Here is a 144,179-nt window from a genome sequence, read left to right as displayed (position 1 = left end):
GCATAGTCATAGTACCCTTAAATGAGTGCTCCTGCCAGAGTCTTCAGGGTATTCTTGTTTACCAGAGAGGAGATCTGGTACAAGAATGGAGTTTGTTGGTTGACTTTTTTTATTACATTGGATGCCAGATAAGGAAGTTGTAAACCGTAAAGAAACTTAACTGAACTCAGCTGTAATGGAGGTCAGTTGATTACCTCAGAGAATACGGCCTTAGGTCAACGTTGTGAAGTAACAATTTATGTTCATATGGTCAATAGAATTGATATTATCGTGTATATTTGACTAATGGGTTATTCAACATTATTATAGCATTATTCAGAATGGCTAAGCTGAAAACAGACAACAGTTAGCTTGACTTCTGTAACTGAAATGATCACACACCCACTCTATCTCACATAACCCCCCCCCCCCTAGGAACCAGTTTTGTTGTAAACCTGATGACCAAGAGAGGCACACAATAGAGGCATACACACACACACACACACACACACACACACACACACACACACACACACACACACACACACACACACACACACACACACACACACACACACACACACACACACTAGCAATCTGATCAAACACACCCCATGACCGATTGATGAATGACACACACACAGAAACCCCCCTCCCAGACACTCACACACACGCAGTACCCACACGCAGACAGACCAAACCAGTTTACCAACTATTGGCAGGGGAGGACCAGACCCACTTGTGTATTGGAGATAGGATTTAAACTACTTGTTGAGAACAGTAAGGGACTCAGTCTAGCCGAGGCTGGGTCACAGATGGACGTCTTGTTACTGTGCTGTGGAAACCATGTATGCTGCATTAAATCAACTTCTTCACCAACTGAGCCATTGTCTCTGAAAACCATCTCCAGTCTGAATTCCTCTTGAAACCAGCGCCTACCCTCATCAATTCTACTTCAGTTGCAACACGGAAGTGTTACCCTAGTGAGCTGACCACAAATAGCCAACAGCCAGACACGGAAGATAAAAAGGTCTAACCTTGTGTTTATGGTCCTAGAGAAGCTGTGGCAAAACAGTTACTTTCAGAGGTTCTGCCCACAAAGGACAGAGAGTGGTTTGATTAAAAGCAGGATATCTAGTTCAAATTAAACAATAACAACACTAATAAATAGTGGAGGAATTTTAGCTTGTCCATCTGAATGGAAAAATATCAAACGCTTGGTTCACACTAAAACCATAACTGGAATTATTAAGTTATTGGAATATTGGAATCTCTGTAAAAATGCTGTTATAGTCCAACTGCTTAGCTGATAGTCGCATCTGATCGGGGATTTCACGAGGAAGTCCAATAGGACAAGACTAGGGATACAGGTGTAATAAGAAATAACATGATTTAAGATAAGATAAGATAAGATAATATATTCCTTTATTGATCCCCTTGGGGAAATTCAGGCATCATAGCAGCATGGGGGGAGGGGGGAGGGGTACAGGTAGTAAAACAACACAGTATACAGGTAGTAAAAGACAACACAGGCAGTGTAAACAATTTGATCAATATGGTCAATATAATTTACTATCTGACTAGCTGAGGAATATTCACATTATTCACAGTGTCACATAAGGTGCAGTATGCATGAGGTAGTGTTATAATTTACTATCTACTGAGTATACATTAATCAAAGTACCAGGGTAGTCTACTTTGTCCCCCTTGGGTTCCTATAAGTCCCAGGTCAATGTCTGGTAGCAGTCGCTGTCGCTGCCCCCTGTTGTGGGGCCTGGAGGCTGCTAGTCGCTGCCCACTGTTGTGGATCCTGATGGCCGCTGGTATGAAGGACTGTCCGAGGCGGTTAGTTGAGTGTCGGGGGGGATGAGTCTGTGGCTGAACGAGCTTCTCATCTTGACTAGCTCGTCGTAGAGGGGGTGGTAGGGGTTCTCCATGATGGCATCCAGCTTCCTTATCATCCCCCTCTCTACCATCACCTCAAGTCTAGGTAGCTCGACTCCCACCACGGAGCTAGCCTTCCTCACCAGCTTGTTGAGCTTGTTGGTGTCCCTTGAGTTGATGTAGCCTCCCCAGCATGCCACAGCATAGAAGAGGATGCTGGCCACAACAGACTGGTAAAAAGACTGCAGCAGTTTGTTGCACACATTGAAGGACCTGAGTCTCCTCAGGAAGAACAGCCTGCTCTGTCCCTTCCTGTAGAGGGCCTCTGTGTTGTCCGACCAGTCCAGTTTATTGTTCAGGTGTACCCCAAGGAACTTGTATGAGTCCACCATCTCCACATCCACCCCTCGGATGGAGATGGGAATCGGGGGGGGCCTCTTCTTGCCCCTCCGGAAGTCCACCACCAGCTCCTTGGTCTTACTGGTGTTGAGTTGGAGGTGGTTGCTGTCGCTCCACCCCACGAAGCTCTCCACCAGGGCTCTGTACTCCTCCTCATCATCGTCGGTGATGTAGCTTACGATGGAGGAGTCGTCTGAGAACTTCTGCAGGTGGCACCCGCTGGAGTTGCGGCAGAAGTCTGAGGTGTAGAGGGTGAAGAGGAAGGGTGACAGCACAGTTCCCTGGGGGGCGCCGGTGTTGCTCACCAGTACGTCAGACTGACTGTCCTTTAGTCTGACGTACTGTGGCCTCTCAGTGAGGTAGTCCTTGATCCAGGCCACCAAGCCGTGCTCCAGCTGCATCGCAGAGAGCTTCTCCGCTAGCAGTGACGGCTGGATGGTGTTGAAGGCGCTGGAGAAATCAAAGAACATAATCCTCACTGAGCTGCGCGGCTTCTCCAGGTGCGTGTACGCTCTGTGGAGCATGTAGATGATGGCATCCTCCACCCCGATGTTTGCCTGGTATGCAAACTGCAGGGGGTCGAGGGAGTCACGCACCAGGGGCTTGAGGTGTTGCAGGACCAGTCTCTCAAACGTCTTCATGACGTGTGACGTCAGAGCGACTGGCCTGTAGTCGTTGGGGGTGCTGGGACGTCCCTTCTTGGGCACCGGGACAATGCAGGAGGTCTTCCAGAGCTGGGGCACCCTCTCCAGCCTCAGGGAGAGGTTGAAAAGATGCTGGAGCGGTGCTGCCAGCTGCTCTGCACATACCTTGAGCACCCTGGGATTGGTGTTGTCCGGTCCTCTGGCCTTGTTTACTTGTTTACTTTAATGCAACAAGTGTATTTTAATCAATCAAGACATTATGTGACAAAACAGTCGCATTAACCTAGAGGGAGGTTTCCTTCTCTGGTACACATGCCAGAGACGGCCTCAGGCTTGTTCTGGTTGGCTGAGGTGTGTGTGTCCATCTTGATGACACGACTAGCAGGGGGGCGGGCCTAGGAGGTTTTTAAATGCCCGCTCCCGGGAGGAGGAGGACACGCACAAGACGGACAGAACGAGAGACGAGACCAGAATGGACGTTGATGAAGGCTCCCAGCTCCTGTTGCTGAACTACTGCTCCATGCTGATTAAGACCAGAACCAGCTGAAATAATACTTGAAATGCTTTTGTAACGCTGGGAAATCCAGACAGAGTGTGTATTACGATATTCAGAGTGCTTTAAGACTGCCATCACCAGGAAGCCTTAAATAAAGCTCCGTAGAATACCACTCCAAATCGCTCGCGTGGACTCGGTTATTCTGCATTCCTACACCTGCACAGACCGGTGGTCGACCCAGACACGTAGCCAGAGAAGACCAGAGTACCAGCCAAATATACGACATAAACTAATGGATGAACTCAAGCTAGCTTTCACCACGGAGTTCAGAACGTTTGCCGCCTCGCTCGAATCCAGACTCGACGGCTTCCAACTGGGGGTCGCAGACCATACTCAACGCCTGGCCTCCGTAGAAGACGGCCTGAATACATGGTCTGGTAGGATGGAAGAGCTGGAGGCCAGATGCACAGCTCAAGATGAAATCATCTGCAAGCTAAAAACCAAGCTAATTGACGTTGAGTCACGCAGCCGGGCGTTCTAACATACGCATTCTGGGCCTAGATGAATCCCTGCACAGCAACCATCCCAGTGTCTTTTTCGCAGAAATCCTAGTGGAAATCATGGGGAAAGACATCCTCGCTACGCCACCTGAGCTTGACCGATGCCACATGATGCTAACACCCAAACCAGCGCCCGGCTCCAGGCCTAGGGCAGTAATCGCCCGCTTACACCACTATAAGATTAACGAGGCTATCATCCTGGAGGCTCGTAAAAGGAGAGGGAATCTGACATACAGAGGGAAACCAATTTCAATCTTCGAAGACTACTGCCCCGAGGTGGTCGAGCAGCGATCACACTACCGAGATGTGATGGGGCCCCTGTACAAACGAGGATTTAAACCATCGCTCCAGTTCCCTGCGAAACTCGTCATCAGGGCCAAGGATGGCACGAGGATACATCTACCATCACCCAAGGACGCCGTGGACTTCCTGAAGACCCGGCCGAAAGAAGCCCCGACACCGGCATCACCAGATCCGGACGCGGATCCGACACCGGCATCACCAGATCCGGACGCGGATCCGACACCGGCTTCACCAGATCCGGACGCGGTTCAGACACTGGCCTCATCAGATCCAGACGCGGTAGTAGCATGATTCTGGGCCGTTAGCATTCTGCTACGGCTATCACACAGAGCGGGGTGGCATTTAATATTTTATCACATATGTAGTTATGGATGATTACTTGACGTTAGGCCTCGCCTGGAAGTTTATATTTTTTTTCTCTCGATATCTGACATAAGGGGTGGGGGGGGGGGCAATTCTGCTGTATATGACTTTTGTACTGTTGCATGGCTATAGCACATGCCACGGGCTGGGGCGCTAAGTGCTAGCGTTCTGTTTTGGAAAAAACTGGACCTATTTTGTTTAGGATATTTCTACCACGCTTATAACTTTTACGCGCTACACCAGCATCCAGCCGTGTTTTGGTTCATTGCCACCGGGATGCGTTTACTGTTGCTTGCACATTTAACGAACTGGGGTATCGTGGCTGCGCCAGCCGGGCCTTGTCGGCTACATACAGCTAGTCACCCGCATAGCACTCGTCAATATCTGCTGTCGACAGGTGCCCGCTGGGGTGGCAGACGGCCCCCTGCACAGCGCCCTCCTCTGGCGTGGAGGCCTAATCGCACAAGGTCAAACCAGCACCATGGGAGATAACAGACCTACGGACAAAGTATCGCCCCCTCCCGGCCTGGTGGATGTACTGCACGCCTGTCCGATTGCAACATGCTTGAAAGATACAACCCCCCCCCTTTTACCACTAGTTCTGGGCTCCAGTCGTTGACCTTACTAATATCTTATGGTTCAATTTGAATTTTCTTGTTTACTCTACACTTTGAGGCACTTTTGTGTATAGGGGAGTGTGGCAGTTAGCCACTGAGAGATGGTTCTACGAATGGTAGGTTTGAAGTTTCTGGAAATGTTGGTAAGTCCCTGTGATATTGGGGAAAGACCCACTGGTCCCACACCTTTATATGTTTTTAATGTCATTAATATTTGTTTTATGTATGGCTCAAGGTACATGTGCTTAGTGTATAAAATAAGTGAATTTGGCATGCCCACAGGCCTTTCCAGGTCTGCTCTGTCTACACACCCCCTAATATTATATGGCTATGGCTAACTCTGAGCGCTTTAAGCTCTGCTCCTGGAATGTTCGAGGTCTTCAGAAACTAGCGAAGAGGAAGGCGATTCTGACTTTTTTGAAAAAGGAGAATGTTTCTATTGCTTTATTACAAGAAACCCATATGGGACCCAACGACACCGCTAAACTCCAAAAGAGTTGGGTGGGACAGGTCTTCGCCACAAACTATTCTACATTTAGTAGGGGAGTGGCCATACTGATCAATAAAAATCTCCCCTTTATAATAATAGACTCATAACTTCCTCTTTAGATAGCCAAGGTCGCTATGTGATTATCAAAGGTGTTCTTAAGGGTAAAGAAATGACATTTATGAATGTATACTGTCCCCCAGGCTACTCCCCTGACTTTCTATCCAAAGTATTTACTGAATTTAATGGCCTGGCCTCAATGCCACAATGCTTTTGTGGGCGGAGACTTTAACTGTCACCTTATACCGTCTCTTGACAAACTCCCACCCAGTTTGGCTCCCCCCTCTAGGCAAGCAAAGATGCTCTCCTCCCTATGTACAGACATCGGATTCTCAGATGTCTGGAGAACCCTTTGCCCATCCGAACTGAAGTTCACCTTTTTTAGCGGCCCACATAAGAGCAACAGTAGAATAGACTATTTCTTCATCCCTTCCTCTAAGCTCTTTCTAGTATCGTCCTGCACAATCGGAAGTATTGTTTTATCGGATCACGCCCCTATATATCTGGTCTACTCCTTGTCAGAAGAGAGAGGGCGCTGTCGAGAAGTTGGCGTCTTAACCCATACCTCCTCAAGGATGATAGGTTTGTCTCCTATTTCGAATCGGAATTTAAAATGTTCTACTCAATTAACTCACATTCTATGGATAACCCGTCTCTGCTCTGGGAAACATCCAAGGTCTTTTCTCGCGGACTGATTATGTCTTACGTATCATCCAAGAAACGCAAGAAAAATTAACAATGCAAACTTCTTGAATCCAAACTAGCCAACCTTGAGAATCAACATGTTTCAAACCCAGCCCCGGCTGTGCTTATAGAGCTTACGGCTACCAGAACTGCGTTAAACACTCTTCTGATCCAGGACCCCGAATACTCTCTTAGATTTGCCAGACAGAGAATGTACAAACACGGTGACAAGCCTGGCAGGTGCCTAGCTAACTTGGCAAAAAAGAAGGCTGACACCCAAGTAATAGCCTCAATCTCGGACTCAAACAGGGTCAGGTCCTTTGACACCAAAACTATTAATAAAGAGTTTGCCTCTTTCTATGCCCAACTCTATAGGACTGAACGACCCGATGGTGCTCTCTCTGACATGCAAGCTTTTTTCGCTGACTTGCACCTCCCTAAGGTATCAAAAGACAAGAACGCCCCAATTACGAAGGAAGAAGCTCTGTGCGTCCTTAAGGGTATGCCATCTGGTAAGGCTCCGGGCCCGGACGGTTTCGGATGCGAATTCTATAAGGAATTCGGTCATATTCTCTTGGATCCTCTGCTGGCAATGCTTAATCATTCCTCTGAGGTTGGGATATTACCCCAGTCCCTACGGGAGGCTAATATTTGCCTTCTCCTTAAAAAGGGTAAATGCCCTGAAAAGTGCGCCTCCTATAGGCCTATAGCCCTACTTAATTCGGACCAAAAATGGCTCTCCAAGATCCTGTCCATGCGCCTAGAAAAAGTGCTCCCTTTCATTATTAACGAAGATCAGACTGGTTTTATTAAGGGTAGGAACTCTACCGACAACATGAGACGGCTCCTTAATATCATCCAAATGACTCGTGAGATAGACCACCCCGCGGTGGTTCTGTCTCTCGACGCAGAGAAGGCATTCGACCGTGTAGAATGGCCGTATTTGTTTCTAACCCTCGCTGAATTTGGCCTAGGAAACACTTTTATTGACTGGGTCAAGGTTCTTTACAACTCACGGATGACGGCGGTTCTGACTAACAGGCTTAGGTCTAACAACTTTCCTCTACAACGGGGGAACCCCCAGGGGGACCCTCTTAGCCCTTTACTATTTGACATGGCCATAGAACCACTCGCTCAGGCCATTAGGCAGTCAGCCGCGGTCTCAGGTATTAGGGTGGGCGAGAGGGAGCACAAAATCACTCTTTATGCGGACGACGTACTAATCTTTATATCTAAACCTGACTCTTCCATTCCATGTCTAACCCACATGATTTCCACATTTGGAACCTTCTCGGGGTACAAAATTAACTTTTCCAAATCCGAAGCAATGCCACTTGGGACACTTAAATCCATCCCGATCCTGCCCGAGCCCTTCCCATTTCGCTGGTCGCCTTCCGGCTTTGTTTACTTAGGAGTATTTGTGACACCCACCTATGATACATTGTTTAAGGCCAACTTTCCCCCCCTTTTAGACACCATAAGGGCAGACTTAGTTAGATGGGCCCCTTTACCAATCTCCTGGCTGGGTAGGATATCCCTCGTCAAAATGAACGTACTCCCCAGACTATTATACCCGCTCCAAATGATTCCAGTGCTGCTGACAAACAAGGTTATCAAGGTGCTAGAAGGCTGGCTAAGCTCATTCATTTGGAATGGGAAGAAACCGCGTCTGAAAATGGCCAAATTACAGATGGATGGTGAAGATGCGGGTCTAGACCTACCTAATATTAGACATTACCAACTAGCAGCACACCTTAGGGTACTTGTCGGCTGGTTCAGATCAGACCCACTATCAATCTGGCTAGACATTGAATCCTCGCAATCTAAGTCCCCCCTGTGGAACCTACTATTTATCAAAGACTTTAAGTCTGTTAGGAAAATATGCTCTAACCCTGTAGGCGCCGTAATGGAGGTCTCTTTATTATCATTCAGTATTCTATTTGTGTTGTATTATTGGTTGTACTGTCACTTTAGGTGATGGGCGTGCTCACGGGGGTGTGGCGCTAATGGGAGTGTTTTATGGAATTTCATTCACCTTTTCACATCTGACAGTTCTCGGTGGTTGACAGTTCACTGAGGTTGACAGTTCACGGAGAGAGGGGATGAGAGTTAGGAGAGCATATTTTCTTTTGACCGCAAAGCGCAAAGCACAAATCGCAATATTGAAAGCAGTCTGAAAAATATTGTATATTATTCAGGACTGCTGACTGGTGTTTTATATCCCTTTTGTACACAAAGACATTCTAACTAGTTTCATTGATACTCACACGAACAATGACACAAGCGTCCCCTTCATAAGAGCACTGGAATATGGATTATAAATGACAGTACTGGATCATATTCTACAATGCGTCTCCCCTTGTGACTGGCAGGCAGGACCAGCAGGGGGCGGTAGCAGGCAGAGAGTGGCGGAGAGAGTTGGCAGGTGATATATGGAGGAGGCAAGCGGAAGCCGTCCTCTTCGGCAGTGAACTTGGACAACGAGTAGTCGCAGCTAACGGGGGCTCTGGAGAGCCCTGTTGCTGACGTTATGCCAGAGGGCCCCGTGAGATAGCAACGGGTGATAACAAGTACTGGCTAGTGGACACGATATCCTAGCAGTACCAGCGATAGTATACGAACAATTAGTGCAGAGCCAGGCACTAGCAATCGGGTTATGATAGTTACTGTGTGCGGTATAAGTAACGTGCGGTTAACCAAGTATCCAAGTCTTTAACCACCGAGTTATAGTAGTTACAGTGTGCAGTATAGAGTGCGCGCACCAGGACGAGCGTGGGCCAACAACCATTCTGCTCCGGCTGACTTCGACCAGACCTGCACCCGGCTGCCTGCATTCAGCCTGCTCCGGCGGACTTCACTCAGACCTGCACCAGGCTGCCTGCGGCTTACGGGAGTTCCTCCCATCCAGCAGGGGTCGTCATCGCTCAGCACACGCTCTTAGCCGGCGCTGCCTCTCTGCCCAGCTCCGCCTGCTAACATCCTAGCCGAGAGCGTTCGACGCCATCTTGCCTCCCGGACAACAGTGGAGTGGCGAGGCGGCCATTTCGGATGAGTACAAATGAGCATTGAAAGTAACGTTGCTACTACCATTCCATAGGGGTACCCCGAACAATATATGCCGGCATTAAGATAGGACTTTACTGGTATTTTGTGGGCTCACTCTTTTGTTTCATTCCTTTTCTTTGAGCGTGATAAGGTGTGTGTTTCATAATATTTCCCGTTCAGTGAATCCTTCTATTTTCCTCCCCTATGTTCCCCCTTCCTTCCCCATATTACCGACCTGGAGCAGTATATGTAATCCCTTAGAGAAGGTAGATACTGTGTTCAGCCCAGACGTGGGCAGCACTTAGTCTGGGTACCGTGAGAGCACTTGGTGCCTGGGTGTAATTATATAATTGATTTATGCCAGTGTAATCATTGTGTGTTGATACCCATGGTGCAATAATCACCAGACGTAGCATTGTTGTAACTAGGCCACGTTACAATAACACTCATCCAGAACGGGAGCACTGTGCGTGTGTCTTTTATTGAGCCTAACCCTAACCCTAACCCTTTGATGCGGGTAATATATCCATTATTAACCCCTTCCTATTCAACCTTCCATTTCCCACTGTAAGGTTTCTGGTGTTACTGAGGGAGGGTACTGCTTGCGGGGGGAACCAAGTTATTTCTTTACCATCCAGTCATTAGGTGTGGGGGGGCTAAGGAGACAATTGTGGAGGGTGAGGGTGTGTTGGGGAGTACTGCTGACTGCCCAAGAGAGAGGGAGGAAGACCAGAGTACCGGACCAGGTTTGTAAATCCTGGGCCTCATACACTCCCACTGCCAGCCTCCAGTTGACGCTCCGGACCCCAAAGACGGAGGTGCAGCTGGCCAGAGTGCTACTGTGTCTCGCTACCTAGTGACCGTGCACCACAGTTCCCACGAAGCAGGGATAATCCACCCTGCTACACATGCAAGAGCGCAATATTGAAGAACGCAACCACACGCAAGATAGTTCTAAGAATGTGAGCGTGCTTGTCCATTGGGGACCGGTTGTGCCACACGCAATATTGAAAGCACACAAGCACGCAAGAACGCATCAGTATCTGTATATTAGTGTATGTTAAATAAGAGTATTTTGTTTGTCTCATGAAGCGAAAGAATAAAAGCCTCAAAAGTATTTCCTGGACGTGGAACGGAGTTATTTCACGGTGCGCGTCAATTGTTTGAACTCCTCCACTCAGCCCCTCGGCACTACCTGTCTATGACAGTCTACTGCCGCAATATAGTCAAAAGAAATTAAGCCATTGCAAACAAAAGCGTTGATAAAAGGAAATCAACTATATTGACATTACGGATTCCTCGAGTCGCTTCGGGGCGCTGATCTTGAGGCCATCACTGGGACGCCTGGATCATTGCTGCATTGGAGGAGCGCCATCACTTCAGAAGGCCTGACACGCAGACCAGCAATAGAAAGCTAAGTAACCTGTTTTATTCAACTGTGAAGCGTTTCGTGTTAAAAAACAGTGTGAATTATTAGTTCTGTTCCATTAGGGGCTCTGCTTGGCATCACACTGCACTCCCTCGCGTACGTGCACGCGCACTGAATAAATTCCACAAATGTACCTTTAATACCAGTATTAGTCTGACCACACCCCTCATCAGCTTACCTTCATAAGCAGGTGTGTGGTCACCTGCTCTCCTCCTTCTCGCTTTCACCACAAGGAAGTGCCTCGGTAGTACCCCACTTGACGTGTTGTTAGTTGAAAAGAGTTGTGACGGGTTTACATTGTGCTTAATATTTTCTTCTCTCACATCTGTTGTACAAGAAAAAGTTGGGTCATAATGTATTCCGCGGAGAGTAGACCCGCTAGACCTACTCTTCACCAGCGGTTCTCCATTCCCGCCTCCGTCGTGCGCTTCGGTGCTGGGCTGTTGCCACTCTCGTGGTTGCCGACCCAGCCCGGGAGACTGCCGGTGGATAGTTTGCCTCACCGAAGAGCCGAGGGTTCGGTGCCGTCGCTCCGGCGATGGCCTGATCTCGACTCTGGTTCCTCTGGTTCTGGGGAATCGCCCGTTGGTGAACGGGGGGTTGTCTTGGAGCCAGAGGATTTGCGACGCAAACTTTTCGCGTCTGCCCGCTCACGTCGCAAGATGGTGGCGTGCAGGCGCGAACGGCCTGGGTTTGGGGAACTGCTGGAGACCAGCGAAGATGCGTCCGGCTCTGGATTTCCGATGGAGACTGAGGACTTCATGGACGAGGCGGACGGGTTTTTGTATCCCTCCTCAGGAGACCCCGGAGGGGGGGGAAATGGCTCCATGGGGCGCCCTGTTCGAGGATGTCGAGGAACCACCTTGGCCTCATCAGCAGGATGCCCTACTGTCGGCCACATCAGACTGTGGCTCCTTGACCAGTCGCAGCCTGCTGTATGTGAGGGATGCGGGGTCGGTGGAGGAAGGTTCGCAGGGGGAACTGCGGGCCTTGTTTCCCGAGCTCATGGCGGTAGCCGCCGCCGCAAACGGCGTGCCGCTGCCGCTGCCATTGCCTGCACCTGTCCCTGATGACCTCATAGGCCATCCCTGGCAGCGTTCCCCAGTGAGAGGGGTGGACGTTGTCTACCCATTTTTCCCATCGATGGGGGCCTATGTTCGTCGGGGTCAGGCGGTGTCCAACATCATGGGACTAACTCCTGCCTACGTACCAGTTACGCGGGTGTCGGGGTTGGTCAAAGGTATGGGGGAGGGCGTGCCTCGGCTTGACAGTCCGATGGCCGCGCTCCTCTGTCCGGATATGGTGTGGGAACCACTATGCAAGCCGGTCCTCCAGGGGAAATTGGCTAGGCGATTGGCTTATTGGGGTGACCAGTCATTCATCGCTGGTACACAATCGCTAGCTGCGGCGTCTAACATCGCCCACCTGGCTAGATTTGTATCGGGGATAATGACGGGCGGCACGGATCTGAACGAGGTGAAATGCGATCAGATCACCCAGGCTGCGGGAGCTGTCCTGCACCTTTCCCAGGTGCTGGCCATAGCCATGGGGAAAGTGCGCGCCCTGGCCACCCTGGGCCAGCGTCACCTTTGGCTGGAGCAGGCCCGTGTGCCAGAGAAGAAGAGAGCTCCTCTTCTGACGGCCGCCCTCTCTGACGCTGGCCTGTTCGGGAAGGCCCTGCGGTTGATGTCCTCAACATGCAGAGAGATGGCAGAGGAGAGGTCCATTCTCCAACCCCATTTTCCGCCTCCCGTTCTTGCCGGTGGAGTCAGAAGGCTTCCGCGACGTCGAGCTGTCTCCGTCGCCGCTACCACTGCCTCCGCCGCCGCCGCTGGCCCTGCCAAGAGGGCCAGGGGACGAAACGGCGCTTCTGCCACCGCCGGCCCATCCACGACCGGAGGAGACGTAGGGAACGTCGTATCCAGCAGACTGTAACCTACCGTCCCTCCGGGGCTCCTCGGGGTGGCAAGACTCGAGCGGCGCGAGGTGGCAGACGCCGTTAAAAGTGACTTTTTCCCCTCTGTGTCCCCTCTCCTCTACACCCTCCCCGGCCCCTCTATGATTTTGTGCCTTGACACGCTTTATTAGTTAATAAAAAAGTTCCCCGATGGAGGGGGACTGTGTTTTGGCCGAACAAACTGTGTGTTTCTTCAAACAATTCATATGGTGGGGTTGTGTATATATGAATCTGCCCTTTTACGTTGTGGGATGAGTCGTGTTGTGTTACGAGGTTAAGCAAGGTCTGCAACGTACACTCGGTAATAGGTTCTATTTAGCTTGATGCTCCACATGCAGGTAGAAACTGGTGTTATTCCATTGCTTGAACTAAGTATATGTGTTTCACAATGCTGTGTTGTTTAGTTGCAGTAATACTCGTACACACACATTTCACGGCCTAGCCGTTTACTCTCGATCAGCGTTTTTTCCTATGTACGACATAGTCGACGGGTATAGGATTCACGCACAGGCGACTTGTGTTTTGTTGTAAAACCTTTACACATTTTGTGGGTAGCAGACATTGTATTAGCTTGCTATGCATTGCTTTCTACCGGAGGTTTTTCAAGATGGCTACGGTTGTTTTTCTGTGTGTAGGGATAAAAGGTGTTTTTTCGGGAGGGGGTGTCGAATAAACCCCTCCTTTCCCACTTGATTGGTTTAGGGGATTTTTGATCTCTTCTGCTGAGCCAGTCAGGGCCGGGCCAGTGCTTGGCAGGGGGGGGGGGGAGGGGTATTCTACCGACTCCTATTACATGACAGGAGCCGGCAGGTTTCCCCGCCCGTTGTAGCGGTGTTGCTATGGCGACGCCTTCCATGAGCTGGTGTCTTAAAGATGTCGAGGTTAGGGCGTAGGGCTCACAGTTCTGCTGCGCCCGATTTATGTGTCGACTTGAGTCGATTGGTCATGTGACTCACAGTTGACATATCTTTTTCATGACTATGGTCTCATGTGGGAAGGTGTTTCTGGGAGGGTCTGGTCCTACACTCTGATTAAAAAGAGTGACTGGATTAAAATCATGTGAAAACAGGTTTTTTACTCCCAGCTGTGCAGTTGGGTCATACGGGTGATGCTTTTTCTTTATTTTTATAAAGAGTTGAATGTGTCTATATGGATTGGAAATGAGGGTCCCTGATGGAAACAAGACTAACGTCTTTCTCAGGTCTGCCTCCCCTTAACCAATTGTGTGTATTGCCGTACTGGGTTGTACCCTTTCTGCAGTTTGTTGGGTAAACTTTTTCATTCATTCATTCATGGAGTTGATTGCATCTCGCCCCTCTTGTCGTTCCCCTGGGCGTCTTGGGGATTCAATATGGTGGTCTCAACGGCCTATTGTTGATGTGGGTATGTCAAAACGCACACATAGTGCTAGCTCAGGATGTGTTTTTGGGGCATTGGCTGACTGGCGCGCCTTGATTGCTTGGGTTTGAAACAGCGCTTTTATGAAGCGATTGGGATGGTTTTTTTTTCCTCTTCCAACACCCTGTGTGGTTGTCGATGGGTTCCCGTTCATGTCAGGGGATGATGACGGAATGGGTCTGGACATATGGGGAAGGGTCTCACGCCCTAGGGGTGGGCCACCGGGCGCGGTTCATACCGACACGTCTGGGTGGCGCCTTCTTTTTATGTTGGGATCAACACGCATATCTGCCCCTTCTCCTGGGGTTGGCAGGTCGGCGTGATTAGGGCACGGGACTGGTTCTGGTCGCACTGGTCCAGATCAGTTGCACCCGTTGTCCGCTGGGGATGCAGATCTGCTGTTCTGGTACCCTGAGGGACTTGGGTTTTTTTTTAGGGGGAAAAAATGCTAGGTCGGTCCGGGTGTCACGGGGTTGAGCGTTATGGAACCCTTGTTGGGTGCGTTGTATTCTGCACTGTCGTAATGGCTTACGGCCGTGCCAACCTGTACGCGCCCGATCTCGTCGGATCTCGGCCGCTGTGCAGGTTGGTCTTGGTTGGTACTTGGTTGGGTGACGTCCTGGGAATACCGAGTGCGGGGTGCTGGGGCTGGTCTTCCATTTTTTACGCTCTTCTCTTGTGCTTGGCGCAGAGGGGCCTGTTGGGGTGGTTTTAACCTCCTCGGGGGACCCTGTGCTCCCCGTATCACCGGGCCCGGTCCGGGGTAATGTTTCGTTGACCCGTAGGCCCGGGATAGCCCTGTTGGAAACCAGAACGCGGGCTGCGGCGGTGCCGCAGGTGTGTTTTTGGGGTTTCTTTCCTGAGGGGTTATGGGACCAACCATTGCATGGGGTAATGCCTAGGTGGTTGGTTCTCTGGTGTGTTGCTGCAGTGTCAACTCCCGGTTCTCCGGTTGAGGGTGCCCCTGCACGTTCATGACGTCTGCCGATAGTATCGGCCTTCTCTGTGGAGGCTTGGTTATGCGACAACGCCAGCATACGCCCCTTCCGCCGGGGCGGCTGTGTTCAGCTGACCTTCTGGCGCCTGCCTCGTCCACAGTCTCCAGGCTTGGGTTGACAGCCTGTTGCCTGGTATTTTTTCCCGGTGCACTGCCTGCTTCCGTTGGTTAACTCTTGTGTGTTACGACCATGCTGTCTGCCTGTTGCAGGGCCTGTGTTCCAGGCGGTGTACTGTTGGGGAGGACAGGGCCCGCTCGGCTGAGGGGCCTTTGTCCGAATACGCTGGCGATGTGGGGGGCGGGGTCACTAGGTGCCCACCTGGTGGGGTCTTGATGCTGGCATCATGGACTTCTCCGGGCCCCCATTCCAGGGAGTCCAGTCCTTTTGGTGGGTCTGGGTCTTCCTTCGCGCTCCGCTGCTACGGCCTTGCCACGGGGTTGGGTTTGCCCTTGATCCCGTGATTCTGGGGGCAGTAGCGAGGTTGTTTCCTACGTTCGTTCCCGGGTGGCATGCGGGTTGTGCGTGTGTGTAGTCGTGGGGTCAAGCCACGGTCTGCTCACCCTGTGCGTTGAGTTGCTTGAGTGCCTCTTCGCGCGGTCGGGTCCGTCGCCCTCTCGGTAGACCTCTAATAGGGAGGGTGCCCTCCATTAGGGGGGGTCGGGGGGGCTCGGCCCTCCCTGTTCTGTTGGTTGTGGGGGGCCTTCAGCGGGGTGTATTTGTCAGCCAGCGGCTCCGCTTGGCCTCCCTTTGTGCAGTGTGATGCCAAGCAGAGCCCCTAATGGAACAGAACGTTAGGTTATAACTATAACCAAGTTCTGTTAATTAGGGGTGACGCTTGGCATCAGACGGCCGCTGCAGCCCTTGACCTCACCTTGTGGTGAAAGCTTGGGAAGGAGGAGAGCAGGTGACCACACACCTGCTTATGAAGGTAAGCTGATGAGGGGTGTGGTCAGACTAATACTGGTATTAAAGGTACATTTGTGGAATTTATTCAGTGCGCGTGCACGTACGCGAGGGAGTGCAGTGTGATGCCAAGCGTCACCCCTAATTAACAGAACTTGGTTATAGTTATAACCTAACGTTACTCTGCTTGTCCATTGGGGACCGGTTGTTGACTGGCTGCGTCGTCTTGCGCTCATGGACATTGCGCGGCCTAAGCGGCAGCTAATTGATTAATGCAGTGGTTCTCAAACTGTGGTACGCGTACCACTAGTGGTACTTGGTGGTACTGCTGGTGGTACTTGAAAACATTTACAAAAAAGCTCATTTTTTTTTCTTCTTTTTTTACAATTTATTTAAAAAAAAAATTTAAACATAACATCAAATTAGACACACAAGCATTAACAGTAAACATCCAGTAAAAAATGTGTTTGCAGTCAGGCCACTGAACTTAGAAGCAGGCCAGGCCAGTGTTTCTGGTTGCGGTGGCGCGATAGTTAGATAACCTAAGTGGGGAACAACCAGGAGATCACTGTGACAGAGAGTAATGCAGTCTAAACAGTCATACATCTTTAATTCAACTTCAGCCCTGATCATAACCATTTATTTTTAGATTTTTTGTAATGTCAGATAAAAAATCTGACATTACAAAAAATCCATCAAAATCTGTGTTGCTGCTAATCATTGACACATGCCTAGCCTGTAACAATCCCCCCCAGAAAAATTTACTTTGCATTTGATATATTGAAAATATTTTACTTTGTGTGTTTTTTTTAACAATAATTTGTGATGCCATCACACAAACTGGCATTTAAAGGGTAAACATAAAATGTTTTATTGAATATGTGTTTTCTTTTCTTTTTTACAATAATTTGTGATGCCCATCACAAACACTGGCATTTAAAGGGTAAACATTTTAAAATGCCTGCACCAGAATGCAGGAAATTAAGTTTTTGTAACAAGATAATTGTGTGTGTGTGTGTGTGTGTGTGTGTGTGTGTGTGTGTGTGTGTGTGTGTGTGTGTGTGTGTGTGTGTGTGTGTGTGTGTGTGTGTGTGTGTGTGTGTGTGTGTGTGTGTGTGTGTGAGAGAATGATGGACAATCGCTTGCTGTGTGAGAGAGAGAGAGAGAGAGAGACAGACAGACAGACAGACAGACAGACAGACAGACATACAGACAGACAGACAGACAGACAGACAGACAGACAGACAGACAGACAGACAGACAGACAGACAGACAGACAGACAGACAGACAGACAGACAGACAGACAGACAGACAGACAGACAGACAGACAGACAGACAGACAGACAGACAGACAGACAGACAGACAGACAGACAGACAGACAGACAGACAGACAGACAGACAGAGAGACAGAGAGAGAGAGATAGAGAGAATTAAGTACATTTGCTGAAATACAGTTGTTCTTAATTTTCTCACTTGCTATGTGAGAATGTTAGTTATTATGTTCTCAATGCCCCTTGCATTGTATGAGTTGTGTGGAGGCGTTTGCTAGTTCTAGTGCTATCCCTTTGTACATTGTGGCTGTGTCTGACAAAAGTTAACAATACATAATGGTATTAGGAATACATTTGCCTCCTGCGTGAACTGCGCATAGCTGAATAGACTGTATTTTAACGCCGGTCATATGGTGGTACTTGGTGTAAAAAGTTTGAGAACCACTGGATTAATGGATTGATTGTTCATTAAAGAGGACTGTGGATTATTGAATAATTGCACTTGAGCTATTGAAGAATGGCGTCAGGAGGATCAAGTGTTGATACTAATGGCTCAAAATTGGATGGGCAAAAAAGAGAAATTAAACTCACTGCCAAAGGCATGGCCTATAAATTGGAAACACTTCATAATGAACGTCACGCAAATGTTCGCTAAAGGAAAGGTCATATGAAGGTATTAAAGCAGCTTATGGAAGATAATGACAATGCTTCACAGGTGCAGTCTGAATTGGAACATTTGAATCAAATGGTTGAAGATACCACTCTGTTACACAAATCTGTAATTTCTTTAATTTCTGAAGAGGAACAGGAAAAACAAAACGAATGGTTTGAAACAATATTAAAATGCAAAAAGGGATTCATGGATGATGTAAGGCAGTGGCTTTCTGAAACTGGGAGACAAAAATACAGTACAAGTGCCAATGTTTATGTACATGATTCCCCCATACCTGTAACACAGAAAGTAACTCCTGTTGAAATACCTGACGAACACCGTGATGTAATTGAAGCTGATGATGAAATCAAACCAAGTGACAGTGTGTCAAATTCCGGAAGCAGAGGTTCAGCCAATCGAAGCTCTGTTGGGCCTAGGTCTAACATCTCAACCACGTCTTCCGCACGCAAAGCTGAATCTGACATGGCCGCTCTAATTGCAAGACAAATCCTATTAAAGGATAAGCATGCAATAGAGCAAGAGGAAGAAGAACAAGAGGAGCTGCTAAAAAAGAAAAAGGTGCAATTAAGAATGGAGGAAGAAGAGCAAGCGAAGCAGCTAAGAAAGCAAAAGGAGCAAAGAAGAAAAGAGGAAGAAGAGCAAGAGGAACAGCTAAGAAAGCAAAAGGAGCAAAGAAGAAAAGAGGAAGAAGAGCAAGAGGAACAGCTAAGAAAAAAAAGGAGGGACTAAGAAAGAAAAAGGAGCAACTTGAACTTGAAATGGAAATAGCTTCAGCAGCAGCTAAAGTCAATGTGCTAAGAGGCTCTGGAGGATCTCGTATTTCAACTAATATGTCTGTCGAATCTAATGGCATGAGCTCTTATTTCCGAAGAGGACAAAGGAATGTTCAAACACTCAGTGCTGAAGCACAAACCGCTACAACCACAGCTCAGGATCTACAACCACAACCCGAATTGTCAAGACACACAGGGGTCAAGGGACAGAGGACATTACAGAGCACTCAAGCACAGCCACGGATTCAGCACCAAAGCAATCACCCTGCACCACAACAATCAATCAGCAACAGTAACATAATCACTGTTTTAGAGAGACAAAATTAAATAACAGCTTTGCTAGTTCAACAACAGTCTCTTTCATTCTTGCCTAAAAGAGACATTAAAATGTACGATGGTGACCCTTTACATTATCACACCTTCATAAGGTCATTCGAACACAGTATTGAACAGAAGACTGACAACCATATGGACTGCTTGTACTTCCTTGAACAGTTCACTAGGGGGCAGCCTCGTGAGCTTGTCAGAAGCTGTCAGCATATGGCTCATGACCGAGGGTATGTAAAAGCTAAAGCTTTGCTACACGAGCACTTTGGGAATGGACATAGAATTGCTTCTGCCTACATGGGAAAGGCTCTTTCATGGCCACCAATAAAATCAGAAGATGTCAAAGCTCTGCAAGCATACAGTCTCTTTTTGAGAGGATGCTGCAACGCCATGGAAGAAGTGGAAATGATGTACGAGTTGGACATGTCTGCCAACATGCTAGCCATCATTAGAAAATTGCATTACAAGCACAGGGACAAATGGAGAACTGTGGCCTGTGACCTGCAGGAAAGGCGTGGCCATAGAGCTAGATTTCCTGACATTGTTGACTTCATTGAACGACAGGTGAAAATTGCAAGTGATCCAGTGTTTGGCAATATACAGGACACACCATCAGCAGCAGCACCTAAGGATGTGAGGAAGTCCAGCAATCAACCATATACAAGGGCAAAGGAAAGTAGCTATGCTACCACCATTGCAACAATTGAAAGGAAAGATGAACCTGGAACAAAGATGGAGAGAAGTTCATCTGGTACAAGGTCTTGTTGGTTTTGTGGAGGTGGACACACATTGGCTATGTGCTTTCTATTGGAAAGGAAGGTGCATAGCGAGAAGATTGGCTTCTTGAAGGATCATAATGTGTGTTTTGGCTGTTTGTGCATTGGGCACATGAGTAAAGAATGTAGGCAACGCCTCTATTGCAAAATATGCAATCTCCGACACCCTAGCATACTTCATATCCACCAAAGAGAGAAAGGAACAGATCAAAGGCCAGCCAAAAGAGAATCGGAGACAGCAATGGGCAGTGCTCCGATCTCTGTACAATCCAGAGGTCTTACAGGGGCAGGTGAGCAGGACTGTACACTCTCTATAGTACCAGTACAGGTCAAATCTAAAAAAGGACATGTTACAATGATTACCTATGCCTTCCTGGATCCTGGTAGCTCAGCATCTTTCTGCACTGAGCGGCTGATGAGCAAGCTGAACGTCACCGGCAGAAGAACAAGCATTCTCCTTCGGACTATGGGCCAGGAGAAAGTGGTTAGAAGCCACATTGTTTCTGATCTGGAAGTGGCTGCACTAGACAGTGACTTGTTTTGTGAGCTGCCTGACATTTACACACAGGAAAGCATGCCAGTCCACAGAGGCAACATTCCGAGACAGAAAGACCTTCAAAGATGGCCTCACTTGGAACATGTTTACATTTCTGAGATTGACTCTGGGATTGACCTGTTGATAGGAGCCAACGTTCCCAAGGCATTGGAGCCTTGGCGAGTTATACGGAGTGTGGACGAGGGTCCATACGCAGTCAAAACTGTGTTGGGTTGGACCGTGAACGGACCTCTCTGAAGAAAATTGGACAACCAGAATCGTCCAAAGAACGGGAGTTTGGCAAGAGACAAATCAAACCCAGCAGAGGACAGACAAGCTGCCACTTCAGAGAAAGAGCTACAAGAGGATTTGAACCGAAAATTGGAAAAGAAAGAAGAGCGAACAGACGATTCTGTTGCTTCCAAGAGAGAGAGGCGGTGCAACAGAAACGTAGACAATAACATTAAGTTTGAAAGCAACAATTCTGAGGACCATCACATGGATTTCAAGCCTGTGTCCCAGGAAAAATCGAAGGACAACTTTGATACAGGAAAGAAATTCAGAGCTGAAAGAGAATCAAAGAAGGAAGCACTGGCGAGTCCAAAATCGAAATGGCCAGTTGAAGATTCATACACAACTGACTCTAGGGACAAAGCAAACGATGACACTACTTCTGAAATGCCCCGTGGCTATAAGGGCCAAATTGAAACAAAGAGGGGTCCAAGGAAGATGAAGCGGGGCCATCTCAAAGACAAAAGGTTTGCCTTCAACAGGAAAGAGAGGTGAAAAGAAAAGAAAGAGCCGTGAGAACGTCAGAAATTGAACTTCATCAGGCAGCGGAAGAGCCATGAGGACATCAGATGTTCATATTCATTGAACCCCATAGACTGACACATAGACATACACCCATAGACTGATACATAGAGATGCACCCATAGACTGATACATAGATATACACACATAGACTGATACATAGATATACGCCCATAGACTGATACATGGAGATATACACTCATAGACTGATACATGGAGATATACACTCATAGACTGACTTTGCCACTTTGGATTACAGTTTTTTGTTTTTTCTGACTTGACTGACCAAGCGATCATAAAGATCCCTCCTTAAGGCTATGTGCTAGTAACCTCTGGCCCTAGGATACAATTAAGAAAGAAGAAAAGGACATTTGCGAGAAAATTATAAAAGAAATTAAAAAAAGAAGACACTTGTTTGAATAATGTCAATAATTGTGCCTTATATTGAATGTTTTTCTTGTAGGCTCCTACATAATCTACAATTGTGTAATTATTACATTTGAATAATTAAATTAGGGACCGGTAACGAAAAAAACTATTGTTTGAATAATTAGGGGCGGTAACAAAAAATAACTATTGTTTGAATGATTGTGCCTTATATTTAATGTTTTTTTTTGTAGGCACCTACATAATTTACAATTGTGTAATTATTATATTTAAATAATTAGGGGCCGGTATGTAGGCGCCGTAATGGAGGTGTGTTTATTATCATTCAGTATTCTATTTGTGTTGTATTATTAGTTGTACTGTCACTTTAGGTGGTGGGCGTGCTCACAGGGTTGTGGCGCTAATGGGAGTGTTTTATGGAATTTCATTCACCTTTTCATGTCTGACAGTTCTCGGTGGTTGACAGTTCACTGAGGTTGACAGTTCACGGAGAGAGGGGGTGAGAGTTAGGAGAGCATATTTTCTTTTGACCGCAAAGCGCAAATCGCAATATTGAAAACATGCAAGAGCGCAATATTGAAGAACGCAACCACACGCAAGATAGTTCTAAGAACGTGAGCGTGCTTGTCCATTGGGGACCAGTTGTGCCACACGCAATATTGAAAGCACACAAGCACGCAAGAACGCATCAGTATCTATATATTAGTGTATGTTAAATAAGAGTATTTTGTTTGTCTCATGAAGCGAAAGAATAAAAGCCTCAAAAGTATTTCCTGGACGTGGAACGGAGTTATTTCACGGTGCGAGTCAATTGTTTGAACTCCTCCACTCAGCCCCTCGGCACTACCTATCTATGACAGTCTACTGCCGCAACAAACCCCATCACACTATGCTCCGTCAAGGCCTGGAAGACTGTCCGTAAGGTGGAGGGCCGAGCTAAGCTGACCTCTCCTCTTACCCCGATCGTAGGCAATCCTGACTTTAAGCCAGACCAAATTGGCGGCGGCTTCAAGACCTGGCATACGCAGGGCATAACTGATCTTGGCCACTTGTTTGATGGCCAGACCCTAATGTCCTTTCTATAGCTGCAGCAGCGGTATGGCCTATTGAAAACTGAATTTTTTAAATACTTACAAATTAGGCAGTTTATCACCAAGGACACCTCACTGTACACACACACAGAACACATATGCACTCACACACATGAAGCATGCACACATAAAATACACAATACTTACTAAACACACACACATAAAACGCACACATAGGGTACGCACAAGCACATAGGTAAAACACACATATAGTACACATACACACATACGTCGCACACTTAGTCTATTTTAGTACATCTGTCCTAATGAAGTATCATTTGATGAGGGTGAGCGCTGGTTTCAAGATGAATTCAGACTGGAGATGGTTTTCAGAGGCAATGGCTCAGTTGATGAAGAAGGTGATTTAATTCAGCATACAAGCATAGGTTACACAGCAACAGTGGTCTATCCTGACACAGACAATTTGGTTCTGTCGAGTGTGTCCTCTAATGTCAAGATGTGTGGCTTATATGTGTTTCAACCGAATCTAAATGCTGTGATGTGATTCGTTTATCACTACCTGGGTAAACTGGTTTGGTCTCTGGCTGAGTGGGGGTGCCTGTACGTGTGTGTGTGTGTGTGTGTCACATGAAACTAGTGTGTGACTGATTAGGTCAGTCTGGGGGATTGTGTCCCCCAGCCCATGGGGTGTGGCAAGTTAACAACATAGTATGTCTTTCTTAGGCTGGAGACAAATGTGTCTAAAGTCCACATATTAATATTATTTATCTAGCTAGTTTTAATTTAATCTTGAATCAATGGCCCTATGAACATAAATTGTTACGTCATTCCTCTCTTGTGGATCAATAGGATCCACACTGTTATGGTTTGTAACCGACCCCAATCGCACAACACAAGACAGGTATGAGGGTAAGCCAAGAAACGGGCATTTATTGAAACAAAGGGAAACCGGCACTGTCCCTTTAAGGGAGAAACACAAAATACTGGAAATAACAAGAGGGGAAGGAACAGGCTAAGGGAACGCTAGGGGAAGGTTAAGGGAACACTAAGGGAAGGCTAAGGGAACGCTAGGGGAAGGTTAAGGGAACACTAAGGGAAGGCTAAGGGAACGCTAGGGGAAGGTTAAGGGAACACTAAGGGAAGGCTAAGGGAACGCTAGGGGAAGGTTGGAAGAAACAGGGAGGAACTAGGAGGACCGGACGGGAGGACTAGGAGGAACTAGAGAGGGGAGAACTAGGGACAGAGGGACAGGTACTGGGGGACATAGGGAACAGGTTCTGGGGAACAGAGGGCCAGGTTCTGGTGACAGAGGGACAGAGGCCCGCGGAGGCGGGCTGGGGACGAGGAGGACTAGAAAGGGGAGAACAGGGACAGAGGCCCGCGGAGGCGGGCTGGGGACAGGGAGGACTGGTGGGAAACACCAGGGCCGCTCTGCAGAACTCTCTCGGCAGATCTCCGAGGTGGGTAACGGCGGCCGAGAGGGAGAGAGGAGAGGGTTAAAGTACAAAGGGGAAAACAGAGCAGATGCAGGAGAGGTGACTAGTCCAAATACAAAAGTTATCAAAGTAAAAACTATCTTCGTGTAAAATACACAAAGAGCAAAGTTCCAAAAACAATCCAAAAGTGAATACTATCTTCGGTGTGAACAAACACACAGTGGGAGATGTAACGTCCAAAATAATATCCCAGTGAAAACAAACAGAGGCACACGCTGGGTGAGTGACTGTCTGATTAAAAAGGTGGTTATCTTCAGTGTTAAGAAACACACGAAAACGGAGATGATCAAGACAGTCAAATAAACTCACCCAGACGTAATGCGTATAATGCGTAAAGGAGCTGGAACAGCAGCGGGGCGAGGGCGTCGCCACCGGGGAGCCGGCTGTCCGAGCCGAGGTCAGAGTGGTGCTGGAACAGGCAGCGGGGCGAGAGCGTCGCCACCGGGGAGCCGGCTGTCCGAGCCGAGGTCAGAGTGGTGCGCCACTGCTTGGAGTGCGCGCCGGAACCGAGAGACGCATCTGGGGTGCGTCTGCGTGGAGGAGTGTGCCAAGCTTGGAGGTCTGGATGATGCGCGTCTGTGCGCTGGTACGGAGGAGCGTGCCAAGCTCGAAGGTCTGGAAGATGCGCGTCTGTGCGCTGGTACGGAGGAGCGTGCCAAGCTCGAAGGTCTGGAAGATGCGCGTCTGTGCGCTGGTACGGAGGAGCGTGCCAAGCTCGAAGGTCTGGAAGATGCGCGTCTGTGCGCTGGTACGGAGGAGCGTGCCAAGCTCGAAGGTCTGGATGATGCGCGTCTGTGCGCTGGTACGGAGGAGCGTGCCAAGCTCGAAGGTCTGGAAGATGCGCGTCTGTGCGCTGGTACGGAGGAGCGTGCCAAGCTCGAAGGTCTGGAAGATGCGCGTCTGTGCGCTGGTACGGAGGAGCGTGCCAAGCTCGAAGGTCTGGAAGATGCGCGTCTGTGCGCTGGTACGGAGGAGCGTGCCAAGCTCGAAGGTCTGGATGATGCGCGTCTGTGCGCTGGTACGGAGGAGCGTGCCAAGCTCGAAGGTCTGGAAGATGCGCGTCTGTGCGCTGGTACGGAGGAGCGTGCCAAGCTCGAAGGTCTGGATGATGCGCGTCTGTGCGCTGGTACGGAGGAGCGTGCCAAGCTCGAATGTCTGGAAGATGCGCGTCTGTGCGCTGGTACGGAGGAGCGTGCCAAGCTCGAAGGTCTGGAAGATGCGCGTCTGCGCGCTGGTCTGGATGTGCGTCAGGTCGATAGCTGCGCGGGGGTCTGAAGTGGATCACTGGGATGCCTCCCGTGGAAGTCTAGGGAGCGCAGACCAGTCTCCCCCTCAGGCAACGGCGACAGCAGGCGAAGGCTGGAGCAACATCTCTACGCCGGAGAATCAAAACAGCATAGGCAGAACAGAGGACCTCCCGAAGGAGTCTTGATGTTTGAGAATATGATACGGCATGTTTACAACACGACCCCACGCCGAAACGAGGGGAAGAGCCCTGGTATTTAAAGCCCACAGGGGAACTAATTAGCCTGCCACCACAGGTGCGAGAGGTAATTGATAATCGAACTAAAAGTGTGAGTTCGGCACCAGACCAATCAAACACATAATGACAGGTAGTCCAGGTGTGGCCACTGAGAGTAAACGAGAGTAAAGAACGAGAGGGTGGGGGCTAGAGAGAGTGAGTGAGAAGAGAATTCCTAAACAGTAGGCTTAAAGAAAACAGAGAAAGTTGGTGAGCAGCGGACAAAACCTCACAGTACCCCCCCCTCAACGGGAGCCACCCGGCGACCCAAAAAAAATACAGACAGAGTGGCAGGGGGCAAAACAAGGCAAAAACAAAAAGGTACTGGCCAAGCCAGCAGGGGAAGCCACCACAAGAGTGGGGCTAGCAAAAGAAACAGGGTCGCCGAGGGGTAACTAGGGTAGCAGAGGGGCAACTGGAGGAGCTGAGGGGTAACCAGAGGAGCTGAGGGGTAACTAGAGGAGCAGAGGGGTAACTAGAGGAGCAGAGGGGTAACCAGAGGAGCCGAGGGGTAACTAGAGGAGCAGAGGGGTAACCATGGTAGCACCGGGAAAAGAACTAGCAGAGGGAAGGTTAGCTGCCAGGGCACTGATAGCTACAGGGCCTATGCTAGCTGTACTGCTACATCAACATAGAGGCTGCGCAAGCTGCCGGAGCTAGGCTAGCAGAGGGAAAGGGTAGCTGCCAGGGCACTGATAGCTACAGGGCCTATGCTAGCTGTACTGCTACATCAACATAGAGGCTGCGCTAGCTGCCGAGCTAGGCTAGCAGGGGGAAAGGGCAGCTGCCAAGGCACTGATAGCTACAGGGCCTATGCTAGCTGTACTGTTACATCAACATAGAGGCTGCGCTAGCTGCCGAGCTAGGCTAGCAGGGGGAAAGGGTAGCTGCCAAGGCACTGATAGCTACAGGGCCTATGCCAGCTGTACTGCTACATTAACATAGAGGCTGCGCTAGCTGCCGGAGCTAGGCTGGCAGACAGGGCTGGACCAGCATGAGAGAACAAGCTAGCTGGAAGGACAGTCCTAGCTGTGTGAGATAAACTGACCTTGCTAGCTGAAAGGGCAGTCCTAGCAGTGGGAATACTGACCTTGCCAGCTGAAAGGGCAGTCCTAGCAGTGGGATAAACTGACCTTGCTAGCTGAAAAGGCAGTCCTAGCAGTGGGAGCAAACTGACCATGCTAGCTGAAGGGGCAGTCCTAGCAGTGGGAGAGAAACTGACCTTGCTAGCTGAAAGGGCAGTCCTAGCAGTGGGAGATAAACTGACCTTGCTAGCTGAAAGGGCAGTCCTAGCAGTGGGGATAAACTGACCATGCTAGCTGAAAGGGCAGTCCTAGCAGTGGGGATAAAACTGACCTTGCTAGCTGAAAGGGCAGTCCTAGCAGTGGGAGATAAACTGACCTTGCTAGCTGAAAGGGCAGTCCTAGCAGTAGGGAAACTGACCTTGCTAGCTGAAAGGGCAGTCCTAGCAGTGGGAATACTGACCTTGCTAGCTGAAAGGGCAGTCCTAGCAGTGGGAATACTGACCTTGCTAGCTGAAAGGGCAGTCCTAGCAGTGGGAGAAAACTGACCCTGCTAGCTGAAGGGGCAGTCCTAGCAGTGTGAGATGCTACACAAAAAAGTGGAGGCCATGCAGAGGGACCGGGTTAGCTGCTTGGGCCTGGCTAGCTACAGGGCCTATGCCAGCTGCAAGGCTGCATTAACATAGAGGCTGTGCTAACAGCCGGGGCCAAGCTAGCAGACCGGGGCCATGCAGAGGGAATTGGGTTAGCTGCCTGGCATGGCTAGCTACAGGGCCCATGCCAGCAGCAAGGGCTGCATAAAACATAGAGGCTGTGCTAGCAGCCGGGGCTAAGCTAGCAGACTGGGGCTCTGCTGAGGGACTGGGTTAGCTGCCAGGGCAAGGCTAGCTACAGGGCCTATGCCAGCAGCAAGGGCTGCATAAACATAGAGGCTGTGCTAGCAGCCGGGGCAAGGCTAGCAGACAGGGGCCATGCTGGTAGTAGAGGCCTAACAAGCTGCAGGGGGGTCAAACAGGGCTAACAGGGAAGCCAACAGGGCTAACAGGGGAGCTAACAGGCTAACAGGGGAGCTAAACTGGGCTAACAGGGAAGCCAACAGGGCTAACAGGGGAGCTAACAGGGGAGCTAGAGGGGAACTAGAGGGAACAAGAAAAAAAAGGCAAACTCAACATACACCGTCTGTGCTGGCTGGGGTCATCGATTTGGTGGGGTCGTACTGTTATGGTTTGTAACCGACCCCAATCGCACAACACAAGACAGGTATGAGGGTAAGCCAAGAAACGGGCATTTATTGAAACAAAGGGAAACCGGCACTGTCCCTTTAAGGGAGAAACACAAAATACTGGAAATAACAAGAGGGGAAGGAACAGGCTAAGGGAACGCTAGGGGAAGGTTAAGGGAACACTAAGGGAAGGCTAAGGGAACGCTAGGGGAAGGTTAAGGGAACACTAAGGGAAGGCTAAGGGAACGCTAGGGGAAGGTTAAGGGAACACTAAGGGAAGGCTAAGGGAACGCTAGGGGAAGGTTGGAAGAAACAGGGAGGAACTAGGAGGACCGGACGGGAGGACTAGGAGGAACTAGAGAGGGGAGAACTAGGGACAGAGGGACAGGTACTGGGGGACATAGGGAACAGGTTCTGGGGAACAGAGGGCCAGGTTCTGGTGACAGAGGGACAGAGGCCCGCGGAGGCGGGCTGGGGACGAGGAGGACTAGAAAGGGGAGAACAGGGACAGAGGCCCGCGGAGGCGGGCTGGGGACAGGGAGGACTGGTGGGAAACATCAGGGCCGCTCTGCAGAACTCTCTCGGCAGATCTCCGAGGTGGGTAACGGCGGCCGAGAGGGAGAGAGGAGAGGGTTAAAGTACAAAGGGGAAAACAGAGCAGATGCAGGAGAGGTGACTAGTCCAAATACAAAAGTTATCAAAGTAAAAACTATCTTCGTGTAAAATACACAAAGAGCAAAGTTCCAAAAACAATCCAAAAGTGAATACTATCTTCGGTGTGAACAAACACACAGTGGGAGATGTAACGTCCAAAATAATATCCCAGTGAAAACAAACAGAGGCACACGCTGGGTGAGTGACTGTCTGATTAAAAAGGTGGTTATCTTCAGTGTTAAGAAACACACGAAAACGGAGATGATCAAGACAGTCAAATAAACTCACCCAGACGTAATGCGTATAATGCGTAAAGGAGCTGGAACAGCAGCGGGGCGAGGGCGTCGCCACCGGGGAGCCGGCTGTCCGAGCCGAGGTCAGAGTGGTGCTGGAACAGGCAGCGGGGCGAGAGCGTCGCCACCGGGGAGCCGGCTGTCCGAGCCGAGGTCAGAGTGGTGCGCCACTGCTTGGAGTGCGCGCCGGAACCGAGAGACGCATCTGGGGTGCGTCTGCGTGGAGGAGTGTGCCAAGCTTGGAGGTCTGGATGATGCGCGTCTGTGCGCTGGTACGGAGGAGCGTGCCAAGCTCGAAGGTCTGGAAGATGCGCGTCTGTGCGCTGGTACGGAGGAGCGTGCCAAGCTCGAAGGTCTGGAAGATGCGCGTCTGTGCGCTGGTACGGAGGAGCGTGCCAAGCTCGAAGGTCTGGAAGATGCGCGTCTGTGCGCTGGTACGGAGGAGCGTGCCAAGCTCGAAGGTCTGGATGATGCGCGTCTGTGCGCTGGTACGGAGGAGCGTGCCAAGCTCGAAGGTCTGGAAGATGCGCGTCTGTGCGCTGGTACGGAGGAGCGTGCCAAGCTCGAAGGTCTGGAAGATGCGCGTCTGTGCGCTGGTACGGAGGAGCGTGCCAAGCTCGAAGGTCTGGAAGATGCGCGTCTGTGCGCTGGTACGGAGGAGCGTGCCAAGCTCGAAGGTCTGGATGATGCGCGTCTGTGCGCTGGTACGGAGGAGCGTGCCAAGCTCGAAGGTCTGGAAGATGCGCGTCTGTGCGCTGGTACGGAGGAGCGTGCCAAGCTCGAAGGTCTGGATGATGCGCGTCTGTGCGCTGGTACGGAGGAGCGTGCCAAGCTCGAATGTCTGGAAGATGCGCGTCTGTGCGCTGGTACGGAGGAGCGTGCCAAGCTCGAAGGTCTGGAAGATGCGCGTCTGCGCGCTGGTCTGGATGTGCGTCAGGTCGATAGCTGCGCGGGGGTCTGAAGTGGATCACTGGGATGCCTCCCGTGGAAGTCTAGGGAGCGCAGACCAGTCTCCCCCTCAGGCAACGGCGACAGCAGGCGAAGGCTGGAGCAACATCTCTACGCCGGAGAATCAAAACAGCATAGGCAGAACAGAGGACCTCCCGAAGGAGTCTTGATGTTTGAGAATATGATACGGCATGTTTACAACACGACCCCACGCCGAAACGAGGGGAAGAGCCCTGGTATTTAAAGCCCACAGGGGAACTAATTAGCCTGCCACCACAGGTGCGAGAGGTAATTGATAATCGAACTAAAAGTGTGAGTTCGGCACCAGACCAATCAAACACATAATGACAGGTAGTCCAGGTGTGGCCACTGAGAGTAAACGAGAGTAAAGAACGAGAGGGTGGGGGCTAGAGAGAGTGAGTGAGAAGAGAATTCCTAAACAGTAGGCTTAAAGAAAACAGAGAAAGTTGGTGAGCAGCGGACAAAACCTCACACACACAAGCAGAATTATTTATGTTTTAATCTCATATCCTAATTTGTATTTTTCCATATTGGTTACCGTTATTTTTAAGTAATTCCTATATTTAGCTTAACTAAATTAAACCATTAATATCTTTCAATGTATGTAACCTATCAATAGTAAGATAACATTTATATTCAGTTTTCCTAGACATTTTTTAAATGAAAATTAATATTAATCAGAAGAGTAATTTCTAAAATTCATAATAACAGAAATAATAATAATAAAAAATAAACAGAAGGAACTACCAATCAAGTTAATAATACTAAGAATAATATCGGGAAAGATAATAAAGAAAGGAAATAAAGAAAGAATGTTTAACAATAGAAATAATATAAGAAATAATAGTCCAAGAAATTAGTAAATGAATTATAGTCCATTTGTCATAAATTGAATTTGTAAAATTTGAAAATAAAAATTGGTGGTCGATCTTTGCCGTTGGTCTTCTTCACGATCTGATCTTGCTGGTCATCTGTTGTTCATTTTGTAGTGTTTGTAGTCCATCTGTCCATCTCCTCTCTTTAAGAGAAATATAGTATTTTGTTTCTCTTACATTGTGTTTCGCCATGCACGGTGTGCTGAAGTGTCTGCAATTAGGTAAAAATAGACCTAATATTACCCCCCTTTAAGTTCACCAACCTGTTTAATATTTGGGTGCTAAGTTACTATTACCACATAATGTTTACACTGTCTGCCTACTGCTGGCATCTGAGGTTATATGACAGTGCTGCCATCTAGTGGGCCAGAGGTGGTAGTGTTTTTAGTGCAAGTACGTCACTTCCTATAGGACACTTTGTTCTCTGGAGGTAGAACTTGCCCAGACTTGTAGAGAACGAGGCCGGAGAAATGCATCCAGCGTTAGAGTCACGCATAGTTTGACCAAGGATGTAACGTTGCTTACCAAGCGGACATTATTTCACCAAGAGAGCATGAGTTTTAGTAATCAACTAATTAGATGTGCAGTAAACGTCTGGGATTAGCGGATTACAGCCAACTATAGTATTTCCCATTTATCGTTAGCCGTTAGCATACGCTAGCTAGCTCGGAGCTAATATCTAACGTAGCCTGATGCTCATGTGTTGCTAGCTGCTCTACTGGACATATCAGACGATATATAGCACAGACCAGAGGACATTTAGATAGGGTCTGCGCCGAAGGGATTCTGTAAAAGGCACACAACCAGTCATTTGCTAGGACAGTTAGCCACTAGCAGTAGCCTGTTGAACAGAGGGGACCAGCGTGTCTTTAGTGGCTGTCGGCATGCTCACTAAGGAGCGGAGGAGACACTCGGATACCCCACAGTGGTGCATCTGGTTTGCAGGAGCAGACTGGTAGCGCCAATCGGACCGGGCAGCGTCTTCCCGCCCTCATCACCATGCAGCGGTCGACTACTCCTCGTTACAGAACCCATCCGGGTTCTTTCTCACCACCAGGATTACTAACTCTCTCCACCTCTCTCGTACTGCAGAGGGAATTGTTCCTCTGCTTCATTGGTAACCGCGGCAACATTGGCCAGAACACTTTAATAGAACCATTTGGGCGCCCATCTAAATTATCTAAAAAATCTAAATGACATCTGGTACAATTAGTTTAGCCGTTAAGGCATCCGACCAAACCCCTAAGGTAACATTTATATACAGTCCTCTAAGCTCCCGCACATACGGCAATCAAGCATCGTCTCCTGGCACACAAAACTTCCTCCTCTCTTGGGGCAGGTGGGAGAGGTGCTGTGCCTCTGTCTGATGTCAGCCTGATGTTTGGTCGGGGCTCGGAATCCCGGTTGGATGACCGCAGGCCTCAGTGATGCCTCCCCCTGATTCCTCCGTCTGGCCAGTGCATTGGCCGGAGCTCTCAATCCGTGAGAGCTGGGCTTCCTCCCTGGTCCCTTGGTACCCAATGTGGCGATGTGGTACCCCATTGTTGGGCCCTGACCGGCACTTTGGAATGTCAGTGTCGAGTAAATATATAAAAATCATAAAATGTATCCTTGATTTTTTCATCAAGTCTCGCTGTATCTTTTGGGTCTAGTTGTCATTCTTTGTGGCCTATGGCCTCTCGATGTCTTTGCACTCTGACAGGTGTGTCGTCAGAATCCAATGTAGTGAAGCCCTTGTTTTCCGTCTGTGTCCGACAGCTGTCGGTCAGGTGTCTCATCTCTGCCATGCCCTCAATCTCCACCGTTGTTCTGCGCCGATGGTCTTTCTGGCTGAGGGCTGCTCCCAATGACAGCCTCTTTGCTGTCATCCGTCGTCTGGTGCAGTGTGCCACCCTGGGACCACCTCCTGCAGTGTGCCACCCTGGGACCACGTGGGTGATCGTGCCAATTGTTGCAGGATCACCAGGTCGTCTCGGCCCCCCGGAGTTTCTGATGCGATGTGGTATATAGCTCCACCTCTCTCGACACTGGCTCCACCTCTCTTGACATGCTTTTGTCATCCCCTGTTGGCGTGTTGGGTCGTTGAACCTCTGTGCATGGTTGCCTGGGAGGATCGCCTTCTATCTGCTCTGTGTAGTTTCCTTGTGGACACATAATTTGTAAAGACTCCTTGGCCATGTTAGTTGTTCCCTAATCTATCTATTCTCACTCTATGTTCATAAAAACAATACTTAACTAACTATAGTACAGCTAATTTCATATTCTGATTCAACCTTGTGTGTGTGCTTTTTCTTAATTGGTTTTCCTTTCTTAAATATTCAGTTTTATAATTTCACTTTTTATTCCAGATTGTTTCTCTTCTCCACCAACATACGGTCTGAGAATTCAGCCCTGTTTAACTATTTCTTTTGCTAATTAATCTATATTTTTAGTTATTTCTCCATCACTTTGACCCTTTCAACCTCCTTCCAGTTAGAGTACACCTCTTCCGTTTGGATGCATTCCTTCCCTTACTTAGGATACACCTCCCCCCAATGGTCGAGCTGAATCTACGCCGGTATGCCTTGCATCCGGCCGCAGACCCCCCCCTCCACCAGAGATGCAGGTCTCCCACTCCAGGGCAAGGTCTCCTCTATGAACGAGAGGTCCCCTTGTACCTTCGGGCGCAGTTGGAGGCAAGGTCCCTTTCCACTTCTTAGGCCTTACCATCCAGATTCCTCTGAATCGACACACCTTAGCCCTCTGCTTCCCGGCATTTTCTTTTCAAAAACACCGATCACAAGGGGCACAACTCGCCTACTAACTCATTCGGTTTCGGCTTATTGTGGCCTGACTGTACATTGAGCCGAACGCATTTATGGTCTCCATGCCATACGCTATCCGACCGACCGGTGACGCAGTCGATAGCAACCTCATAGTCCGTCATTAAGTCAGGACCCCAAGTGGCTAACTGCCCGTAGTGCCTATCAGCCACTTAGTTTAGAAACCGACAGTCTGATCCCCATCCCGCTTAGCTACGGTAATGGAAACTTTGACCGTTTTCACCAGCCTTGCCTGTTCACAAAGGTGCACTATAGATTATATTTCACGTGCCCTTGGAACCTTACGGCTCCACCGCCGTCTGTTAAGTGCTAAGGTTCGGAGTGCCTACCCCCTCCCTAACACTTAAAATCATTTGTCTGTTGTCCATTTGCTTATAGAATATGAGTCTGGAGATGTCACTATTCGGTGTTGATAGTGTCCTCAATGCCTATTGCAATTTCTGTGTTTCACTCTCTTCACCTCCCCTTCTCTGTGTTCACTCTTTCAGTGAGTCTTTGCTCACAGTGATTTTTACGGCTCCTGTAATCGTGAATGTGCCTGCCTTAGGTTGCCGCTGGTTTTTCTCCGTGCAGTCTTACCCGTCTTTGGCTATATAATGAATGAATTCATTATCATTCTTCCATACCGGCCTGTTTTCAGCGTACCCGTTGGGACAGCGTCGCTTGTTGAGGGGAGGCATATTTGCGTTGAGATTTCTCAACATTTTCCTTTTTGCTCCAGAAGTGTGATGTAGTCGCTAAGTAGGCTTCTCCTATTTCCTTTTCAAATTACTGTTCAGATTGTTTTTCAGAGACTTCCTTTGTAATTAGGCAGAAGAAGAAAAAAAATTTAACTCCTAATTTGTGTGTGGTGTATATGTACGTGTGTATGTATGCATGTTTTTATATTGTTTCTAATATAGTTCTTGTCTCTCTTACACAAGCCTTCAGTTAGGTGACCTTGTTGTTGCCTGTATTCCCTGTCTCTTGATCCGTTATTTTTATTTTTTATTTATTTTTTACCTTATTTTCTTGATGGCTGTTGTCACAGACTCCGTTCTCCTGGCGAGACGCTGTGAAGCAGAACAAGGCAAAAAGAGACATGTTTTACTATATATACAACTGTAATTTCAGATACAATTTCTTCTAAATTTAGCATAAATGTTGTTCTTTTAACATTATTTTGATTGAGATAATTTGTGATAGAAATATAAAGATACTGTTTTGTTTTCGTTGTCGTCTTCTCGTTCATACAGCATGCTGGTTCGTTCTGCACCTGGATTTCATTCCCTATTTTCTAAACTAACCCACTGGCCACTTCCACCTGTATTTTCTCAGAAAAAGAACAAATTATTCACATGTTTTGGTTATTCCTAACATTCCTAATATAGTCTCTGCCCCTTTTTTTCCATGCAATTTTGTGTGCAATTCTGCATTGTTGTCGTAACGTTGGCTCTCCTTCCCTTGTTTCAGAACTAATTTACTGGCTTCTTCAATGTTAGAATGATTTAGCATAAAATATTTGGACTACTTCTGCATTTCTTCTGTGTCTATTAGTTGTCATAATTTTGACAGGTTGTAAGCATCCGGATTAATCAACCGGCCAATCACATGCAAGGATCATGCCATTATATATCCAAAGAGAGCGATGTGGTGCAGGGGCCAGGTGGTATGCACACGGACCTCAGGTGAGTACATTTAATCTGTTGCCTGTTCTCAAGTTAATGCAGTACCGCTATGTTTTTATTCATGTAACATGCTGCTAAAAGTAGCCTATTACATTTTACATTTCAGGAGATTTTTTTTTTCTGCTTTCATAACTTAACCTAGCCATTTTGAAAATGAAATTTAACAACTGAATATATTGGAATGATGATGATCCAAATAGAATGGCTAGGTTAAGTTATGAAAGCTGGAGAGAAAACAACATTGTATTTGAAGTTACTGCACTTTGCCTGTACATTACCTGTATAATTATATAGTATCTGATTTTTTGGGGTTAATTAAAATAATTACGTCATATTTTTGTATGCCTAAAGATTACTTCATTAATACATGTTAAATCTGGGTACTATCATCTATCTACCTATAACACATTTTGGATGGCAAGTCAAAAAACTTTAAAGCCATTTTTCTCAGTTTCACTGTTTGGAAGTTACTGCGGTCTGCCTGGGTTTTGAGTGTGATTTTGTAGTTACTGCAGTTTTTAAAACCCCATATCTCCAAAACTGAGCGACATTAACATCTGAAACTTGGTCACAAGATAAAACATTTATTCACTCAACTCAATTTTGACTTTTTTCGAGTTGCGGTTAGCCTTGACAGGGCAGTGCTGTCTACATGTCTTGCATGCTTGCTATAGCTTTGGTTGGCTAATGCTAGCAACCAAGCTACCACGCGCCAACAGTAAAAAAAAAAGATGCTCGCCTGACATAGCGTCATGTAACTCGAGAACCGAGGCACGGGAATTGGTCGAGTGAGGTTGCATTAGAACGGCTAACTAGTTATTGCTAACTAGCTATCGTGCTAGCTAAGCAGTAACGTTATCAGCCACAACACTGTGTAATTTCCCTTTTTTTTTTTTTTGTGAACATGCGAACGAGATGGAACTGTAAGATCTGGCTTGGACTATGAGATGGAACTGCAAGATCTGGCTTGGACTATGAGATGGAACTGTAAGATCTGGCTTGGACTATGAGATGGAACTGTAAGATCTGCAAATCATTGTCTACTACAAGGAGGAATCTACTGAAGCATTACAGACTACAACACGCATTTGGTAGAGCACAACCCCAGCCATGTCTACATGATGGTTGTCCTTGCACATTCAAAACACAGGGTGCCCTTCGCACACATTTATCCAGATACCATGCAGCAGGAGAAAGTTCAAGGCCAGGAATTATCACTACTTTTAAGTGTTTAGTTTGCAGTCGCCATTGTCCTACAGTGAAGGACTACTTTCAGCATATTGGAAGGCATCTGAAGAGCCACAAAACTGTCTTTTGTGTATTTAAAGGTTGTGACTTTTGCACAAATATATACAATACATTTCTCAAACACAAAAACAGAAGCCATATAGGCTATTCTTTTAGTGATTTTAAGCAAGACGTGTTTGCGAGTCACCATAATCAGACTGTTGACCATTCTGATTTAGGCCTAGAGGCCAGTGATGGTGAGGAGTTGGACATAAGTTTAGATTGTGATCCGGAAAGTGCATCATGCATCGTTTTTCAAAGAATTTGCTTACTTCTGCTTAAGCTAGAAAGCATCTATAATGCCTCAGTGAAGTGCATTGATGCTTTGGTTGAAGACCTTCAGTTCATTGCATCTTCCGCATCTCTTGCAGTCGTTAGAAACATACTTGATTCCGGTCAGGTGGCGTAACGGAGATTGCGTTCGTCACCAACCCCGGAACGGCTGGATTCGCCTGTTTGAATCCAGCTCACAGCTCCGGGGTTGTCACCAGCTTGGCTGGCCGTTCACACTAATACAATTGGCAGTATTAGAGGGTGGGAGAAGCTGGCGGGGTGGGTCCGGGTCGTTGTAAACAGCGACTCCTACAGTTCGGTCAGGGCGCCTGCTAAGCGCGGATAGGATCTAAGTGGGATAGTGTGATCCTTCCACACGCTACGCCCTCTCAGTGAGAATCCGCGCTGCCAGGTGAAAAGAAGCGGTTGATTGGCTGGACGTGTGTCGGAGGAAGCACGTGGTAGCCTCCACTCTCCCAGACCGACTGTGGGGGGTAAGTGCGCAGCGACCAGGAAGGGGATTGGGAATTGGCATAACGACTAACATTGGGATGGGAGAAAATCGGAGGAAAAAAAGGAGGGGGAAAAAGATAATAAAAAAAAAAAAAAAAACATACTTGATTGAACATTGAAGTCTAACAAATGCATTGTTCACCAGGCCATCATAACTGACTTGGCAGAACAATTGTGCAACTTTCACCCCATTAGCACAGCACTAGGAGCAAGTGGTCCACTTGGTTTGGCTTTTAAGAGAAGAAAGTATTTTAAGGAGAATTTCCAGTCTGTTGATCCTGTTGAATATATCCTTGATTCTCAAAAGAACAAGTGCTTTCAATATGTGCCTATTCTCAAGACGTTGCAGGTAGTCTTGAAGAACAAAGATATTGCAGAGAGAACCTTGTCGAGACATTCAAACAGTACTGGACATATTAAGTCAATTCGTGATGGTAAATTTTTTAAGCAAAGTGACTTCTATGCTGGAGAAGAAACAAGACTCTCTCTAATCCTTTATGTTGATGACTTTGAGGTGTGTAACCCACTAGGAACTTCGAGAAAAAAACACAAAATAACAGCTGTTTATTGGCTTTTGGCTAATGTGCCATCCCTGTTGCAATCTGCATTGACGTCAATACACCTAGCTTTACTTTGCAAAGCTGTTGATGTAAAACAGTTTGGATACAAAGTCGTTTTGAAACCACTCTTGAAGGATCTGGCCACTCTAGAACAGGAAGGCATTTTCATTGCCAGTGTGGGAAAAAATATTAAAGGGACAGTACACTGTGTTGTGGCTGATAATCTTGGTGCATATTCCATTTCTGGACTTGTTGAAAGTTTCACTGGACCATACATTTGTAGATTTTGTCTTGGACATTCTTCAGAGTACCAGACACACGAAGTGCGGACTGGAGTGTTTCCACCTCGGACAAAGGAGGACTATAATTTGCATGTGCAAACAGTGAGAGAAAATCCAACTTTAAAACATTGTTTTGGCATTAAGCGCTCATGTCCATTGACTGATAGATTGAATCACTTTCACTTTGTCTCTGGGTACCCACCAGATATATTACATGATCTTTTTGAAGGCATAGTCCCAAGGGAGCTAGCATTGTGTGTTCAGATTTTCACCAAGAAGAAGTACTTTAATTTGACGGTACTCAATGACTTAATCAGAGATTTTGCCTATAAGGGCTCGGACAAAGCCAACAGTCCTCAAGCAATCCCACAAAGCTACATTGTTCGCAAAACTGTAGGTGGAAATGCACATGAAAATTGGGCCCTAATACGGTTGTTGCCGCTCATTGTTGGTTCGCGGGTACCTCAGGGTGCAAGTTGTGAGGCACACAAACAACTTCCGAAATGTAGTGTTCAGCCTTGCTACAAGACATCAGATGATGATGGCATACCACATGCATGGGACATCAGATGTGGGAAAACCAGCCTTGTGTGTCACAAAAATATCAGTGATGCCTTTAGATGTGCTGCATTCAGACATACAGGAAACTTTAAGAGAAATGTCACCACTTCTGTCTAGTGTGCAGTTGGCCACTTCTGTTGCCTACTATGGAACCAGGTATACTGTTGGGATGATCTTGTCCTATGGCTCTACTGGCGGACTACCTGACTTCGCTGAGATTATTCAGATAGCCATTTTGGACAACTGTGTACATTTCATTGTGAAGTTACTCGCTGCATGGTATGAAGAGCATCTGAGATCTTTTCAACTGGTGGACACTGGAAAAATGACACTCCTGGAGCAGCAGAAACTCGGTGATGTGTACCCCTTGGCTGCGTACAGTGTTGGAGGAAAACGCTTTGTTACACTGAAACGTCACATTTGCTGTGCATTTTAGGTAATTGGAATACATTATGTTAACACTTAATCACAATATTTATATCTCAGCCCATTTATCTGGTAATATAATGTGTGCTTTTTTCATGCCTTTTTAGTAGGGATGCACAGATGGCAATTTTCTTGGCCGATTTCAGAGTCTGATCTGCCGATTACGATTTTGGCCGATTACGAAATTCTTTCTAAGAACTATGATTGACAGCATACACAAACATCTAACTTTTCTTTTTATGGTTAGATTTTTTTTAATTCAGATTTAATTACATTTTTGCCGAACTATCCCCCTTCTTTTTTTTTGCAATTGCATGACTCATAATGATGGTATGCATGCACTGTCTGGTCTTATCTATAAAATACTTATGATGCTATTGTACTTTTGTCTATTTACATTCTTAACAGGCTGGGAAAGATGGAGGCGAAGATCCGAGTAGTGATGGATGATCGGATCGAGAAGTTGGTTCTTCCATGTACATTTACATTTAGTCATTTAGCTGACGCTTTTATCCAAAGCGACTTACAAGTTCTGTACGACAAGCCATCAGGAAGGGCACAACTCTATCAGCTGAGTAACAATGTTCATCAAAGTGTTGAGTGCTATTGGGAATCCCCCCCACTGTGGAGGAGCTGAAAGACATTGTAAAGGAGACCTTTTCTATTCCTCTCGACTTCACCCTTCAGTATCTGGACTTTGAATTCAACAAGTACTTTACTCTTAAGAAAAGTGACCAAATCAAACACAAAGACACTATAAAGCTTGTTCACAGCGCCCTGATTGTTCTTAACCTTTCTGATGTAAGTTTGCTTAGTTCCTCTGGAACTGGAACTGACTGTGACTGTGAGTCTGCATGTTGTTCAGACTGTACTGCAGCAAATGCAGAGTCTGGATCGTCTACCTCCCACGACACCATTATTCTGCCTAAGCGAAGTACCACAGAACGAAGTCAGCCATGGCCAAAGCAGTTCTCCATTCCACAGTTTGCATTCGAAACTCAGATATGTCTTGAAAAAGCCACTGAAGACTACAAAAAGAATGGAACGCTTCTAACTACCTCAAAGGTCAAGGCAGACGTACTTGAAAAGTTGTCTGAAACCATATATACATATACAGCCTATCCATCAAGTGCACAGATAAGTGCTGTTGCTGAAGCGCTTGTCACACAATATCCTTGTCTCAAGGAACCCGGCTCCTTCTCGGGTTACTATGGCTGGCAACAAAGCATCAAATACAAGATGGCAAATTATCGCACCAAGCTCAGAGGCTTTGGTGTTCCTGAGGTGATGTGCAATGCACTGAAACGCAAGAGCCCTGCTGACCAGAAGTCGTCTGCAAAGAATGTAAAAAAGCCCCGAAAAGCGGAGGTAAACTACCTCCCCCCTTATCCGGCAGGAGAGGATGAAGAAAGTCAAGAACAACTGAGGATTCAGTTACTCACTGAAGTAACAAAAAGGGACAACGGCAAAGTGATAAAAGAAGAAATGGCCAAAACCTTTGCACACAGAAGAAATGAAATCGTCAACCAGTCACCCAGTGTAGAAGACATCAAAGCCAGATGGCCCGCTCTATTTGAGCCATCTCATGTGAGTTACAAGTGCATGCTGATTAGATATATTCCTAGTCCATTGTGAAGGACTGCACTGGTGGTTTTGCATATTTAGCTCTTAAATTCAAAATGTGTACTGTCAACTATTTTCAAAATAATATCCGGATCAAGTTTCAGAATCATTTTGTGTTTTTATTTATTTCATGGTTATACAGTTTTTAGAAATGTACTTGTACAGGTGGCTAAGTGACACAGTGGGCAAGGCGCTCTCCACTAATGCAGGAGATGCATGGGTTCGAGCCCAGCTCTCGGCATTGCTACCAGCTTGGCTGGGCGTTCATACTAACGCAATTGGCAGTGTTAGGGGTGGGAAGCTGGTGGGTGGGGATCAGACGTTGTGGACAGCAACTCCTACAGGTCGGTTGGTGCGCCTGCACAGCAGAATCAGGAAGCAACGGGGGCGGCGTGACCCTCCCACGCAGACCCTCGCCGCTGAGAGATCGTGTTGTGCAGGTGCAAAGATGCGATGGTTGCCTCCTCGTGTACCGGAGGGGACACGTGATGCAAGGCTTCGTCCACATTGCAGCCGGCCTGTGGGAGGCATGGCCTAACAGCGTTCGAGACAGGGGAGGGTAAAATTGGACAATACGAAATTGGGATGGGAGAAAAAATAGAAAATGGGAGAAAAAGTTGATAAAAAATTAAAGAAATGTACTTGTACCATTTGAGGCTTCAATTCTATGTTCCTTTTTGTCTTTCAGCTCCAGGATGAGTTTCAAAGAATCACAATGGTGCACCTTGAATCACAGTTCATGTCCAAGCTGGATGAATACACTCCCAAGCTGTTGGCCCTCTTCCAGTCCAAGGGTGGTGCCGTGGGGATGAGGTTGAAAGCTGTCCTTGAGGTATTCTTCAATTACTTTTCTGTTTGCTAATATTTTCAGGGATGTTGTGGTCAAACTGCTGGAATATCATTGCTTATATGAAATACACACCAGGTATTGTTAGCTTGTCATTCTCTCTACAAAGAGTATGAAATAGTTGCAGACCTTTTAAATACACAGTTGGCGGCTGGTTAATGTGGGGCACCTGGTTGGAAAATTGTTTTCAAATTGTATCTGGTTCATTTCTGTTTATTTTGAGATGGACTCTTATTTGACCAGCTTATTGAGAACTCCACTTGTTTGGATTCATAACAAATTGCAAAGTTTTGGTGTTTTGAGTTCTAATAATAATTACTGGACCATGGACGGTAATTACACACAACACACATGTGTGCGTGAGGCGACAAAAAACACAAACTCATGCATATATTTTACAATGGTCGATGGGGAATTTTAAGCGCATAGAATCTTGTATAAACTATAGCTATTATAATTATGCCTACCAAATATGCATGGTTTAGTAATGACAATGTTTTGGGGATCATTTCATAATTATGTACTCTGAAATATGGTACATATAATATAGTATGGGGGGTTATGGTGTTGAAAGCTGAACTAGTCAATGAACAGTAAGGAAGTAGGTAATGGCGTCCATAGGCCCACAGTTGATGTAGTTGCTCACATCCTCCACACTGCAATATACTAAAGAATAATGATTATTTGTGCCATTTCAGGCTCCAAGCAATCCGAGCATCAACATCACGAGAGATGTTGCCATTCGCGGCTTGGTGATGTACCTTGGGGAATCTACAGATCAGCTCTTAAAAGAGTATGATGTAAGTTGAAGCACATGTTAAAAGAGAAAAGGGTTGGGGGTAACTTTAAACCTGAGGATGTTTTGTGAATACGGCCATTGGTTTTCTTGTCCAAAGGTTGGAAGGAAGGAATTTGGGAGATGTTCAATTATAGGACCTTCTCCTGTGGCTGTGCCCTTTCAGGCTGCTGATGGAGATGGTGTGTCGCAGGACCTTGCTGTACAAACAACAAAAATCTACACAATCAAGAAGGAAACATCAGAGGGTCCCGACGACATCGGTATCGTCATAGAGGGCGTGAAAGTTCTGACTGCTCTGGGTAATTTCCCAAGGGCTTGCTCCATGCTAGTTGGGTTGGCATATGCAGTGAATCTTGCCTATCCCAAGGAACTAAGGTACACAGAATTAAAGGCCTTTACATTTTTCTAACCTACCTTGAGTGAACCTGGATTATTTATGCAATTTACTTTGGTTTTCTTCCTCTCTTTGATCTCAGGTACACATTCGAAGTCTTCCAGAAACTCTTCCTGGAGCTGGATTGTAGAAGGCTGTCTCCAAAAGTGACCAACCTCAAGAATAAGATACTGGTAAGAAAGGTGACCCTTGCAGAGTGAAAGGGAAAAGTCACTGTCAAAAATAACATTGTTTCCTTCAAGTTTTGGTTAAATGTGAGTTTCAGTGATCCGGATACTGTAAGTATAGTTGTTTCAGCTCGGATTTGTCCAAATAGCCATACTAATTTGAGCGGAGAGGCTTCATGGTTCTGTATCATTAGGGGATCCGCTTGGCATCACTCATGCACTCCCTCGCGTACGTGCACGCGCACTGAATAAATTCCACAAATGTACCTTTAATACCAGTATTAGTCTGACCACACCCCTCATCAGCTTACCTTCATAAGCAGGTGTGTGGTCACCTGCTCTCCTCCTTCTCGCTTTCACCACAAGGAAGTGCCTCGGTAGTACCCCACTTGACGTGTTGATTAGTTGAAAAGAGTTGTGACAAGTCTACATTGTGCTTAATTTTTTCTTCTCTCATATCTGTTGTAAAGAAAAAGTTTGGGTCATAATGTATTCTGCGGAGAGTAGACCCGCTAGACCTACTCTTCACCAGCGGTTCTCCATTCCCGCCTCCGTCGTGCGTTCTGGTGCTGGGCTGTTGCCACTTTCGTGGTTGCCGACCCAGCCCAGGAGACAGCCGATGGATAGTTTGCCTCTCCGAAGAGCCGAGGAGTCGGTGCCGTCGCTCCGGCGATGGCCTGATCTCGACTCTGGTTCCTCTGGTTCCAGGGAATCGTCCGTTGGTGAACGGTCGGTTGTTTTGGAGCCGGAGGATTTGCGATGCAAACTTTTCGCGTCTGCCCGTTCACGTCGCAATATGGTAGCATGCAGGCGCGAACGGCCTGGGTTTGGGGAACTGCTGGAGACCAGCGAGGATGCGTCCGGCTCTGGATTTCCGATGGAAACTGAGGACTTCATGGAAGAGGCGGACGGATTCTTGTATGATGGTCCCGTGGAGGAGAGTATCCCTCTTATCCAAGAAACACCGAAGGGGGGAGAAATGGCTCCATGGGACTCCCTGTTCGAGGATGTCGAGGAACCACCTTGGCCTCATCAGCAGGATGCCCTACTATCGGCCACATCAGACTGTGGCTCCTTGACCAGTTGCAGCCTGCTGCATGTGAGGGATGCGGGTGACTGGATGTAAAATCATGTGAAAACGGGTTTTTTACTCCCAGCTGTGCAGTTGGGTTCATACGGGTGATTGATTGATTGATTGGTTGAAAACTTTATTAACAGATTGCAGAATGGGTACAATACAGTACAGCTCAATACACACAATTGTTAAGGGGATGCAGACCAGAGAATGACTTTCGTCTTGTTTACATCAGGGTCCCCCATTTTCAATTCATCAGGACATATATGACATACATGACATACAGATAGTCAGTACTGCTACATCTATACATTTATGACATACAGATTTGCAAATACAGTACTGTTTGTGATACAGAAGGAGTCAAGAAAAGTATATACATTTGACGTAGAAACTGTACATTGGAGGAGGTTGGGTGGGGGGGGGGTTGGGTACATTGGGATGCTTCTTTATTATTATAAAGAGTTGGATGTGTCTAGATGAATTGGAAATGGGGGCCCCTGATGGAAACAAGACTAACGTCTTTCTCAGGTCTGCCTCCCCTTACAGATTGTGTGTTTTGAGCCGTACTATGTTGTACCCTTTCTGCAATCTGTTGGTTAAAGTTTTCATTCATTCATTCATGGAGTTGGTTGCATCCCGCCCTCTTGTCGTTCCCCTGGGCGTCTTGGGGATTCAATAAGATGGTCTAAATAGCCTATTATTGATGTGGATATGCCCAACGCACACATAGTGCTAACTCAGGATGTTCTGTTGGACATTAGGTAACTGACTGGCGCGCCTTGATTGCTTGGGGTTAAAACAGCGTTTTTATAAAGCAATCGGGATGGGGGTTTTTCCTCTTCCGACGCCCTGTGTGGTTGTCGACGGGTTCTCGTTCATATCAGGGGATGATAACAGAATGGATCTGAACATATGTGGAAGGGTCTCACGCCCTGGGGGTGGGCTGCCGGGCGCGGTTCGCACCGGAACGTCTGAGTGGATTTTTTGAATGAAGGCAATCCTGTTTGATTACTTAATCAGTACGGTTAGTTACCAATGCAGGTATTTATAATGCTTATGTATTTCCTTTTGGTGAATGCTTTTATCCCGGGCATCTTACCATATACTGTACATCCTTAGCATGGTTGGCCTGGAGGCGTCTATACTTTAAGTAAGTGGCTTGTCCTATTTCCGGGTCTAACAGCCTGCAAACTACCTAACGCCTAGTTTATCACTGGTTAAGCTTAGGCGACTCTTTCGCAATTGGTTAAGGTTAGAGTTTGGAATCAGGGCAGGCGTTCTATCGCCATGCTCTAAGACAAACTAACCTTAACCAACTTCGAAAGAGCGCCTAAGCTTAACCGTCCAAAAACTTGCCGTCCCACGATTGGCGCACATGTCACATGACCAGAAACGCGCGTGGCCAATCAGAGCGCAAAACAGGAACGCGGAAGGACAAGCCACTTACTTAAAAAGTATAGACGCGGCCTGGAGTAGGAATAAACCCCAAACCCTGGCAGTGTGTTAAGGGCCACACAAGACTACTTATTCCACTTCTAGACAGATGTCACACATGTTTGCCAGTCAGCCTGAAACCGCAATATTTGTCAAAGTGATTGCAGTGGGGGTAACGTGGTCTGCGGGTGGCTCAGTTGGATGGCTTGCTGGGAGGGCGTGGTGGGGGCGTAGGTGGGACGGTGATCTTAAGGGTATGTGTGTTGGGGTGGGGGCGAGGTCAAGTGAGGGGAGGCAAGGTCAAGTGAGCTGTGTGACCTCTGTGCATGCATGGCTCTCTCTCCGCCCGTTTATATGTTTAAGATAATACCATTACTGTCAGACTGGTGCACGCGAGTTGCATTGCTTACCCAGCGCCAGTAACTTTGATAGAGCTCCGGATGCTGCTTGTGCATTCAGAGGGAATAGCAAGTGAACGTGGCACATACTGCACTGTCAGAGAGGGGGAGGAGGAGGGGGGGAAGTAGCCGATTTTGGAGGGGTAATTTTATTTTTACACGGTTATTGCAACAAGCACTGCTCAAAACCAGTTATCTGAGATTAATATCGGTGCCACATGCACGGCGTTGGTGGGAAAATTATATATAAAATAGTGGATTAGTCGATGCATATCATTGAGTTTATTCAGCATCACACATTGGGCCCCATCATTCATGTAAATAATAATGCATTTAATTCCAGGATAATATGAGATAATGCGCGTTAGAGAGATATAGCTCCATGCTCTGAATGGGAGCTTCTACGTTAATGAGGTCATCGGTGTGTGCACTGTTGTGCAAAACCTGCTGTTTTGAAGAAACCGTGCAATAAAATCGCCCCATGCTCTGAATGGGAGCTTCTACGTTAATTAGGTCATCGGTGTGCACTGTTGTTGTGCAAAACCTGCTGTTTTGAGGAAACCGTGCAATAGAATCGCCCCATGCTCTGAATGGGAGCTTCTACGTTAATGAGGTCATTATAGTGTGTGCACTGTTGTGCAAAACCTGCTGTTGTTTTGAGGAAACCGTGCAATAAAATCGCCCCATGCTCTGAATGGGAGCTTCTACGTTAATGAGGTCATTATAGTGTGTGCACTGTTGTTGTGCAAAACCTGCTGTTGTTTTGACGAAACCGTGCAATAAAATCGCCCCATGCTCTGAATGGGAGCTTCTACGTTAATGAGGTCATTATAGTGTGTGCACTGTTGTGCAAAACCTGCTGTTGTTTTGAGGAAACCGTGCAATAAAATCGCCCCATGCTCTGAATGGGAGCTTCTACATTAATGAGGTCATTATAGTGTGTGCACTGTTGTGCAAAACCTGCTGTTGTTTAGAGGAAACCGTGCAATAAAATCGCCCCATGCTCTGAATGGGAGCTTCTACATTAATGAGGTCATTATAGTGTGTGCACTGTTGTTGTGCAAAACCTGCTGTTGTTTTGATGAAACCGTGCAATAAAATCGCCCCGTGGTGTGGGGTTATGTTGTGCTTAATCTTTATGTTTAAACTTGCAATAAAATGTTTTGATTTTGCATAAATCAAGGTAAATAAAATTTACCTGGTATTCTTTTTAATATGCATGTAACCCTAACCCAAGTAAACCAAGCACCGCAAGAATATTGGGTATAGAAATGAAGAAATGATGGGAACAGTGACATTCAGTGTTATTGAATAGATGTAAAGTCCTATAATGCCAATTAAAACACATTTGCATTATTCATAGCAGGTAAATAAGAATTGCCATGTGTTGTAAATAATGTGTATAGTGTTTACTTAAAATAATTAAGTTAACTAAGGGAAACTTCATATAATTTAATAGATTTACTTAAAAAAATTAAGGCAACAACGGGACACGTCATATAATTGAATAGATTTTAATCACATAAATTTGATTAAAATTGATTGAATAAGTGAACTAAATTTAAATCAAAAACTTAAGTGCATGTTATTAATAATAACAGTTAAGATGTGTTGGATTTAGTAATAACATGCCAAATCATGAGTTAATATAGCCCAATTTAATTTTGCAAGTACAACTCAATTTCACAAGGGAAATTGATTTAAATTTACTTTAAAATGTTGGGCTATATTAACTCATGATTTGGCATGTTATTACTAAATCCAACACATTTGAACTGTTATTATTATTAACATGCACTTAAGTTTTTTGTTTAAATTTAGTTCACTTATTCAATCAATTTTAATCAAATTTATGAGATTAAAATCTATTCAATTATATGACGTGTCCCTTTGTTGCCTTAATTTTTTTAAGTAAACACTAGTCACATTATTTACAGTGTAGTTATATTTCGTATGGCTATCGCGTCCCGCTCAAGCCTATTGAGATACCCCTTATCTCCTTGTACCTACACACTAAAAACAGATGGGTCAATTCTATAACCCAATTTCTTGGTTAATCGTGTTGGGTTAAAATTATGGGTTAATTCTCTGAGCATAACCATTATTTGGGTTATTGAGATTTAATTTTTACCCAATTTTGACCCAATTTGTGAGTTATAATAATTATGGGTCAATTTTCTGAGACATAACCCATGTGTTGGGTCAGAGAGCTGGGTGTTTCCGCCGGGATCTGCAAAGCTACACCCATCCCCCACTGGGAACTATATGTTCCAGTCAGTCAGACGGTCATGTTCACAGTCAACACGGTCCCACGTTCACAGTCAACACGATCCAACAAACCCTCTTCACGATCACGGAAAAGACTTCACTGACTCAAGGTAAGATCTCGTTTCGTTAGCACAGTTTTTATATCTCAACCCATCCATTGTACATATTGCGTCGTGTTAACCATGCACTGTGAACGTTGTGGAACTAAATTAGCTAGCTCTTCACAGCTATCTGTCGCGTCATCAGCTAGCTAGCTAGCTAGCTATCCACCGCAAGTTGCAACTTAGCTACTCATTTCTATAATCGGTTCATCTCTAACCTTGTAAAAATATGTGGTAACCTCTATTAATAAATAAGCCACACGACACGACACGACACATAAATCATTACCGTTCAAGCATGCTACCGAAAGTGACCAAGTCTATGAGTATTACAAAGGTTCTGGCTAGTAGCTAGGCCTAGTTAACCAGTACTAGTAACGTTACTGTTATTGCTAATTTTACCGTGTTTTGGGTTGTAATGATACCAGATTAACTGGAGACTATCTATAGCTGTGTAACGTTATATGATTGATATCTTTATTAACCATATGTGTGTAATAAAGCTGTTGTCCTCTCAATGCGGTGACATAGCTGGTTCGCTAGCTAGCTACATACTGAGATTTAGCGCCATTTTGCGCCATTTTGAGGTCTACATTTCCATCATCTCTCTAATGTCCCGCGATTCGGGCATCAATTTACAACATCCTATACTAAATTAAGCAGTAGACTGCGGAAGCCAGACATGTGGTGAGGCTTTTTACACCTGAAATCAGTGCTAAATATTCTAGGCTGCTATGTCAGCAAGTATACTTGGCCTATCGTTCACACGTGGCTGAGTACTTGGGCACGCATGAGGCATTAATTAATTGCAGATGTGTTCATTTCCACATTGCTTTCTCTTTTGTTTCAGGCCAGTCTTGATGGACAGCTTTGTCGCAGAAAAGCTTATTGAGTGGCAATTGCCAGAGCTCACAGACAGTTTTAAAGGTGAGAATTTTTACTTTCTTGACCATGAAAATGTTTCCATGACAAAGCAGTATTGTATAGGGTTTCAACACACATGCAGGCACACACACATTATTCTGTTCTTCATCTTGGTTATCTGGTCCTGCCAGCCTGGTCCTGTGTTGGAGTTAGCTGCCACTGGATGGCACTGAAATTACTGTAAAAGTATTTTTGTTTTCTGTCTTTGTCTTTCAGATCAAGATATCGATGAGGAGGCGTTTCACCTTTTAGATGGCGAAACAATCCGGAACCTCATCCCCAAAATAGGCCCCAGGCTCAAGTTTTCAAAACTTTACAGAGAATTTGTAAGTGATCACTAAGTGTTCTAACATCAAGGCAGATGGCGTATACATGCTTTAAATGCAAAAGGCTAATTCCTGGTGATGCCAAGTCTCTCTCTTCACATTTACGAGTAGCACACAATATAAACGCTTCATCCACTTATTTCCAATGTTGTGAGGGAGTTTGTAGCAGAACATTTTCTTTCATTCGGTCTTACAGAAAGCACTTGCAAGGAGAACATAACGACAACCAGGCCCTGGCCCAGCCACCTAACGTACCAAATCAGGCTGCTAATACTTTCAATGCTGAAGAGCTAGTACGGCAAGTTGAGGGTGAACAAATGGCGGAAGATGAAGATAATGATGATGAATGGGACGAACTAGAGCAAGAGGGAATCACAGAGAGAGTAGCCCATTTTATAGCTCATCTTAGATCAAAATCTTCCCAGACCTTTACAAATATAAATGTTGTGGTTCAGCAAACCTCAAGTTTAATTGGAGATTTAGTGAGCAGACTACAAACAAAGACCATGTCGCTTTTCAGTCAGTTTGGGCATGATCAAAACCCACAGGTAGAGGAGCTCAGGCAGGACTTTTTAGATGCAGCTAACCCTTTCGAGGGTCTGGAGACAGACTATAAACAGATTAGGTATTTTACTAACTCTGGGAACTTCATCCAGCCAATTGAGGAGTGTTTCTCCGATAACCAAACCTTTGTACAGCGGAGAGACTCTGCCACTGGCACCGTTCGACAAGTTGCTCTGACTGATACCTTTCAGCGTATTCCACTAAAGCGTCTTCTGGTCAAGATACTGGAGCTTCCTGGTGTTTTACAGGCCATGATGGAATGGCAACAAAGAGAGAGTGATGCTCTTCAGGATATATTTGATGGAGATTTCTGTAAAAATCATCCACTCTTTTTGAAAGAGGTGTCAATCCCATTGCTGTTATACAATGATGATTGTGAAACTGTGAACCCCCTCGGGTCAAAGACTGGGGTTCACAAGTTAGGATTTATATATTTTATCTTGAAGAGTTTGCCACCAGACATCCTATCCAATTTGCAGTCACACTTCTTGTTGGCAGTCTATAAATCAGATGATGCAAAAACCTATGGCATTGATGCAGTGTTGCGCCCTATTGTGGAAGAACTAAAGTGTCTTGAGAGGGATGGCATAACTGTTAACACGCCTAGCTTCCAAGGCGTTGTCAAATTCGCCGTTGTTCAGGTAGTGGGAGACAATTTAGGATTGAACGCAATACTTGGTTACATAAAGAGTTTTTCGGGGAACCATGTGTGCCGTTTATGCAAAATACACAGAGATGTCTTGAAAGTACAGACACAGGTAGACGATACGCTGTCCCGAGATGTGAATACTCACGCAGAGGATTTACGGACAGACAACCCCTCTCAGACAGGCCTTAAAAGAGACAGTGTCCTCAACAGTCTGTCTTTTTATCATGTTACGGACAATATGGCACTGGACATAATGCATGACATCCTCGAAGGGGTAGGGCCATACGAATTTAAACTTGTGTTAAATGCACTCATAGAACAAAAGCTTATCTCACTAGATAAGCTAAACTATCGTATCACCAGCTTTGATTATGGATTTTGTGATGTGGGAAACAAGCCCTCTGTAATAAGTAAGAATGGTTTAAAGAACCTTGGAAGCCCTCTGCATCAGTCTGCAGCTCAGATGTGGTGTCTACTAAGGTTACTTCCAGTAATGATCGGTGACCTTATCCCTACAGACAATAAGGAATGGGAACTTCTCCTACTCCTATTAATGTGCATGGAGATCATCTTCTCTCCATCTGTTACTCATGCAGCAACACAGTACCTGAGTAAAATCATTGAAGAGCATCACTCTCTTTTCCTGGATCTATTTGCTCTGCATTTGTGCCCAAAACACCATTTCATGCTTCATTATCCAAAAGCTATTCGAACACTTGGACCATTGATCCATTTGTGGGTAATGCGCTTTGAGGCAAGACATGGATTCTTCAAACAAGTCAGTCATGTCACTTGCAACTTCCGCAACATTAGCAAAACCATGGCTTATCGACATCAGATAATGCAATGCTACAGTTTCATGTGTGGGTCTGTGTTAAGCCACAACACAGAAATTGATCCAGGGTATACTACCTTTCTGGCTCATTTTGAAGGCTATAATGAAATTCAAAGTGGTCTCACAGGAATCCCCCTTTTCGCTGAATTGTATGTACCGGCCAGGGTCACTGTTAAGGGTACAACATACAGACCAGGCATGACAGTGTTTATGTCCTATGACCAAGATGGAGAGCCTCAGTTTGGGCTTATTAAAGCCATTTTGGTTTTAGAGCCATCTGTAAAGCTAGTTGTTCAGAGGTGGGAGACAATGGGGTTTGAGAAGCATTTCTTTGCTTACAGTGTGATCCAAACCAAAGATTTGTTGGCTATCGATGTGAAAGAGCTGCTTGATCATCACCCACTACATGCAGTCCAGTCATACAGAGATGTTGACACTGTATTCATCTCTCTGCGCTATAGACGTTTTTAGACTGTGAATGGCCATCTGAATGGCCACTGCCACTTGTAAATAGTGAGGAAAAAAATCAGGAAAGAAACACTGCCTTGAATTACTAGAAACACAGTGATAGCCTACAGTATATATTCCGAACATATTTTGAATAGTTAGTCTTTAGTTTCATGCTGTGGACTGCCTTACTCTGCTACAACTCTTCGATGACTGAGATACATTGTTGGACTGCTGGGATGGGGAAACTCCTTGGACTACTGAGATGACATTAATTGTTGTAAGTAAGAATGTGTTTAATTAAAATGGTTCTACAACTAAACACTAACCACTTTAAACCCTATGACAAAATAAATCTTCACCAGTATTTAAATGTTTCCATGTGTGTAGGCTATTGGCCATCTTGGGTGTCAATAGGTTAAATGGAAAACGACACTGCTGACTGCAAATATATTTTGTATCTGTACACAACAACTCACTTTAACCTAAAATGCCTCTAAGCTGATAACCTTTCTTTGCTGCAAAAGGCTTCGAATGCTGAGCCACCTGCAACAAGCCTTGTTGCTACCATATCCCCCATGGAGGAATCTGCAGCTTCTGGATCAAGCCAGGAGGTCTCCACCGTAGAGGAATCGAGGGCAGCAGACCAGATTGTGATTCTACGACCGGTTCCACTATTTGTAAGTTGTTCAAGAAGCATGGATGGATCTGGAAGCACTTGGAGCCAGTACATATCTCAGAACTTCAATACTTAAACTAACTCATCTATACTCTTGTCAGTATTTTATTTAGCTAATATTTGACTAGGGTAATGTTTTTAAATATCAAATGTTGACCCTTGATTTGTGACACGTCCGAAATCTGAAGTCCTTGAACGGGTTCTCAGCCTAGGCTCCCGCCTATCCCCTGTGTTTTTGGCGTGAGGCAACAACTTCAGATGTGTAGGCTACACCGCATAGACATGCCGCTAGTACATCACAAGGAAGAAATCTGTATGCTGCCAGAGTTAAATTGGTTGATGGTACTACAGCACATCCTTAACAGCTGTCATGTTTCTGTCATGTCTCTGCAGGATATCGTAGCGGCTCTTTCTGCCGCTCCCAATGGCGGGCAAATTCTGGAGAGCCTGGATAAAGGTGATTCCATCTTCGGAAAGAAAAGAATTGCCATGGTCAAAATACTGGTGGATTTGCTGATCCAAAAGTTTGGAGAGAGGTACGTCAAGTCTAGAGTTGATTAGGAGGCATAACTTGACTCATTTAGAGCTAAAGCGTCCGCTAAAAATGACCCCCAAATGAGAGTTTCATAATGTAATTTGGCTTGTAGGCCTATAGCTTTTTTTTATTTTTATTTATTTTATTTATTTATAATATAATAATAAATAATAAATAATATTTATTTAATTATTTATAATATAATAATAAATAATAAATCATATGTATTTAATTATTTATTTAATAATTATTATTATTATTAAATTGTTTTATTAATTAATATTGATTTTATGTATTATTATTATTATGTATTATTATGTATTATTATGTATTATTATTATTATTATTATTATTATTATTATTATTATTATTATTATTATTATTATTATTATTATTATTATTATTATTATTATTATTATTATTATTATTATTATTATTATTATTATTATATATATATATATTTTTTTATCCTATCATTCTGATCTATAGCAAGTCATTATATTTGTGCTTTATGTTATACCAGGACTGGTGAAATGTTTCGATCTATGTTTACAGGCCAACCATGGACATAAAAGAGGCCCTGGCAGAATCCTTGGTGCGGACATTCCCATCATTAAACGATGGATCAGACCGTGGCTATGTAAGTTTTCTTCCTCCAGCCTAGTTCATAGAGAAATGGAACATTTGATGAGTAGTAATATTAGTAGAAAATAAGGAGTCATTTTTCTCTCGCATCACATACAGGATACCCAATGTTAACCCGTTGAGTAACAAGTTTTTCTACAACTCAAGTTCAGACCTATGTTGCTCTATTTCAGTAGCACTAAAAGTGAGTTTTCTTTATTGTATCAGAAACTTCAGAATGTAATCTTTCAAAAGAGACCAGGATCATGCATGTGCTATAAGTATAAAGTATAGTATTTTGTGTTGTGTTTGTAAATAGCTGTAAAAAATGTATGGCATTTTACAATACAAAACTTTCCATTCCTGCACGAAAATCAATCAGATCCAATTTGATTGTACTCCAGGTACAGGGTTGATGCATTTTATCCCCCCCCCCCCCCTCCCTGCTCTTTGTTTCAGGTAGAGGACGTTTTCCATAATTTAAGCATAACATTGCAAAGGGTGACAGAGTTCTATCTTGTCTTATCGTTTCCAGGACATATGGTGCATCAAAGGCCGGAAGGGAATGAAGAATGGCAAACCTTTCTACTATCCAGCTACTGGATTCATTGAAGAAAGGCTTCGGAATGTCCGAAAGAGGCGGGGTTCTGGGTCCAGACAGCGAATGCCTGAAGCCAACGAGCCACCCAGGGCATACATACCAGGTAATACCTGGGGTCGGCAAAAAGGGCCATGTTTTCCTGTGTCCCCAGGGGGTAACTATATTCTTCACCAGGGGGAGCTTACTGCACATGAATCCTCAAGGGGGGCTCCATGGAGCAAAAATTGCTGATTTCTGACTTTACATTTACAAAACATGCAACAATGCTGGGCAATAGCACCTCCCTCTGGTCAGCCGGGGCTGACTGGAGGGAAAGGATCTGATTGTAATAATGTGCTAAGTCCTACTGGTGAAAATGGGTTACGAAATCGGAGATAATTTTTAGATAGTTAATTTACAATGTGTTGTATATATGTTTCTATAGAATCAACCCTGCCAGAAGAAAGGGCCCAGCAGCAAAGGGAGTGGCTGTGTTATGGTTTGACACCGACCCCAAACGCAAACGGCACAGAGAGAGTTGTTTCAGAGTTAGCCAAAATCAAGGGCGTGTTTATTTACTGAGTAAACAGAAAGAATTTGGTGGAGAACAGAACAAACTGGGAAACAGGCATGTGAGGAATGTTTGCTGCTCTGCAGCTTCTCCCGGAGGGTTAAGTTTGTGGAATTTGTCCGTGACGTCTGAGCCGCTCTGCAGATCCTCCCAGCATATACTCCGGGGTGGAGGCGGATAGGGAGAGAGAGAGTCCGAGTTAGCTCAGTGCACAATTGAAAACTGACAGGTGACTGGTGAAGTGACTTGTCCAAACAATAAATCCAAGTGACAGAATCTTCGGTGTGAAACACACAGTGAGCAGTGTCCAAACAATAAATCCAAGTGACAGAATCTTCGGTGTGAAACACACAGTGAGCAGTCTCCAGAGTGAAAACAATTAGGTAATCCAAAAGTGAATATCCAACAGGCAGAAAGGGTGAGAACAGTCTGAACGAAAAACAGGATCTCTTCAGTGCTTTAACACACACAAAAAACGATTGAATCCAAAAGACTGTTTTACAAAAAACTCACCAGAGCGCAGCACGTGAAGCGGGCGGATCAAACAGGGCGAACGCTTCGTAACGGGGAAGCAGGTTCTCCAAACGGAATATTTCTCGAGAGTCCTGGGAGGCAAAGAACAGGGAAAGCAGCGACGGAAGGAACAGGCAAATGCAGAGAATATTTCAGAACGATCCAACATCAATAATAGGGGGATCAGGGTATATAAAGCCAAGGGGTGCTTAATGACAAGCTGTGACAGCTGCGGGATGAAATTGATCATTGCTCCAGAAGCGTGTGGTTGGGGGAGCACCAATCAAACGGCATCTACAGGAAGAAGCGTGTGGAGAGGAGAATGCAAATAATTAACCGAAATACCTTAAAGGTCCCAAGCATTATAAATGTCATTTTTCAGTCTCTAGCATTGTATTATAGTAATAGGAGTTCGTATCAATGTGTTTTAGGGTCTAAATACCATATTGGCGAATTGCTCCGTTTCAGCCCACCCCCTCTGTGCCTCTAGTAAATCGGGTCATTTTGATTTGAAGTCCCTGAGCACGTCACTGGGCGCTGTGGATAGACACAGTGATGCGATTGGCTCTGTGGTTGGAGCTACTGCCCGCCCCCATTCTACCTAGACTAGACAGCGAGTGGGGCTGCGGGGCCGAGAGGAAGAGAGAGCCGAGAGGGAGCCGAGAGAAAGGAAGAGAGAGGGAGGGAGGGAGAGAGAGGGGGCACTTGGGGGGGGGTACCTGCCGGCCGCGCGCCACACGGGAGATTGAAAGAAAGAAAAGAAAAAAGTTGCCTCGTCTCATCAGCGAGAGCCGAGTGGGAGAGAAAGGACAGAAAGGAAGAGAGAAGGAGGGAGGGAGAGAGAGGGGGCACTTGGGGGGGGGGGGGGGACCTGCCGCACGGAGGTCCGCGCGACACACACCTCCGAACGGGAGAGTGATAGAAAGAAAAAAAGGAAGAGAGAGGGAGGGAGGGAGAGAGAGGGGGCACTTGGGGGGGGGGGGGACCTGCCGCACGGAGGTCCGCGCGACACACACCTCCGAACGGGAGAGTGATAGAAAGAAAAAAAGGAAGAGAGAGGGAGGGAGGGAGAGAGAGGGGGCACTTGGGGGGGGGGGGGACCTGCCGCACGGAGGTCCGCGCGACACACACCTCCGAACGGGAGAGTGATAGAAAGAAAAAAAGGAAGAGAGAGGGAGGGGCTTCTCTCTCTCTCTCTCTCTCTCTCTCTCTCTCTCTCTCTCTCTCTCTCTCTCTCTCTCTCTCTCTCTCTCATGGTATAAATGATTATTTGTGTAAATAAGGTTATACGCCGACCATTAAGAAAATACATGTTAGTTTAGGAATAAGGGGCAGGTAACTATATAACTATAAGATTTATTCTTCTTCCTGCTCCTTTTGTCCAAGGAATGACTATTTATGATTTTTTAATGAAGAAACTATGATTGTATTATTCCATGTGGCAAATAAAAACTCTGAACTGAACTGAACTCTCTCTCTCTTCCCCCCCCTCCCTCCCTCCCTCTACCAGTGCAGACTGTGGTCTGACTGTCACTCAAAGTGCTTATGGGCGGAGCCAGGCCATAACAGCCTGATTTCTCGAGGCTGAAAAATGATGGTTTCGAGTACTTGATTAGAAATATAAAACAATGAATTTTTTTGAAAAAAAAATTACAAATGTCTTCAATAGACTAACAGGAATTGTGTAAAGTTGCCCAAATAGTGCTAGGAATAGCAGTGCATAGCCCCTTTAAAGGAACAGAGCGAGTGGGTGAGCAGCGGACAAAACCTCACAGTACCCCCCCCTCCACGGGAGCCACCCGGCGACCAGGCCGACCCGGCTCGCCCGGATGGGCACGATGGAAGTCTGTGATCAGGCCGGGATCCACGATGAGCTGGCGGGAGACCCAGCTCCGTTCCTCCGGGCCGTAACCCTCCCAGTCCACCAGGTACTGGAACCCCCGACCCCGCCGTCGAACGCCCATCAACCGGCGGACCTGCCACTGGGGGTGACCGTCCACCATCTCGGGAGGTGGTGGATCCGGAGCAGGAGGCATCAGGGGACTGAGGGAGACAGGCTTAACCCGGGACACATGGAAAACGGGGTGAATGTGCATGGACGCAGGAAGTTTAAGACGCAGAGCCGCCGGACTGAGTACCTTCAGAACCTCGAAAGGTCCGACGAACCGGGGGTTAAGTTTCTTGGCCGAGGACCGAAGCGGGAGGTCCCTCGCGGAAAGCCACACCCTCTGCCCAGGGTGGTACGTCGGCGCAGGAACCCGGCGCCGGTCAGCCCCACGACAGGCGCGCTCTGATGTCCGGAGCAGCGCGGTCCTGGTGATCTCCCAGACCCGTCGGCACCGGTCGAGGTGGTCCTGCACGGAGGGAACTGCCACCTCCGTCTCCTGTGCAGGGAAAAGAGGGGGTTGGTACCCCAGGGATACCTCAAAGGGTGAGAGGCCGGTGGCGGAACTGACCATGGAGTTGATGGAGTACTCGACCCAGGGAAGGAAACGGCTCCAAGAAGCTGGTCTCTCGGCTGCCACACACCGAAGAGCAGACTCCACGCTCTGGTTCATCCTCTCCGTTTGTCCGTTAGTCTGGGGATGATAACCAGAGGAAAGACTGACCGTCGCCCCCAATCCCTTGCAAAAAGCCCGCCATACCTGGGAAGTGAACTGGGGCCCCCGGTCTGAGACGATGTCCTGGGGAAAACCATGGAGGCGAAACACGTGGTGTGTCAGGAGGTCCGCCGTCTCGGCCGCCAAGGGAAGCTTGGAAAGGGCCACGAGGTGAACCCCCTTGCTGAACCGATCCACCACGGTCAGAAGGCAAGTGTTCCCCTGGGAGGAGGGAAGACCTGTGATAAAGTCCAGCGCCACATGTGACCAAGGACGGCTCGGAACGGGAAGTGGCTGTAACAGCCCGGAGGGTGCCTGGTGGGAGGCCTTGCTGCGGGCGCAGACCGCGCAGGCCAGTACGAACTCCTTGACGTCGTTCCTCATGGTGGGCCACCAGAATCGACGAGCCAGGAAGGAGAACGTGCGATGAACGCCCGGGTGGCAGGCGAACCGGCTGGTATGGCCCCACTGGAGGACCCGGGACCGGACTGAGTCGGGGACGAAGAGACGATGAATCGGTACATTGCTTGGAGCGCGATGGAAGCGTAGGGCACGCCTTACCACCCCCTCGATGCCCAAGGTGACGGCTCCTACCACCCTGGCCTCCGGGAGGATGGGAGTCGGGTCCTCAGTGGTTGGAGCCCCCTTGGAGTGTAACCGGGACAGGGAGTCGGCCTTCGTGTTGCGGGAACCAGGACGAAACGTCAGCGAGAAGTCGAACCGACTGAGGAAGCTGGCCCATCTTGCCTGCCGGCCGTTGAGGCGCTTGGAAGCACGGATGTACGTCAGGTTCTTGTGGTCCGTCCAGATGGTAAACGGCTCCTCTGCCCCCTCAAGCCAATGACGCCACTCCTCCAAAGCAGCCACGACCGCCAGCAGCTCCCGATTGCCGATGTCATAGTTCCTCTCGGCAGGGAGGAACCGACGCGAGTAGAAGGCGCACGGATGTACCTTCTGGTCCGTTGCCGATCGCTGGGATAAGATAGCTCCCAGTCCAGTATCCGAGGCGTCCACCTCAACGATGAACTGTCTCTTGGGGTCTGGGTGGAGCAAGATCGGGGCGGAAGTGAACCTCTTCTTGAGGGAGCGGAACGCAGCACACGCCGCTGGGGACCAGTCGAACGGCAAGGCGGGAGAGGTCAGTCTGGTAAGCGGTTCCGCCACTTGACTGTAGTTCCGGATGAACCTTCGGTAGAAGTTGGCGAACCCGAGGAAACTCTGTAACTCCTTCCGAGAGGTGGGTTCAGGCCATTCCTCCACTGCTTGGATCTTGCGAGGATCAGCTCGGGTCAAGCCCTTCTCCACGATGAAGCCCAGGTAATCGACGGAGTCGGAGTGGAATCGGCACTTCTCCGCCTTGACGAAGAGCCGATTGTGGAGGAGGCGCTCCAGCACACGGCGGACATGCTGGATGTGCTCCTCGAGGGTCTTGGAGAAGATGAGGATGTCGTCCAGGTACACTACCACAAACTCCTCCAGCATGTCACGAAGGACGTCGTTCATGAGCGCCTGGAATACCGCCGGAGCGTTGGTGAGGCCGAACGGCATCACCAGGTACTCGTAGTGGCCCCTGGGAGTCTTGAAGGCGGTCTTCCATTCATCGCCCTCACGGATACGGACTAGATGGTAGGCACTCCGGAGGTCCAGCTTGGTAAAGACGGTAGCCTGGGTGAGAGGCTCGAAGGTGGAGTTCATGAGAGGTAGAGGGTACTTGTTCTTAATGGTGATCTCGTTGAGCTGGCGATAGTCGATGCAGGGTCGAAGGTCCCCGTCCATCTTCCCAACAAAGAAGAAACCGGCCGCCACCGGGGAGGAGGAAGGCAGAATGAGTCCTGCTTCCAAGGACTCAGAGATGTATTGATCCATCGCCGCCTTCTCCGGAACGGTCAGACTGTAGAGGCGGCTGCCGGGAAGGGGAGCCCCTTGGCGGAGGTCGATGGCACAGTCGTACGGACGGTGGGGTGGAAGGGCCTGAGCCCTGGACTTACTGAAAACCTCCATGAGGTCGTGGTACTCGGGGGGTATGGTCGAAAGGTCTGGAGGCGGCTCACCAACGGACCTCCGGGGCGGGGGACAGGACGCCGCCTGTAGACACTGGGCATGACAGGAGGAGCTCCAGCCCTTGATGGTACCGGAGGACCAGGCGATGTGGGGCTCGTGCAGCGCGAGCCAGGGCCGACCCAGGACTACTGGGACAAGAGGGGATCTGGTGATAAGGAACTGGAGTCTCTCAACGTGGTTACCAGCAATGGTCAGCATGACAGGGCAGGTGCGTTGAGAGATGTCGGCCAGGCGGTGTTGGTCCAATGCGAATATCTCCAAAGGCCTCACTAGGTCCTCAAGTGGAATGTTGGCCCGGGTAGCAAACTCGAAGTCGAGGAAACTCTTGTCTGCCCCCGAGTCAATGAGTGCCTCCACCGTGGCCCGTTGGTCCGCCCAGGCCAGAGTGATGCTCATCAGATGGCCAGGTGGTGCACGGCTCAGGGAATGAGAAAAACGGCTCACCAGGATCTCCCGGGGTCCCGGCGAGCCTGGTCTTTTGGCCGGGTGGGGCAGTTGGCGATTCGGTGTCCCTCCCGACCGCAGTAGAGGCAAAGACCGGACCTGAACCTCGCCTCCCGTTCAGCTTGGCTCAGATGAGAACGTCCCAGCTGCATGGGTTCCTCCTCGGGTACCGAACGGGAGGGGAGAAAACCACCAGTCGTGTTGGGGGCAGGGCGACCAGCAGTACCGTCACGAGTACGGGGGGTTCGGAGTACCTCAGGAGGTCCCTGTCGGGTTCTCTCACGTCTTCTCTCCTGGAGGCGTCCGTCGATGCGAATGGCGAGGCTGAACAGGTCCTCGAGGGACTCAGGTTCCTCCCGGGTCGCGAGCTGGTCCCTGACTGCATCGCTGAGCCCCCTCATGAAGGTAAGACGAAGTGCTTGGTCGTTCCAACCGCTCTCCACCGCCGCCAGTCTGAACTCCAGCACGTAGTCGGTAACCCCGCCGCTGCCCTGCCGGAAGGTACCCAACCGGGCTCCAGGGTCCAGACCACGGGCTGGATGGTGGAACACCCTGCGGAGCTCTGCCACGAAGTCTGGATAGGAGAAACAGAAGTCTGCCTCCATTGCCCAGGAGGAAGTGACCCACTGGGCTGCCCGGCCTGAGAGCAAGTTAGTCATATAGGCCACTTGGGCTCCTCTTGAAGTGAAACGACTGGGTTGATGACGAAAAACCAACTCACATTGCATGATGAATGTGGCACAATCCTCGAAGTTGCCGTCGAACAGCCGTGGTTCGGAGAGACGGGGCTCCCGAGGTGCGGGATCGGGAAGCGCGGGGCCTGCCAGGGCGGCGGGTGATGCTCCGGCCAATGTTCCTGAAGGAAGTGGGGGTACAAGCATGGCATTAACGGTGTCACTCAGCGTGTGTAGATGGAGGAGAATACTTGACTGCTGGCTTGCCAGAGCGCCCAGGGACCCCTGAATAGGCTGGACCTGCTCCCTGAGTTCCTGTACTGCAGCCGCAGCCCTGTCTAGTTGGTGACTGTGATCCTTGGTTAACTCAATCTGGCCAGCTAGTGCTGTTCTGACTCTCTCTGTGTCGGCTGGGGTCGTCATATTGGTTGGATCGTAATGTTATGGTTTGACACCGACCCCAAACGCAAACGGCATAGAGAGAGTTGTTTCAGAGTTAGCCAAAATCAAGGGCGTGTTTATTTACTGAGTAAACAGAAAGAATTTGGTGGAGAACAGAACAAACTGGGAAACAGGCATGTGAGGAATGTTTGCTGCTCTGCAGCTTCTCCCGGAGGGTTACGTTTGTGGAATTTGTCCGTGACGTCTGAGCCGCTCTGCAGATCCTCCCAGCATATACTCCGGGGTGGAGGCGGATAGGGAGAGAGAGAGTCCGAGTTAGCTCAGTGCACAATTGAAAACTGACAGGTGACTGGTGAAGTGACTTGTCCAAACAATAAATCCAAGTGACAGAATCTTCGGTGTGAAACACACAGTGAGCAGTGTCCAAACAATAAATCCAAGTGACAGAATCTTCGGTGTGAAACACACAGTGAGCAGTCTCCAGAGTGAAAACAATTAGGTAATCCAAAAGTGAATATCCAACAGGCAGAAAGGGTGAGAACAGTCTGAACGAAAAACAGGATCTCTTCAGTGCTTTAACACACACAAAAAACGATTGAATCCAAAAGACTGTTTTACAAAAAACTCACCAGAGCGCAGCGCGTGAAGCGGGCGGATCAAACAGGGCGAACGCTTCGTAAAGGGGAAGCAGGTTCTCCAAACGGAATATTTCTCGAGAGTCCTGGGAGGCAAAGAACAGGGAAAGCAGCGACGGAAGGAACAGGCAAATGCAGAGAATATTTCAGAACGATCCAACATCAATAATAGGGGGATCAGGGTATATAAAGCCAAGGGGTGCTTAATGACAAGCTGTGACAGCTGCGGGATGAAATTGATCATTGCTCCAGAAGCGTGTGGTTGGGGGAGCACCAATCAAACGGCATCTACAGGAAGAAGCGTGTGGAGAGGAGAATGCAATTAATTAACCGAAATACCTTAAAGGAACAGAGCGAGTGGGTGAGCAGCGGACAAAACCTCACAGGCTGAAACATAACCTGGAGCCCTTCACTCAAGTTCAGGAGTACATGAAGGACACCGTCCTCTACAGAGCCAAGTGGATTCGGGGAAATCACTCCAAGGACATAGAAGAGGTCATTACGGAGTACCCTCGCCTCACCAGCCCAGGCATGGTATGGGTCTACTGTAACATATTGCATCTACAATGATAATTCATAATGGTAGTTTTTAACCTGACCCTAATTTCCCCATCTACTTATCTAAATGAGTTGAACTAGCCTTTAAAATATCAGCTGTCACATAACATTTCTTTTAGGGCTGTCAGTTTATCGCGTTAATTAGATTAATTAATTACAAATCCTGTAATTAATTAGATTTTTTTTAATCGCCTGACAGCACTAATTTCTTTCAAACTAAATCTTTTTTAGATATCGCAGGACTTCTTGGTGCTGCATGGCGAGGCTGCACCAAAGTTGTTTGAGACATGGGTGACGGAATATGCAGAGAAAGTCCTGCAGCTGGCGAGACAAGATGGGAAACTCCCCCTTCCTGTCGATGACATGACACTGGGTAAGTTATAGCGATTCCTTCTCTTGAGTTGCGAAATAGGAAATGGCTTCTCTTCCAGGTTGTAGATCTGCATTTGTTGTAGCTTTTGCCAATTTCAGTTGATGAATTGTGATAATAATACTCTGGTTATCTTTTTTTTCCAGTCGTTTTATTTGTTTGTTTGTTTGTTTGTTTGAAAAGGTCTTAAATTATTACCAATTGAGTGCCGGCCACAACATTCTGACACTTTCTGTTGTTCACCTACAGATGTCAAAGGGGAACTGGCCCTCAGGCTGCTACCCGACATGTTCCCACAGACGGTATATAGGTTCAACAAAAAATGTAGGCGGCACTCCAGCGAAGAGGCCCGGTCAGCCTTCGTTGACCTCAAGCCTGTAAGTACAATTTCATGTTATGAATTGGGGAAATGTTGCTATGTAGCCTAAGAAGGATGTTGGTGCACCAAAGTTGTCAGGCTATAAGGTTGACGAAGACATCTGTAGCCTGATCGGGCTATGGCCCCCATAACCTCTATTTAAACTCGAAAGGCATTGAGGTTTCCCTCATTTACAAAGACGAGTTAAAACCACTGTTTTGAGCCCTCCAAAATGTCATTGCACGTTCCATTGACATGAGAAAAAAAACGAACTTGATTTAATTTGGCTCCCTTGTATAGTTGGTATAAACCTGTTATCTTGCTTATGATTTGCTGTCAACCTAGCCCCTTTCGTGACTGCGGTTTGCAAGCCTGGGGCTTTTGTGACCGCAGTCACTTGCTGGTGTGCCGCGACGAGTTTAAAAAAGAACTACCAAGCGTGATCGAGGGGCTGGGGGTCGGTCAAAAATATATCAGATATGAATTTCAAAGATACCCAGCGTACAATATGGGTTTAACACAGCTTTACAGTGGGGTCTGGAAGCTCGGAGTTGCTTAGGAAATTGGTGTCACCGCGCATTGGTGTCACCGCGCATGCGCACCAGGCAGCCAAATGCCTGGTGAAATGCTGGTGCGCATGCGCGGTGACACCAATGGCAGAAATACACGGCTCGCTCTGTAAGTACCACTCGCTTTCGAACAATGTTTTAAACTGTTTATTAGAAACTCCGAGCTTCCAGACCCCACTGTAAAGCTGTGTTAAACCCATATTGTACGCTGGGTATTGAAATTCATATCTGATATATTTTTGACCGACCCCCAGCCCCCCGATCACGCTTGGTAGTTCTTTTTTAAACTCGTCGCGGCACACCAGCAAGTGACTGCGGTCACAAAAGCCCCAGGCTTGCAAACCGCAGTCACGAAAGGGGCTACTGTCAACCCAAGATTCACCTGTATTTAACATTCTTTCTTTGCTTATTTTAGGTTGGGACAAATATGGTGGAGTACCTCCAGCAGGCAAGACCCTCTCCCTTGGTTTTGGTGCTGGGAGAACCACACACATGTTGTGCTCAGGCATTCGTGATCTATGCAGGTCGGGCACACCCTGAAAGCACAATGCTCGGGGCAGTTGATACGTGTTTTAAAGCATTTTATGTATTTGACATAAAGTACCCCAGGCAGTGTGTTCATGCATGGGAGTTTCTCCAGCACGTTATATATAATATTGAGGGACCAGAGTCCAAGCATGTAGCATTCTTAAGGACAGCCGTACGTAACGCAAAACGTACAAATGAGGAGGAGGTGGAATAGGTGAAGTAGCAGGAGGGAAGGTGGGGGAAGAGATGGAGGAGGAGGGAGATGGGTAGACGCTAAATCCCGTATTTCTATATGTATATATTAGTGCTGTCAATCGATTAAAATATTTAACACGATTAATCGCATGATTGTCCATAGTTAACTCGCGATTAATCACAAATTAATAAAAATGTTCTACCTTATCTTTTTCAAGTTCCAAGTTTTAATACTCTCTTATCAACATGCGAGTCAAAATGCTTTCGTTATGCAGTCATTTAACACAAAAGGATGACCCTCATGCATTGCAAATTTGCATCAAATTCAAAACAGAGTGATGCACAAAATAACTTAAAAGAAAGAAAATTCATTAAAACAATGAATAAAGTGTACATGAAATAATAGGGGAAAGAAAACGTTAGGAACTTGTTACATTCACCCACACAAGGGCTGAGTAATCGCACACACATGTTGTGCTCAGGCATTCGTGATCTATGCAGGTCGGGCACACCCTGAAAGCACAATACTCGGGGCAGTTGATACGTGTTTTAAAGCATTTTATGTATTTGACATAAAGTACCCCAGGCAGTGTGTTCATGCATGGGAGTTTCTCCAGCACGTTATATATAATATTGAGGGACCAGAGTCCAAGCATGTAGCATTCTTAAGGACAGCCGTACGTAACGCAAAACGTACAAATGAGGAGGAGGTGGAATAGGTGAAGTAGCAGGAGGGAAGGTGGGGGAAGAGATGGAGGAGGAGGGAGATGGGTAGACGCTAAATCCCGTATTTCTATATGTATATATTAGTGCTGTCAATCGATTAAAATATTTAACACGATTAATCGCATGATTGTCCATAGTTAACTCGCGATTAATCACAAATTAATAAAAATGTTCTACCTTAAACAGATCTTTTTCAAGTTCCAAGTTTTAATACTCTCTTATTAACATGCGAGTCAAAATGCTTTCGTTATGCAGTCATTTAACACAAAAGGATGACCCTCATGCATTGCAAATTTGCATCAAATTCAAAACAGAGTGATGCACAAAATAACTTAAAAGAAAGAAAATTCATTAAAACAATGAATAAAGTGTACATGAAATAATAGGGGAAAGAAAACGTTAGGAACTTGTTACATTCACCCACACAAGGGCTGAGTAATCGCACACACATGTTGTGCTCAGGCATTCGTGATCTATGCAGGTCGGGCACACCCTGAAAGCACAATACTCGGGGCAGTTGATACGTGTTTTAAAGCATTTTATGTATTTGACATAAAGTACCCCAGGCAGTGTGTTCATGCATGGGAGTTTCTCCAGCACGTTATATATAATATTGAGGGACCAGAGTCCAAGCATGTAGCATTCTTAAGGACAGCCGTACGTAACGCAAAACGTACAAATGAGGAGGAGGTGGAATAGGTGAAGTAGCAGGAGGGAAGGTGGGGGAAGAAATGGAGGAGGAGGGAGATGGGTAGACGCTAAATCCCGTATTTCTATATGTATATATTAGTGCTGTCAATCGATTAAAATATTTAACACGATTAATCGCATGATTGTCCATAGTTAACTCGCGATTAATCACAAATTAATAAAAATGTTCTACCTTAAACGGATCTTTTTCAAGTTCCAAGTTTTAATACTCTCTTATCAACATGCGAGTCAACAAATGCTTTCGTTATGCAGTCATTTAACACAAAAGGATGACCCTCATGCATTGCAAATTTGCATCAAATTCAAAACAGAGTGATGCACAAAATAACTTAAAAGAAAGAAAATTCATTAAAACAATGAATAAAGTGTACATGAAATAATAGGGGAAAGAAAATGTTAGGAACTTGTTACATTCACCCACACAAGGGCTGAGTAATCGCACACACCCCCCCTCTCTCTCTCACACACACTCTCCCAGCTCTCTTTCTCTCTTGCCCCTTCCCTTCTCTCTCACCCCCCCCTCTCTCTCTATATCTCACACACACACACACACACACACACACACACACACACACACACACACACACACACACACACACACACACACACACACACACACACACACACACAGGGGCGGACCTAGCCCATTTGGCGCCCTAGGCGAGATTCACCACTGCGCCGCCCCCCCCCCCCCCACCCCCCCCCCCCCCCCCCACCCCCCCACCCCAAATTTTTTTTTTTTTTTTTTTTGCTTTTTTTTTCATAGTTCTCTAACGTTAGTCTTTCTTTCCTCAATGTTCAATTCTATAAACACTTGACCGATACCCATCAATGCACAGCGCTCTAGCATGTTCTGACTGTGAACACCTAAAGCTGAGGCTCAGACTGACCGACCGTTTTAGATTTTTGGCTCATTTTCCCTTATGTTAGAATTTTTTTAATGTAAAAATAATGGTTGCAGATATAGAGGTGGGCGCCAAAACTGCACAGAAAAAAAAATAAAAAAAATAAAAAAAATAAAAAAATCTTTTTTATTTAAAAAAATAAAATATTGGCGCCCCCCTCTGGGTGGCGCTCTAGGCGACCGCCTATATCGCCTGTAGGAAGGTCCGCCCCTGCACACACACACACACACACACACACACACACTTCAGAAACAAACATAGTATCAATGAGAGCATCAATAATACACCTGATAGTCTAGTAAAAAAAAATCTTAAAAGTTAATCGTGAGTTAAAAAAAATAGTGGCGTTAATAGAATCGGGCGATAACGTGTTAATACCGCGTTAACTTTGACAGCCTTAGTATATATGTGTTTTGATCTATCAATATCTGGGGGAGTGTTCCAACAGGGCAGTAAAGCAGTACAAAACCAGATACCGATATGTATTATTTATTATTTATTATTTAAACAGGAAATCAGTTTGACATGAAAGCACTTTTTGATGTCCACACGCCGTGACATGTATATGCAACAAGTGTAATACATTTTGAAGTTAAATGTATTCTATGCCTTGGTCTGTTCTTTTCATTGATTTCAGCACATTTAGACTGTTATACCTTTCAATCAAGTATCTGTGCCAACCTAATGTAGTGTACTAACTATAGCAGTTGTGTTAATAGGCCCTTTTCACAGCAGCCATCTTGACACAGCAGGGTAAACCTACATCCTGTGAACCAGACTGACACATGTGTAACTAATCATGTTGCTGTGTCCATCTGTTGGTCAATCGTTGTCAATCTGGCTCACAAGATGGCTGCTGTGAATAGGGTCTATTTGACCCTTTTGATGTAACCAAAGATTCAGTCAAAGCAACTATTTTGACCCTTAAAATGGGTCGTTTGTATAACCCAATACGGGGTCAAATCAACTAGGAGGTTGGGTTATTTTGACCCTTAAAATGGGTCGTTTGTATAACCCAATATGGGGTCAAATCAACTTGAAAATTGGGTTATTTTGACCCTTAAAATGGGTCATTGGTATAACCCAATATGGGGTCAAATCAACTTGGAAGTTGGGTTATTTTGACCCATAAAATGGGTCGTTGGTATAACCCAATATGGGGTCAAATCAACTTGGAAGTTGGGTTATTTTGACCCTTAAAATGGGTCGTTGGTATAACCCAATATGGGGTCAAATCAACTTGGAGGTTGGGTTATTTTGACCCTTAAAATGGGTCGTTGGTATAACCCAATATGGGGTCAAATCAACTTGGAGGTTGGGTTATTTTGACCCTTAAAATGGGTCGTTAGTATTCGTTTATTTGACCCAAGTTATGGGTCAAATGAAATAACCAATAATATTGGGTCAAATTAACCCACACACTGGTCGGGCCCTTTTTGACCAGTGAATTGGGTCAGAAATAACCCAAATTGGGTCAAATTTGACCAATCTGTTTTTAGTGTGTAGTGTACACCACCACAAACAATTTATGCACCCACACCTGACCGGGCGTAGCCTATAAGACCATGGTACTGGTCACCAAACACCCTTCCTCTATTTTCGTTCCATCATACTGGATGCAATGCACCTTATGTAACTAGTAGTATGAAAAAGATTGGAGGAATTGCGTAATGTTGAAAGCTTACCGGAGGTTTGCGTGCCCCTGGCATCTTCGAGGCATGTTTCAGCGACACGACGGGCCTATGTTGATGTTCCTCATCTGTCGGCAGCCAGATCAAGGTGCAGCGTACAACGTTGGCTATCGAGCCGGGTTGTACAACGGTGAGCCCTGTGTCATTAGGCACGGGTATTAGTGTTAGTAATGCTGGGTTGTTGTTACACAACCATGTTGTGTGTTGGCGCCAGGGGGGGATGGTTTGGTAAACGTTCACTGCGGTGAACGGGTTCCAAATGGTCCTGCAAGCGTGCTGTTAAACAACTAATGCTAGCTACATGCTAATACTAATGCTACATGCTGAACTCTACTGCTACGCTGTTCTAATGTCTCCGCCGTGAGATGTTGTCACTTCTCCCTCCTCTTGCCCGGTTCATCAATGAAGGTCAGTCGGTAGCTGATGTGGGGGTTTTACTGAGTCCTATTTACCTTTTTGCGGGTAAATGGGTTGACAACAGGGTAGGCCGTGGCTAGGTAGCCTAGCCAGGTACGTTACCTTTGTGTTCCGGCGGGGTCTGTTGAACGGTGTCCCCATCTGGGAGCCGATGCGTGAGCTCGGCGGTGTAGCAGTAGAGCTATACTACTGCAGGATGGGACTTAACAGCGGGTTAGGGCTCAGCTGGCTAGTTCCTATCCACATTGGCGTCGGGTAGTGGGGCTATGGGTCCAGCCGACATTGTAAACATGTTGCGTGTTGTGCGCAGGCGGTTGTTGATCTGGGTTCCACATCGCCTCACGCTAGGCTGTAGTAGTGTAGTGGGACTGTTTTGTTCTGTCACTCTGCTATGAGAAGGTCTGTCTATGCTACAGCTTTCTCTCCTTTCAACCATTCATGCTGAAGGTCAATCGGTGTCTATTGGGGGAGTATGCGGGGGGGGGGCTTTGTTTACCTTTTTTGGTAAATGGGCTAAGCTAGGGCTGGTGTGCTGTTGTGAATATTTTGAATGAAGGCGGGACTAGTTCGTTCTGGTCCGCCTCCCCTTAACGTTGTGTATATGGGTTTGCTCATTCTACAGTTTTGTGGTTTAGTTCTTTTATTCATTTAACCCTTTCATGCTGTTTGCAACCACCAATGGTGCTCCGTGTTAACATCAGTCCTTTGCTTTTGACATATTGAAACAGTGCCCCGCCCGGCCGACGCCATGGGTGGGTCGGCCTGGTGAGTGGCTGGTGGGCTGCTAAAGCCTGTACCGCCACGGTATGGAATTGGCAGCGATTAGAACTGGGTTCGAATTGCTGTTTTTTCTATTAAAAAAATGGTGTCTGGTGGCGGGGCCTTGAGGGCCAGCCGACGTCGACACATCACGCGAGGTTGTTGACGTTATTAGCTTTGACCCAGCCGCAAGCTATAACCGCTCAGGGTTCCCCTCTCCGCAGGGGATTTTGGTCTTCTGCTGGAGCGCGGGCGGTATTGTCCTAGGCCCTACACCGCCTCACACCGCGCAGCCAGAAGAAGAGAGAGCACGGCCTCGTCAGCGGCGATGACGAGGCCCTCGACAGGTGGCCATGTTTTCCCCCGCCAGAGGTATCCTGGGCGTTGAATCGACAGGTGTCCACAAGGCCGACAGCCTTGGCGGCCGAGGGATCGGCCATGTTGGATGGGTTCGGCTTGAACAACAAGCCGTCACCGTCCTGCCGCGAGCAGCCCGCTCTCCGATCACTCCCTCCCCCAACACCAGCGGAAAAAGTGGACTCTGATTGTTTCCTTTGGCTGCGGGCCGCGTGCCTTCGTTAAAGCGCGGGCGGCCCCACTTTTCGCTTCTCATGGGGACAGGGGCTGACACCCAGTTGATGGCTGAGCCTGGGTCTGTCCGTGAGAATGTTGTGCTGTCAAGCGGCTCCCACACCATAAGCTGTGTTGGTTGAGCCTGGTGTTACGTCTGTCAACTATAAGTGTTGTCAGCAGGGGGGCTCGAAACCTTTTGAGGCACACAGTGCAGGCTTCCCCGGCCTCGCCTTCGCCAGGCCAGGTATCATGTTGGTGCCTCCCACTCCTGAAAGATTGGCAGTGGTCTCGCAGGCACGCGTGATTTGGGTGGTAGTAATATCACTGCAGGGCTACGGTGTGTAGGAACCCATGGGGTCCTTACACCTTGCATGTCCGGCTGCAGAACAACTCCTCAGCATGTTCTGGAGGGGTGTTCAGTGGGGGGGATTTTTTCACCTAGAAAGCCCCCCGTATCAAACCGGCCCTTTCTGTCGGGGTCCCCCCTTGGGTGCGATTGCCTCATGGGTGGTGTCAGGGTCAGATGTCCCGACACGGAACGCTCTGCTCGCACGGTTCCAGGGTTGGCTACGCACAGCGGGGGGACCGGGCCAACTATCTACAGTTCCTGGCGGACCTGCGCCACATGGCGGCGGGTGAGTTGGGAGTGTCATCACATATGACTACGGCAGTACCATATGTCGAGGTGGATGGAGGGAACGCTGAGGCGGGGACTTGTGTTTACACAACCCCACCCGTTTTCGGGTTTGGTACAGACCCTATTGTCAGGGTCTCCAGCAGTGACAGCTCTGGTCGACGAGATCCAATCTCTGTGGACGAAGCAAGCCATCGTTGTGGCGTTCTCCTCCCGGTGTTCTCTGGTGCCTGAGAAATCGGGAGGGGGGGTGTCAGACCCAGGCTGGACCTGTCCCATGGGAAGGTTCAGCATTTTTTGGATCGTCTCCTACCTGTTGAACACTGTCAGGTGGGGGTCTGGTTCTCCTCCATAGACCTGTAGGATGCGTATGCGCATCTCCGATCTTCCATCCTAGGGCTTACCTACGCTTCCTTTGCAGGGTTAGCGTATGAGTACCAGAGGCTGCCGTTCGGTTTTCTCTGGCTCCCCGCATCTTCACCAAGTGCGTGGAGGCCGCACTGGGGCCTCTGCGTCATCAGGGGTTACGGAGTGTATTCTTCCCTGATGACGTTCTGGTCCTTTGCGGTCAAGGTGGATCGTCAGGTCTCGTACCAGGCAGGTCCCTACCAGCCTGGGGTTGCTGTAGACTGGAAGTAGAGTACTCCTCTTCCCAGTCAACGGTTGGAGGGCTATGGGCATCCCTCTCAGAGTGTGTTGTCAACACGCTCGGGAGGTTCCGTCCTAGGTCTCACGTCACGTTTTTCACCGACGCCTCCCTCGCTGGTGACGCGTCGGGCCAACGCAGTAGGGGGCAGCTGGCAAATGTGTTGGTGTTGAAAGCGGTCCTTCTGGTCCTCAAACGGTGTTGATCAGGACGGACGATACAACGTCAGTGTCGTGTATCGACAGACAGGGGGGGGTACGCTCCCCCCATCTGCACCAGGCGGGCGGCTGGCTATGGGCGTCCTCCATCTGCGCGGCCTGAGGGCTCCCCACATCCCCGGCAGGGAGAATGTGGGTACAGGTGTACTGTCGCGGGGCGGTCCTCATCCTGACGGGTGGGGATTACGTCCGGACATAGCCAGGCAGGTCTGGGATCGATGCCGTGCCGCCTGGGATTCTTCCCCATACATCTGTTAGGTCAGTTGTTGGGACGGGTACGTTGAAGGGCGCAGGTTCTTGATCCTGATGGTGTTACCATCCGGAATGCGCATGCTCCCTCCACTGTCACGCTTACGCGGGCAGATGACGTATGTTCCAAGTGTGGTGTAAGGCGGGGGGCCGGGACCCAGTCTCCTGCCCCCTGGATGCTGTCCTTAGTTACCTCCAGTCTCTCCTTGATAGACTGTCGGCTTCGACGGTGAGGGTATATGCAGCAGCTATATCCTCCTATCATGAGGGATTTGAGGGGATATCTTGTTCAGCCACCCTCTTGTGAAGTGTTTCCTGCTTGGCACTCGACGCGTTAAGCCGGTGCAACGCTCCTTGGCTCCGACTTGGGATCTTCAATTGGTCCTCGGTCGGTTGTCCTTGGCCCCGTTTGAGACGCTCGAGCAGGCGCCGTTGGAACAGCTGTCGTTCAAGACCGCGTTCTTGCTGGCCGTCACCTCCGCTGACGCGTGGGTGTGCTTTGTGCTCTCTCGGTACGTCCAGAGTGCCTGTCTTTTGTCCGATTGCGGTGCCACTCTGCGGCCTAATCCTGCCTTCGTGCCTGTAAATATCCGGAGTTCTTCCGCTCCAGGGATATTGTGGTTCAGGCGTTTCATCCGCCTCCTCGTGGTAGTGAGTTAGATGCGGGCCTTCACCTGTCATGTCCGGTCCGTGCTTTGGGAATGACCTCAGCCGTACTCAGGACCTCGGGGTCACCGTTCAGCTTGTTGTCTGTCACGGTGGTTCTCATGCCGGTGAGGCACTATCGAACAACGCCTGTCCCATTGGTTGTGCGAGGGCATTTCCCTCTGCTACACGTTGGCTGGGCAGGATCCCCCTGGGGGCGTCAGGGCGCACTCCACTCGTGGGGTGGCTGCCTCTCTCTCCTGGGTGGGGCTTCGGTGGAGGATCATGGTCCTCCCCGGGCCCCTTTGCAAGGTTTTACCTCATGGATATGACCGGGGGTTCTGTCTCCCAGGCGGTTCTGGGGTCTGTGGCCTTTCCTGCTTCCCGTCCGTTGGTAGGGTAGCAGGAGTGTGTGGGTATGGGCCACAGTGTGTTAGGTCACACGTGGTTCCGCCTGTGCTGTGTGTTCAAGGGGTTCTAGTTCCCTCTTGTTCGCACTCAGGTGGAGTTGACTGCGCCCCCCCTTCGTTAGGAAGGATGGGGTGACAGGGCTCCCTGCACCCCTTGATGTGGGCTTACGGGTCCTCAGGGGGTACATCTGTCGGGTCTCGCGTCCGCTCTAACCCATATCTCAATAGGCTTGAGCGGGACGCGATAGCCATACGAAATATAACGATAGGTTATGTAGATAACCTAGTTATATGAGTATTGGCTGAGCGTCCCGCTCTAAGCGGCCCTGAGTTCCATTTTGAGGGATCTTTTACTGGAACGGGATTTTGGCGAGGAAGGGTGTTTGGTGACCAGTGCCATGGTCTTATAGGCTACGCCTCCATAGAGGCGGGACCCGGTCAGGTGTGGGTGCATAAATTGTTTGTGGTGGTGTACACTAGGTACAAGGAGATAAGGGGTATCTCAATAGGCTTGAGCGGGACGCTCAGCCAATACTCATATAACTAGGTTATCTACATAACCTATCGTTCAGAGTCCACATGACCAGAAAAGTCATTGCGTGACAATTTTTTCTCTCTCTCATCTGTGCAGCTTGGCCAGGCTGTACAGGTGGGAGACATCAAAATTGTTTTTCTTTACTGCCACAGCAAGAGGTGATCAGAAACACTGTAACAAAAAGGAAATCCATGATTGGTAGTTTGCACAACGGGCTACTACCTTACACGTATCTATATTTCCCTACTGGGAATATTTGATTTGATCTTAATATTCAGTAAAAAAAATGTGTCGGGGTCTATACCTGGTTGACTTCAAGTCGATGTCACAACCACTTACCAACGTATCAACCCAACACACCTGAAAAGTGTACCTGGAAACATAGCATTGATCATAATATTCTCATAATATTCTCATTTTACAAAACAAGAACAGTCATCCCATAGGACCATTACCCCCATTTTTTGTTGAATACTATAATCCACTAAACAAATCAAGAACCAGCTTAATTAGCACAGTGGGATAAACAATCATACATTATAACATCAAATACAAATATTTAAAACTCCAATAGCACTTCCACACCATTCATGTCATGTATACACTTCTGTTGCCAGACTTAAAATATGAATATACAGTATTATATTACTTAAAAGAAAGCCAGAATTTCTTCTGTTATAATGTGAAATAAGCATTTCCAATAATCTAAAATAATACACTTAAGGTATACAATGTCACCAAATTAATGCATAGCAGTTATTTAACTATAAATTACACATATATAGTTTGCATGGTCAATCCTGCAACAAGTTCCTACCATCTGTGAACACATTATACTGACCTAAACTATTGTTTACTATATGCAAAACAATCTTGTGTGTGTGTGTGTGTGTGTGTGTGTGTGTGTGTGTGTGTGTGTGTGTGTGTGTGTGTGTGTGTGTGTGTGTGTGTGTGTGTGTGTGTGTGTGTGTGTGTGTGTGTGTGTGTGTGTGTGTGTGTGTGTGTGTGTGTGTCACATGAAACTAGTGTGTGACTGATTAGGTCAGTCTGGGGGATTGTGTCCTCCAGCCCATGGGGTGTGGCAAGTTAACAACATAGTATGTCTTTCTTAGGCTGGAGACAAATGTGTCTAAAGTATTTATCTAGCTAGTTTTAATTTAATCTTGAATCAATGGCCCTATGAACATAAATTGTTACGTCACTAACACTGGCAGGGATCCGAATCCTCAAGAGCCACCTCAAGGATACACAAACATTGCTAGTGCCTGAGCCACATTTATTTTTATTTTTATTTTTATTATTTTTATTTTTATTATTTTACTTTTTCTTGTTTGTCTGTCTCTTGTCAAGATCATTATGATTCATGTTACTGTTATTATTGTTGTCGTCTCTGTTGTCATTGTTATTATTATTATTGTACTGTTATGTTCTGTTTTATGTATGAAAATTAAATTAAAAAAAAACACTTATAAAAAAAAAGGAATTAGCATCATAATACAGAACGCTTTCAAATATAAACAAATAGATTGGACCATGTGTTGATTGGTCGAGAGACTAACACTGACTAACATGGGCTTAACCTGAATGTTTGTGTAGTTATATTTCTTCCAACATGGCTGCATCCAGTAATAATAATTTTTTGTTGATATATTTCTCGGGCCATTTGACGGGAGAAATACCTCCTCGTAAATATCATTGATAAATATTAAGAAATGTGGGATACATAGCAGTCGTCGTCATCTCCTTCTATGGCGTTTTTTTTGGGACACAACGCTCACGCTGGCCTCTGAGATTAGACAGGTACACCATCCGTTGGCCTTTGTCCCCACTCTGCTCCCGTCAAAGAGTGTGATCGCTCGTGTTTGCCTTTCACTGTGCAACCCAGCCTTGCTGCTGCGTGTCTGTGTGTGTGTGTGTTTACTGTACGAGTTGTCACAGAGTCGCCCAGAGGACCTTCAAATCGAACTTCTCCCGCTCTCTTTTTTACGTATTTATCTAGTTTTTTTTGTGTACCAGCTACTTTCTCTTTTTACTCAAGTTCCTTTTGACTGTGTGTGAAAAAGAGAGAGCAAGATAACAATAGAGGAAGAGGAAAACGAACCGAGAGAGAGAGAGAGAGAGAGAGAGAGAGAGAGAGAGAGAGAGAGAGAGAGAGAGAGAGAGAGAGAGAGAGAGAGAGAGACACACACAGGTGAACGGGAGAGTAAAGCATGTGTTGTACGGGTAAGTGTGCCCGCCTGGTGGGGCTGATCCTGCTGCCCACGGCGTTCATCTGCATGGTGGCCAACCTGTTGCTGTTCTTCCCCAACGGAGAGAGGCTGGACAGCGACCAGATCTCCGTGCAGGTCTGGGTCATGGGGGGGCTCATCGGAGGAGGCCTCTTCGTGAGTATTGATTGATTGAAAACTTTATTAACAGATTGCAGAATGGGTACAATACAGTATGGCTCAATACAAAACAAACTGCTAAGAGGATGCAGACCAGAAAAATACTTTTGTCTTGTTTACATCGGGGTCCCCCATTTTCAATTCATCATGACATTTATGACATACACGACAAAATAAAAAAATATATACATCCGAAGGGGAAGAAACTGTACATTGGTGGGGGGGGGGGGGGGGGGGGGGGGAATTTGGACATTTATACACAGGCCAGTTTCTAATTGCAGCCACCCGTATAGGTGCTCTTTGAGAGCGGTTTTGAAGTAGCGGCTCCCCGCTCTGTATATGGTTCATTACAATTGACTCAAGCCTAGTAACTGACACAATATTTCTGACACTGGGAATACATTCCATGAGATCCATAGATGTCCCTAGATACCAGGAACATGCAAATGGACCTTGTAGAACTGGAGCAATCTTCCATTTACTTAGGTATGTATTTTTAGGCGAATTATATATTGAATTATAATTATATATACCGCTCTGTATCAGAATCAGAAAGGTCTTTATTTGCCAAGTAGTTTTCACATACAAGGAATTTGCTTTGGACGTTATCGGTGCGACATTAGCGGACAGACATTAACAGACAGATAATACAATAAAGAGGTTGAGTAAAATTTAATTAAATATGAGCTAAGTTAAGCACAATAGAATACATTTTATATAGCACAATATAATATAGTACAATTATAAGTATAAAATAGGAATAGGCCATGGGCTGTACAACTGGGCAGATGTGGTCAATTATATACACTAATTAGAACGAAGTAACAATATGGTATATGGTGTTATTCACCGTCAAAGATGAAAAAAGAAAAGAAGGAAAAAAAGAACATTGATATTCTCCTTTGGTTCATTACAATTTACTCGAGCCTAGTAACTGACACTGTATTTCTGACACTGGGAATACATTCCATGAGATCCATAGATGTCCCTAGATACCAAGAACATGCAAATGCACCTTGTAGAAGTGGAGCAATCTTCCATTTACTTAGGTATGTACTTTTATGCGGATTTTCAGAAAATATGGCACTTTCCTATTTAATTTCATATCATTTCATATCATTTCAAACCTTTATTTCAACCCGTGAGACGTCGAGGTCACCCTCGTTCACGGCGAGGACGAGCTTACAAAACAAAGACATGGTTATCGGCAGATACGTGCGGAAATAAGAATAAACGATAACAATGAGGTAAGACGGTTCCAAGTCGACATCGCGGTGGTTGGAGATCGTACTTTTAAACGCAGCGAGAGAGGGAAGAGCCTCCAGCTTCAGAGTCAGTCGGAGGGAAGAGCCTCCGGCTTCAGAGTCAGTCGGAGGGAAGAGCCTCCGGCTTCAGAGTCAGTCGGAGGGAAGAGCCTCCGGCTTCAGAGTCAGTCGGAGGGAAGAGCCTCCAGCTTCAGAGTCAGTCGGAGGGAAGAGCCTCCAGCTTCAGAGTCAGTCGGAGGGAAGAGCCTCCAGCTTCAGAGTCAGTCGGAGGGAAGAGCCTCCAGCTTCAGAGTCAGTCGGAGGGTGGTCCAGGTGCTGGAAGCATCAAAGGGAAAAGCAGTTTTTCCTAGTTCAGTTCCGTTATATTCATATATTATATGGATTTCAAATGTTTATGTTGCTTTCACAGCTCAGTGAAACACTGTAGATGAAAATACAGCAAGCTGTTAAAATCCCTGAAGGGATTATGATGGTAAATATATAGTTTTCAAGTTTGAAAGTCGCTTCATATACACGGCAGAACACTGCGTTGCAACCAAATAACCTGATTCAAGACAGAGAGAGAAACAAATGTTCCTTATTATTTCAGGCCGGGACAAAAAAGGAGCCAAACGTCCCCACAAGGACCTAAACCAAGGACCCAAACGTCCCCACAACGCTCGTTAATACAACGTTACAGTATATAATCTGGGGTACTGACTACTTTAATAATAATGCAGGACCTGTTGCAGAGGTCTGACAGAGACCTGTCTACGGGCCGGTCTCGGGTCAAACCTCTACTTGTAGAAGGGTATGTCTTTAACACCAATGTATTACAGAATCAGCAGCACTGAAACTCAAGCCACAGAGCTACTAGGTTTCAGGGAAACCCCTTCCACCACGGTCACAACCATGTACAGTAGTTGTCATTTACCCTTTGGAACAATAAACTAAAACTGGATTGAGGTTTCACAAATATTGGCTTAGAAGATAAGAGCACACACTAACACAATAATGTGCTGTCACGTCGCGCATGCGCACGCACACACATGAGTATGTGTGTTTGTGCACACAAACACATGCACATGATGGACATACATACATGCATGCACACACACGCACGCACGCACGCACACACACACATACATGCACCAGTTCATTCAGTGGGATTCATTTTGGCCAATAAAATTTCTACTAATTTCTGAACGGATCTTTATGAAATTTGTACTACAATGTACTACTAAATGTACTACATAAGACTTCAAGCTATGGATCTCGGGAGTTTTTTAAGCCATACGAATTTCTGGGGAAATACTACTTCTGGACTACTAACTACTACAGAAAAACTTGAGTAACAAGTTTATGTTAAGTAATAAGTTTAGACCTATGTTACTCTATTTCATTACCACTAAAGGTGAGTTTTCCTGTGCATGTGGTATAAGTATAAAGTATAGTATTTTGGTTCGCAAAGAAAGTATGCAGTCCTCAGAAAAGAAAACTAAAATGGCCAATTATGGGGGCGCCTGTTAAGAGGTTAAACATACAACAAGCATGCCACGTATTTTCAGAGTCTCTAATCTAATACACTGTAGAAATAGTATATATATATATATATATATATATATATATATATATATATATATATATATATATATATATATATATATATATATATATATATATACTTAAATTAATAAAGCCTATTGTTGTTACTTGTTAGATGCTGTGTCCCAGCTGCTCGGCTATCAGGGCAGGGGGCAAGGGTTGCTGCGGAGCTGGTTGTTGTGGAAACCGTTGTCGGGTAAGTCAAGTCATTCGTTTGATTTGCATTAACACGTCACACAATAGTAGAATCTGAGCCAATGTGATAACCTAATGATGGGTAATAAAGTGTGTGGATAAGAGTAATATAATATCTGAGGTAATACAAAAGGTAATATAATACAAAAGGTATGTGTACAGTGTACCATGCCCTACTTTTCGCTGGACCCGTAGGCACAGGCATGGGTACAGGTACAGGTAGAGGTACAGTTACAGGTAGAGGTACAGGTAGAGGCACAGGTATAGTTACAGGTACAGTTACAGGTACAGGTAGAGGTACAGTTACAGGTACAGTTACAGGCACAGTTACAGGTACAGGCACATGTACAGGTAGAGGTACAGTTACAGGTACAGTTACAGGCACGGGTAGAGGCACAGGTACAGTTATATATCGTCTGGCTTTGCATCTCGCTCTGCCTACTGAGATAACCCATTATCTCCAGCACCTAGTGTGCACGTGAAACAAAACAAATGCACCCACTTGCACGTGACCATGCCACTCCCATGCGTCCCCTATATTACGCCGGAAGTGGTCACGCCTCACCCTTCCTCATTCGTTTCCAACGCGGAAGCAGCTCAGATGCACTTCTGAACTGGAGATTGTTAGGAAGCGTAAGGAGAAATTACACAATGTTGGGAATTCGCCAGAAGTTCGCCAGCCCCCGGGAACCTTCTCGGCACGTCCTAACAGCGCGGCGGTCCTGTCCTGTTTTTTCCTCGTCGCATGACAGCGGACCGAGGGACTTCGCCAGACGGTTGGCAGTCGAGGTAGGGCCTGCGCTAGCAGGCATTGGTACTGGCATGTGTAATACTGCTCGTTGTCTCGTGAGATGACCGAGTGATGTATTGGCGCAGGGGGCGGGATACTTGGATAAACGTGGTCGTCATGACTCTCTTTTAGATGTTTTTCCAAGTATCCTAGCGCGCGCAGCTACTGCTAATGCTAAGATGTTTGGGGCGCCGTTCCCATGTGCCCCGCCGGGGCTGTCACCACTCTTCCATCCTCTTAACCATTTCATTGCTGAAGGTCAATCGGTGTCTAATGTTGAGGGTTTTGCTGAGGCTTTTTTACCCTTTACACGGGTGGATGGGCTGACGACAGGGCTCAGGACAGGTGTGCCGTGCTTAGAGGAGCAGGTAGCATCGGTCCTTTGCCCTGGCATGGTTGAACGGTATCCCACCCGGAAGCCGACGCCGGAGGGCGAGTCGGCCCGGCAGGTGGCTGAGTGGGCTGATGAAGCTTATACCGCCGCGGGACGGAATTTTGCAGCAACCAATAACATTGCTCAATTGGCTGCTTTTCTGTCCAAAATGGTGTCGGGTGGTGGGGCCTTAGGGCCAGCCGACGTCAAAAACATCGCGCAAGTTTTTGAGGTTATACAGCTTTTGACCCAGCCGCAAGCTATAACCGCAGGGAGGGCTAGGATTCTGTCAACGCTTGTTCACAGGCATCTTTGGTTGGAGCAATCTCCCATTGAGGAGGAGAGGAGACTTCACCTCCTCAGGGCTCCCATCTCCGCAAATGGACTTTTTGGTCTGTCCGCAGGGGCGCAGGCGGTATTTGACCTGGGCCCCACACCGCGCAGCCAGAGGTGAGAGCCCCCGGCCAGCGGCCATGTTTCCCCCGCCTGAGATACCCTGGGCACAAGGAAAACAGGTGATCACAAGGCCGACAGCCTCGGCGGCCGAGGGGTCGGCTACATTAAATGGGCACGTCTAGCACGCTCTCCGGTTACTCCCCCCCGCTACACTACGGGACACAGGGCTCTGATTTGTTCCCTTTGGCTGCGGGCCGCGTTCTTCCAGTGAAGCGCAAGCGGCCCCACATTTAACTTCTCATGGAGACAGGGGCTGACACCCAGTTGCTAGCTAGGCCTGGGTCTGTCCGTGAGAATGTTGTGCTGTCAAGCGGCTCCTACACCACATGTCCTGCGTCTGTGTTTGGTGAGCCTGGTGTTGTGTCTGTCAATGGAGCAGGGTTCCCTGTATCTAAAAAAAATTGTCAGATGGGGAACTCTAGGCCCAGGAGGTTGCAGTGTGGGTTCCCCCAGCTCCGCCCTCGCCAGGCCGGGTATTTAGTTAGTGCCTCCCCCGACCGGAAGAGGTCAGTCAGGCACGCGTGATTTGGGTGGTAGTAATATCACTACAGGGCTACGGTGTGTAGGGACTCACCCTAGCGGGCAGCGTGGGGACCACACACCTTGCATGTCCAGCTGCAGAGCAGGCTGTCCTCAGCAGTCTATGCTGGGCAGATGCTCAGCGGGGGAGCCTATGTCACCAGGGGTGATGGCCGCTCTCCCCGTATCAGGCCGGCCCTTTCTGTCGGGGTCCCCCCTTGGGTGCGATTGCCTCATTGGTAGAGTCAGGGTGCGATATCCCGGCTCCGCCAGACACCCTGCTCGCGCGTTTGGCGAGTCCAGGGTTGGCAACACACAGCGGGAGGGACCGGGCCTCCTATCTACGGTTCCTGGCGGACCAGCGCCAGTTGGCTGCGGGTGCGCTTTGGGATTATCGTCACGTATGGTTACAGGAGTGCCATATGTCGAGGTGGATGGAGAGAACGCTGAGGGAGGGGCTTGTGTTACAGTTTGCACAACCCCACCCTCCGTTTTTGGGTTTGGTACAGACCCTTTTGTCAGCGTCCGCAGCAGTGACAGCTCTGGCCGACGAGATCCAATCTCTGTTGGCGAAGCAGGCCATCGTCGTGGTCCCAAGGGAGGACGCGATGTGTGGTGTTTACTCCCGGTATTTTCTGGTGCCCAAGAAATCGGGAGGTGTCAGACCTATACTGGACCTGTCCGCGTTCAATCGACTGATTGTGACGAGAAGGTTCAGAATGCTGACCGTCAACCACCTGTTAAGCGCTGTCAGAGTGGGAGACTGGTTCACCTCCATAGACCTGAAGGATGCGTATTTTCACATCCCGATCTTCCCTCCTCACAGGAAATTCCTACGCTTCCTGTTTCAGGGCATAGCGTACGAGTACCAGAGGCTGCCATTCGGCTACTCTCTGGCTCCTCGCACATTCACCAAGTGCGTGGAGACCGCGCTGGACCCTCTGCGTCATCAGGGAATACGAATTTTATTCTACCTCGACGACATTCTGGTCCTCAGCCGGTCAGAGGAGATCGCCAGGTTTCATACCAGGCTGGTGGTGGAATTCCTCGCCAGTCTGGGTTTTGCTGTGAACTGGGAGAAGAGTACTCCTCTTCCCAGTCAACAGGTGGAGTACTTGGGCTTGGTTCTAAGCTCAAGGCCCATGAGGGCAACCCTCTCAGAGCGGTGGCGGGAGGATATTCTCGGCGCGCTCAGGAGGTTCCGGCGCTGTCCGTGATGCGCCTGCTCGGTATGATGGCATCTGCTCACTCTGTGGTCCCTCTTGGCCTCCTCTTCATGAGGAGGATACAGAGGTGGTTTTCCAGTATGAAAATAGACCCGGTGAGAGACAAGTGGAAGCGGCTGAAGGTTCCCGTGTCAGTACTGGGGGACCTCGACCACTGGGGGAGACCTGGTGCCCTCACCAGCAGGGTCCCCATGGGCAGCAGGCTATCACACATCACAGTCTTCACCGACGCCTCCCTCACGGGATGGGGGGGACGTGTCGGGCCCACGTAGTAGGGGGCAGATGGCAGTACCATGCTGCCCGGTCTGCTCTACATATCAATGTGTTGGAATTGAAGGCAGTCCTTCTGGTCCTCAAGCGGCTCGGCCACCTTGTGGTGGACATGCATGTTTTGATCAGGACGGACAACACGACGGCAGCGTCATATATCAACAGACAGGGGGGAGTACGCTCCCCTCGTCTGCACCAGGTGGCGGTCGAGCTCTGGCTATGGGCGTCTCTCAATCTGGGCAGCCTGAGGGCTCTCCACATCCCAGGCAGGGAGAATGTGGGTGCAGATGTGATGTCGTGGGGCGGTCCTCATCCCGACGAGTGGGGACTACGTCCAGACATAGTCAGACAGGTCTGGGACCAATTCGGGGAGGCCACGGTGGACCTGTTTGCGAGCAGACAGTCCCACCAGTGCCCCTTGTGGTTCTCGGTCAGTCGGAAGGACTGGGGGTTTACCTTAGTCGTACAGGGCTTCCGATCAACTGTTTGTTTGTTACGGTGGCCCAGCGCCTGTCACATTGGTTGTGCGAGGGCATTGCCCTTGTTGGCTGGACAGGTTCCCCCCGGGGGCATCAGGGCGCACTCCACTCGTGGTGTGGCGGCCTCTGCTGCCCTGTTAGGGGGGGCCTCGGTGGAGGACATTTGTGCTGCGGCCTCCTGGTCCTCCCTGGGTCCTTTCATTAGGTTTTACCTCATGGACATGACTGGGGGTTCTGTCTCCCAGGCGGTCCTGAGGTCCGGGACCTCTCCTGCATCCCGCCATCAGGTGGGCTAGCAGGGGTGTGTGGGTGTGGACCGCGGGGTGCTGTGTCACACGTGGTCCCGCTTGCGCTGTGCATTCAGGGGTGCCTGGTTCCCCTTTTTCGCATTTTGGTGGAGTTGACTGCCTCCCCCCCTTCGTTAGGACGGACGGGTGGACGGGACTCCCCTCCTCCCTGGCTGGGGCTTACGGGCCCTCAGGGGGTGCATTTGTCGGGGCCACGCGTCCGCTCTGCCCTTTATCTCAGTAGGCAGAGCGAGACGCGATTGCCAGTTGATATATAACGTAAGGTTATCCTATAACCCTAGTTATAAGATACTGGCTGAGGGTCTCGCTCTTAGCGCCCTGAGGTCCCTTGGATGTTTTCCGCTTATGGAAATCGAACTGGGAAGGGTGAGGTGTGACCACTTCCGGCGTAATATAGGGGACGCATGGGAGTAGCGTGGTCACGTGCAAGTGGGTGCATTTGTTTTGTTCCCCAGAGCACACTAGGTGCTGGAGATAATGGGTTATCTCAGTAGGCAGAGCGAGACGCTCAGTCAGTATCATATAACTAGGGTTATAGGATAACCTTACGTTACAGGTAGAGGTACAGTTACAGGTACAGTTACAGGTACAGTTACAGGCACTGTTACAGGTACAGTTACAGGTACAGGTACAGTTACAGGTACAGTTACAGGTACAGTTACAGGCACTGTTACAGGTACAGTTACACTGTACAGGTACATCAATAAGCATGGATTGTATCAGTGCCATGTGATCAATAAACCACAGGAGTCTAATCCCGTCAATCTTCAGCAGAAGTATTATCTTGCCTTGTAGTGGCTTCACCAACAATAAGACCCCGCCTAAACAGATTTAGGCATTGATGTAGACCAGCGGTTCTCAAACTACGGTCGTGACCCAAAGTGGGGTGCATTGGCAACAAAAAAAATATTAAATTAAATTGCCTTTTTTAACTCGGAGAAGAAGCGCAGATTTTCCTTGCAGACAAAAACAACCCATTGGCAGATAAATGTGCTGATATTGAGCTCCGTTAGTGGCACTCCAGGATAATCAGCTGAGATTTAGTTCATTACACATGATGCAGCAGGCCACTGTCTGAGCAGGACGCGCTCAATTATCTTTCGTGTGACGAGCTACTGAAAGTCAAGTTCACTGGACAGGCCCTCGCAAAGTTCTGGATATCAGTCCGGAACGAGTACCCAGTGTTGTGTAATGCTGCGCTGAGAAAGTGTGTCCCCTTCGCATCAACATACCTCTCTGAGGCCGGATTTTCAGAGTAGAAGCGGATCTCCGCCAAAGCGCACATGAATGCATTTTCTTTTCATGTTCTGGCAACATATTTTGGCTAAATATGCCTCGTTTTATAAATGTGTATACAGAAACAATTCCGTTGCTTTTGTTAATAATATTAATTAATTTCATTGATAACATAGTGCTGTAATTTCATTTTCTAATAAATATGCATGATCAAGTTCAACAACGTGTGCTTTTATTTTGATATTCCTTATTTCCACGTTGAAATTACACGTGTGGGGTCGCCAAAGAAAATCCTAAATAAAATGGGGTTGTGGTATAAAAAGGTTTGAGAACCCCTGATGTAGACTACCTGTGTATCTGTGTGTGTGTGTCTGTCTGTCTGTCTATCTGTCTGTCTGTCTGTCTGTCTGTCTGTATGTCTGTCTGTCTGTCTGTCTGTCTGTCTGTCTGTCTGTCTGTCTGTCTGTCTGTCTGTCTGTCTGTCTGTCTGTCTGTCTGTCTGTCTGTCTGTCTGTCTGTCTGTCTGTGTGTGTCTCTGTGTGTCTGTGTGTGTGTGTATCTCTGTGTGTATGTCTGTGTGTGTGTGTGTGTATCTCTGTGTGTGTGTATCTCTGTGAGAGAGAGTAGTAGTATTGACAATGTGTCAGACCTTTTAAGGGCATATAGCCACGCCCCTTTTAGTTTGATTGATTGTGAATACAGCACTTTTGACTCCTCTGATTGGTCGAGAGGTTTAAGGAGGCGGGACTTCCGGGTATGTCATACCTTATAAGGGCATATAGCCACGTTTGATGGATTGTAACCACGCCCCCTTTTTTAGATGATTTATGACCCCTTAGGGCTTCTCTGATTGGTCGAGAGGTTCAAGGAGGCGGGACATCCGGTTTAGGAGGGGAGGGACATCCGGTTATGGAAGGGGAGGGGTTATAAGGGCGGGGACTTCCGTTTTTAGAATTTTTTTCAAAATAAAAGTGTTTCAAAAATAAATGTATCTATCTTCACAATAAATGTATGTGGACATAAACATTTCAAATGTGTGTAGGGGATTTAAGAATAAGTGTATATCTTCAGAATGTGTGTGTGTGTGTGTGTGTGTGTGTGTGTGTGTGTGTGTGTGTGTGTGTGTGTGTGTGTGTGTGTGTGTGTGTGTGTGTGTGTATGTGTGTTTTCTTGGATAAATGCAAGAGAGTGTTTAGACACTTGTGTTCAGAAAATGGTTGCATGGAGGATTAGAGTGTGTGTGTGTGTGTGTGTGTGTGTGTGTGTGTGTGTGTGTGTGTGTGTGTGTGTGTGTGTGTGTGTGTGTTCTTAATGCCAAATACCAAATGCAAAATACTATGTGTGTTTTCTTCCAAGTGGTATGATTTCTACCAACCCCAAGTGGCATGCGTCTCCCCTCTGTTTCTGTCTACCTCTCAGTAGACTGAATATCTCTTCCTCTCAGTAGACTGTCTCCACTCCGTAGGCTGAAATGACATTCAGAAACACTAGAGTGGTTCTGACACTCCTCCAGCGCTATGACATCCCCCTTCCCTGTCACAGAAGGGGGCGTGTATGGATAGCGAATAGGGGAGCCTGAAACTACTGTATTCACTTTCTGTCACTGGCAACAGATTTACGACCTTGTAAGTCCGACTTCCCCCTTTCTGCAGAGGCGTGTGTGTGTGGGTGTGTGTGTGTGTGTATGTTTGTGTGATTATTTTTTTTTAAAGAAAATTACAATGTGCCTATATTTTAGTTTCATGTCGAATGCCCAATGCAAGAGAGTGTTTAGACACTTCACCTTAACATTTCTTTTTGTTATATTGATGTAATGTGTCTATATTTTAGTTTCATGGAGAATGCCCAATGCAAGAGTGTTTAGACACTTCACCTTAACATTTATTTTTGTTATATTGATGTAATGTGTCTATATTTTAGTTTCATGGGTTTCCCTTAGTGATCATGTGTAAATAAAAAGAAAATACAATTGGCTTCATTGCTATAAGCCTTAGGCATCAAGTGCTCACACTCCATAAAACAGATTAAAGTGCTGCCCACGTCTGGGCTAGTATCAATACCAATACCCTTCCTTAAGGTTTACATATATTGTATTATTATTCACATTAATTATTACACTTAAAGATATGATTAGGTATAAAAGTTATATGTGATAGCTTAAAGAGCTGTGCTGAAAATAAATGTCTGTGTGGGTGTGTGTGTGTGTTCAGGGGTGTGAATAAGGCCCTCTTAGGTGTTAAAACAGCCCATAGGGGCGTGAAGATTAGGGGACATGCAAACTTAGAGTAAAACTCTGACATATTTACAGGCAACATTCAAATACAAATGGTTTATATCTTTGTAACATGAAAGTTAGTGTACAACATTATACTCATAGCATATTTTATAGTTCACACAACGGATGGGTTCACATGAACATAATCTGACCAAAAAAAATATTCCCCTAAACATACATTTGTCCTAATAAACGAACCTACACTATAACATGCAACACTTTGATGAATATTGTTACACAGCTGACAGAGTTGTATTATAATTATAATTTGGATAAAAGCGTCAGCTAAATGACTAAATGTAAATGTAATTGTTGTAATACAAACTATTTGACAGTTTGGGACACGGTGGTGATTCTTATTTCTTATTTCGTAAAACTAATACAATGTTGACTGGAAAATGAGTCTTTGGGTAAAAGGCCTTCTATGATAGCTAGGTCTGTAATGGACTTTAAAATAAAAACTTTGAAACTGTAGGCCCTCAATACCTTCCATCCTCTTTTTTACCCCAAAAAACCCATTCAATATAGTTTGCTGTACCTCAAATGTAATGTTCAGAAAATATGTCTCAGTAAGCGTTCTGTGTATTTTAAGGTCTTTGCTGTTGCAGTCATATGGAGCCAGGTCTAGCTAAAAGAGGGGTCAATGATCTCAAATGACTACTTGGTAAAAGGTTTAACACTGTAATAGTGGATGTTACGGCTTTTAAACTGAAAAATCATAAGTGTTTAGAAACTTTAGATATTAACCATATTATCGATGTTATCCACGCTTATATTATTGATAAAAAAGGTTACAGCATGATCTGCAATATTCTTTAATAAATCTTTTATAATATACCCAACTGCGTTTCATTCTACCTCAAGATGTAATAATTGTTTTGAATGATTTTAAGTTCCTCCTTACAGTTATAGATGTTTAAAAATAAAAAATAGTATCCAGTTGTGTAACTATCTTCAGCTCTGTGAATTGGAACCCTTTAAGACCTTGAAATGTCAACACTGTCTGTTAAATGTAATGCTTGAAGACATTTTACCATTTGTTGGGATCATGATCAAATCAGATTTATTTGTAAGGTCCTACAATACATACATTAGGGGAGCTCCAGTAGCTCACCACGTACCGCGAGCGTTATTTCAGCGCCGGGGACAACCGTGCTCGTCACGGATCTGGGGTTTAGCGAGTTCGAATCCCGGACTGCAGCCGTGCCTTTCCCAGAGTGTCTTCCCCCCCATCTGAACCCTTTCAGCCTGTTTCTGTCGGTCAACCTTGACCAGAATAAATGCGATAAACGTATAAAAGAGCCAGGGGAATGGCCAAAGTTTTAAAAAAAAATACATACATTAATGTCCCCTCGGGTCAAACACATCTTCTTTAAACAATTCAAGAAGAAGTACCACAATAAATCATAAATAAACCATAAATACCATAAAGTCCAACAAATTTAAAATAAATGAATGCAACACAGTCATACATGTAAAAACCTAACGATAGGACAGACCCTTCTTAGATGATGCAACAGTCTTGCACTAAAACAACCAAACAGTCAAACAGTTACAATAAAACATACCATAACATTTGCTATGTATAGAAAAAGGCGTACTTCCCATAGCAGGAGTCGGATATTTATCTTTTTTTGGTACACGTTTTTAAAGTGAAATATATTAGTAGAACTCTTTTTACATCATTCTACATAAGAGTTCCATGTTTTGATATTATAAATAAAATGCCTCATTGTTTTAAGGTGTTTCATACAAAATATAATCAATCCACTATACCCCTGTAACGGGGTAGACTGTATCGCTGCCTGTGGCACAGTGAATCAGTCCAGATATTATACATTATTTTTACACAAACAGCATATTTATTGTGTGAACGATGCAAAACTTTCATGTGGAAATAAGACAAGTCAACAATAGACTTATCAACCAGGCGATCACTGAAACAATATGAAATGTTTTTGCTACACAATACATTTCGCAGAGTAAATTTCACACAAACCGAGTACATTTGGATAATTGAATGTGAATGATACATTCCTATCTCTGACTTCACAAGTCTGTTCAGAGTTACTGATGTATAAAGGACCCTGTCCTGGATACATTCCTATCTCTGAACACTATAATCACGGTAAAACCTAACATTGTATTATTTTCATGGTTATAAATACATCTTTGTTTTAAGATGTTTCATGCTAAATGGTTCATGAATTTCCTTCAATCATCTGCGGACTAGGATCAAACAACCTCCGCCGGTAATACTGTGCATTTAGCTTTTTTCTGCATAATTATTATGAATTATAATATTGTATCAACAACTCTAATAACGGCTTTATGTTACTTTCATACATGTTAGCCATACTATACACTAACTCAGCTATGTTGAGTGAGTTCAAATGTATTTGTCTTAGAACTATCATCTTTGAGCTGTTTGAATATCTCCTATCGTGTGTAACTGTAGGATTTAATGCATATCGAAATATTGAGTATATTACACAAATATTTAGTGTGGCTAAAAAACTAGACACTGTTCTGCAAAGTAATTCAGAAATGTATTTGTTGTATAATATACGTTATATCAGTTTAAAGAAAATACCTCTGGGGCTTGAGCGTACTAAAACAGATGTACTTTTTACATTTACCAAAGTACATGTTTTCATATGACAACGATATAAATACAAAATGCCAAAAAATTATAGATTTTAATGTTCTAGACCTTATCTGGACTATTTAATGCTGATTTTATTTGCGTACTTACTGTCTTACTCTTTTGTACAGATTATCTATGCATACGTTATGGCTAAGTCTGCTTACAGCTGTGACCCCTTTTTGAGTTGCAATTCTTCCATGTCAGTTGGTATACCTTTTACCAGGTAGTCATTTGAGATCATAGACCCCTTTTTTCCGAGTTAGACCTGGTCCAAATGACAGATAAAACATAAACAAACACCTAAAAATACACAAAAAGCAGATTGATAAAAAATGAAGACAGGCAAACAAGCCTAATCACTGTAATTACAACATCAAACTGCTTGTCTTACAAAGTAGGGATGTGTCATGGGGGTGCTATATCTCAACCCTTGACAAAATAGCATTATCATCCTACATGCAGAGATCCTTCTGACTATTGATTAAATCTACTAAAAATTGTTAATTCGCCCTTTTAAAAACACCTCATACAATATCTTGAGTTTCCTTCGACTGTCATATGGTCAGGGAACAGGACAAATTTTCAGACATGTAAGCTGAAATTAATAAATAATTTGCATGTTCTCTTGAATCTACTTTGTGCATTATTGTTACACAGTCCAGTAGAGAGCATAATTATGTTATGTGAACCCTTCCATAGTTCTATTCTAAGTCGGCATGTCCTCTAGACTGATAAACTTCTCACCACCATGTGGGTTTTTTTAACACCCCCACACACACACACACACACACACAGACACATACATATATTTTCTGAACATTAGCTAACTCCTAGCCCCTACTAACTCAGATATATATGTTGACTGAATTACATTTTATTTACCCTAGAACCGTCATCTTTGTGTTGATTGAATATTTCATGCTGTGTGTAACTGTAGTTTGTAATACAGGTCCAAAATATTGAGAGCTTAAAGTTGCAGGGGCTTTCTTATTGTACCTGAAAAAAAAACTAGACGCTGTTCTGTAGAGTACTTCAGAAATGTATTTGTTGTATACTGTATCTTAGAAGAGAGAGAGAGAGAGCTTTGGGGCTTGATGTTACTAAACTTCTAAAAAATACATCTGTATTGTTTTTACCTCATCATTGTGTAAACAGGTAAAAAAAAACTAGGTTGATATGTCTGTTTTAAGTGTATCAATGACCCTCAGCCAATAAACAAAAATTCAGAATTCACTAGGATTATGTGATATCATGTTTTTACATTTACCATAGTTTCTGCTAAATATCCTGCAATATGTTTTCAGGTAACAATGATATAATTGCATATTGTCTACATTAGATACAAAGATTTTGTAATACACTGTTTAGAACTATAGTGTTTGCAAATATTATGGCTGATTTACTCGTGTGTAACACGTTAGAGTTGAAATTCATGCATGAAAGATGTTAAACCTTTTACCAAGTAGTCATTTGAGATCATTGACCCCTCTTTTAGCTAGACCTGGCTCCATATGACTGCAACAGCAAAGACCTTAAAATACACAGAACGCTTACTGAGACATATTTTTCTGAACATTACATTTGAGGTACAGCAAACTATATTGAATGGGTTTTTCGGGGTAAAAAAGAGGATGGAAGGTATTGAGGGCCTACAGTTTCAAAGTTTTTATTTTAAAGTCCATTACAGACCTAGCTATCATAGAAGGCCTTTTACCCAAACTCTGTGCTATTTCAGGATACTGTGACATAAATTGGGGTTAGATGTGTTGGTGAGGTTTGAACCATGCTAAAAAGGGTAGTTGACCTATAAATGCATTATAAATGTAGGCTTAGCATTGATACGGACACTATGGACATTCATGCTTTGAAGTGATCTATATCCAGAAATAAGTCTTAATTAAAGACATATGAAATACCCTATTGAAACAGTTAAAGCAGCTTGGACAGATACATACATATTTTCTGGACTATTTTTGTTGTTTTGTATCACAAACACTGGTGTATCTGCAATCTGGTATGTCCTAAAATGTCTGGATGTAGCATTACTGTCTATCTGTATGTCATGTATGCCCTGATTAATTGAAAATGGGGGACTCTGATGTAAACAAGACAAAAGTCTTTCTATGGCATGTATTCTCTTAACCTCGTCAAAGACTCATTTTCCAGTCAACATTGTATTAGTTTTACGAAATAAGAAATAAGAATCACCACCGTGTCCCAAACTGTCAAATAGTTGGTATTACAACAATTACATTTACATTTAGTCATTTAGCTGACGCTTTTATCCAAATTATAATTATAATACAATATTCATCAAAGTGTCGCATGTTATAGTGTAGGTTAGTTTATTAGGACAAATGTATGTTTAGGGGAATCTTTTTTAAGAAAAATTACATTGTCAAAAATGTTGGTCAGATTATGTTCATGTGAACCCATCCGTTGTGTGAACTATAAAATATGCTATGAGTATAATGTTGTACACTAACTTTCATGTTACAAAGATATAAACCATTTGTATTTGAATGTTACCTGTAAATATGTCAGAGTTTTACTCTAAGTTTGCATGTCCCCTAATCTTCACGCCCCTATGGGCTGTTTTAACACCTAAGAGGGCCTTATTCACACCCCCGAACACACACACACACCCACACAGACATTTATTTTCAGCACAGCTCTTTAAGCTATCACATATAACTTTTATACCTAATCATATCTTTAAGTGTAATAATTAATGTGAATAATAATACAATATATGTAAACCTTAAGGAAGGGTATTGGTATTGATACTAGCCCAGACGTGGGCAGCACTTTAATCTGTCTTATGGAGTGTGAGCACTTGATGCCTAAGGCTTATAGCAATGAAGCCAATTGTATTTTCTTTTTATTTACACATGATCACTAAGGGAAACCCATGAAACTAAAATATAGACACATTACATCAATATAAAAAAAATAAATGTTAAGGTGAAGTGTCTAAACACTCTCTTGCATTGGGCATTCTCCATGAAACTAAAATATAGGCACATTACATTTGTAATTTTCTTTAAAAAAAAATAATCACACAAACATACACACACACACACCCACACACACACGCCTCTGCAGAAAGGGGGAAGTCGGACTTACAAGGTCGTAAATATGTTGCTAGTGACAGAAAGTGAATACAGTAGTTTCAGGCTCCCCTATTCGCTATCCATACACCCCTTCTTCTGTGACAGGGAAGGGGGATGTCATAGCGCTGGAGGAGTGTCAGAACCACTCTAGTGTTTCTGAATGTCATTTCAGCCTACGGAGTGGAGACAGTCTACTGAGAGGGAGAGATATTCAGTCTACTGAGAGGTAGACAGAAACAGAGGGGAGACGCATGCCACTTGGGGTTGGTAGAAACCATACCACTTGGAAGAAAACACACATTGTATTTTGCATTTGGCATTTGGCATTTGGCGCCCTCAAATACAAACCGATATAAACAGATCATTTGACAACAGTATCATGTTCCTACCTGCAACGCAACCTGAACCAACGATGCCACCGCCGCTCCCCAAGAGAAGAAAGTTGCAGCTTCAGAATCAGCTTATCCAAAGCAAACTTAGTTTCGCTATACCTGCACGACCTCCAACGCCCGGGTACAGTACAGTACAGCTCAATACATGCATACAATTGTTACGGGGATGCAGACCAAGACTTTCGTCTTGTTTACATCAGGGTCCCCCATTTTCAATTCATCATAACATACACCAGATAGACAGTCTTGCTCTCTTAATATGCTGGTTAAATCGGCTGTCTTTAACCTGAATTAGCAAACAAGATACAAAGCATTCAGTTGACTAATTGTATATGTTCTAATGTTCTCTGTTCTAATGTTCCTGCTACCTTTTTCAGCTTCGCTATTTAAAAAAAAAAAAAAAAAATCTGTTCTGTCCGCATGCACGTACCGACGTGCACGCGTGCGTGGCGTGTTACCAGTTCCCATATTACGACTGCACCACTGGCTATATGCCCTTAAAAGGTCTGACACATTGTCAATACTACTACTCTCTCTTCTGTGTGTGTATGTGTGTGTATCTGTGTGTGTGTATGCGTGTGTGTATCTGTGTGTTTATCTGTGTGTGTATGAGTGTGTGTGTGTGTGTGTGTGTGTGTGTGTGTGTGTGTGTGTGTGTGTGTGTGTGTGTGTGTGTGTGTGTGTGTGTGTGTGTGTGTGTGTGTGTGTGTGTGTGTGTGTGTGTGTGTGTGTGTGTGTGTGTGTGTGTGTGTGTGTGTGTGTGTGTGTGTGTGTGTGTGTGTGTGTGTGTCAATTTGGGCACGAATGTATCAGAATAACCCACAATGTACAAGTGCACTGATAATATTTGTGTCCTTTAAACATTGTCTTTATGTGGACATAAATAAATATTCTAAATGTGTGTGTGTGTGTGTGTGTGTGTGTGTGTGTGTGTGTGTGTGTGTGCCTGTCTGCCTGCCTGCCTGCCTGCCTGCCTGCCTGCCTGCCTGCCTGCCTGTCTGCCCCTGTGTGCTCGTCCCTCTTCCAGATGCTGAACTCTGTGTTCTCGTCGGCGTTCGGCCTGGTGGGAGCCCTCTGGTGTACCAGCGCCGCCACCGCAGGCCTGGCTATAGGCCCCAAGTGTCAGAAGGACAACAATGAGTGGACATACCCCTTCGAAGGGATGGACATGTGAGTGACTGTCCCTCCGTTCCTATAGTCCACACACACACACACACACACACACACACACACACACACACACACACACACACACACACACACACACACACACACACACACACACACACACACACACACACACACACACACACCAGTGGCGGCTGGCCGATAGTGGGAGCTAGAGCGCCGCCCTCCCTGGTTAAAAGAAGAAGAAGAAAGAATTATTTGCATGAGGAGGAAGCAGCCTATTCATCCCCCAGCCGAGCCGGCGCCTAGCCCCCTCCACTCCGTTTTCATGAGCGCTCATTTCTGCTCCGCCGTAATTGCGCAACTCACAGGGCAAAATGCAAATACGTATAAAAATAAATACGTACGTACAACATAGCGCTGTCAAATATGATACCAGAGGGCGCTTGCTCGAGTGCCCGATGCAGTCACTATTGGCTGAGAGTGGCACGTGACATCGCGTCCCCAGACGTTGTGCTCTGGGCTCTGGCTCTGCAGATGCTATTCGAGGGGCTACTAGGAAATAGTTGTCGGAAATTGATAATAATCACAAGATACTGTACATTCAGACAGTGTTGGATCTAATTAAATAGATTTATATGGACACTTTTATGGAAAGTTCAAGCCTGGAGTCTGGACCACAAAGCTTCTTGAACTAGGGTAGGCTATACTCTGTCTTAGCTGGTTCGACAACAAACAACAACACGCTATAATGGCTAGCTGGATGCAGTCTGGACAGTGGATATATACATGAACAGTCTGGACAGTGGACATATACATCAACAGCCTGGACATATCAAGCCCTCCTGGACCGCGTTTAAACTAAACAAAGTGAGTTGTGGTCTCTCTCTCTCTCTCTCTCTCTCTCTCTCTCTCTCTCTCTCTCTCTCTCTCTCTCTCTCTCTCTCTCTCTCTCTCTCTCTCTCTCTCTCTCTATGCTGTGTTGTTTTTGAACTAACTCATTAATTTCGTCGCGGGTGGATCATAATCAACCAGACAATGAATGGTAACTTGTTTAAAATGACAAGATATACATGTGTTCATTATTGTATTGATCAGAGAGAGAGTGGAGTTTCTTTTGGATTTAAAATAAGTGGATTATGGCTTGTTCAATATCGTCTATGTTTGAATGAATGAATGAATGAAAACTTCATTTAACAGATTGCAGAATGGGTACAATACAGTACGGCTCAATACATACAATTGAGAAAAGAGAGAGAAGGAGAGATAGAGGGGGATACTAATTAATTCCGCCCCCCCCCCCCCCCCCCCGTGAAGAATTCACCAGCCGCCACTGACACACACACACACACGACACACACACACACACACACACACACACACACACACAGGCACAGGCACTAGTGCCATTAGGTGGCAGACCAAATCAGACACTTTCAATATATAACGTATGCAGTATCATGGCATACATACCTCATGCATCCGTCCTTCGGATGAGACGCTAAACCGAGATCCTGACTGAATTTGGTCGTTAAAAGAACCCAGGACAAGGCGCCCGAGTGGCGCACCACGTTACTGCGCTGCAGACCTACGCGGACGACCCGGGTTCATCTCCCGAGCCCGGATGTACATTTGCCGCATGTCCTTCCCCCATATCTTCTCCCGATCTTCCTCTCCCTGCTCTCTGTCAGTCATGTCTGACCAGGAGAAAAGCTGTAAAAATGCTAAAAATAAATATATAAAAAAAAAAAAAAAAACAGGACGCCTATCGTAAAGAGTAGGTTCCCCCGACGTTCCTGGCCAAATTCCCAATCAGTTTTCTGACATCAAGGTCACCTAATCATCCCTTCCCCTTAATTGACTGATATCAATCCCTGTCTCCTGAGCCGTTCAGCCATTGTGTAGTGTGATGTGTGCCTGGTTCCAGTGTATGGCAGCCATTGAGCCTGCGTAGCCCAAGGTTGGGTGCTACCAGTGGTGGTGAAGGAGGCATTTTCCACCCTACATTGTAAAGCGCTTTGAGTGTCTATAAAAGCACTATATAAATGCAATTCATTAATTAGTATGCATACTGCACCTTATGTGTATACTGTATACTTACTTCATCAGAGCATATATTTAGCATTTTTTGATTATATATATTAGATTAGATGTTGTAGCCAATTTAATGATCTTTCTGCAGTTACTTTATTGAATGAAGGGCCAGGCACTGTGTTATTGTGAAGGTGTTGACTAATTAGCTGGGCAGTGGGCATAGGAGGCGGGGCTCAGATGTTCTCAGGCACAGCCTATATGTAAGTGTTCACAGGTGTGCAGCGGGAGGGAATTGGGTAATCATTACAGGGAAGCCACACAGTTTTTTAACCGTGCGTGTTTGTTTGTTTTCAGTTATTTTGAGTTACTTTTCAGGTTTACTTTGTAGCACTAGTCGTTTGTTTACAGTTTAAACACAGAGTTTACATTATGCTTAGTTTTTTCCACTCTGCAAGCAAAAATAAAACTCTTAAATGCACTCAACGAGAAGACATCATTTATTATCAACAAGCACCACGCGTTGGAAAGAGCTTCGTACCATATTCCCTCACTGGCATCTTTTTCTTGTTCGGTTGCCCTTACATTAGATATTAGATTATATATATTATATATATTATATATTATTATATTATATTATATATTGTAACTATATTTATTGTAGGGCAAATATAACTGAGAGGGCATACATACCCTCATCTTGCACCTTGACCTTTTTACACTGCCTTCTTGCCCATATGCGCATGTTATTGTTATATTGTTTACACTGTCTATTTTTTATCCTATTTTTATTTTTACTTCTCCACTGTACTATAATTCTATGACCTGTATCATGTCTTCTAATACCTGTACCTCCCCTCCCCCATCCTGCTATGATGCCTGAATTTCCCCAAGGGGATCAATAAAGGAATATCTTATCTTATCTTACACACTGATGTACTCTCTCTCTCTCTCTCTCTCTCTCTCTCTCTCTCTCTCTCTCTCTCTCTCTCTCTCTCTCTCTCTCTCTCTCTCTCTCTCTCTCTCTCTCTCTCTCTCTCTCTTACTCCAAAATAACTGAGATGTACACACATTTTATTTTGTATTATCCACAGCTTCTAGAAGTAGCCTACAAGACACATACATGCACACAAAAAACGTTCTCTCTTTCTTTTTTTCTGTCACTCTCTCTCTCAAACACAAACAAACACACATGTTTGTTTATGTGAAATATGGGGACATTACATAGACTTACATGCATTCTATAACTAACCCTAACCTAACCATAACCATAATGCCATAACCTAATTTGTGTTATGGGGACACCAAAATTTGTCCCCATAATGTTTTTGGTACCCATTGTGTGAGTGTGTAAACAGGTCAGTGTCCCCTGTAGTATAGAAATACAAGTACACACACACGCACGCACGCACGCACAGTTACAGATAATCAGAGAGAAGTTATTCTCAGTGACCAGTAGGTGGCAGACCAAAGCAGGCTATCGCTAACAAGTGGCTTCAAGTTTGAAAGCCGGACTTGTGTTGTGTTGTGTTGTGTTGTGTTGTGTTGTGTTGTGCAGCGAGTCTCGAGGTTTTCAATCTCGGAGAGACCAGCAAACTGTTGGCGGGGACTTTGTCTCTCAAAATACAGTAACGGGTTGACATGAATCAATGTGATTGATAGCCTGGAGTTTGAGGATTGCTGGTCAATCAGTGGGGATCATCCCTATGTTCCCCGGGTCCTATGTTCCCCGGGTTCTATGTTCCCCGCTTTGATTGATTAATAGATTGAACATTTTATAAATTTTTATTATTTTATTAATTATTAATGTCCGCCTTGTTTCGAACGGTTAAGCTTAGGCCCTCTTTCGAACTGGTTAAGGTTAGAGTTTGGAATCAGGGCTGGTGGTCTAAAATGTTCAATCAATCAATCAATCAAAGCAGGGAACATAGAACCAGCCATGTGCGCCAATCGTGTGACACCTTTTTCTGCGACCGGTTAAGCTTAGGCACTCTTTCGAAGTTGGTTATGGTTAGAATTTGTCTTAGAGCAGGGCGATAGAACACCAGCCCTGATTCCAAACTCTAACCTTAACCAACTTCGAAAGAGTCGCCTAAGCTTAACCAGTGATAAACTAGGTGTTAGGTAGTTTGCAGGCTGTTAGAGCCGGAAATAGGCGCAGAAAAAAGCGTCACACGATTGGCGCACATGTCACATGACCAGAAACATCAGTGGCCAATCAGAGAGCGTCTCCGCAAACATAGGCTACGGGAAAAAAAAACACGGCCTGCGCTGCCAGGCATTAATGCTAGCATTTGTGATACTGCTCGTTGTCCCATGAGACAGCCGAGTTGTGTATTGGCGCGAGGGGCAGGATATTTGGTAAAACATGGTCGTCATGACTCTGTTTTGGGTGTTTTCCCAGCTATCCTAGTGCGCACGGCTAATGCTAATGCTACAATGCTGGGTTCTCCGTTCTTGTTCCCCGCCGAGGGCTGTCTTTACTAAAATGTCTTTCCTCCTCTTAACCATTCATGCTGACGGTCAATCGGTGTCTAATGTTGGGAGTTTTGACGGGGGCTTGTTTACCATTTTCATGAGTGGATGGGCTGAGGCCTAGGGCTGGTGTGCTTTTTGTGAATCTATGAATTGTGTGCGGGACTGGTGTTTTTCTCTGGTCTGCATCCCCTTAACATTTGTGTGTATGGGCTAGCCCATTCTGCAGTGTGTTAGTGGAGTTTTCGTTCATTTATTCATTTACCCCTTCATGGGTGCACACCACAGTGGAGGTTGCTGCATTCCTACTAGTGAGGCAGTGCTTCACTAGTAGTAGTCTTTTGTCTGCAGCCACCACTGGTGCTCCGTGCTTGTGAAGCAGGTGGCATCAGTCCTTTGCCTCTGACAAGGTGGAACGGTGTCCCGCCCGGCCGACGCCATGAGGCGAGTTGGCCCGGCAGGTGGCTGGTGGGCTGTTAAAGCCTATACCGCCCCGGTATAGAATTAGCAGCGACTAGCAACATTGTTCGAATTGCTGTTTTTTCTGTCAAAAATGATGGGGCCTTAGGGCCAGCCGACGTCGAAACATCGCGCAAGGTTTTGAGGTTATTAGCTTTTGACCTAGCCGCAAGCTATAACCGCAGGGAGGGCTAGGATGCTGTCAACGCTTGTTTACAGACATCTTGGTTGGATCAGTCTCCCCTTGAGGAGGAGAGAAGTTTTTTCCCTCCTCAGGGCTCCCCTCTCCGCAGAGGGACTTTGGTCTTTCCGCAGGAGCGCGGGGGTATTTGACCTAGGCCCCACACCGCCTCACACCGCGCAGCCAGAGGTGAGGGTGCGGCCTCGCCAGCGGCTGTGGCGAGGCCCCCAACTAGCGGCCATGTTTCCCCCGCCTTAGGTAGACACAAAGACAACAGGTGATCTCAAGGCCAACAGCCTTGGCGGCCGAGGGATCGGCTACATTAGATGAGCATGCCCTAAAAAAACGTTGCCGTCTAGCTGTGTCTAGCTCGCTCTCCAGTCACTCCCCCCCCCAACACCAGCGGGATAAGGGCTCTGATTTGTTTCCTTTGGCTGCGGGCCGCGTGCCTTCAATGAAGCGCAAGCGGCCCCACGTTTCGCTTCTCATGGGGACAGGGGCTGACACCCAGTTGCTGGCTAGGCCTGGGTCTGTCCATGAGAATGTTGTTCTGTCAAGCGGCTCCCACGCCACATGTTCTGCGTCTGTGTTTAGTGAGCCTGGTGTTGTGTCTGTCAACAACAAAGGTTGTCAACGGGGGAGCTCGAGGCCCTTGGGGTCGCAGCGCGAGTTCCCCCAGCCCCGCCCTCGCCAGGCCGGGTATCACGTTAGTGCCTCCCATGGCCGGAAGACCGGCGGTGGTCAGGCAGGCGCGCGTGATTTGGGTGGTAGTAATATCACTGCAGGGCTACGGTGTGTAGGAACCCACCCTATCGGGCAGTGTGGGGACCTCACGTCTTGCATGTCCAGCTGTAGAACAGTTCCTCAGCAATCCATGCCAGGGAGGTGTTCAGTGGGGGAGCTTTTGTCACCCAGTGTGATGTCAGCTTCCCCCGTATCAAACCGGCCCTTTCTGTCAGGGTCCCCCCTTGGGTGCGATTGCCTCGTTGGTAGTGTCAGGGTCCGATATCCCGACTCCACGAGACACCCTGCTCGCGAGGTTGGCGGGTCCAGGGTTGGCAACGCACAGCGGGTGGGACCGGGCCGCCTATCTATGGTTCCTGGCGGACCAGCGCCAAGTGGCGGCGGGTGCGCTTGGGATTATCATCACATATGGCTACAGCAGTGCCATATGTCGAGGTGGATGGAGAGAACGCTGAGGCGGGGGCTTGTGTTGCAGTTTGCGCTACCGCACCCTCCGTTTTCAGGTTTGGTACAGACCCTATTGTCAGGGTCAACAGCGGTGACAGCTCTGGCCGACGAGATCCAATCTCTGTTGGCGAAGCAAGCCATCGTCGTGGTCCCAAAGGAGGACGCGATGCGTGGCGTTTCCTCCCGGTATTCTCTGGTGCCCGAGAAATCCCATGGAAGGTTCAGAATGTTGACCGTCTCCCACCTGTTAGACGCTGTAAGGTGGGGGACTGGTTCACCTCCATAGACCTGTAGGATGCGTATACGGCGCTGTCTGTGATGCGCCTGCTGCTGGGGTCCCTCTTGGCCTCCCCTATTCATGAGGAGAATGCAGAGGTGGTTTTTTCCAGTAGGGAAATGGACCCGGTGTGAGACATATGGAAGCGGCTGAAGGTTCCCATGTCAGTACTGGGGGACCTCGTCTTCTGGGGAGGGTCTGGTACCGACGCCTCCCTCATGGGATGGGGGGGGACGTGTCGGGGCAACGCAGTAGGGGGCAGCTGCCATGCTGCCCGGTCTGCGCTACATTCAATGTTTGGGATTGAAGGCAGTCCTTCTGGTCCTCAAACGGCTCGACCACCTTGTGGTGGGCAAGCATGTTTTGGTCAGGACGGACAACACAACATCAGCGTCGTATATTGTCAGACAGGGTGGAGTGCGCTCCCCCCGTCTGCACCGGGCGGCGGTCGGGCTCTGGCTATGGGCGTTCTCCATCTGCTCTGCCTGAGGGCTCTCCACATCCCCGGCAGGGTGAATGTGGGTGCAGGTGTGATGTCGCGGGCGGTCCTCACCCTGACGAGTGGGGATTACATCCAGACATAGTCGGGCAGGTCTGGGACCGATTCCGTGGCCGTCCGGGATTCTGTACGCTTTCCCCCCCCCTTACACCTGATAGCTCAGCTGTTGGGGCGGGTACATCGGGAGCCCGGGACTTCGTCCTGGTCACGCCGGGCCGGGGCTCAGCTGTGTGGTCCCCGGCCCTGATTCAGCTCTTGGTGGCCCCGCCGTGGCCTGTTCTGTGGTCACCGCGGGCCCTCTCTCAGGCACGCGGAACTCTGTTCTGCCTCCTGTTCTGGGGCAGCCTCTAGGCTTGGCTGCTGACAGTGTGAATCTGGTGGGGATGCGTCTTGACTATTCTGTGGTTAATGCTATCCGGTACACGTGCGCTCTGTCCTCTACCACGGCTTACGCTGGGGGGTGGCGTATGGTCGAGTGTGGGGGCGGAACATTGTTCAGCCACCTTCTCGTGGAACATTCCTGCTTGGCGCTCTGCGTCTCAAGCCTGTGGAATGTTCTCTGTCTCCGAGTGGGACCTCCAACTGGTCCTGGGCCGGTTGTCGGAGGCCCCATTTGAGCCTCTTGAGCAGGCGCCATTGGATCTGCTGTGTTGAAGACCGCATTCTTTTTGGCCATCACCCCTGCTGAACGTGTGGGTGAGCTGTGTGCTCTCTCGGTGCGGCCTGAGTGCCTGTCTATTCGGCCGATAGAGGTGCCACTCTGAGGCCTAATCCAGTCTTCGTGCCAAAGAATATCCGGAGCTCTTTCGCTCCAGGGATATTGTGGTTCGGGCATTCGTCCGCCTCCTCACGCCTCCTGTCCGTGCACTGGGGGTTTACCTCAGGACTCGGGCTCTCAGGGCTTCCGTTCAACTGTTTGTTTGTTACGGTGGCCCTTGCGCAGGTGAGGCGCTGTCCAAGCAGCACCTGTCACATTGGTTGTGCGGGGGCGTTACCTTTTGCTGCACGTTGGCTGGACAGGTCCCCCCTCGGGCTGCTGCCCTGTTAGGGGGGGCCTCGGTGGAGGACATCTGTGCTGCGGCCTCCTGGTCCTCCCCGGGTCCCTTCGTTACGTTTTCCCTCGTGGACATGACTGGGGGTTCTGTCTCCCAGGCGGTTCTGAGGTCTGGGACCTCTCCTGCGTCCCGCCTTCGGTGGGCTAGCAGGGGTGTGTAGGTGTGTGCCACGGGGTGATGAATGAATGAATGAATGACTTTTATTTATATAGCACCCTTCACAGCACAAATGCACAGGGTGCTTTACACTACAGCTTAATATAAAAACACAATAAAACAAAATCAGAAATAAATGACAACAACAACAGACAGTAGTTAAAAAAAGACAGTGAAACCAGATAGAAAAAGTAGAATAAAAGAATTTGGATAAAATCACGAGTCACTAATTAACCCTTTCTCTGCCACGCTTATGTACATCCTTATACCATCCTCTGCCAGCTCTATTTGTCTATGGAGAAGTTCCCCTTCTTTGTTAAATTGACATTACTATGGCCCATTCAACGTCAATTATCTATCGTTTAGGATGTAGCAACGTTCTACTTTTTCATTCACATATTCATACTAAAATACGGTCTAAAGTATAAATATGTTTTTATCGTTTTCTGCAGCATTCTGCAGAACGTGATTTATAGCCCTAAATGCATTATATTGATGATCAAATACAGTTTGATAGCGATCGGCGCCAGATAAAACATTTCAAATGTACGTGCTTCTAGAAGTTACTACTCATCATCTGATGTTAACCGGATGGGGGGGGGGGTCGTTTATAATTCCGTGGCCAACGTTAGATGATTCATGTAGTGTGGGTGATATGATCATCAGAGCAGTTTGTATCGAACACGGTAATAATAAACGCTGAAACTTACCCCAGTCTCCTCGGGCCGTTGGGCGATCAGCTTGGAGTAGAAATGTTGCTATTATGGGATGTTGATCTAGATCAGTGGTCACCAACCTTTTTAAGCCCAATATCACTTTTTTTCTTTTTGGTGAAGGCAAGATCTACCTATTGAAGCGTTGAGAGAAAAAGACAGCCAAGATTGTACTTTAAACTAAATTACTTTTATTTGCCTGTATTCTAATTACATGCAATGCTTTGGTCCAACATTAAAACGTCAAAGTAGAACTATTATGTACTTTCTCAGTCAGTGCTAAGTGGAGTCATCTTATGCAGCATCACTTTTCACATCAAAACAAAAGTAGAACTGTAATGTGGACTTTCTCATATTATTAACATTGACAAACATATTTACAATTAGCATTTTATAAAGTAGAACTGTAATGTGTACTTTCTCAGTCAGTGCTAAGTGCAGTCAGTGCTAAGTGCAGCATCACTTTTCACATCAGAACAAAAGTAGAACTGTAATGTGGACTTTCTCATATTATTAACATTGACAAACATATTTACAATTAGCATTTTATAAAGTAGAACTGTAATGTGTACTTTCTCAGTCAGTGCTAAGTGCAGCATCACTTTTCACATCAAAACAAAAGTAGAACTGTATGTGTACTTTCTCAGTCAGTGCTAAGTGCAGTCAGTGCTAAGTGCAGCATCATTTTCACATCAAAACAAAAGTAGAACTGTATGTGTACTTTCACAGTCAGTGCTAAGTGCAGCATCATTTTCACATCAAAACAAAAGTAGAACTGTATGTGTACTTTCTCAGTCAGTGCTAAGTGCAGCATCACTTTTCACATCAATTTTTTTTTTTTTTTTTTTTTCATGGAAAGATCTACAGGGACAGTCTCAAAGATTGACAAGTCGATCAAGATCGACGGGTTGGTGACCACTGATCTAGATTAACCATTTCCAGGTTGTATAATACTATATACATCCAAATAACGTTGTTTATTGAGTTAGGGCGAGCGATTGATTATCCAGTGTGTCGAGATGGAGCCCCGGGAGCTATAGCGAGTGGTCGGACCGAATTTGGATGAGCACCACTTTTTGTTTCCGGTTTGCTGTTTGGGCGATCCGCCGATCGGCCACCAGATGGCGCTCTTGAACCGTTGGAGAGTTGAGAGGAGATCAACAGGAGATCTCAAGTCTCCGTTGGTGAAATATGATTGCCATCACAGATTTTTGAAATATTGATCTCAATTACGGCGCCATTGGCAGATTACTCATGGCGGAGAATGACGTGTTACGGCGTCCTTGGCGATTAAAGGGTTAAAACAAAACTATAGGAACAGTGAGGACAAGAAAAAGAAAAGAAAAAGTGCCTATGTATGACCAAAGGCCTGTCTGAACAAATGTGTTTTTAGTTGTTTTTTAAAAGAGTTTTCAGAGGGGGCAGTTCGCAGGTCCAGGGGGAAAGCGTTCCAGAGCCTTGGTGCTGTCACCTCGAAGGCTCGATCACCCCTTGTTTTCAGCCTGGACCTGGGGACCACCAGGAGGTGCTGATCGGCAGATGTGTCACACGTGGTCTCGCCTGTGCTGTGCGTTTTTCAGGGGTCTTTGGTTCCCCCGTTTTCGCACTTGGTGGAGTTGACTGCTTCCCCCCCTTCGTTAGGACAGGCGGGTGGACGGGACTCCCCTCCTCCCTGGTAGTGGGGCTTACGGGCCCTCAGGGGGTACACTTGTTGGGTCACGCGTCTGCTCTGCCCCATATCTCATAATGGCAGGAGCGAGACGCGATGACCAGTATGATATATAACGAAAGGTTATCCTATAACCTAGTTATATGTATACTGGCAGAGCGTCTCGCTCTCAGCGCCCTGAGTTCCCTTGGTTGGGTTTTCAATGTTGGAAACCTTTTTTTCCGAGGAAGGTAGAGTGTGACCATGTCCGGCGTCTTATAGGAGGACGCTGGGGCGTGGCCTGGTCAGGCGCATGGGTGCAAATTGTTTGTTCATGAGCACAGTAGGTGCTAGGAGATAAGAGTTATCTCATAATGGCAGGAGCGAGACGCTCTGCCAGTATTCATATAACTAGGTTATTGGATAACCTTTTGTTTGAAGGGCGAAAAGAAAAAAGAGCACCTACTGCACAACATGGGACCGGGACCCCATCAGCGAGCAAAAAGCTATGATGCGTCATGTATGGTGAAATAGTCCTCATCTTTGATTAAGATTAACATTAGATTAACATGTAGTCTAGGCAATCCAGATTAAAAGTATAACCAATATGATAAAATAAAACACAGGGAACAATACACATTTAAAATGATTATTTTACAAACACCTCCAAAGAAAATATTTGGGTTATTTTCATGCTATATGTTATTATGATACACTTGATTCAAGAAAATTATATGAAAAATATGATTTTAAGACCCAACATTAGATTACTGTAACTGAAAAGTGTTCTCATTTGAAAATAACTCTGCATGTCCTTTAATACTTTCCGTGCCAGCCATGCGGTGCCTAGGAACCCCGTTGCGTGCCACCGCTATATTCAATGACAGAGCTCTCATATTTGCGAACGCATAAACTATATCTTAAATTATGGCTATGTGTGTTAGGGTTTGAAACCGACCTCAAACGCACGGCACAGACAGGTAGTTCAGAGTTAGCCAAATACTAGGGCGTATTTATTTTCAGAGTCAAAAAGGAGCAAGTAACAATCTTGAAACAAAGGGAGACTGCCTTCAGCAGAGTTATCTGCGGCTCTGCAGATCCTCTTGGTGTTCGAGGTGGGGAAACGGTATTGACACTGAAGCGGCTCTGCAGATACTCCCAGCTTCAACTCGAGGTGGAAAAGAGAGAGAGAGAGAGAGGTAAATAACAGTCCACATCACACAGAGGCAGTGCGGTCTCCTCCTCCCTTAGCTGAGTCAGAACAAACAAAACGATATCTTCAGTGTTCACCACAACACACAATTTAGCTGAGGGTCAGTGCAAAACAAAAACGATAAACTTCTGTGTCTCTTCTAAACACACACCCCAGCTGAGTCCAGTGCAAGCAAATGATAATCTTCAGTGTCTCCTTTAACACACAACTTAGCTGAGTCAAGTGTAAGCAAAAATAGAACTCTTCAGTGTTCTTCAAAACACACAAAACAGAATCGTCCAAAAAAGGGTTTGGTTCAAACTCACCAAAGCGCAAGAGTAAAGCGGGTAAACGAGGCGCAGCTCAAAACGGGGGACAAGGTCTTCACCAGCGGCAATCCACAGATGTCCTGGAGGGAGAGTAGACGAGGCACAGCAACGGGGAACAACAGGCAGAAACAGAAGTATTCAAAACGACCCGACATCGATTGAAGGGAAGTCCCAGTATAAAAAGCCTCTGGGGCGCTAATCAAAAACTATGACAGGTGCGCGCTGGAATTGATACTTGCTCCAAAAGCGTGTGGCGGGGAATGCACCAATCAACACAGCACCTTAAAGGAGCGGAGCGTGTGGCGGGGAATGAACCAATCATCACAGTACCTTAAGAAGCCTGTGGCGGGGAATGAACCAATCCTCACAATGTGTCTAATATGGCCGTCGCTTATCAATGACTTGTTTGCAGTCAACATTGTCGAAGCGGATAGTTTTTTAATCGGTTCATTTCCGTTTTATACCATTTAGAAAAACGCTCGTTTTTTGAAAGTTTCAGAAAAAAATAAAGATTCTGTGATAAACACCCTTTACTGGAATACACTGGAATACACAAAACACGTTGTAATTTTTCGGCCTATTTATGAATCGTTTTCAAATAAACGCTAGATTATCGATAGTATATGTGTACTTATGCACGCTATAGAAGCGGGCTGAAAAATCTATTATCTTATTTCCTGATCGCACACACACACATATGGCACATGCTGATATATAGGTGAAAATAGCTCTGATTATCCCAAGACTGGTAAAATAGATTCCTTACCTCAGATCAGATGTTCTCCAAAAAGATTATTCCAATTCCTGATCGCCATTCCAAATATCGATCGCATTTATTGATCCAACGCTGGGTACTGGAAACACATAGGGCTAGATCCACAAAGAATGGATTGCACGGAGCAAGTTGCACCCTTACTTAAAATTCATTATGAATTGAAAATGGGGGACCCTGATGTAAACAAGACGAAAGTCTTTCTCTGGTCTGCATCCCCTTAACAATTGTGTGTATTGAGCCATACTGTATTGTACCCGTTCTGCAATCTGTTAATAACATTTTCATTCAATCAATCAATCTGCACGGTGATTGATTGAATGAAAATCGTATTAACATATTACAGAATGGGTACAATACAGTACGGCTCAATACACACAATAGACCTGTCGCTAAACCACGCCCCAAATAGAATTTGTCCAATCATATCACAGCGAAAATCCTCGCTGGCAGAAAACTCGGACATAAACAGAAAAGCCATTTGTGGGGCGCATCAAACCAAACGTCTGTGATCAAAACCACTGTGAAGAGTTCAGTTTCTATGTTTATTGTTAAAGTTATGTGTTGTATACGATTGCATGTAACTGTCTAACTGTTTCCACAAGAGGGTGCTATAGGCGGAGCTATTAATGCTGGCGCCAGGTAAGAGGTATAAAAGGAGATGTTAACTCCCCCTCTGTCTCTTCCTCCGTCGCCTCTCATAAGGAGAAGGTCTCGTGTACTGTTGGGTGCAATGATAATAAACCATGCCAAAGGCTAAAGAGAGAAACCTTGTCGTCAAGTTATTGTCGCCCCATAAGTGACTCTGTCAACAGATTATGGGCCCAGATCACGCAGGGGCGAAATAATAAGGGTAGCAAGTTTAGCTGAAGTATAGGCTAGGTTAGCACCGGGAGCACCGCGTGGCTAAAGGCTAGGCCAACAGGAGCTAAAGCTACGCCTACCATCAAAAGAGGATGGTGACAAGAGGAAGGAGCGAATGGCCCTTGTTCAATGGAAGGGCAGAGGACTACGAGCTCTGGGAAGAGCGGATATTGTGCTGCATGCACGGGGTGGGACTGAAGACAACGATCTTGACGGCCCCCACGGGAGAACTAACGGCGGAAGCGCAAGCCCAGGATACCAAGCTAAACGCTGACGCATATTGCGAGTTGGCACCACTGCTAGACGACACAAGCTTTGGGCTGATATTCCGCGACACTAAGGACAAAGGCAGAGAGAGCCTGAAAGTGTTGAGAGATCACTACATGGTAGCAGAGGCTACCACACACCCGGTCGCCGCGGAGGCGGGAGAGAGGGTGCTGAAGGCCCAGGCGGCACCGAGAGAGAAGACCAGGCCCACGACGGAGCTGGCGTGTTTGCGATGCGGAGAAAAAGGGCATCGGAAAGATAACTGCACAAAGACTGTTTGGTGTAGCTTCTTCAAATCCACGGGGCACACAGACAAAGTGTGTAGAAAGAAACGCGACCAGAGCGCACGGTACGTGCATGGACAAGATGGTGGCTGTGGACAAGATGGCGACGACGGTGGACGTGAGACGAGTCGAGATGACGCCCGGAGAGTAGCGGGACGAGAGGACTTCATCTTCGGGGCGCAGACAGCGTACGTCACCCAGCCAACGCAGCAGCAGCAGGCCCAAAGGAAGGGACTGATCGTGGACACAGGTGCGTCGTCCCACGTCATCAACGACAGGAATCGATTCAAGAACTTTGACAACACCTTCAAGCCGGAGAGACACAGCATGGAGCTGGCAGAAGGGAAGCACACTTACGGGTTGGCGCAAGGGAGAGGAGACGCACAGGTATGCCTCATAGACAGTGAGGGGCGCCGGTGTACATTCTCCCCCACCCCCACAGCCAATCTGCACGCACCCAGAGATAGGGAGATATACATGGAACAACCTGAGGGTTACGAAAGGAAAGGAGAGAAGCTAGTGTGTAAACTGGAAAAATCCATTTATGGCCTGAAACAGTCTGGGCGAAATTGGAACGAGATGCTTCATACATGCCTTATCGAAGATCACTTCCTACAGAACCCAGTAGACCCCTGTGTTTACTCGAGGGAGTCAAAGGAGTCAGGAAAAGTGATCATCGTCATTTGGGTGGATGATTTGATCATAGCAGCAGACAACACCAGAAGCCTAGCACAGGTGAAAGAGATGCTCTCCACCAGATTCAAAATGAAAGACCTTGGGAGGTTAAAGCATTTTCTAGGTATGGACTTTGAACAGTCTGCCAATTGTGTAAAAATATCCCAGAAGAGATATGTGGAAAAAATACTGAAACGTTTCGACATGCAAGAATGTAGATCAAGGGAAACACCATGTGATCAAAAACTAGACTATCGGGAGGATGCTCAGAAACTGACAGATGTAAAAATGTACAGAGAAGCTGTGGGTAGCCTCATTTATTTAACAACATGTACCCGCCCTGACCTATGTTTTGTAGTGAGTAAACTGTCACAGCATTTCGCTGACCCCACAGAGGAGCATTGGATCACAGCAAAACATGTCTTTCGTTATCTTAAAGGTACAGCAGACAGACAACTGTGTTTCAGAAAGAGCAGCGAGGGTCTAGGACTTAAAGCCTACAGTGATGCAGACTGGGCAGCTGACACCACAGATAGAAGGAGTACCACAGGATATTGTGTGGGTTTGAACGCAGACAGCTCACTGGTTTCGTGGAAAACAAAGAAGCAGCCCACCGTGGCTCTATCAACTTGTGAAGCCGAATATTGTATTTTATTTTTTTATTATTTTTTAAACAAACACATAAACAAACATGACAACACACGATAAGATATACAAGCATTAATTGTCAGAGCACATCCAATGAAATCACATTTTAGTTAATTGTCTTATATAAGATATACCCCTAATACCTGTTATCTAAAAACCTACACACATATGCTCCAGCTCGAACCCCCCCCCTCCCGGACCCCACCTTGGGAAGTACCTCCATTATCCCTTGCACCTAACCAGACACTACCATTATAAGCTAGCTTTTATTCTCTCCACCACTTCTAACCACATTGACATTTTGAATTCATTGAGACCCAGAATTCTTGCTGTAGATATTTCTTGATAAATCACATCGAGATATGTAAGAAACCAAACTTTCCGGCACATTTTTTCCGGTTGAAACCAGCGTGATGCGATCAGCTTTTTAGCTACTGTGATACCCGATAAAACCAATCTCTTTAGCTGTGGATTTACTGCAAACTCAAAAACATCATTCAATAGTAATACAGAGGGGTGTACAAGTATATTCCAAGATACGAGTTTTGATAATTGTTGGGTCACATCTTTCCAGAATGCCTTAACTGGTGGGCAGTCCCAATACATGTGCATAAATGTCCCTTCGTCCCCATTTGTACATTGAGAGCATTTGGAGTCTTGTTTAAGACCCATTCTGCACAGTCTTATAGGAGTCAAGTATGTCCTGTGAATATAGTTAAGATTGATTTGTTGATGATCCGGGTTCCTTGATGTAAGTCGGACATTTGCCCAGGCTCCTTGCCAATCAAAGTCATTTTCCAGGTCTGGTATATCCCTCCTCCAGACAGAGTCTAGTTGGAGGGTTTCATACGAGGACGTTAGTAATTGATGATAAAAATCTGAAACAAAACCTCTCGATGTCTCTCTTTCATAGAAGAATTTGTGGTATCTGTGGTGTTCAATTGGTATGTCTAATGGAACACCGTGAGACTTCAAACATAGCTGTAACTGTATGTAAAAAAGCCATGTGGACTTGGTGAGATTACATTTTTTGCGTATTTCTTTATCACTACAAAAACCCTGTTTGTTAAAAACATCCCCTAATGAGTGTATGCCTTGCTCTTCCCATATAGGGAATCTTATAGGTCGTTTTTCAATTAAGAGTGCATTGTTATTGAATAAGGGAGTATGATTGTGCCATTTATGTGGGTTAGGATTTTTCTTTTGTGATTCACGCCATATCCGGATCGCATGAGTAATTATGGGGCCAAATTTCCGTTCACAGTGCTTGATTGGTAGTTTAGTGTATGCTATGTCCTTCAGTCTATGTTGTGAAGCCGAATATATGGCTTTAGCTATGACCATACAGGAGTGTATTTATCTGGAACAACTGCTCGAAGGGATGGATACCTATGTATATAAGAAGACTGTTGTTTACGAGGACAACCAGGGAACCATTGCGATTGCTAGAAACCCTGTGTGCCGACAGAGATGTAAACATGTCGATATAAAATACCATTTCATCAGATCTGTCATCAGAGAAGAAAGGATGACACTGATGTATTGTCCAACGGACAACATGGTAGCAGACGCTATGACGAAACCTGCTTCCAAATTGAAATTGAAGAGATTTGCAGAGGCCATGTTTGGTGTGTAGATATTGACTGCCATATTCTTTTGATGTTTTTGGAGTATATTATTTCCTTTGTAAAATGTCTTTTGAAGAAGTTACCCAGTATGCTAATACAAACCTAAGTGGGAGTGTTGAAGTCAGAGGTTCTAGGTAGGATTGTTAGTAACTGTCTAACTGCATATATAACTGTTTCCACTAGAGGGCGCTCTAGGCGGAGTCACTCAGGAACACCACCAGGTGGCGAGTATAAATAGAGATGTCTCCTCCCATTCTTTCTCTTCCCCCACCTACCTCTCACGGGGAGAACTCATGTGTTACTGCTCTGCCATGTGAATAAATAAACCACGCGAGTTAAGGCTCAAGATAGAAACCATGCCTCTTGACCACATTATTGTCGCCCTATAGCCGGATTCTGTCAACAAAATATTTGTGTTATCTTTAAAAAATATATATATATGTATATTACCTGCTGTGGTAAATCTCCCGTGGCCTAGCCCCTTTCGTGACTGTGAAGCAAGGCTTGCATCACAGTAAGGAAAGGGGCTACCTGCGGCCATCGTCAACAGTCATTCACGGTTGACTTTGTTTGTCCGAGTTTTCAAAGGGGGCATGGCTTAGCTATATGTCTATTGTTAAGGGAATGCAGACCAGAGAAAGACTTTCGTCTTGTTTACATCAGGGTCCCCCATTTTCAATTCATAATGAATTTTAAGTAAGGGTGCAACTTGCTCCGTGCAATCCATTCTTTGTGGATCTAGCCCATATTCTCCGCTGTTCTGATGGTGGGCGATGACTCCAGTAGGCTCGGATTACATGCCTGACAAGTAAAATGTGGAAGCAGGACTTTTTTTTCTCCATGCGTTTCATTCAATCCAATCCAATGGGGTGCAGTACCATCCGGAGAGACGATAGGGGGCGGTATTTTCCCTGTTCGAGTTCAGACAGATCCCCACTGGTAACGTGAGGCTAGATTGATGAAAAATGAATGGAAATCGATCATAAAAAAAACGAGATCTCTCGTCGGCTGGCACTCAATGGTTGGCATGAACTAACGAGAAATCTCATCGTTGTGTGGGATATTCGTGGATATCCTGAAGAAGAATGTTCTCAGTCAACCGAGGTTTGGATAATAACAAGGTTTATTAACCAAACAGTATAGTACATAGAGAGAATGGCTGAGGCTCTCGCCCCAGGTGATCAGCTGAAATGACCCAGGTAAAAGACCTGGTACGTTGTTGGGAGGAGCCTTATATAGTTAAAAGGGGGGGGGAGGTGGTCCCATTTGATAGGTCAAATGGGGGGGGGGAAACACAGGATTGGGGAGAAGGGGGAGGGGAATGTCTTTACATGAGGCATTATATTATTCCACAGTTACTCACTTTTCTCTATTATAATGTGGGTGAGATTAATGTATAATATACCAGGATTGTTTGGAACAGGTAAGAGTGAATAGATATGGTAATAGAATGGGACCGATGTAATCCATCGGTTATCAGATAATGAATGAAATAGAAACAATTAAAATAAATGAAAATGTTGGCCAATGTGATCTGTTGGTTGGCATAACAGTTTAAAATAGAAATATTTACATATGTGATTCATGACATGATTGACTGGACTAAAGTCTGTGTTATTTTTATATCAGATATGTGGGATGTGGGAATATCACCCTTTTCTTTTATTAATAATGGTCTGATTTAGCCACTCAAATACCTATATCAATGAGTGGTCCTCAACTCTGATATCAAACAACAATTAACATACTCATTAGAAGCTATAGCTGTGCACATATCTTGGCCTACCTCCAGTCGCTCATGTCGTGACTCAGCCATTTAAGTGGTAACTATGTGTCTTCATGATAATATCTATGGGAGCTAAGATCATGGTTGTACACATACAAACATAGTAATATTTACAATAGACATTACCTTAGTGGCTAATGTGTCAAAATAAGATTGAAAACCGTTAACCTAGTGGTTAATAAAAACTAACATGATTAATTATGGGAAAATTTTCAAAATATATATATATATGCACAATTTATAATGATTCTTGATGAAATTACTTAAGATCCAGTTGTATTTAACCTGAGTTTGAGTGTCACTTTCATCTGTGATTGTCTCAGTTTTGTTGGTCTTTACTTAGAATCAGACAATTTTGTAACTTAAGTAATTCAAATGTGATGTAATGTGACCATGTGACCACTTCTTCCTTCAGCAATACATTTTAGCTCATTATTACTTGGCATTGTTAATGCTATCTCATTGATTTCATTTCATCACATCCCTAGTTCATCATTTTCCAGATACATACAATTGTGAGTGCATGCTTACCAACTGTCCGTCTGCAACACTATTATCACCAACATCTAAGAAGGGAGATCCCCCCTTGAATGGCCCTTCTAAGGTTTCTCTCCTCCACACTGCCCGTGGAGCTTTTTTCCCTATTGTTAGGTTTTAGTGAGTTTTTCCTTACCTTCGCATGGGGTATGTCTGGGAGTGCTTGCATTCTTTCTTTTATTTGCATTCATCTAAAAATGTTTGGACCTTATGGTGTTCTTGTTCTGTTCTTGACTTATTGTTATGTTTTCTTCTTGACTTGTTTAAAGAAGACCTGTACGGCCCATGGGGACATTAACGTGTGTTGTCGGGCCCTATAAATAAATTTGATTTGATTTGATTTGCATTTGTTTGTGAAGGTATTAATCTGAATGATGTCGCGTCGTTGTTGACCATCTGTTCTCTGTCTGTCGTGTGGCAGGGCCAAACAGTAACACAGTAAAAATTTTATAAATACATAATAATGTGGACAATGTGTGTTCAGATGCCTCTTGGTCCACAGGTCTCTGATGATGTCTCTCTTCTTGACGGTGCAGTCGGGAACATTCACTCCTCCATCATTCAGAGGGGGCCTATAGGAGGTTGCCGTCCATTCCCTGTGTACCTTGTCAAGGGTCACAGGGTCTCCGGTAGTGGCCTTGTAGACTCTTTTCCTGGAGTCTATGTTGTTCACCGCCATCACATGTCTGCCACTGTGCTCACGCTTGGCTTTTATCAGGCCCAGAGACATGGTCGGCCTTCCGTTCCTTGTTATCGCGGTACCGCTTAGTGGAGGGCGAAGGTTTGCCAGACGCTCTCTCTCACACGGATGGTGGAGATACACATGGCCTTGGTCTGTCGTAGGCTGCCGGGGTGGCGCAGCATGTCGTCCTTTCTGTGTCTGCTCCCCTTTCCTTTGGGGACGTCTGTCGTGTGGGCTGGGTTGGATGGCGGCTCTCTCAGGTTGTGTCCGTAGCTCTTTGGCGGCGTCCCTCGTGGCCCTCTGTTGCCGTGGGTCGCCCTGGTCTCTGGGTTGTGTTCCTCCTTGCCTGGTCCCGCCGTCGTTCGTGGTTCAGGTCACGCGTCGTCTCACTCGTCCTGTCCTCTCACCAATTTATGATCTGAGGATGATGAAAACTGCCTTAGAAAACCTCCTCACATAAATGATTCAACGCCTTTCTGCTAAAGAAGAAAATCATTTAGGGTTAATTCAATTCATAGTTTTTTATTGTGTAATACCATTATGCATGTTCTTTATTTTACTTACCATTTAGTCGATGCATCTTCGTACTAACCCGTCCTTAACGGTGTTTGGGTCGTGACCTCTCTGGTTCTCTTTGCAATTTTCTCGCCGCTCTGTAAGCATAGAGAAAAACACACAACAAAAACCTCTAGGCAGCCAGGTATTTTGCATGGAATATACTCATTCATTGTCTCGTCCATCTAAGTAGTATTAATTAATTTAACCTCTAATACACCAAGAATAAAATCTACCTCTAACTAACCTTACTGTCATGCATTTATCCTAATAAAACTAACCTACACTGTAGCACTCGACGCTTTGATGGACGTTGTTACTCAGCTGATAGAGTTGTGCCCTTCCTGATGTCCTGTCGCACAGAACCTGTGCGTCGCTTTGGATAAAAGTGTCAGCTAAATGATTAATGTTGTTGATAATCATTGTGTACCTCTTGGTGGTTTGATATTTGCAGTCATGGAACGTACTTGAAATGGCAAGGATTTTAGTGGTTTATAAGCAGAGGATAGAAGGAGGAGATTGTAAGTGAAGTTGTTTTCATCATTAATCTTTCATCTCGGGCACTTCTACTTTGTCTGGTTTTATTCAGAAATCATACCTCCAATTCGTGTGCCTTCTTGAAAAGAGATGATGAAAACAACTGGTTAGTTATTCTGTTAGTATTGGAATTAGGTAGACTTTCATGACTGCAACATCATCACCTGTGTTTATACTATACTAAGTTGAGTCTCTAGGTGTGGTCAGAGTCCTCTCTGGCTATTTGCATTGTCTTTCAGCTCCACACCGATTCACTGCTGATTCTTGTGTTCAAATGTAGATTATTTTTGGGTCTCAATTTACATGATTGTAGCTGGTATCACTCTGTGTCCTGTCTGTGTTCAGATGCAAATCACTGGAGTTTCAACTTTTGTGATACAATTTGTGTTTACACCTGGGCCCTGTTTCTTGTACATGGATAACGATAGGTTATGACTATAACCAAGTTCTGTTAGTTAGGGGCGATGCTTGGCATCACACTGCACTATCTCGCGTACGTGCACGCGTACTGAATAAACCACAAATGTACCTCTAATACCAGTATTAGTCTGACCACACCCCTCATCAGCTTACCTTCATAAGCAGGTGTGTGGTCACCTGCTCTCCTCCTTCCCAAGCTTTCACCACAAGGTGAGGACAAGGGCTGCAGCGGCCGTCTGATGCCAAGCATCGCCCCTAACTAACAGAACTTGGTTATAGTCATAACCTATCGTTCTGTATCGTTAGTGGCTTAGCTTGGCATCACACTGCACAAGGGAGGCCAAGCGGAGCCACTTGGCTGACAAATACACCCCGCTGACAGCCCCCCAAAACCATCAGAACAGGGAGGGCCGAGCCCCCCCGACCCCCCCTAATGGAGGGTATCCCCCCTATTAGAGGCTTCACGGGAAGGCGACGGACCCGACCGTGCGAAGAGGCACTCAAGCAACTTAACGCACAGGGTGAGCAGACCGTGGCTTGACCCCACGACTACACACACGCACAACCCGCATGCCACCCGGGAACGAACGGAGGAACAACCTCGTCACTGCCCCCAGAATCACGGGGTCAAGGGCAAACCCAACCCCGTGGCAAGGCCGTAGCAGCGGAGCGCGAAGGAAGACCCAGACCCACCAAAAGGACTGGACTCCCTGGAATGGGGGCCCGGAGAAGTCCATGATGCCAGCATCAAGACCCCACCAGGTGGGCACGTAGTGCCCCGCCCCCCACATCGCCAGCGTATTCGGACAAAGGCCCCCCAGTTAGTGCACCTGGTAATCCCAGGCGGTATCCCAACCAAGTACTAACCAGGCCAGAACCTGCTTAGCTTCCGAGATCGGACGAGATCGGGCGTGTTCAGGTCGGTATGGCCGTAAGCCGAGCGGGCCCCGTCCCCCCAACAGTACACCGCCTGGCACACTAACCCTGCAGAACAGACAGTCAGCATGGCCGTAAGCACACAAAAAAGGTTAACCAACGGAAGCAGGCAGCGCACCGGGGAAAAACCAGGCAACAGGCTGTTAACCCTAGCCTGGAGACTGCGGACGAGACAGGCGCCAGAGGGGACAGCTGAACACAGCTGCCCCGGCGGAAGGGGCGTATGCTGGCGTTGTTGCATGACCAAGCCTCCATTTAAAAACCCCCACCCAGAGGGGTCGAGGCAGAGAAGGCTGACACGATTGGCAGACGTCATGAACGTGCAGGGGCACCCTCAAACGGTGAACCCGGGAGTTGACACTGCACCAACACACCAGGGAACCAACCACCTCGGTGTTACCAAATGCGGTGGTTGTTCCTATAACCCCTCAAGAAAAAACTCCAAAACACACCTGCGGGTATACACCGGCTATACCGCAGTACAAGTGTTTCAGTTTTCAAAAAAGGGTTAACCCAGGCCTACGGGTCGCAAACATCACTTCGGACCGGGCCTGGCGGTACGGGAAGCACAGGGTCACCAGAGGAGGTCAAAAAACCACCCCCACAGGCCCCTCTTCGCCATGCGTGAGAGAGGAGCGAAAAATAATGGAGAACCAGCCCCTAAGCACACCGTACTTGGTATTCCCAGGCGGTCTCCCAACCAAGTACTAACCAGGACCAACCTGTGTAGCGGCCGAGATCCGACGAGATCGAGCGCGTACAGAATGGCATGGCTGTAAGCCATGACGACAGTGCTGAGTAAAAACATACCCAACCAGGGTCTCCATAGCGCTTAACCCTGTGACACCCAGACCGACCTGGCATTTTTCCCCCTGAAAAAAGCCCAAGTCCCTCAGGGTACCAGAACAGCAGATCTGCATCCCCGGCGGACAACGGGTTCAACTGATCTGGACCAGCGTGACCAGAACCAGTCCTGTGCCCTAACCACGCCGACATGCCTACTCCAGGAGAAGGGCAGATATGCGTGTTGATCTTAACATGAAAAGAAGGCGCCACCCAGACGTTCGGACGAACCGCGCCTGGTGGCCCACCCCAAGGGCGTGAGACCCCACCACATATGTTCAGATCCATCCCGTCATCATCCCCCAGACATGAACGAGAATCCGTCGACAACCCACCCAGGTCATGGGATGTGGTCGTCGGAAGAGGAAAAACCCCCATCTCAGTTGCTTTATAAAAACGCTGTTTCAACCACAAGCAACCAAGGCGTGCCAGTCAATCGCCTGTTTACAGCGAGCTAGCACTATACGTGCGTCGGGACACACCCCCATCAATGAACAGGCTATTTAGACCTGTCATTGAATCCCCAAGGCGCCCAGGGGAACGACAAGAGGGGTGTGACACTCCCTAACTCCAACACTTCTGGAATAGAAAGAAGGAAGCATCAACAGTATGTATCCCAGTCTACACAGCCGGGGTAAAAATTTTTCACATTTTTACATCCCACCACCCTCCCATAGGAAAGAGACGGGGATCCCCAGAGAGACTTCCCACGCGAGCTGTACAGATTGAAAAGAATATATTGCACCTTGAGCCATGTAAAAAACTGGTTTTAGGGCCTCCGGGGAAGAGGCACTGAACCCATACACACTCAATAAACGAATTGAATCGAATATACATACAATAGAAAAGGACCCTTCTAGAGGGTCCACTCACTTTGACAATCTGAGGAGGAAGGCTCTGTACTCTGATGGAGGCTTCCTCACATGGAAGAAGGAGTCCGAACTCACAGAAGGCCTGAATAGGCGCTTGGTGAGGAGGAGCCCTGACCACCCCCCCTGAAAACAGATCCATCACATGGACCTGAACAGCACACGGAAGTCCTACCAACAGAGACGCGCACGGTGACGTACTCTATGGCGGGGGAATTCCTGCGGTGCACACGCCCAATATACCAGGCCGTGGGACCAGGAACTCCCTCCCCCCCCCCCCCCCCCCCCCCGTAACGTGCCGAACCGCCACGTGACGGGAACCTTGAAGGACAGGGGGTGTACCCCTGACCGACAGAACAATGGGGAGAGGAAAGGTTACCAGTTCACCCCTTTACGACCCCACACCCATGATACGATGTAACGACAAAAAGAGAATATGACACAGTCATAGTCAGCTCTATGAAGCGTTTCACAGCTCCACACAGCGCATGAGCTAACCTGCTATCTGATTTTTACTAAGGAAAAACACAGAATAGAGAGGGCTCTAAGAACCCCGGTCCAACATACACATGTGCTTCTGTGGCCAGTACAACCCAGTTGTAGGTCACATAACACACACAACCCATCATCACCTACAAAAAATGGCAAAAACACTCAACAGAGGAACGCCGTTTATTTCACAATGAGAGAATACATCATTCTTGATTAGTATCGACCACAGGCCTTGCTAAGCACACATGACAGCAACCAAACCAATTTCCCTTTAGGAAATAAGTTTCTCCAGCAGATTTAGCACAACCTCAGCAATCAAGCTAAGAGTTACATCGTATCCCTACCACACAAAAGACACAATTAATGCACAACATGTCTGACAGGAGGATGAAAAAGTCCCCAGGGAACCGGGGGGGAAAACACAATCCTCCTATTTTACCCTCAATACGGCCAGTTAAAACAGGAAAACCTGTTAATGTGTGAACACACTGTTCATTGTCATTACAGTCTGAGAAAGAACATTCTTTTACTCACTTGTCACCAAGCATAGCTTCATAGGTTAGTTACCTTAGTTGTGAGTACACGGCCGTGTTTCTCACACAACAACCAGATCATTACATCCCGTTTGCACGGAGAAGCTAACTGCCAGTGACAAAAACAGCTCACACATAACCCGCAACGTATCCTAAATGCATTGTAGCAACACACGTTTTGGGAAAAACACCGTTATTCACAATACATTTAGCAAAGTAAAACCAGAAGACGTGTTATGAGGTCTGGTCAACCCCGTTCCTACCCGGAACGCAGATCAGCGAAGTGCAGTCACAGACACCGTAGGAAACACAGCCGCTCCTGTGTTGTTCGAACTGGGCAGCGTCGCCGCTCCAACCCGCACTACAGTCCTTTGTTGATGCAACCTTGCCGTCCTGGCTCAGGGCAGGGTCGACGAAACATCCCCTGTCAAGGATGACGTCGTAGTCAAGAGTGTAAAACATGTTAAAATCAAAGCACGTTCAACAGAATAGCTATCAAGCTAACGGCCGCTCCAACCGTTCGGGTGCTACTGCTTCCGCTCGCGAGACGCCGATCTAACGACGCACGCGATCAGAAGCGAGCTCACGGCGGCGCGCGAGAAGCTAAGCTACCCCGCGCCAGGCCATGGCCATAGCAGCAAGCTAACGTTACCTAGCGACCACGACATGCTAGCCCCGCAGCTAACAGCTGACTGGCTAATAGTAGGCCTTAAGCAGGCCATGCAGCGATCCAGCAGGCTAACGCAGCAGTTAACAGCTGACTGGCTAACCGTAAGCTATGAACATGTAAACAATGACATAACACTCACCCAGACAGGCCGCCGTTCTGAACCTCTCCTCACTTTTTAAGAGAAAAGAGAAAACAAGATGTCAACACCGCTTCACAACGGTGACTTTACCACATCCGACGGAATCAGCACAGTACCAACTGGCCTGTGTAGCTGACTTTGAACATGAATCTGCCGCTATCGCACATTACATGCACATATCCCCTCGTGAAGGAATACTCTCATTTGGATATGAAAGATGGGGCCTTAACACGGTGACAGAGAGAATCCACTCGTCCAGAACACACAGGGATCACCAGTGTCAATGGTCGCGGCCCACTAGTTAAAACTATAATGGTCTTCAGACCAAGGTCTTCTGTCGCCTAGGTGGCTGAACAAAGGACCCTAGCCTGGGGCCGGTTTCCATAAACTTTGTCAAGTAGCCCCCATAGCACTAACAGACAAGTGGAGCCCGCCAGCAAACACTACTCACCCAACCTGGAACGCACCGCTTCTCACAACAGCGGCATGTCCGACAGTTCAGCTGTGGCCTGACAGGTTTCACCCCAACAAACACAGCAAGGAACTGCAGTTGAGAAGCATGCAGCGGCGTGCTCCCAATACGAAAACCGGTGGAGGGTTTTTAGAATGATCATCATCTTCCAGACACTCCAGTACGAAGACAATATCGCCGTATTTTCTCGAAAATAGTGAGAGAGAAAATAAAGATATGATGTCAACGTATCCTTGTTTCCCAAAGCTGTTCCTAATCCAATTTCTTCCATCATGGTGTCAAGTGTGGGGATCTACCGAGGCACTTCTTCCTTGTGGTGAAAGCGAGAAGGAGGAGAGCAGGTGACCACACACCTGCTTATGAAGGTAAGCTGATGAGGGGTGTGGTCAGACTAATACTGGTATTAGAGGTACATTTGTGGTTTATTCAGTACGCGTGCACGTACGCGAGATAGTGCAGTGTGATGCCAAGCTAAGCCACTAACGATACAGAACTGAGTTAGCCGGATAACTTTAACTGGATAACTGGGTTAGCCGGACTTTCCGGTTTCATGTACGTGGATTTTCCAAATCACCATGACAACATATCCAAAAGTTTGAGCCTGGTCGAAAGCAGAGTTCAAGTTCAAGTTAGCCGGATCACGCAGAGCCACGCCCCCGCAAAGAAAGTGACAGCCCGTTTCCTGAAACTATTCCCACAGTCTACGATCTGCATTATACCATTCTGAATTACGTTTTTGTGCTCCATTCTTCCAGAGGGGGCTTTTGAAGTGTAAAATAGACCCAAAATGCTGATACTAAATTCACTTTGTCCTAAATAATGCACGTTATATATACCGTGGCGACGGTGGCGCTCGCTCGTGCGATGTACACATTATGTGGTTATTTTAATTGTAACTGGGATTAAGATGTCTGATGAGATGCGCTGTTTGACGGATTTGAGAAATTGAATGAGCCGTTGACGTCACATTAATGAATGAGGATAAAGAGATAAACTTCATTCAAAACAAAGGATATTCTAAACACGGGTCTCTCGTTCATTAATGTATAAACAATGAATTTATCCCATCTGGCACAGTGGCCCAGCGGTAGTGCTCAAGCCTGCCAACCCAGCGACCGGGGTTCAAATCCCAGTGTTTCCAATATGATTTTTTTGAATATAATATTAATGATTATACGCCAAAGTAGCCTGGTTTTAAGTTAAAATATTATAAATCTACATGCATTGAGGATGGCATTCTTTATATAGCTCTCAACGTGCACCAAATTGAATTATTCCTATATTGCAAAAAGTAGGAGACGACTAGGGTCTCGAACCCCGGTCGTCCGTGTGAAAGTCAAAAGAACAACCCGTTAGACCACATTGGAGATAAGTTAAAGATTGACTATACATCAATCAATGGGTAAGAGAGCCGTATCGTAATTCTGTATAACAGTTAACTAATTATTTTCGCTAGCAAGATCTCATTTGATTATTCAATCCAGCAGGCTAGTTTAAAGAAATATAATCTGATTGATTGAGGTAATGAGGGACTTAGAATTAGCCTATAGATAACGCATTTAACTTGTCGGCGAGGCGATTGAGCCGTATTGCAATCTGTCAATAAAGTCTTAAATCAATTAATCAATCAATGCCGTTGAGAATCAGGATCTCTGCCATCGATACGTGCTGGCTTTTCACCTAAAACGGCCGCGCGCATTTAGCCTGAGTCGCAAGTCTGGCTTGAGTTAACGAGACTGAATCCACCTTTGTGAAACAGGAAAATCCCGGCTTCAAACATCGGGTTAACTGAAGCTGGATAATGACATCTTGATCGACTTAGTTGAACCACGTACAAGAAACAGGGCCCTGCACTGTTCTGCATCTCGCCTCAGAGCCAGACTGTAAATACAAACACATGTTAATTTTCCACTCCTAAGACCATTTATGAGTGTGTTCTCTTTGATTTTGAGTTCGAACACACATCATCTAGTCTTCATCTATATGTTCAGTTATGATGCATGATTTTCTATGGTACCCCGTATCAAAACAATAGAGACGTGGGAGTTAAAACATACACTGTTTTTAAAATAGAAATGATTTGTTGAATAAACATAGCATTTTTGCCTTATCACTAGCTTTGTGCACATTCTAAGATATAGAAACCTATTTATGAGGAGCGAGCCTGCCTGCGCGCCCACAGATACATTTACACATCTGAAACAGGCTTATAACGTGTACAGTAATGAAAAACAATCACTCAAGCGATATGGGATAGCTGTAATTTACTGCAATGAGAAGATAGTTATGTCATGCATCTACATTAGGACTTCAAAACAATCACTCAAGCGATATGGGATAGCTGTAATTCACTGCAAATGAAAAGATAGTTATGTCATGCATCATCAAGGTTTGTTTCATACTCACCGGAAAAAGCTGTTGTGTTCACGTTGGATCCTCACAGTTCAGTTCAGTTATTGAATAACCATATTAACTTACCCCCTTTTGTGTTTATGTGTATCTTTAATCGAATAGTGGTCCTTGAGGCTGTATCACGCTACGTGTCGTCAATGCAATGCTCGGTGGTGTGGGACAATGCAACTTTGGAAACACTCTTTTGCATCTCGCTACAGTAACTCAATACTTTCTAATAGCAGCGCGTACATACACATACAAATAAAACATATACTACACGTGGATTTCATATACCCTCGGCCTCGGGCATATTAAACTTTACGTTCGCCCATGGATAGGTTCATAACAAAATCATAATTTCATGGCGCTCATAGTATGACGTCATCGCTCTAAGCGACGTTCGTGCGTTCCCATTCGCCTCGGAAATAACGCTTTGCAATCCATGCAGTACTAGTTCCGCGAGCTCTCAATAGCCTGGAATTCACCTAAAACCGGCGTTTTGTAACCGAATGAACGTCACTTGTGCATATGTGAAACATAAACAAACAGAAACGATAAAACTATAATTCCCTCTGTATAACGTTAACTCGTCGCCAAATGCTCGGCGCGCTATCAGCCGGTTTCATAACTCAATAAAGCACCGCGGCGGGTTCTAATACTGTGCACATACAAACGAAACGTAAACAGACAAACAAACAATAATACATATAAGTTAACGTGTGCATATACCTGATTGTATTGGATCGCTGTTCATTTAATCGACCAACACCATGTTGCGATAAGGCTTGATTACCCTCGATATACACTATACACCGTTATTAACGCATAACGACCGAATCCTGAACTTCGAAATTTAACGGCGCTATATTGGATTATATATACCGTTTAATCACACTCTCGGTCTCTTCAACCCGCGACTAATGTCCCGTTTAATGTACATTCACGTACTACCGGGACATCGCGAGTCACCTTCCCGCTATCTGTATGATCAATTGGTTAATTTAATCCGAATACATCGTTTTCAGGAATGGAAGAGGTTGTGAGCTTAGTTTGAGGTTGAAACTATGAATAATTATGACGTTACTCTGGTAAATCTAATTATGATTCTAACAGCTTCTCGGTCCTACTTCCCGCCTCTTTGCAGAGGAATCACAGAACGTTTTTACCAGAGTAGCGTTTTCCACGGATATCAAGTCTTAATAAGCCCACGTATCTTCTTTTGTTGCCTATATTTCAGTCTGCATCAGCTAGACTTGGGTTAGCAATCCAACAACCTTTATTGTGCCCTAACTTTCGGTTTGGCAACAGCTCAAATCGGGGAATAGCACTACAACCCATCCTCTCAGAACCGCCTGATAAGGACCCAGGTAAACGCGTTTCCCCGGTACGATTCTCAATACAGATCAGATATATTAATACACGCTATTCTTACTCAGCCATGATCTCAATATTTGACAACATTCTGTAACATTCACCTGGCACAGAGAAAAGCGGGAAGGTTTTAATTCCTTGCCATACATTTATTTTTTTGGTCGACCATCTATTATACTCACTTTTCTCTGTATAGATGAAACAATACAGCACGCCGGTGGGACGCAAAGAGTCCGTCACAAGTTCGTAGATGCCAATTGTGGGATATTCGTGGATATCCTGAAGAAGAATGTTCTCAGTCAACCGAGGTTTGGATAATAACAAGGTTTATTAACCAAACAGTATAGTACATAGAGAGAATGGCTGAGGCTCTCGCCCCAGGTGATCAGCTGAAATGACCCAGGTAAAAGACCTGGTACGTTGTTGGGAGGAGCCTTATATAGTTAAAAGGGGGGGGAGGTGGTCCCATTTGATAGGTCAAATGGGGGGGGGGGGGGACACAGGATTGGGGAGTAAGGGGAGGGGAATGTCTTTACATGAGGCATTATATTATTCCACAGTTGGCACTGAAAGTGTTAAAGGCACATATTGGTTTAAGCCTCCTCAGCTGTTCCACTTCCTCCCTGCCTCTCCTCAGCTGTTCCACTTCCTCCCTGCCTCTCCTCAGCTGTTCCACTTCCTCCCTGCCTCTCCTCAGCTGTTCCACTTCCTCCCTGCCTCTCCTCAGCTGTTCCACTTCCTTCCTGCCTCTCCTCAGCTGTTCCACTTCCTTCCTGCCTCTCCTCAGCTGTTCCACTTCCTTCCTGCCTCTCCTCAGCTGTTCCACTTCCTTCCTGCCTCTCCTCACCTGTTCCACTTCCTTCCTGCACATGCTTCCCCTCTCAACATCCCTCAGTCCCACATGCTTCCCCTCTCAACATCCCTCAGTCCCACATGCTTCCCCTCTCAACATCCCTCAGTCCCACATGCTTCCCCTCTCAACATGCCTCAGTCCCACACGCTGCCCCCCTCAACATCCCTCAGTCCCACATGCTTCCCCTCTCAACATCCCTCAGTCCCACACGCTGCCCCCCTCAACATCCCTCAGTCCCACACTCTGCCTCTCTCAACATCCCCGCTCAACATCCCCTCTCAACACGCAGCCAGTCAGCCTTCTCCTCATGCGTGTCATACTCAACACGTATCATCACCTTTGGTCTCCCTCTACTCCCATGTTATTTATTATCACAGTTATTTGTTTGTTTGTTTGTGTGTGCGTGTGCGTCCACTTGAATATTTGGGTGTGCACTCGTGCTTGTTTATTTCGGTATGTGTATGTGTGTGTCCGTCCCCGCATGAATATGTATGTATGTGTGCACTCGAGCTTGTTTATTTACACTGTGTGTCTCTCTGTATGTGAACAATAGCTACTGGTATGTCTGTATGTGTGTATGTATATATATATGCATTTGTGAGTATTTTCCACCGTGTGAGCGTGCCTGTCAGCCTGCCTGCCTGTCTGTCAGCCTGCCTGCCTGTCAGCCTGCCTGCCTGGCTGTGTCTCTGTCTGCCTGCCTGCCTGTCAGCCTGTCTGCCTGGCTGTGTCTCTGTCTGCCTGCCTGCCTGTCAGCCTGTCTGCCTGGGCTGTGTAGGCTTGTTCGAGATGGATTTCGGTTTGCCTCGACTAGTAGACGAGAGTAGCCGAGTGAAGCCGGGGGAGGAGTTAAAAAGGCGGACACTGCCGATTTCACGAGAGCCTCTCGCCTAGTCTCGCATGGCAGATACGCTTTCACGTCACCACACACACATTACACACCTGTCCAGCTCATTATAATGCGATGGCCGTGTGCAAAATTAGATCAGATTCAAATGTACAGCACACCATATACTGCTATAGTGGAATATACTATTCATATACCATAATGTATACCATCTTGTTGCGCGCTCCTGGCCGCACGCACACACAACACACTGCTGAATAATTCTGTTTTGCATCAATATATATATGTATACTGTGTATATTGAGGCAAAACAGAATTATATACAGTATTGAGGCAAAACAGATGACGCATGTGTGTATGTGTGTGTGTGTCTGACAGCTTGAAGTTTATCATGATGATATGATGATAACGCATAACATAATAAAGTTTTCAATCAATCAATCAATCAATCAATCAATCAAACGTCTCATAACTCCCTGGCTGTCACGTGGCTGGTGACTGACAACTTTTCTGAGCCAATAGGCGCTTTGCCCGACCGTAGCAAGTCGCTTCCCAGCCGGGAGCAGCCGAGTGAGAGGTACTGTGGCGCCTCGCTCTGAAGGCTGCTTGTGGCTTGCTCCCGCGGGAGTTCCACGCCTCGCCTCGTCAGATTTTCAGAGCAAGTCGGACAACATTCTAACCGTCATGCAACGCGCTTGGCGCGGCAGTAGTGAAACCTGCGCAGATCTGCGTCCGCCTATCCCATCTCGAACAAGCCTTCTGTCTGCCTGTCAGCCTGCCTGTCAGCCTGCCTGCCTGGCTGTGTCTCTGTCTGCCTGCCTGCCTGTCAGCCTGTCTGGCTGGCTGTGTCTCTGTCTGCCTGCCTGCCTGTCAGCCTGTCTGCCTGGCTGTGTCTCTGTCTGCCTGCCTGCCTGTCAGCCTGTCTGCCTGGCTGTGTCTCTAGGCTTGTTCGAGATGGATTTCGGTTTGCCTCGACTAGTAGACGAGAGTAGCCGAGTGAAGCCGGGGGAGGAGTTAAAAAGGCGGACACTGCCGATTTCACAAGAGCCTCTCGCCTAGTCTCGCATGGCAGATACGCTTTCACGTCACCACACACACATTACACACCTGTCCAGTTCATTATAATGCGATGGCCGTGTGCAAAATTAGATCAGATTCAAATGTACAGCACACCATATACTGCTATAGTGGAATATACTATTCATATACCATAATGTATACCATCTTGTTGCACGCTCCTGGCCGCACGCACACACAACACACTGCTGAATAATTCTGTTTTGCATCAATATATATATGTATACTGTGTATATTGAGGCAAAACAGAATTATATATACAGTATTGAGGCAAAACAGACGACGCATGTGTGTATGTGTGTGTGTGTGTCTGACAGCTTGAAGTTTATCATGATGATATGATGATAACGCATAACATAATAAAGTTTTCAATCAATCAATCAAACGTCTCATAACTCCCTGGCTGTCACGTGGCTGGTGACTGACAACTTTTCTGAGCCAATAGGCGCTTTGCCCGACCATAGCAAGTCACTTCCCAGCCGGGAGCAGCCGAGTGAGAGGTACTGTGGCGCCTCGCTCTGAAGGCTGCTTGTGGCTCGCTCCCGCGGGAGTTCCACGCCTCGCCTCGTCAGATTTTCAGAGCAAGTCGGACAACATTCTAACCGTCATGCAACGCGCTTGGCGAGGCAGTAGTGAAACCTGCGCAGATCTGCGTCCGCCTATCCCATCTCGAACAAGCCTTCTGTCTGCCTGTCAGCCTGCCTGTCAGCCTGCCTGCCTGGCTGTGTCTCTGTCTGCCTGTCAGCCTGCCTGTCAGCCTGCCTGACTGGCTGTGACGTGTCAATCAATATTTGAAGAAAAAGAAACCCACTAACCTTCTTACTGTCTTATACTATCATGCACTCCTCCTACTATACTAATATGTCTTTACTACTATGCACTCAACACTGCAGTGCCCAAGTTTCAGCACTGTTTGATGAACATTGTTACTCAGCTGTAAGAGTTGTACCCTTCCTGCTGACTTGTTGACGTACAGAACTTGTAATTTTCTTTGGATTGAAAAGCGTTCAGCTAAATGACTAAATGTAAACGTGTCTCTGTGTGCGTCTCCCATCACCACCAGCACCAACGGCAGCTATCTGACGGACAAGGAGCTGTGGAGCATCTGTGCGTTCCCCAAGCACGTGGTCCTGTGGCACATCGTGCTGTTCGCCATCCTGCTGTGCCTGGGCATGTTGCAGATGGTGCTCTGCGGCATCCAGGTCATCAACGGCTGCATGGGCTGCATCTGTGGAGACTGCCGCGAGAGCAAAGAGGTACCGCTCGTCCAGGGTGTATGAATGAATGAATGAATAAATGAATGATTTTTTTTAAAATTTCCGAACAAGTATAAAACAAAAATATATCTGTTCATTTGACATATACAAAAGATAAAAAAAAAAGACAACAAAAAGAGAAACAGATAAACAAATCATAGTTTACCCTGTTCGAAAAAGGAGTAGGAAGAAGTATACACTTTAAAAAACTCCTACCCCTTGGGGCGGAGCCAGGCGTTCATGGGGTGAGACGTGTTTCACGGGAGCTCCCTATTATCGTGCGGAAAACACTGTCACCCCACTAGTCTTTATTTTATTTTTATTTCTTATTGATCTTTTTGTTGAGTGGTCGAGCATCTACTACTTTCATTAACCTTGTTTCGACTTTTCGTGATGTCGAAGCCGGGAACCAGAGCCAACAACGCTTCAGCCGACAAAATGGCACCGGGCCCGTCCTCGCTTTCGCCTGAGATAAGTGAAATTCTCTCGGTCGTGACCAAACTCCATGCAGACTTTGAGGTACGCTTCGCCGATGCACAAATTAAAGCGCAGGCGGAACTTTTTGATACCTTTTCGTCGGGCAATGTCGGAGGAGATCGGGCTGGCGGTGGGCCCGTTGAGAGAAAAAATGGAGTCACTGCACGCTGCCACCACAGCTAACGCTAACGAAGTAGCCTCGCTAACGGCTGAGGCCTCTCAACAAGGCGAGAGGGTGGCGGGTCTAGAGAGCTCCCTGCTGGCTGCACAGGCTGACGTCGCCAAACTACAGTCGGTAATTGTGGAATTGCAGTCCAGGGAGAGACGATACAACATCAGGATTGTTGGTGTACCGGAGGGCAGTGAGGGAGGACGTCTCTCGGAGAACATGCCGGAGCTGCTGCAGAGGATACTGGGGAAGGAGGTCCTTCCCGATCCGCCCGTGTGTGAGTCGGCCTACAGAGCGGGCAAGACCAGTCCTGGTGTGGGCAAGGAGCCGAGGCCCATCATTGTCAAGCTAAACAGGCTACAACAGAGAGAACTCATCATGCGGTCGGCCCGGGCCAGAAGGGGGGATCTGGGTCTCGACAATCATAAAGTGGCCATTTTCGAAGACTTCACACCGGAGGTTCAGGCACAGAGGGGCGAATACAAAGTGGTCATGGCCAGGCTATGGAAACTGGGCTTGAGGCCTACGCTATTCGCCCCCGCAAGATTGTCTGTGCTATGTAAAGGTGATGACCGTCGCTCATTTTGGTCGTTGGCCAAAGCGGAGGAGTACCTAGGGGGGTTGGCCGAGACCGTGGCTTGATAACGCTGTCGGGTGAGTGGCTTGGCGTTGTGGACCTAAATACATTGATATATTTATTTGCGGACTATTCACAAATGCTTGATGTCAGGCTCAGACAGGCTAACTATCCGCTGCCCATCCGAGCTCTTTGGAGGCTAACGAGCTATCTGAACATTGTACATAACAGACTCTAGCGTGCTAGCCGGATTCACCACTAGCTTACGCGCTGGCCTCGGGCTGGCTAACGGGCTGTGTCTATCACCCGCGTCGATACATTCGAGACCCGATAATGTTTATGTATTTTGGTTGTTGTTGCTGTTCAAGTGACATTGGTTTGCACAATTTAATGGTGATCGGGTCCTTAACTAACTTCTTGTATGCTTTTATTTTTATATCCAGGATGCTTTGAGCTTTGGGCTCCAGTAGTAGAAGGTCGATTGAATAAACATATACAATATATGATGACAGGTTGGGTCGGGTATAGCTTTGCTTGCACTCTGGCCATAACCCTCTTTTCCTTTTCTTCTTATTGTCGCTGTTTTAATGGCATCTGTATGCGCAATTTAACTGTGATCCGATCCTACCTTAGACTAACTGCTGATAATGCTTTAATTTAGTTTTGAATGTTCCTTTATCCATTTATGCTATAACGTTGCGACATTAATATGCAGACTCGGAGGTAGATGGTTACAAGGTTGATGTTGAGTAATTATATAATAATGGCTATTTTTTCCATTATAGTTGTCATGTTTGGGCCAAGGCTCACGTTGGCTCTCGACGAATATACATATAAAATATGTGATAACAGGCTGGGTCAGGTTTAGCTTTGCTTGCACTTTAGCCATAACCCTATTTTTCCTTTTCTTCTTATTGTCGCTGTTTTAATGGCATCTGAATGAGCAATTTAACTGTGATCCGATCCTACCTTAGACTAACTGCTGATATGCTTTGATTTTGTTTTGAATTTTCCTTTATCCATTTATGCTATAACGTTGCGACATTGATACACAGACTCCGAAGTGGATGGTTACAGGGTTGAGGTTGAGTTATTATATAATAATGGCTATTTCTTCCATTATAGTTGCCTCATGTTAGGGCCAAGGCTCACGGTGGTTTTCGACCGATATCTTTATTGAATTTAATTTTTATTTTAATTTGTGTTTATTGGACTAGTGGGGGTTTAATTAGGGGTTTATCTAGAGGGGGGTCGGAGTGGAGAACGTCTTATTGGATCCATGACTCCAGTGGGTAATGAGAGGAAGATGACCATCCTTAGTGGATGGGGCATAGGGAGGGGATTGGAGAGTGGGTATAGGAGGGTTAATAATAGGACGGGTCGGTTAGGGTTTAGATTAGAAGGAGGGGGGGTTGTAACTGGGGTGGTATTGTTCTGTGTTTTATGTACTGTTGTCTTATATGTGTGTGATTGTTCCTCCTCTGAACTCCTGAGATTGACTGTCTGGGCCCGCCTGGATCAGCGCCTCGAGCCTCAGCCTGGCTACACTGGTATGTTCTCTACGCATTTAGACAAATTCGACCATGGCTAAATTGAATATTTTAATTTGGAACGCAGGGGTCTTAACGCCCCTCACAAGCGTGCCAGTGTCCTTTGGTTATTGAAGAGAAGAAATATTGACATTGCTCTCCTTAGTGAGACGCATTTATTGGTAGGTGATGTGTCAAGGCTGGCAAATCGACAATATCACGTTATCTCCTCATCCTCAGCCGATGATAAGACGAAAGGAGTCGTCATAGTTACAAGACGTAACCTTGATATCAAAATTCTCTCATAGGAAGATTGCAATAATAGCATTGTATGCTCCTAACACATTTGATTCAGCGTTCTATAATACAATCACGAAGAATATGTTGGAACTTACTGGATACGCTCTCATTGTGGGTGGCGATTTTAATGCGTGCTGGGATGCGGAGATGGATAGGTCCGGGTCCTCTGAAAAGAGCGACCAAAAACGGTCCTCTAAGGCCCTCAGGATGTGGGCCCAGGACACGGGGCTCGCAGACCTATGGCGCTTATCCAATCCCACCCTCAAGGATTACTCTCACCTGTCAGCCAGACACAAAACCTTCTCTCGAATAGACTATGCATTCGCGTCCCCTAATATGTTTGATAGTTTCGATGTCTCATTGGTTCCCTTGGCTCTCTGAGACCACAAGGGGATTTTCCTTACGGCAACCTTTGGCAGGCTCTCCGCGAGAGCTCCCAGATGGCGTTTTAATTCAACCTTGCTATAGAACGATGATTTCTGTTCTGAGTTCAGGAGTAAACTAGCTGAATTCTTGCAGATCAACGTTGGCACAGTCGAAGACCCTAGGGTCCTGTGGAACGCATTGAAAGGATTTATCAGGGGTCATGTCACACCTTTCGCCTCCAATTTGCAAAAATCCTGGTCAAAAAAGCTAGAAGGACTGGAAACATTATATGCGGACCTATACGCATCCTTGCAAACTAACTATAGTGAACGACTAAACACACAACGTAAGATAGTCAAGAAAGAAATAAACTCCATACTTAAACAACAGTCTGAGTTCTTGATACATAGGACAAGACAAAATTACTACTTTCACGGCTCCAGGCCTAGCCATCTATTGGCAATGAAAATACGCTCGAATTATCATTTCTCGGATATCCCCTCGATCAAGACGAGCCAGGGTGCAGTCACTACTGATTCGAAAAAGATCAATGACACTTTTAAAGAGTTTTACTCACAGTTATATAGCTCAGAGGGTAATCTCGATGACTCTAAATTTGATTCGTTCATTGGCGGGCTTGAGATACCCCACATTTCTGAGGAAGAGGCCAAGGAACTGGGGAAACCAATCACTCTTGTGGAATTGAGAGAGACGATTGCTGAAATGCAGAGGGGTAAGGCACCAGGCTGGGATGGTATTCCACCCGAGGTGTATTTAGCTTTCTGGGACCAACTCGGTCCATTGATGCTCGATATGATCAATTACGCTATCGAACAAGGGGAGTTCTCAAGAGATGTCAATATGGCGTTGATTTCTTTACTTCTCAAGAAGGACAAAGATCCCAATGATTGTGGTAGCTATAGACCCTTGAGTCTTCTCGGGGCCGATTTAAAAGTGTTTGCCAAGGTGCTGGCCCGTCGCCTGCAGAGATTTATGACTGTATTGGTACACTGCGATCAAACTGGTTTTATCCCGGGGCGCCTGGCTGCAGATAATCTTAGGAGGCTGTTGCATGTAATCGATAACAGTAAAGACAATACAGCTCCGTCCACAGTTCTGTCTTTGGATGCCATGAAGGCGTTTGACAGACTTGAGTGGTCATACCTGTGGAAGGTACTTGAGATTATGGGTCTTGGAAAGAGTTTTATTCATATGATTAAAGTCCTGTATGCCTCGCCGTCTGCGATGATACTGACAGGCAAAAACTGTTCCACACTTTTTCCAGTCTCCAGATCTTCTAGACAGGGTTGTCCTCTGAGCCCAGGACTGTTCGCGCTTTCTCTCGAACCATTGGCCCAATTTATTAGGCAATCGGAGGACATCGTCCCCATAATGGTCAATAATACTCCACACAAAATTGCTCTCTATGCGGATGACCTGCTGATTTTCATGGACGACCCCTCCCGGTCGGCCGCAAAATTATTGGGAATAATCGACGACTTTGGTAAAATGTCAGGCTTTAAGATTAACTGGAACAAATCAGCCTGCCTACCTCTTAATGAGCTGGCCAAGACGGTACGACTACCAGCTGATATCCCCATAGTAGAACATTTTAAATACTTGGGCATAGAGACATTCCCCACGCTGAATCAAACTACTAAGTACAACTTCACGGGTACTTATGATAAAATACGCCAGGATCTAGACAGGTGGTCATCCCTTCCTAACTCTTTACAAGCCCGGGCTTCCATAATCAAAATGAACGTCCTGCCTAGGATACATTTTGTTAGCTCAATGCTCCCCCTGCCCCCTCCAATAGACCACTGGCGCAAGGTACAATCGATGGTATCTAAGTTTATCTGGAATAACAAACGCCCGAGAATCAAAAGAGCTACTACTCAACGTAGGAAACGAGATGGGGGCCTCGCAATCCCTGATTTTAAGCTTTATTTCTGGTCCTTTTCACTGAGACCTCTGATGTGCTGGCTAGACCCTGTAGATGCTGTATCTTGGCGCTCCTTAGAAGCGGCGGCGGTCTCACCGCTAAGATTGCAGGATGTGGTGTACTCCACTGTCCCTATTTCGAAATGCCGACTGAGGTATGGACCGATCATAACTCACGTGATCCAGACGTGGCGTAATGTACAGAAGTCGTGTGGGGTTAAATGCCCATGGCACCTGGACTCTCCAATTTTTAATAACCAGCAATTACTTATTGGACACAAGCCGGTTAATATTCCTCAATGGCAAAGGAGGGGAGTTCATACTCTGGAGGATATTTATGATAAGAACGGCCTCTGTGCGTTTCAGGACTTAAGAGAATTTTATGATCTTCCCGGCGAGTCCTTCTTTCTTTACCTTAAACTAAGGTCAGCACTGAGGGCGCATGGCATGCCGTGGGCTCAGGCTCTGCAACCACACCCCTTTCTCAGGCTCATAGTGGACAGGACGACCTCCAGAGGGTTTGTCTCAGACTTTTATACGCTATTAATTCAATCCACGTATAAAAATGTATCATTGGATACAATCTGGCGTGTGGATATCCCAGAGTTGGACCCCGAGTTTGATTGGGATGATGTTTGGGCAAATGTGGCATTGTCTTCCCGCAACCCCAACCACCAGCAGATTAATTTTAATTATATTCATAGGACCTATCTTACACCTAGGAAGTTATTTGCTATGGGACTGATAGCCGACTCTCGGTGCACTTTGTGCTCTCAAAAGGCCACTGGCACTTATATGCATATGTATTGGGATTGCCCACCAGTGGCCCATTTCTGGAGGTCAATAACGGACAAACTTTCAGATCTGTGTGGCTTAACTATCCCATTCACAGCTGTTACGCTACTCCTGAACGATATAACGACACTACCTGCGTCCGTACAACTGAAAAGGGTTGTCCTAGCGGGCGTCACAGCAGCGAAGAAGCTAATAGCAATGAGATGGAAGGAGCCTGAGAAGCTCACAGTGATTAACTGGTCCCTAACATTGTTGGATGTGATTTATCTTGAGATATCCACGGCGCGGGTGATTGGGGTAGGACAGGCTGGCATTGACCTGTGGTTCACAGCAGCTGAGAAGGTAAGGACCGCCGTGTGCGGCTGAGCGGGGTTGGGGTGCTTGATCGGGGGGGTCGGGCGGTCTCATGGGAGGGGGTGGAGGAAATGTCTTGTCTGTCTTGTTTTTTGTCTTGTCCTTCTTAACTTTGACTGGGGGGATTTTAGGGGGGGGGTTGATATTTAGCTATTCTGCGCTATTTGTCAATTCACATGCCATCTCCCCAAGGGACTAATATTGGCAGACTGATTGACCTGTCAACCAACTTGGAGGAAAATCCTCTTTCTTCTTACACTTTACCTTCTGCGAGTTTAGCAGTCTTGACAACATGTGTAAGGGACCTAGGCTATCTACAGTAAACCTGCGGCAACACTCTCGTAAACAGTCTTTTCAGTCACTCCACTTTGTAAAGGTGGTGAAAGGTTGGCATGTTTGAAGACATTTTTGTTATTGAAGTTGCCATCTATATTTGATAGGTTGAACGCTGTTTCTTTTTCTTTTTTGTCTTTATAATTTGTTATTCTGTATTATTATTGTTTGTTATTTTCCTGTGGGGTTATGTGTTTTGTTACTGTGGTTATTGTGTTGTCTTGTTTCATGTAATTAATAATAATAAAAAAAAAATTATAAAAAAAAAACTCCTACCCCTTATAATTTAATCTATTGTTAATTATTTGTATAAACGCTGTATCTAATACAATCGAATACATTTATATATAAATAAATGTATATAAATATACCTATAAATATGTAATGTAATATATATATATAATAAATAAATACCATATGATATACATAATTTCTTCAATTTTTATTTACATCTTACACATACTCCCAATCAACACACTTCCTCTTCCAGATTTTTTGTACATTTTCTGTTTTAGCTCTAACTCCAGACTGTTCCACAGGTCCACCCCACAGATTGACATGCACATACTTTTCATTTTTGTTCTGACACTGAGTTTTTTAAATGGTTTAGCTCTCCTCTCAGATTATAGCCACCTTCTCTTTCCCTGACTTTTTTTTGTATATTAAAATTTTAAGAAACAAATGTAATTGATTTAATTTGTATACTGTACTGTACTGCAGGGAGACAGGATATTACCTCGTCTTGTTCTTATTTACAGTACACTTAGAAAAAAGAGAAAAAACATTTTAAAGGCCCAATCCGTTATCCGAATGTGACAAATGGGTGGCCCCACCGCCAGACATAAGACATGACAATGGAGACAGTTTAGTTTTTTTTTTTTTTTTACTTTGACCAGTCAGCTGGTTCTTTTAGCGTTTATCGCTTTTTCATCGCATTCATACTTGGTCAAGTTCGACCGACAGAAGCAGGCTGAAAGGGTTCAGATGGGGGGGAAGACACTCTGGGAAAGGCACGGCTGCCGTCCGGGATTCGAACGCGCTCAGCCCCAGATCCGTGACGAGCACGGTTGTCCACGGCGCTGAAATAGCACTCGCGGTACGTGGTGAGCTACTGGAGCTCCCCGGAGACAGTTTAGTTTAGTTTCACTTTATTGTGTCCACAGTGTGGACATTTGACTTTGGTCTCACCATTTAACAAACAAATAAAGCAACAACAATGACAATGACAGCAGACATATACATATACATACATCTGTAATGGGGAAGTGCAGAGAACGTAGGAATACAATATATACATCAACAAGGACCAGGTCTAACGAGTGCAAGATTCATGTGAGTTTATATAACAAAAGAATACCACTTACAGTACCTTTTTAAATACCCTCCACTTCGTGACCTGAACTGGATCCTCTCTCAGGTGGTAGAATGGATAAGACGGCAGTATTTGACACGCATGGTCACATGGTGCTGGTGAGCGGAGGTTCATGGTGCCTGGTAGTTACCTAGTGACCACCGTGGCACACGCTCACCTATACCGGCACAGATGACCATTGGATTGCATACTGTAGGATGGTGTGGGTGTGTCAGTGGGAGGCATATACCCACCTCACAGCTGTAGGGGGCAGTGTTTCAGAACCTGGGACCTGAGCTGCTCCCAGGTGGCTTTCTGAGTTGTTTCTCAGGCCAGGGGTTAAAAGGAATAGGATATTTTAGTATACATTCGTTTTCAATAGCACGCCTCCCTGGTGGCAATAATTGTCAAAAGGCTCCCAAATGCCTACTCAGTATAGACAATGGCCCTTTAACTCATTCAGCGCCAAACACGATAATTCTTGTGTTTCAAATCCAACCGTTGAGCGCCAAAAACTAGAAATCTCGTTTTTAGATCCTTTTTTCTTTTTTTCTATTTTCCCATTCTAAACACTCACGCGGACCTGCCTGTGTCTCCCTGGCATTGCTCCCTACGTTATAATTGCAATGACAATCGAATCCCGACAGGTGGCAGTATCGCCTACCTTTTGAACTGGGTCTCTCAGTTGTCTTTCAGTGTCTCGGTACCTCCGGCTGCAGGAATCCCCTCCCCCTCAAAGTGAATCAGCACACAGCTATCTGTCGCCGATTTGCTCGCCTGAAACCTATTGTTTCCCGTATTATAGGCCAGGCACAATGCACACCAGTAATGGCGATTGCGATGGAACTACTGGGATTATTCATTTTGGAGTACCTTCTGACTAAGGTAAGGTCTATTTTAGGTCTATTTTACAGAACCTAAAACATGCTTTTGTATTGATCACAGTGTCGTATTTTACCTAACCTAAAACATGCTTTTGTATTGATCACAGCGTCGTATTTTACCGAACCCAAAACATGCTTTTGGTAACGATCAGGGCTGGACTGGGACCAGAAATCGGCCCTGGCATTTTTGGCCCAGACCGGCCCACCATAATCGGTCAGAAACCACCCACCAGTACACCATCCTTGCGGTCCCCTTAAATATGCGTACCTACTGTACTATTCCCCCAAACCACTACAAAGCTGGGTAGTAAGTGCCATGGACAAGTGTACCAGTGCAAGTGGACCAGTGTACTCACTCGCTCTTGGCTGAATCTTGTTTTGGGTGGTGATGTAAAAACATCTGCATCATAGCAGGCTCAGGATGGGCAAAGTAGTCTATAGCCTGTTTATCCCTGTCTCTCTCCTCCACAACCTGGCTTGACTAGACGTAAGGAGAGAGAGATGATTACAATTAACTGGTACAAGGCGGTTAGGTGGCGTAGTGGAGATTGCGTTCGTCACCAACCCCGGAGCTGTGAGCTGGATTCGTTCGAATCCAGCTCACAGCTCCGGGGTTGTCACCAGCTTGGCTGGCCGTTCACACTAATACAATTGGCAGTATTAGAGGGTGGGAGAAGCTGGCGGGGTGGGTCCGGGTCGTTGTAAACAGCGACTCCTACAGTTCGGTCGGGGCGCCTGCTAAGCGCGGATGGGACCTGAGTGGGATAGTGTGATCCTTCCACACGCTACGCCCTCTCGGAGAATATCCGCGCTGCCAGGTGAAAAGAAGCGATTGATTGGCTGGACGTGTGTCGGAGGAAGCACGTGATAGCCTCCACTCTCCCAGATGATCTGACTGTGGGGGGTAAGTGCGCAGCGACCAGGAAGGGGATTGGGAATTGGCATAACGACTAACATTGGGATGGGAGAAAATCGGAGGAAAATGGAGGGGGAAAAAGATCAATAATAAAAAAAAAATTAACTGGTACATTCAGGTCCAGAATTGTTGGAATTCCCTGACAAATATGTGCAAAAAGCTGTACAATTTAAACAATACCATACTGGTAATGAGCAAATAGTTGTTTATCTTATTTCATTTGATACTAACTACTCAGTTCATACAGATTTCAAGTATTCAAATATCAATGATGAATATTGCATAAGGTTTACACAGTTAATAGATCACCTTTTTGTTTTATATTCATGTTCAGAGAGGAGTAATAGTTAGAGCTTTGCTTATGTGATTTATATGGCAATTAAATCAATGGTGTGCTTGTTTGTTTGGGGAGTTTGTGCCTACCACGTGAAGGTGCATGCTCAATCGACAGCACAAAAAACATTTGTGTAGGTGGAGACTAGAGCTACCACAGATAGTAATAAGTTATAAGAGTAAGTATTCCAGGGCGGCTATGTGGCGCAGTGTGCAAGGCACTTGCCACTAATGCAGGAGATGATGGGTTCGAGCCCAGCTCTCGGCATTGCTACCAGCTTGGCTGGTCGTTCATACTAACGCAATTGGCAGTGTTAGGGGTGGGAAGCTGGTGGGTGGGGATCGGCCGTTGTGGACAGCGACTCCTACAGGTCGGTTGGTGCGCCTGCGCAGCAGAATCAGGAAGCAACAGGGGCGGCGTGTCCCTCCCACACAGACCCTCGCCGCTGAGAGATCGCGCTGTGCAGGTGAAAAGATGCGACGGCTGCCTCCTCGTGTACCGGAGGGGACACGTGATGCAAGGCTTCGTCCACATTGCAGCCGGCCAGTGGAAGGCATGGCCTAACAGTGTTCGAGACAGGGGAGGGTAGAATTGGACAATACGAAATTGGGATAGGAGAAAAAGTAGATACAAAAAAAAAGATAAAAAAAATAGTAAGTATTCCATACCATATATATCCTAACAGTTACCTTATTACCATATTGGCTGAAAATAAACTTTGCTGCCTGTTGTGAATGTGTTTTTCCCTGTAGGCTAATACATAGTAGGCATACATTTTTTGCAGTTGAGCAAAAATGTGCAGTTGAGTAGGCTATATGTGCTGTGTTTTTATGTTTTTATGTCTTCCATCGAGGACCACCTTGGAAATAAGTGTTTTAATTAATGCTTTTAGGTGATATCCTCAGGAATACAAATTGGTCAAGATAATTTGTTTTTATGATGTGTTTTTAATTTCCAAATACAAATCTAATCAAATCAAAAAAGCTGTTTTTGCAGTTGAGCTACAGGTGTTACAGCCTTTTCATGGATCTTTATCAAGGGAACCCTTATCCTAGTAGTTGGGTCATCTGTGGCACTTCCGTGACCGTGGAGAGCGAAGGTCCGTTTCTCAATGGATTTGTCATCTAGGAGGGTTAATAAACAAATTTAGCCAGGGGTGTATTTTTTAAAAAGGCAGGGAAAATTTGTGAGAGACCAAAATCCAAAATGGCTGCCGTGGAAATTAACTTTTTAATGGTTTGACCTACAATGATGCACAATACATGGTACCAGCCCCCTCTCAGTCATGTACCAGCCAGCCCCCTCTCAGTCATGTACCAGCCCCCTCTCAGTCATGTGTACCAGCCCCCTCTCAGTCCTGTATACCAGCCCCCTCTCATTCATGTACCACACGACTGGCGGGGGGGGGGGGGTGCTTAGTAAGAGATGTGATTGGGCCAGCCCAGTGTCAGTCAGTACCAATGGGCCGCTCTCCCAGCATAGTAGTGGGCCGGTCATTTACCAAACGTAAAAAATATGCGTCGGCCCACCGGGAAAATGCCCGGTATGCCAGATGGCCAGTCCAGGCCTAACGATCGCAGCTTCGTAAAACGACCCCCCCCCCCCCCTTGATGATTTTGTGAAGAAACATCTAATATGGTATATACCTTTGATTTGGAAATGAAATAAGTTTCAGGTGAGCAACCCGTTAAGCAATCACAGTTAAAAGGCTGTGTGTGTGTGTGTGTGTGTGTGTGTGTGTGTGTGTGTGTGTGTGTGTGTGTGTGTGTGTGTGTGTGTATGTGTGTGTGTGTGTGTGTGTGTGTGTGTGTGTGTGTGTGTGTGTGTGTGTGTGTGCGTGCGTGCGTGCGTGCGTGCGTGCGTGCGTGCGTGCGTGCGTGCATGCGTGCATGTAAACAATTCTGCGATAGAGTCCTTAAAAGTCCTTAAAAGGATACATTTTGTCAAGTATTTCGAGTCTCGTTCCAGCTGCTGTACTCTGTAAAAATGCACCCAGTAGATTTCCTCTCAGTGTTTGCTCTGGTGTTGTGTTGGATATTGAAGGGGAGAAGGACTTGCTGTCCTCAGTGCTGTGCGTATATTGCTATATTACCTGATATGTGTGTGTATGTGTGTGTGTGTGTGTGTGTGTGTGTGTGTGTGTGTGTGTGTGTGTGTGTGTGTGTGTGTGTGTGTGTGTGTGTGTGTGTGTGTGTGTGTGTGTGTGTGCGTGCGTGCGTGCGTGCGTGCGTGCGTGCGTGCGTGCGTGCGTGCGTGCGTGCGTGCGTGCGTGCGTGTGTGTGTGTATATGCCAGCTGGTAGATTGGTTGTCATGGAGTTGTGTTATTGATCCAAGATACACCATCGAAAGCTAAAGTGAGTAGCAGCGTGTCCTGGGAACACAGAGGAGAAGCGGTCACTTCGCCCTCGTCTCGATCGTATCCGCGTTTCCAAACAATAACGGCCGTGTACCTGTTAACTTCAACCGTCAGCGATCTGACGCCCAAGAGGGTGGTACTGTACCTGTTGTTAGACATTATGTAAGTTACAGTATGAGCCTGGCGGGCTGAAGGACTGGATGTTAAACTCAGCAGGGTAAATGAAAAAGCGAAATCAACAGGGGGTTGAAGATTAATCTCAGATTTAGCTCATGGTTGAACACACACACAGGTCATAGTAGTACGTGTTCACATTATGTTCCTTAGTACAGCTTGTGCACACACACGCACGCACACACACACACACACACACACAAACACACACACACACACACACACACTATAAATATCTAAGACACTTGCAATTTATTGCCAAAACAAAACATTTAACCCATAAATGCCCCCCTCACCCCCACCCCCACCACCAACCCTGCCAATACCGGAAACACACACACACACACACACACACACACACACACACACACACACACACACACACACACACACACACACACACACACACACACACACACACACACACACACACACACACACACACACACACACACACATACAGTAGGATATGCACTCATACACATTAGCCTTGTGAGAAACCTATTATGTCAAAGTAACCCGGTGACGTGTGTTAAAATACTACACATTAACAACGGCACAGTTTATTAACCATCCTCCTGGTGAGAAGATGGGTCTGTCTGTCAGGGACAGATAACAACCACGTGTAGAAAAAGATTATACTAACCTTTTCACTAGTATGCACTCTGCTACTAACTAATCTACCTTGCCTATCGTACTACATACTATGCTAATTATGTCTATACTACTATGCACTCAAGTCTGTAGCACTCAAGTTCGACACTGTTTGACGAGCAATATTACTTACCCTTAGCTGCCAGAGTTGTACCCTTCCTGCTAACTTTTGATAAAAGCATCAGCTATATAATAATAATCAACTTTATTTGTATAGCACCTTTCATACAAAAATTGCAGCTCAAAGTGCTTCACAACAGAAACAGCCTAAAATAAGCACATAAAGTGCAGACATATAAAATCACAGTTTTTCACATTAGGATCTAACATCCCAACAGGCCGCCTTGTTTATGGTTTGATTCAGTTTTAAAAATAGACAATAATAAAAAGAGTAAGATAGAATAGATGGAGTAAAATAGTGCAATAGTGCAGTGCAATAAAATTGTAGAATAGAATAGACGTAAAATTTGCACATAATGTGCAGACATATACAATCATTTTTTTTTACAGTGTAATAAAATAGTTCTGGATATATGACTAAATGTACATGTAAATGTGATTTCCTTCCATCCACAGGACGATGGGGGATTGTGAGAGACCCAGAGAGAGACCAGAGAGAGACCAGAGAGACACCAGAGAGACACCAGAGGTGAAGACCAGGGCAACCGTTTCAGCACTTGTTATATTCCCTTTATATTCAGTGGGAATCTTCTCATCTCAGCCTGTTCTGTCTTTTTACTCTTTTGGTATAGCCTGCTCTTTCGATACATTGTGCCAATTAAGTCCAAGGTGTACCAGAATCAGAGGTCTCGCCTATAATACCTTTTTAATCATTAGATCTGATTCCTCGTTTGTATGAATTGTTGAAAGAGAACGAGAGCCGCGCTTTTTTTTATCAGCGGGTTCCATCGTTGTGTTCCGACTGGCCTGGTTCCTACTGGGGAGGTTCATTTTACTACTTGTACACAAACACTAATAGTTATCTTTGGCATGATCTGTGATAGTTGTCGGACACGCATATTTTAATAAATCCATTCTAAATGTGAGATGTTGTGTCATGATTGATGTGTGGTTTACCTTTTCACATAGTGTAAATTAATATGTAAATACGGAGGGTCAGTGACCGAACTGTCCCAATCTCTGCAAGGTTGAGATGGTACATTCCTGTAGGGGTGTCTGAAATTGTTGGTTAATATATAGTTACAGGTAAGAAGGATATATAAATGTTTCGATGAGTCGACAAAAGTTGTGAATTCTTTATTGTACATGATGTGTGGCGTAT

The 144,179-nt window shown here is 46.3% G+C and overlaps 1 protein-coding gene across 1 annotated transcript; it reads left to right on the top strand.

Moving 5' to 3' along the window:
• Window positions 1-76,337: 76,337 nt before the first annotated feature.
• tm4sf5 (transmembrane 4 L six family member 5) lies at window positions 76,338-143,777 on the top strand (the record flags this gene model as incomplete). Its single annotated transcript, XM_084312983.1, has 5 exons — window positions 76,338-76,511; window positions 79,479-79,559; window positions 94,670-94,812; window positions 129,191-129,383; window positions 143,474-143,777. The coding sequence occupies 5 exons, from the start codon at window positions 76,338-76,340 to the stop codon at window positions 143,489-143,491; spliced, it is 609 nt and encodes a 202-aa protein (XP_084169109.1). The 3' UTR covers window positions 143,492-143,777.
• Between the last annotated feature and the right edge of the window lie 402 nt (window positions 143,778-144,179).

Source organism: Notolepis coatsorum (assembly GCF_963971535.1).
Source record: "Notolepis coatsorum genome assembly, chromosome: 4".
Taxonomy (NCBI): Eukaryota; Metazoa; Chordata; class Actinopteri; order Aulopiformes; family Paralepididae; genus Notolepis; species Notolepis coatsorum.
Note: the sequence above shows the minus strand (reverse complement) of the source record. Positions and strands in the feature narration are given on the sequence as shown.